This window comes from Mytilus galloprovincialis, chromosome 11 (genome assembly GCF_965363235.1).
Source record: "Mytilus galloprovincialis chromosome 11, xbMytGall1.hap1.1, whole genome shotgun sequence".
Classification (NCBI taxonomy): Eukaryota; Metazoa; Mollusca; class Bivalvia; order Mytilida; family Mytilidae; genus Mytilus; species Mytilus galloprovincialis.
Window position 1 is genome coordinate 68,244,610 of NC_134848.1, and position 144,179 is coordinate 68,388,788.

At 32.7% G+C, this 144,179-nt stretch overlaps 3 protein-coding genes and 1 long non-coding RNA gene across 4 annotated transcripts; all 4 read left to right on the forward strand.

Moving 5' to 3' along the window:
* Positions 1-8,199: 8,199 nt before the first annotated feature.
* LOC143051326 (uncharacterized) lies at positions 8,200-11,360 on the forward strand. The gene is made up of 2 exons (XR_012970706.1): positions 8,200-8,784; positions 10,872-11,360. It is a non-coding gene; the product is annotated as an uncharacterized LOC143051326 (long non-coding RNA).
* A 3,218-nt stretch (positions 11,361-14,578) lies between these two features.
* Positions 14,579-36,205, forward strand: LOC143050877 (neogenin-like). The gene is made up of 11 exons (XM_076223981.1): positions 14,579-14,764; positions 17,493-17,795; positions 18,198-18,541; positions 26,800-26,947; positions 27,783-27,905; positions 32,488-32,559; positions 33,151-33,305; positions 34,056-34,227; positions 35,298-35,650; positions 35,954-35,990; positions 36,135-36,205. Exons 1-11 carry the CDS (start codon positions 14,725-14,727, stop codon positions 36,203-36,205), a joined length of 1,818 nt encoding a protein of 605 aa, XP_076080096.1. The 5' UTR covers positions 14,579-14,724.
* Positions 36,206-36,836: 631 nt separating this feature from the next.
* LOC143052680 (neogenin-like) lies at positions 36,837-64,462 on the forward strand. Its single transcript, XM_076225748.1, has 16 exons — positions 36,837-36,901; positions 38,831-38,972; positions 39,956-40,054; positions 41,256-41,456; positions 43,982-44,068; positions 45,832-46,169; positions 47,519-47,666; positions 48,159-48,266; positions 49,207-49,404; positions 51,365-51,448; positions 51,927-51,980; positions 53,816-53,917; positions 56,649-56,840; positions 59,139-59,336; positions 62,012-62,098; positions 64,276-64,462. The coding sequence occupies exons 1-16, from the start codon at positions 36,860-36,862 to the stop codon at positions 64,278-64,280; spliced, it is 2,085 nt and encodes a 694-aa protein (XP_076081863.1). The 5' UTR covers positions 36,837-36,859; the 3' UTR covers positions 64,281-64,462.
* Positions 64,463-101,891: 37,429 nt separating this feature from the next.
* LOC143052682 (uncharacterized) lies at positions 101,892-120,041 on the forward strand. The gene is made up of 8 exons (XM_076225749.1): positions 101,892-102,082; positions 108,617-108,982; positions 111,218-111,324; positions 113,048-114,259; positions 115,364-115,394; positions 117,043-117,302; positions 118,535-118,562; positions 119,051-120,041. Exons 2-8 carry the CDS (start codon positions 108,967-108,969, stop codon positions 119,353-119,355), a joined length of 1,959 nt encoding a protein of 652 aa, XP_076081864.1. The 5' UTR covers positions 101,892-102,082; positions 108,617-108,966; the 3' UTR covers positions 119,356-120,041.
* The last annotated feature ends 24,138 nt before the right edge of the window (positions 120,042-144,179 follow it).

The following is a 144,179-nucleotide window of genomic DNA, read 5'->3' on the forward strand; positions in this document are numbered from 1 at the left end:
AGTGTACCCAAAGTCCTTTTAGTCACGTTTGTATCTACCTATTGACTAAATGTCTGTTAAATATTATAAAGATTGAGAGATCAGGGCGCTCTCACCATCACCCTGTGCCCTTTGTCCTAAAATTTGGACATTTTTTGAATGAAAAGTGACAATCTTAGCCCTCCGTAGATATTGAAGATGACGTTTTTCTGAAAACTCCATCTAATACAATCTTTATATATACAGAGTCAATGATTTGGTTGAATTTTATGGACATTGAAAGACCAGTGGGGTCTCAACCTCATTTAAGCGGTCTCGGGTAGGTTTTCGCTATATATTTTGAATATCCAACTGGCACTTTGAGCGCTCCGTAAACATAGAAGACAGGAAGTGTACCCAAAGTCCTTTTAGTCACGTTTGTATCTACCTATTGACTAAATGTCTGTTAAATATTATAAAGATTGAGAGATCAGGGCGCTCTCACCATCACCCTGTGCCCTTTGTCCTAAAATTTAGATGACTGAAATTTTTTTTTTTTTGGCTTTCCATATATATTTCTATTTATAGTTAAAAATATTTCTAGAGTTATCGGTTTTTCTTTTTGTCGTAAGAAACATAATACACAAAAGTACATCTTTGAAGTCGTTTTTATGACAAAACTCTATATTACATACAGACAAATAAGTCGCACGGAAAAGGGTTTATATTCGAGGACGACGAGAAATTGCGACAGCTTGAAAAGGTCATTTAATGATTCCTACGTATCTTATCAGTCCTTTTGACTATGAAAATCGTGCTTTTTATAATTTCAAGTATTTAATTTTCTTATGATTTTTCACTAAATTTTGAATATCAAACTGGCTGCTAGCAGCCGGTTGGATATTGAATATCGAATAACGAATAACGAACCGGCTGCTAACTTCACATACATTATAAAGTCGCATACGTGACTGCCATGTACGATTTACGCCGAACATAAGACGAAAGTCTGCATGATGTATTGCATATATATATAAATAAATTTGGTGTATTTACTGTCTTTTGATCGGTTAAAAGAATTAGCTTTATTTTCAATGTTATCAATTTTTATGGAGACACACCCACTCTAACGTTGTGTATTCATACGCAAACATCTGTGTACGTTTGTTATTCGTATTAATATATATCTTTGAGTCTTATTTTTGATAGAAATTTATTTATAATGAATGGCAATAATTTATTTTGAATTTATTGAACCATAAAATTAATTTTTGATTCTTCACATTTAACATAATCCGCTTCGCGGATTATTCAATGTGAAGAGTCAAAAATTAATTTTATGGTTCAATAAATTCAAAATAAATAACAGCCATTCATTAAATATAACTGTATTTCTCACAGAGTCATAACTTATATTATAAATGAGAAGATGTGGTATGATGAGTGTCTTTGCTAGTCACAATGATTAAAAGTTAACAATAATTAAAGGTAAAAGGAAATTATTGTCTGGAAACTTAAAAAAGTCCAATGAACCATTAAAAGGTCAAGGTCAAATACGGAAGTCGGATATATGTGTGCCTACACATTACACTCATTGAATACTGCTTACAATACATGTGGGAAACATTAATATTGACCAATGGTTAAAACTTGTTGTATCTTTTAACTAGAGGCCCTAAAGAGCCTGTGTCGCTCACCTTGGTCTATGACTGTGAATATTAAACAAAGGACACAGATGGATTCATCACAACATTGTGTTTTGGTGATGGTGATGTGTTTGTAGATCTTACTTTACGGAACATTCTTCTGCTTACAATTATCTCTATCTATAATGAACTTAGCCCAGTAGTTACAGTGGAAAATGTTAGTAAAATTTTACAAATTTTATGACAATTGTTAAAAAGGCAATAACTCCTTAGGGGGTCAATTGACCGTTTATCAGGTCAAGATCTATATGCCCTGAAATTTTCATATGAATCGGACAACCCGTTGTTGGGTTGCTGCCCCGAAATTGGTAATTTTAAGGAAATTTTGCTGTTTTTTGGCTATTATCTTGAACATTATTATAGATGAGATAAACTGTAAACAGCAATAATGTTCAGCAAAGTAAGATTTACAAATAAGTCAACATGACCGAAATGGTCAATTGACCCCTTAAGGACTTATTGCCCTTTATAGTAAACTTTTAACAATTTTCATAAATTTTGTAAATGTTTACAAAATATTTCAACTACTGGGACAAGTTCATTAGAGATAGAGATAATTGTAAGCAGCAAGAATGTTCAGTAAAGTAAGATCTACAAATACTTCGCCATCACCAAGACACAATTTTGGAATGAATCAATCTCTGTCCTTAGTTTATGATATGCACATAGACCAAGGTGAGCGACACAGGCTCCTTAGAGCCTCTAGTTTAAACTAGATACCCCTATGATGATTGTGGCCAAGTTTGGTTTAATTTGGCCCAAGAAGAAGATTTTTGTAAAAGTTAACGACGACGGAAGACGACGACGACGACGGACGCCAAGTGATGGGAAAAGCTCACTTGGCCCTTTGGGGAAGGTGAGCTAAAAATGAGAAAAGCAATACGTGAACCGAAGACCGCTGACTGGTCGCCAAAAAAATTGTTCTTGAAATTTCGTTTGCTTTTGAATTGAAATTGCCGACTGTGAATAAGACAATGATGATGTTAAAACCCCTTTATTAAATATATTTAATTGTGTTAAGATTCTTGCACAAGTCAGCCAGCTGAAAGCAATGTATAATATATAGTTGTGAAAAGAAAAGTGTGTATACTACAGCTACAACATATATGTATTTGAATATACATTTTAAAGCTCGATTAATGACACTAAATAGATTAAACTAGTGGATCAAATATCTAGCAAGATTCAAAAAAAAGAGGAGCGAACATCCCGATAAGTTGAAAATAATACATTCCTGGTAATGAATATATTCTATATTATAACATTGTCAGCAAACATAAAACATTTCAGGAGTCAGAGATCAACGCCCAAATTACTGGCTCAAACATCTTTATACATGTACGAAGACATTCATTAGAACGTAGCTGCGAAAACGTAGCTCTTAAGGTCCTTTTGATGATTTTTGATATTTGCGGACCGCAAAAAAAAGAAGGACAATAGAGCTACGTTTTTGCAGCTAATTAGAACGAAGAACAGTATCGGGGATAAAAACACAACCTTGCTTCTTGTCCAATTCTTGGTCGAAGAAACTTTATTCACGAGCACCAAACAATATTTTATTTCATACATTGCTATAAAGAGAGTTGGTCAAATTCCAGCACTTGCCTTAAATGCTGTCTTGCCTCAATAAATATAGAATACCATCTCTTCAGACTCTGTCAAACGTATAAGATGGGTCACGGAAAGCAAGAAACTTTTTATGTTATTTGAGTCGCTGCCAAAAGCTTTAGATAGGTCACGCAAAGCGAGAAACTTTTAATGTTATTCGAGACTCTGCCAAAAGCTTTATATAGCTTCATGGAAAGCGGGAAATCTTTTATGTTTTTGAAACTCTGTCAAAAGCTTGATATAGGTCACGGTAAGCGATAACTTTTTATGTTTTATGAGACTCTGTCAAAAGTTTTATATAGGTCACAGAAATCGAAAAACGTTTTTATGTTATTTGAGACGCTATAAAAAGCTTTAGATATGTCACGCGAGACACCTTTTATGTTATTTTAGCTTTACGGATAGAACAAATAACATGTAGTGTCAAACTATAATTGTCCTCAGTTCTTGTTTTCTAAATTCTTCCTGGATCTCCCCAAGAATTCTATTTTCTTCTAAGTATGTCATTACAATCTCCACATGTGAAGCAGGATCTGCGTACCCTCCCGGATCATGTAAAGTTACTCCTAGCTTTAGTGCGATTCATGTTGCTCAGTCATTATTTTTCTTCGTTGTATTTTGCCTACTTTTATTTGTCTGTTCGTCTTTTTAGCCATGACGTTGTCTGTTTGTTTTCGACTTATTAGTTTGGATGTCCCTATGATATCTTTGCTCTCTTTTATAGGGAATTGATATGCATGTACTGTACATCACAATTATTCCTCTGTGGGTTTTTTTAACACATTGTCGACAAAGATAATATAAAATTGATCCATAGCTTTGTTGTACATGAATTTTTAACGGCATTTATAAACGCAGTATATTTATTTTTATGTAATCAAACATTAGCTTTGTTGATAAATAGTAATCTTTTTCAAGTTTTTATTTTCCTAATCGTATAATTTGGATTTATACTGCACGCGTTCTATTTGAGCTGTCAAAATGCGTTGACCGTATATTTCTATGTCATATTCAGTCACTGACCTGACATCACTTTTCCTCATGAATATTTAAATAGAAATTGCCGAAATTATAATTAATTATTCATACGACCTATTCAACCTGTCCTTGTTTCCAATGTATACAACGACTGAAACTTATTTCTTTTGCAATTTTTAGAGAAAAAAAAATACTTCACTTGTTAAATTTTGGTTTGCAAACTATAAATCATTATGTTTTATGCTTATTGTTGATATTTTAGTTCATTCTCAAACAAATTCGTTCACCATTGGTTGTTGGTTTCAGCAGGTAATGTACATTTCATTTTAAGAATTGAATGCTCTTTTTTGTAAATTTATTGGGGTGTAAAAGCGTTGACCGAAGTACATTTTGTATGAAGCGCGGAAGCGCTTCATACTTAAAATGTGCGCACGGTCAACGCTTTTACAACCCTATAAAGTTACAAAAAAAAGCATTCAATACTTATAATTACATTTTTACCTATAGGATCATGAAAACACGCCTTTTATCAAGTTTTTATTTCATTTACCTGTGCACTTTATTGTGGGACCTCGTGTCATCATGAATGAGAAGTTTTAATGAGTGGTACAACTGCTTAAGGAATAACACATGATGTGCCGTTAGCCAATCAGAATAACGTATCGTAATGAAACATACATCTAATGTAATTATTGTTATATATTTCTCCGCCTGTATGATATGAGGCCTTTAAATAAAAGGGGGAAGTTTCCCAATATTTAAATCAAATAATGACATTAACCCATTAAAGAACAATTGAAAATTGTTTTTTTTTAGATTGCAGTATAAAGACAATAATATAGTACGTTGACTTGACATATCAACGATATCAGGATTCGGCAAAGCCTCGCATTTTCCCGTTTCTAAGCCTCATCCTTATATCGTTGATATGTCAAGTCAATGCACTATTATTGACTATACATGTTTTGTGTGCCAATGTGTGTATTTCTAGAAGTGGTACACAGACAAGTGCATGCATGTAATGAAGCAGTACCAGTTGACTAGGAAATTTTCAGGTTTGGATCCAGGATTTAGTGTTTAGACATTTCGCCCTGACTGAATCCCCGCCCGTTTCTGAATATCAGAACATGATTCATTCAATGTATATATATACTCGTTACAATACAATTACAAGATTTAATCTCCTTATTTTCATATAGAACAAAAACTTTAAAAGCGGTATTATAATAATAATAATGTGATAATAATGGCGTCTTTTCATTCATTTTGAGAAAATTAGTTCCATAAGACTTTCACGATACTGTAGACATGAGTTATCTGAGCTTCATGACAGAGATGCAGTTCATATTCGTGTAAGTATGTCTAATGTCTTTCGGTTCTATATACATTGTATCGTTGGTGTTCAGCTGTATCACAGCAGATCCTGTTCCACTGTGGTACATATCAATGGTCGAACTAGATTTATACACCGGAGCAATCTGAACACTCGTCAAGAAATGAAATTTTCCCGCAGTATCATGCAAAACGATATTAAAACGAGAATTTGAATCTTTCGACATTAATGTTACTATAAATAGATACAACCCAGGTTTTTCACAAATAAATTTGCCATCGTTTTGCAATGCTGATATGTTCTGGAATCCGTACGAGTTAATAACTTTGGAAAATTTCATCTTCTCTGAATAATAACTATCCACGATGTAATGCTTAACCATGAATCCACCGCATGCTTGTAAACCAACTGTAAAAAACAAAAATAGGAACATGTACATTTTATCTGATTGATTTTCTTAATGAGAGATGCAGTTATGGCCCTACTTAGCCCGTAATATTGGTACTATATATTTTAAGAAACATTACATGATTCCAAGTTGATTTGTGCATGGTGGATGGGTCTTTATTTTCTTATTCTTTTATTTGTTTGAACATTTTTTTCAATTTTCATTGTTTGTTTTCCCTAGTGTTCTGCAGTTCTTGCTCATCATTTTCTATTCCGTAAACCTTATCGAGAATAAAGTTAGAACTGTCTAAAACTGTTCTCAGTTAGAACTGTCGAAAACTGTTTTCGGTTAGAACTGTCGAAAACTGTTCTCGGTCAGAACTGTCGAAAACTGTTCTCGGTTAGAACTGTCTAAAACTGTTCTCGGTTAGAACTGTCTAAAACTGTTCTCGGTTAGAACTGTGGTAAACTGTTCTCGGTTAGAACTATCTAAAACTGTTCTCGGTTAGAACTATCTTAACTGTTCTCGGTTAGAACTGTCTTACACTGTTATCGGTTAGAACTGTCGAAAACTGTTCTCGGTTAGAACTATCTAGAACTGTTCTCGGTTAGAACTGTCTTTAAAACTGTTCTCGGTTAGAATTGTCTAAAAATCTGTAATGCATAGGTTCTGTTATAAACTGGTTTAAAGGTGTCAAGATATAATGTTCTTTATACTGTTCTGACAGTCCCTTGCATTTGATATGTCAGAGGAGCTTTGGTGAAAATTGTATCGTGATAAAAAAAAAACTGAACAAAAGGACTTATCAACATACCAGTAATGTGGATACAAATATTAATAATATTGATAAAAAAATTAACTGCCTAATTACGCTATCTTACCCATTTCTCTGTCGTTATCCTGCTGTTGCGTCATATTTGCCACATTTGAAGATATTCCGTTAATAATTGAATTAAAGTTCTGTGAAATGTTGTCAACATACGTCTTGACTTGTTGAATTTGTCTCTCGGCAGCGTCTCTGGTATCGTTTAATTTCTGCTCAAATTGAAAAAGTTCATCTTTTGAGCCGGTCTCATTTTCCAAGCGGGATAATTTATTTTTAAGGTTCCCATTATCAGATACCAACTTTTGATAATTCGTCTTCAATGAAATGGTCTCGTTTTGTAGATGTTTTAATTCACCTTGTAATGGACCACCCACATACTGCTCCAGCTGCCGGCGTGATCTTCTTTCTTCCATGATTAAATCGAGTAAGTCATAGTAATGTTTATCTGTTATTCCTCCTCTTCCTCCGCCCGGAGAAATCGTACTAGTGTCAAACAAAAACGCCCCTGAGAGTCCAAAACATAAGCATAACACAAAATATGAAACCATTTTCTTTCAAAATATTAGGTCTGATATGATGTTTTCGTTTTCGTCAAGGACATTGGAACAAACTGATAATGACATGATATAGATGTTAGTGGTTCTTAGGAGCAAAAACATGTTGACAAATAAATGACAATCCAAAGATACAACCAGTATACAATAACGGTTTTTTTTCAAATAAATTTGGTATTTTGAATAATAAGCGTTCAAATTATTAAAACTGTATGCATATGAGACACGACTCAGAATATATACAAGAGATTTTACATCAACTAGGCATCTACAATTTGTACCCAGCGACACCTTTATAACAATTCAAAAACACATATTTAAGTCAATACAGATACAGTCAAAATTATATATTCATTGAATACGTCTAGCTCTAAATCGCTCCGAGTCTATTTCATAGAGTTATGAATACGATAAAAGATTTATCATGAATGCAAAACCAATTAAAGGGGAAAAAATTAAAATTTCTGTATTTACATGTACTACCTGATTATCCTTTTCAGGTGGTATTGTATGGAGGTATGAGAAATCCTGACCTTTTTAAAATCAAAAATAAAGATAAGAAAAAAAGAAAAAAGACGTTTTTTTTTATAAAGCAGGCGACAACAGCTGGTATGTTACTAAAAAATGTATTGCTTCTATATGGATATGAAAGCGTTGATTAATTAAAAGAACGTTTGCAAAATGGTATGAAACGCACGGCCAACGCTTTTACGTCCTACATAAACACGATATACATTTTGTAATTTGAACTGTTTATTTTGACTGATTGTATATTCGGACTGAAAATGTCTATATAGACTGATAGACGTAAGATTTCTGATTTGTTTATTTTACGTCGGACTGCACATAAGATAGTCTATGTACTTCATAGCGATATAAGAATTCCCAAAGGTGAATACAAATACGAGTTTTTATTTTTATTTTACATCAACTTCTGTATTTCAGTATATTTGTGAATACGTACATGGAAGAAATGATTTTTTTCGTGATTTTGTGCTTTTCGTTTTCAAATTCATTTTTGTTGGATACAACAACTCCGTCAAAAGCAGGTTCCCATTACAATGATATAACAGATATGTTGACCGAGGAAAGAAAATATCGTACACAACTAGAGAAATATTTAGGTGGTCAGCTGCAGCGAGAAATACAAGAGATGAAAAACGAAACTGAGAACTGGAAATCAAAGTCGTCAGATATCCTAATAGAAAATTCAGAACTTCAGAAAAGAATAGCAAACTTGGAAAAGAAAACAGGCTCCAAAGAACGATTACTTCATCTTGAAACGGAGCTAAATAATTCTAAAAGTGAATCCGAAACGGACATACGTAAGATTAAGATGCGAATAGACAATGCGTTTCATAGTTTTGGTGTTGTACAAGCCAGTATGAAATCAAATATATCTCAGATACAACAGGGTCTGAACCAAGAAGCTGGTAAGAGCTATTTAATACAATGTATATTTTGGTTTAAGGTCTTGTAAATCAACTTTGTTGTACATTTGCCATTTTGGGGCCTATTATAGCTGACTATGCGGTATGGGCTTTTCTCATTGTTGTAGGCCGTACGGTGACCTATAGCTGTTAATTTCTATGTCATTTGGTCACTTGTGGAGAGTTGGCTCGTTGGCAATCATACCACATCTTCTTTTTTTATATTTGAGGTTTCTGCTTATTTTCTAATACTAATTTAAACAATGCAGGTTTATTTTCGTGCAAACACAGGAGATCTGGGATACTTACATACGCCAATGAGACAGCAATACGATAACATGAAAAAATCAAAAATACTATAGAGAGCAAAATATAGTCTTGAAGAACAGACAGATTATGTGAGCTATACGTCAAACTGTCATATATATCATCGTGTCATTACAAGGGTCTGTGATAGTTTATTATCTTACCTCCTATACATTTCCAGGAATATGATTGGTTAAAAGCGTCCGCGTGCAAACCGTGTATATTTGATATTAGGTTAGTAGGGAGGCGGGGCTTATCTCATACACGGTTAGTAGTGTAGTTACGTCCCTTTATATTCCTTATTAGGTAAGAAGGGGGCGGGACTTATTTCATACACGGTTAGTAATGGTGTTATGTCCCTTTATAAAAAACAAAACGGTACTGAGAAAAAATCTTAAAAGTTCCAACAGACGAAGAAATTGATGATTAAGATTGAAACAAATTCATAAAACACATTTAAACCTTACAAGTCGTTATTGTTGGCATCAGTTTTTGTAGGATCAATGGAAGTATTTTCTTAGTGCTAACATTATTGAAGACTTGTTCGTTTTGAGAATCACTAGTCTTAATTTCACACGTTAAGATAGTCGGTAAGATAAATTCGTTACATAGTGTGCTAGTGACCTAATACGGTATATATGGGGTCAGTAAATTCCATATGGGGATTCGAGCTTCGCTTTCACCCCATAAGGAATTTACTGACCCCATATATACCGTATTAGGTCACTAGCACACTATGTAACTAATAGTATGTTTCCCGGTCGTTATTGAAATTCTTGACAATATAATAGTTGTATATTCCGAAGGCATACTGGATATTTTACGGAGGGGACTAAAGATCAAAACTTGCAAATAAAGGGTTGCAAAAACATAAAGAATAGAGAAAAACGGCATCAAATTAGTGAACAGAGAAACATGGCCTAAAACACCCATTCTAATGAAATTGACATAAAACAAAGAAATATCACACATTTAAATCTGCCATACGTCGTCTGCGATTGCGCGTATGTTTACAAAGCATCAATTGCGAATTGATGCCATAAAAAATGGTGACGTTATCCAATCAAGATGAAAGTCATACAAATGATGTTGCATTAACTTTTATATCTTAATAACTTATGTATTGCTTGGCACATTATTTAGATTTCTGTCTATTGTTGACGACATGTGAACGTGCAGCAAAAAATGATACAATAATATTATTTATATACATCCAATCTTTTTTTCAAAACTTTTTTTTTACAAAATGATTCTAGAAAGAGTTGATATAATGATTTGTGATCTACGAAAATCGTAATGAGAGTCAGGGTATACTGTTGGAAATAAATATCGAAAAGAGAAGATTCGAAAAGGCAAAATTAAAAAATTAAAGAATATAGTTTTTTTTATGGTGGATTCGGAAACAAGTTATTGAAACGTATATTAATCCATTTCCACTTTGCAGATGTGAGTGCTGCCTCGTAGCGGCATTATCCTGCTCTTTTTCGAAATCCAAAAGGGTGTCTTTTACGTGCAAGAGATATAGCACTCTCTTAACAAGGGTCAGCCATTTATCGTCATCTTCGGAAGGACTAGCATCGTTTCTCCAGACCATTCTCGCAAACGGTGTCAAGGGAAAGCCGACATTTAGTCCTTGAAATTTTCTCCCCGGAACGGGGATCGAACCAGGAACCTTTGTGTTAGTAGTCCGATGCGCTAACCAATACACCATGGCTATTAAAGAATATAGAAATGATATAACCCAATCCAACCCTCTAACATCTGTTTCTCTTTTTTACTTGTAGTTGCTGTACAGGCATGTGGTGGATTCAATCATAATAATAAACGAATTATATTCCATGGGATAAAGAACTCGTATGGCATTCACAACTTGTCAGATTTGGTGAACAATACCGGGACATTTCACTGTGAGAAGCCAGGATATTATTTGGTAATAATCTCTCTATCTCTAACAGTCACCGAAGCACGATTTAGTATTGTAAAGAACAACTCCACGGTGTTATCAGAAGTCCAAATAGTACCAAAACATAATTATGTTCGTCATATGATCCACACGGGGACGACGTCAGCTCTGGTACGACTGAACGTAGGTGATACCATTGCTGTCCGACAGTCTGCAAATGTTAGAGATATTTATGGAGATTCAACGTGTTTGTCAATTGTTAAACTGAAGTGAATAGTAATTTTACATTCTAGAAAACATTTTTTTTTGTAGTTGAAAGTTGATTTGTTCTTATATTAATACACGTTTAAATTAAAATATATTTGCATATTTTCTTTTTGTAAATCTGCTCGATGGTATCCTTTTCCGTTCAGAATATTTTCTTAGTTAAAAGACGTTTTTTTCACGTAAATTTTGCTTCTGAATAAATTGTATGTAGTATTTGTATATACAATAGATCATAAAGATAGACGACTCCGCTAGACGAAATATATTTGGAAGTTCAACAGCCGGTATTATAGTGTAAGAAAACATTATTTATATATCAGCTTTTATGTACGTATCTGAGAGGATTCTTTTCTACGATATTTCTAAACATTGTAGGACTTTTTCCTTTTTTCAAGAAAATACTCTTTAGAAATACAGCAATGGGTACCTTCAAATATATATGAGTCAATTACTACAAAATGACTTTTAATACCCCTCAGATAAAACATCCACCCCCTTACATATGAACTGAATGGTCCAATAAAGAACATGAACAAAAATCAAATAGGAGTAAGTCCATAAAAAACTGACAAAATGAAATATTATTGACTTATATCAATCAACAGAACAAAGGGAAAATAGTTGTCATGTTCCTCACTGGCCATGACAAAGGCATTTTCCGAAGAAAGCTGGTTTTATAGCTCGCGAACCCTTCCACTTGTATGGCAGTCGTTATATTGACACAATAAGGAGAGCAACCCAAATAGACATACTAAAATTTATGATAACGGAGAGGATTTTTCATTTTCTATTGTTAATCGTCCATTTTTAGATGGTGACATTCCCTTGTATATATATGGAAGTGTTTAACGACCTTGACTGGCTTTTCAGCCCGCGCACGGTCGTTCCTTTGTCGCCATCTCATTGTGTTTATATATCTCAAATTGTACGATTCACTCGTGTATGTAACAATGTATTAGATTTTAGCGAAAGAAATCTATGTAATACTGAAAAATTATAATACCAGGCTAGGGTTATCGATATCACAAACCAGTCAACACATTTTCTAATTCTGATCATCGGTACAAGGACTATACATTCGTAAGTACGTGTATATATAAATCAACATGCAGCCATCTTAATATGGAAATATTCTTTACAAAGCACAAAAATGTCGGCATTCACCTCAAAAGCTAAGATCTCAATAATGTTGTCAGGTCATTAAAGATGACATAAGTTTGCGTTAATATTGTTTCACTTATAGGATCTTTGCCGATGATCAGAAATAAACACATGTATTCTAAAACCAGTTGTTGCCATGATACGGGCTATGTTCTTCTCATTTATTTTATGATGGTATATTACTAAACCCCTAACGGGAGGGATTGTACTTGATTTGCATATGATGAACCATAATTTTTCAATCAGTTTAATTGAGGTCTAGACTTGGTATGTCAGTAACTGCTATATAATAGCCTTTTGTTAATTTATGTATACATGTATGTATCATAGTCATTTTGTTTAGTTTCTTTTGTTACCTAATCTGACATCCGACTCGGACTCGGACTTAAACTGAGTTTTACTGTGCGTATTGCCGTCTTTGTTTTTCTACATTGGCAAGAGGTATAGGGGAAGTGTTTAAATATTAAAAAAATGTTAAACCCACATCACTTTACTAGACTAGTTCTTACTTTTGTTTATGGGTCAGCTGAAGCACGCCTCCGAGTCCAGGATTTTCTCGCTGTATTAAAGACCTATTGGTGGCCTTTGACTGTTTTTCTGCTCTTTGGACGGGTTGTTCAGTTGTCTCTTTGACACATTCCCCATTATCGAGTTTCTACTAGGTTACCATGGTTACTGTGATAATGATTGGGATCCAGCATGAACAACTTACATCACAGACATATAGCACAACTGAATAAAAAAAATGCAAACAAACATACAAAGACACACAAAAAATGCACCAGGAATATGCATTAATGTTTTTGTCGGCACGATATCTGCATGCAACCCAGTGGAGGATCCACAATTGTTCATAAGTCGTAGCCTACTGACTGCATGCCTATGAGGGGTCCGCTACGGTCATGCTTCAGTGATTCTCTATATAATCAAACAAATTTTCCCCAGAAAAGCCCCCCCCCCCCCTCTAAATGCAACCTTCATCTTTCAGGTCTTAAAAAATCCAACTTAATATGGCTGCCAAATTGCGCGTAACGACATGAATATTTTTTGTTGTAAAACTTATAAAAAATATCGTGTTCAAAGGGAGATAATCTGAACATGTATATTGGACTGGATAGATAATGATTGATAAAAATAAATCATATAAACATAAATAAAAATGTCTTTAATGGAATACCTGTCCATTTTCTTGCTTCAATTTACTATTTATAATAATTAGAATGCTAACATTGATCAAGTTTAACAGTACGGTCTAATACTTTGTTTTTGTCTTAAATCGTGTAAACTATCAAAATAAATACTGCAAGTATGCATGCATGTAACATTCGGTATAGATCAAGGCACGTACTTTCGGGTTTATGACATAATATGACACAGCATTCAAACTTTTCATATATAATTTAAGTAGAAAAGACCGCATACAAAAAATGAAGTATGGTTTACGTTCAAGGAGTGCACATCTATATATATGACTGGTTTGACTGGTTATACATATAAATATGATCAACATTTAATGAATCTAATCAAACATAAATGTACGTTATTATAGACAGTTATTATGTGATAAACATATATATTGTGGTAAAATTTTATACAAGTGAATTCTCTCAGCATACATTTATTTTGGTAATCACAGGTCCTCTATTAGTTAGCAATACGTACAGTCTGTATATTGTATGATTTTGATTGTTTGGTTTCTGTCTCTTTTGATTCATGTAAGGAATGGTGTTACAGAATATTAACGAAAAGATCCATTTTGTATTAAAACAAAATAACTTTGAGGATCAAGGTTCACAAGGTAATACCCGTTTATATCATACCATATATGTAATGGGTATTACATCTATGATCATACCAAGGCGCATTAGATAGGACAAACATTCCGAGAACATAACCAAAATTAGTGACAAATATGAACACTTCAAGCCTTTGGCATTAGTCAACATGCACGTATAATTAATTCTCTTGTTCGATGTCACACTTTGACCTTTTAAAATCTTTCTTAATTTAAATTTTAATTATTTATTAGTTAATATCTAAGAACATCAAACAAAGTACAAAGTTAATCGATTCTTTGTGGGATTACTACTTTAACAGAAACAAATTAATCCTCTGTGACGCAATCCATCTTTAACAAATCACTTATCCAATAAAGTAGATCTTGAGATGATATTTCCTGTCGGTGGCCTCTTAAATCGTGAAGTATTTTGAGGTCAAAGTTTCAGATTCTGACAGATAAGATGAAAAATAACAAGAAAACGTCCAAAATGGTGGATTTTTTTTCAAAATAATACAATAGGAGTAAAATGGATGTGAAGTTCTTTCTTGTGATCTTTGACCTTATTGGTAAGTGGTGTTGATTGCTTTAATAGATATAAAGGTCTTCCTCTCGTTCTATCTTTTGATGTGCGTTTTAAAGTTAACAGCTGCTGTTGATGTGTACCGATTAGCCTGTGTACACACGCGCACGTGTTAATTTCAAATTATTAGAAATTTATTGAAATAATTTGTGTGATTTATATTGCCAGAATGTTTAATTTAATATATGTTTATTGAATAAATGCACATGTACACCCCAATTATGTTTAAGGCATACATAAACAAACAAGATAATTTTATAATACATCATAAAAACAATAAAAGAACAAAACATTATATATACCTATGTGTCTATACAGTTGTTGAGTCCACCCTCGACAGTGACCATTACTTTTTAACAAATGGAGCAGCATACTGTATATATAATTGACATGATTGACGGACACGAAAGACATAAAACCAATTTATTATCAAAATCATCTATATTATCTATATCAGAATTAACCCGAATAATCCAGTCGTTATATTACGATCACTTCGATCACTCCATTAACCTCTGGAGGACAATGACCGTAAGGGGGCGCTGTAATTATTCGAGTTATATCAGAATAGATATTTTTAACTTTCTGTAAATATTCAAATCTCAAATCATTTTTGTACATGTAAATAAAAAATGTTCTTCTTCATCTATTTTATTCAGACAACAATGTTGACATAAACGTTCTTCTCTTTTTTATATTTTTGTATCTGCCCCTTTCAATTTCCAAAATATGCATGGTCACTTACCCTTAATTTAGTATATTTTTTTTGTAGAGCTTAGGACAATTAAGATTCTGACAAATAATATGTAACTCTTTTCAAAAGTTTATGTCTCATAGACAATGATAGATAGCTATAATTATTTAAGACTGAAACACAATCTTATATCTATATTAATCATGTGCATGTTAATCGCTGATCTATGATGCTGTTATATTCCATAAAGTAGATTTAGTTCCAAATGACAGGAAATGGACTGTATCGTTCCGTACATTGGTTGCAATGAAATATCACAAGTTCTACGTTAAAATAAACTCCTCTGTTGTCTCCGATAGTGACATTGGCCGATACTAGTACTAGTTATTGTTGATAACATTGAAAGTTTATAGATTATGTTTAAAAAAGGGATTTAGTAATGTGAATTTATATGTTCTTTTTTTGCCATATTTTTTTTTTATCAGCTTTAGAGAAATACCTATAATGTAATAGAACAAATTGGAATGAAAAATGACCATAAACTCATTTTATTTCAGAGTTTATTTATCACGTTGAAATATAAACAAGAAGATGTGGTATGATTGCCAATGAGAAAGCTCTCCACAATCGTTGTTAATGTAAAATCAGCTAAACGTTTTATTTACGTTGTGTTGTTAAGGAACGATCAAAGTTAGTGTTTGTCAAACTGCTATATAACCAGTGTATTTTTTCTGATAAAATGGTTGGTTCAATTTTTTTAAAATTTTTATATATTTTTGTCAAACATGTGTCAAAGGGTCAAAGTAAATACTTTGTCAAAGTTTTATGAAAATTAAACGAGCTAAATTAATTTTAGTGAAGGTGTTGGGTACCACCTTAAACACAGAAAAGCTGTCATCAGGTAACTAGATTGTCGTTTTTAATTTATGTAAAATAGTAAATCTTATTCAGAACAAGTATAAATGTCATACTGTCTTCACTGACCAATTCATTTTTATTTTTTATTTTTCAAGTTTGCTTGCTCTTTCAAATCCGATGTTTAGCACCGCCTGCGGGCTTGCATGCTTACGCCACCTCTCCTATTGAATGTATTTGTATTTTCCTTTCCAGTTTGCTTGCTCTCTCAAGTCCGATGTTTAGCACCGACTGCGGGCTTGCGTGCTTACGCCACCTCCCCTATGGAATGTATTTGTATTTTTCTTTACCAGCTAGTTTGCTTGTTCTTTCAAGTACGATGTTTAGCACCGCCTGCGGGCTTGCGTGCTTACGCCACATCCCCTATTGAATTTATTTGTATTTTTTCTTTTTCAGTTTGCTTGCTCTCTCAAGTCCGATGTTTAGCACCGACTGCGGGCTTGCGTGCTTACGCTACCTCCCCTATTGAATGCTTTTGTATTTTGTCTTTCTAGTTTGCTTGCTCTCTCAAGTCCGATGTTTAGCACCGCCTGCTGGCTTGCGGGCTTACGCCACCTCCCCTATTGAATGCATTTAATTTTATATTTTTTTCTGTCCAGTTTGCTGGCTCTTTCAAGTCCGATGTTAAGCACCGCCTGCGGGCTTGCGGGCTTACGCCACCTCCCCTATTGAATGCATTTAATTTTATATTTTTTTCTTTCCAGTTTGCTGGCTCTTTCAAGTCCGATGTTAAGCACCGCCTGCTGGCTTGCGGGCTTACGCCACCTCCCCTATTGAATGCATTTAATTTTATATTTTTTTCTTTCCAGTTTGCTGGCTCTTTCAAGTCCGATGTTAAGCACCGCCTGCGGGCTTGCGTGCTTACGCCACCTCCCCTATTGAATGTATTTGTATTTTTTCTTTTCCAGTTTGCTGGTTCTTTCAAGTCCGATGTTTAGCACCGCCTGCTGGCTTGCGTGCTTACGCCACCTCCCCTATTGAATGTATTTGTATTTTTCTTTTCCAGTTTGCTTGCTCTTTCAAGTCCGATGTTTAGCACCGCCTGCTGGCTTGCGTGCTTACGCCACCTCCCCTATTGAATGTATTTGTATTTTTTCTTTTCCAGTTTGTTTGCTCTCTCAAGTCCGATGTTTAGCACCGCCTGCTGGCTTGCGTGCTTACGCCACCTCCCCTAATGTATTCCGTGTGAAATGGATAGATAAATACAGAAATTCAAAACGGAGCACACAATTTACCCTTAGGTATCGAAACATTCCTGGAGATGATCAATATAAATATTTAAATACGACGAAAGGGGAGGTCAAAAGATTAAATGTGATAACATCAAATGGATCATACGAGTTTTCTGTGAAAGCGGTCAGAGGGAGAAAGGAAAGCGAGTGGTCAGATCCTGTCCAGAATTCGCTTGGTAAGTTGACATGGTTGAGTAGGGTTTTCTTATCGCTAAAATAAAAACGAACAATACTGAAGTGTACAGCTACAGTTATGGTGAATTGGGTCAAGAAAGTTTTTTTTTTTTTTTAATTTTTTTTTTTAATATTTTCGAATTATAAATTGTACAAAAAATGTCAACCCTAGTACTAGAGATTGACGAGGGGGGTAGTGCATTTGGTTTGTTTGAATTTTAAATTGGCACATACGAATTTAGGTTGCATTAATCATGTTAATTGTATGATAACAAATGTCTTTTCTGACTGATATCGCAATAATTGCCATTTCGTTTTAGAACTTGTGGAGTTTTAAGATCTTTTAACATGCTAAAATACAATGATCTTATTTGCACTGATGGATGCATTTTATATCTTTGTAGATTCTGAAGTAGCAGTCGGACCTCCGAGAGGATTGAAAATTAAAGACAGTACACCAACATCAATCAAAATAAAATGGAGGCGTCCAAAAACGAAACGAAATTTAATAACAAGCTATCGAGTCACGTGGAAAATGCTGGGTAATAAAATTTCTAATGTGAAGCAGACGAAGCTACGATCCCTTTTAATCAGTAAACTGAGACCATCGTCGACTTATATAATCAAGGTACAAGCTGTAGACGAAGCAGAAGAATTGTCAGAACCTACCAAGATTTCTTTTAGAACAAAACGAAAAGTAGTCTTACGTGCACCAACCAATTTTACAGTTGAAGTTTACGGTACCACGGTAAGTAGGGCTAGAGAAAAGAAAAGGACAAAAAGGGGGGATGTTTACCCTTATATTTTCTGCATGTGCATGTCCTTAGTCAGTAGTTATCGTTTGTTGCTGTTTATCAGACTTGTTTTTCGTTTATTGTTTTGTATTGTTCATAACCTTGGTTTCCTCGTTGGAATGGATTTATATTTGTCATTTCGGGGCCGTTTATATCATTTTATGCGGTTAGGCTTTGTCATCGTTGAAAGCCATACGGTGATATATATAGGCATACCCATCTTTCTCTATACACTACTTAATCTGTGAAATGATCACTTTCGACGGCTATGCTTATATTGAAAGCTCAACTGATAAAGCTGTGGCTAATCAATCGTTGTATGCAAACATAAAGTTTTTTAGTGAAAAACTTGGTTTAAATTTAGCTCTTTGTAAAAAACTCAGTAAAAATAAATCAAAAATTTTACTTAGAAAATGTATCAAAACTGATTTTTTAACATATTGGAGCCATCAAAAAGACTTAATAAAAAAAGATGATCACAGTAAATTGAGCAACTACTTTAAATTTAAACATAATTTCACTTTTGAAGATTACTTCAATATTAAGAACAGAGATAAGAGAGTTATACTAACTTGATTAATCATTTAGAATAAGCAATCATTGTCTCCGCATAGAGAGAGGCCGTTACGAACAAAAAATTGATGAACATGGAAAAAATATTACACTGCCAAGATCAGAGAGAACATGCCAGTTTTGTTCAATAAACTCGGTTGAAGACGAAGAACATTTTTTTTATTTAAATGTACCCTTTATAATGGAAAGAAAAACCTTTCTGGATGAACTCTTTACAAAATACCCATATTTATCCCAAATATCCGATAGTAATCTGCTTATTTGGTTCATGTCAAACGATAGCCTTCATTTTAACTCTAAATTATGTGAATTGCTATCCTCATTTTACACATTGAGAAACTAAATATTTGCTTAACTGAAACTTATAAAACTTATTTATAGTCTTCACCAGTTCATTGTCACATTATACTAAAATTGTTTTTTCTTTTCTGGGCAGTAAGATTTATCCTTCGTTCCACATATACAATGTAAGCAACTGACTCTCTTCATAAAAAAATAAAATAAAAATACATTTGTGTCTGTATTTTTATCTGTATTTTATTTTTCATTTACATGTTGTACTGTTAAATCAATCATCCTTAATCAGAACGATAGTTGTATGTGTGAGTGTATGCGAGAGGGAGAGAATTTGAAAGGCTTTTTATTTTTACTTTATGTGATTACATGCTTGTTATGAGCCCTATGATTAGGAAATAAAATATCTTTATCTTATCTTATCTTTATCTTATCTTTATGATTGTTGATAGATTTTTTCTTACTTTAAACATATTTCTTTATAATGGATTGGGAAACAAGTTATTGCAACTTATATTAATCCCTTTTAACTTTGCGGTGCGAGTGCTGCCTTGTAACGTAATTAGCCTGCTCTTTTTCGGAATATACATATGGTGTCTTTTTACGTGCAAGAGATAAGGCTCTCTCTTAACATGGGTTAGCCATTTATCGTCCCCTTCCGACGGACTATCATCTTTTTCAATTCCATTCTCGCAAATGGTGTCAAGGGAGAGCCGAAAATTCAGTCCAACCAGTAACCTTTGTGTTGGTAGTCCAATGCGCTGACCACTCAAACTAGTCTCTCTTTAGATTGATGGTTGCATGCTTAAAGTTCAGTGCTGTGGTCCTTATTTCATGCACATTCAGGAGGAAACAAAACAAGATTGTTGGTAGCTTCCGTAAGAAAAAAGAAAAATTTGAAAAACGTTTTTTCGTGCAACAGACCAACTATTAACCTGGTCCTGAATTTGCATGAACTGATTTTGACAGACACTTCATCCGTTGGACGTCTGTTGAAAGTTTTAAACATGCTCAAAATTCTCCACCGGACAGAACGGACGTCGACGGATAAAACGTAGGCTTAACCACATGATACGAATATGAACGGACGTCTAATAAGAACGGACGTCTAACGGACTTGAACGGATTAAAATTAAAGTTATCCGTTAGGTATCCGTTCGAGCTATCCGTTAAGATGTGACCGAGGCTTATAACATAAATCAAATCAAATCAAATAACTTTATTGGTGTGAATTCCTATACAGAAATACCGGCTGACATTTACAAAATACAAATACAAATAAAAATACAAAAATAAACAAACAAACAAAAAAACAACCCCCCCCCCCCAAAAAAAAAAACAACATAATTATTTTCTCAATGATAAGATACATATTTTATATTTACATTGCGTGGAGGTGTTATTCATACAATATTATTAATTCAAGCTATTACAATAATCTTTAGTACTATAAAAGCTCTTAACAACATTATGTTTGCTTTAAATGAATGTTCAAATCATACATACCGCTTATTCCAGCTACACATACAGTACTAAGGCCAACTAAAATTAATTAGTAGATTTTCATCCAAATTTCTGAAAAAAATGGGGCGGGTGGGAGGATTTAATTTTTTTAATTTTATTTCATATGAAACCATTTTGTGACGAGTTCTTCATGTATGCAAGTGTAATAATAAGCTTATATCATGTATACACAGGTATGAGTAATCTTGCATTATTTTTCAAATCCTAAAATAAATGTCTCTAATTGCGGCTTTAGAAACTAAACAACAAAGACGTGTAGAAATGCTCTTTTCAGTTGGACTTTCTACACCAAATGTATTTGGGTTCCTAAACAATTGTTTTTATTACCCATAAAATGAAGCAAATGCATTGGTATGCAACACAATTATTATGAGTACAGAATAAAATGAAAACTCAAACAGTGTTTAAAATAATAGGGTTGGTACTTTTTGCATTTATGCAAGATGAAAATATAATTACCATGTAAAACACATGTGAACTTAATAAAAAAAAAAGAAGTTGTTGTTTAATGACCCTTTTGGGGATATTGGGACATTTTGTGTTAATCAACAAGAAAAGACAGTCATGGGTAAAATCTAAGGGCTTCTGTAAATAAAAAGCGTATGTTAGTCGACTTTTTAAACTCAATAAACAAGTTCGTGTTTGTGTTTCAATATCTTTAATCCAGTCATGTTTTCTGTATCAATGGGTTCCACGATTTTTGCGCTTTGGATATTTTTCACATTTAAACTTCCGGACACAAAGTTATTGCCTAAAAAAATCCAGTTTTCTAATCACAGAAATTTGTGACATACCGCGATTTGTGGTCTAGGACACAGCGTTTTTCTCGTAACACGAATATTTCACGTCATTATCGTTATCAGTTTTTACTCTCGAAAGATGATGTTGTCAGCATAGAGCAGCAGAATATGTCGACCATCATTTTGGTTAGATTTACTCGCGGTACAAAAGGAAGTACACCACTAATTAATGGCCCCATTGCTTTCTATGTTAAATTCCTCAATTTCGAGTGGTCACAGCTATTTTATCTTAAGTTCAAATAAAGTGACAATCATTGCATGTCAAAGCAACACCTTCTGGTGTCCTGTACTGAAAAAATCAACATACCTTACATGGCATATAAGAAAGAACTGGTTCCCGGAACTTCGGATGTACCAAAACAGGTACTTCCGATCTGACAAAAAGGCAAAATGTACCCTCCTTTTTAAATTTCATGCCATTTTTTTATTATTCAAATTTATCAGTCAAAAGTTGTTCTGCAATGATCACCAGTCATGCAGCTTTTATTTGATACCAACATTAATAAAATATTCTAAATATTTTGAAAGTTATGTCCATGCGTAGGAACTATTTTGTGTTAAATATGTACTACTTTCTGGTATGTGCTTTCTGACCGGGCCTGAATTAGTGGTGTTACACCAAAACCGAAAATTGAAACAGGAAGTCATAAATGAAACGAAATTGTAACGGTTATCGGTAACGGAAACGAACAAAATCCGTAAATTGTAAATTTTATAAAATAAAAAAAATCGGGGCGGGACGATTTCAGAGGGGCGGGCGGGGATGAAAATCTATCAATTAATTTTAATTGGCCTAATGTCCGTATCATTACTTTTCAAAATGAAACACGGTAAACTTATATGACCTCGGGGATAATATACTAAATTAATTTGTCGGGCCCGATAACAATACACTATATGTCAAATAACATGTACGTCGTATTGCAGCAGCATTTCATGATTTCCTTTAGAAAATACATCCAGAAGCTGAACGAGACAATGCCTCTGATTCAAATTTAAAAATTGCACCTGCAATGTCTCAAAATGATTTTTCACAGTACCTGAGACTACTATAACATGTGTTATACTCAGACAGTACATAGTGTGCAAATTTATAAAAAGTCAATTAGCTCTAACTCAAATAATGACGAATTCCATGTTATGGGGTCTATAATTCAGATAAATCTTTGACCTGTTGACTGAAGTGAAACTGGGACTAACTTTAGTAGATCTTTAATAGTATAATAGTCCAAGAGTGATCAAGAGTAAATCAAATCTTAATCTTATAAATCATTACTCCGATTGTTTAACATGATTTCAAGCACCTACATTTTTGTACATACTAAAAATTAAAAAAATAAATGTGGAAGGTGTATAAACATGATAAAATAAAGTTATACTGTCCATAATCTATACTTTTTCTCGGACCACACTCAGTCGTTTCTCTCCCCTATTCCTGTGGTGCCCTCCCTAATTGGTTTGTCCTCTATGATCCTCTATGCTCATGAATATCAAGTAACTCTTTTACTCATCATTGTTCTCTATATTTGTTGAAGATATATAGATATAGGAAGATGTGGTGTGAGTGTGAGCCAAAATTTGTTTCTGTGAAAAAAGTTCCAGTGGAACTAATATCACAGGAAATATGTTCTGGGAGAACTTTTCTCATAGATAATTTCAATATAATTTGTTCCATCTCTATGAAAAAAGTTCCACACTTTACCTGGTGAAATAAGTACCGGGTTGGTGAAATTTGTTCCTTACCTAGTGAAATAGGTTCAGGTTTATGAGATTTGTTCATTTCCTGGTGAAATAAGTTCTTGGTTTGTGAAATTTGTTCCTCACCTGGTAAAATAAGTTCCTAGCCTGTGAAATATGTTATATACTGAACATTTGTCATCAATGAGTTTAAAGTTATCATTCAAGTGCATTATAAAAATAAGTAAATGAAAAATGTAAATCATCCAATAACAATCTTGTGGACTATATCAAATGTTTAATTATACACGTAAAAAATATCAAAATGACAGTCCCACTTTGAGCCAGAAAAGAGTAGGATAAGAAAAATCTTTCAGAAAAAATTAAAGTCAAAGATGAACATGAACATATAAACTAATTTGAAAAGGACAAAATAACTGAAATTAATGATTCCAAAAGACATGAAGAAACAAAAGACACACTATTTTGAAACTGTTCCATGACAAGTACATGTATGACTTGAAACAGGGCCATGACAGTTAACAGGAACCCAGGAGGAATACCACATATATAACATAGATACAAATTATGATAAATTACCATCGCTTTATCCTGAACAACTTTACAGTCCTGCCTTCAATTGCACATGTATCCCATGCCAGCACACTCAGTACAGCATTTAGCTTGCTTTATAGTTTAAGTGTAACAAGAAAATGTTTCGCTGTGCAATATGTTGCAAAGGTACTTATTTCAGTCAAAATAGGTTTGAGAAGAACTTATTCATTGATTTCTTTGAAATATGTACATATTGGTCTTAAACTCATATCACAGGAACTTATTTAAAACTTTTAATATTAACTGGAACAAAATTCATGGAGCTATGATATTTGTTCCGGAACTTATTTCATATTTGGTCCAAAAATTAGTTCCGGAACAAATTTTACAGTGCTGGAACATATTTTCTGTGATATAAGTTCCGGCGGAACGTATTTCCTATGATATTTGTTCCAGCGGAACAAATGTCACGCCGGAACATATTTTTTGTTACATGAGTGCCAATGAGACAACTCTCCATCCAAATAACAATTTTAAAAAAGTTAACCATTATACATTTGTAGGTCAATGTACGGTCTTCAACACGGAGCCTTAGCTCACACCGAACAACAAGCTATACGTAAAGGGCCCCAAAATTACTAGTGTAACACCATTCAAACGGGAAAACCAACAGTCTAATCTATATAAAAAAACGAGAAACACATATAAATTACTAGTCCAAATAATTATGACGTCTGGCAAGGCTATTTTATTTTTTTTCTGGGACGCCTTCGTAGGCGTCCCAGAAAAAAAAAATAGCCTTGCCAGACGTCATAATTATTTGGACTAATAAATTACATAAACAAACGACAACTTCTGTACATCAGATTCCTGACTTGGGACAGGTGCAAACATTTGCGGCGGGATTAAACGTTTTAAAAACTAAGGATTTTCTTATCCCAGGCATAGATTACCTTATAGCCGTATTTGGCACAACTTTTTGGAATTTTGGATCCTCAATGCTCTTCAATTTTGTACTTGTTTGGCTTTATAAATATTTTGATATGAGCGTCACTGATGAGTCATATGTAGACGAAACGCGCGTCTGGCGTACTAAATTATAATCCTGGTACCTTTCATAACTATTTACACCACTGGGTCGATGCCACTGCTGGTGGACGTTTTGTCCCCGAGGGTATCACCAGCCCAGTAGTCAACACTTCGGTGGTCATAATGTGGTCATTTTTATGAATTTCCTGTTTATAAAACTTTGAATTTTTGGAAAAACTAAAGATTTTATTATCCCAGGCATAGATTACCTTAGCATTCATAGGCGGATTTAGGGGGGGGGGGGCCCAGGGGGCCCGGGCCCCCCCTTTTTGGGAAAAAATTTGGTTGCTTATATAGGGAATCACTGAAGCGTGACTGGAGCGGGCCCCCTCTTAGGTCAGTCAGTGGGCCCCCACTTATGAAAATTTCTGGATCCGCCACTGGCATTATTTGGCACAACTTTTTGGAATTTTGGATCCTAATGCTTTTCAACTTTGTACTTGTTTGGCTTTATAAATATTTTGATATGTAGTCTTATGTAGACGAAACGCTCGTCTGGCGTACTACATTATAATCCTGGTACCTTTGATAACTATTAAAGGTACCAAACCTTCTCCCTTTTTCTGAACCAATAGCATAACATTACAACATAGAAAAACGTACGATAGAATATCAATTGGCAGGCTTAACTCAAAAAACGTAAATTAATACACTATAAACGAATAAATTTGATCTGCGATATCTGAATGTAAATGCACAGTTAATAAAATATTAGGGATAAACATTCAAGGCCAAAAAGCAAACAAAATCATGGCAAGACACCACTGCGAAATATTTAACCCTACAAAAATTATCACATTTGAAATCCTGTCCCAAGGGAGCAACTTAAAATGGGTGGGGGGGAGGGGGTGTGGGGGGGGGAATGGTTTATTTAATTGTGACTTGGATCACAGGAGTTTGAAATCCTATCAATAAGGGGGTAAAAATATACCAAAGTTGATTTACCAAAGAAGCTCTACTGTGAAAGTCGACTTTGGTATATTTTTACCCACTTATTGATAGGATCTCAAACTCCTGTTTTGGATGGAGAGTTGTCTTATGTGAGTAGTAATTCCCTTTAACGTCAGGGGTCAAACTATCCTATGTTGCTACTGTTAGCGTCAAATTGGTTAAAATTTTACTGTGATTCATCAAAATATTCTTATCATGATTTATCAGTTCTCAAATAATTGATCTTTGTGTCATTTTTATAATTAATGTGATTTGTCAAAATCATTCGATGTTTTTATCATCTAAAGAAAGTGTACATTTTATTGTCATACACCAAAAATAACAGTTAACATCATTTGGCAAGAATTTTTACCGTTCATCATGGAGGTACCTCCATTACAACCCTCTCTCATTGGCACTCATATCACATCTTCTTATATCTATTAACAGTATAGAGGGCCCTCATGGGGTTTTTGATTATGTGATTACTTGGCCGTTTTTTTAATGATTATTTGATTATTAAGCCAAATATTTCATGATTATTTGATTACCTAGGACTGTATTTTTAGTTTATGATTATTTGATTACTAAAGATAAGCAAATATTTAATGATTATGTGATTATATTGGCAAAAAAATGGTGATTATGTGATTACTAGGACCCCCCCATGAGGGGCCTCAGTATAGGTCACATGAACAATATGTGCAAAGCAATGTCTCAGCTCATCAAAAAGATAAACTAACATTTACAAATTTTCCCACATTTTTCAGAAACTGGTTGTTAAATGGGGCTTACCAAGAGGAGATGATTTCAAAAAGATAACAGGGTACCAGATACAGTACAGACAGAAAGGGGTACAGAAAGGGACACTGTGTACAGTGGTCACTACTAAAAAGAAGCAAAAATATATTATAACAGGTAGACACTCATCTTTTCTAGGGGCATAACAATATTTTTTATATGACAAACACATTTTTTTACTCACAATAAACATAAAACAATTTTTCAATAACTGTTGATCATGTTGATATGGTACAAGACATTTGGGGGAAAGAAATATTTGTTTAAATTCAATCTTGTTATGGTCATTTTTATTTCTCCTCTAACATGTCTAACATGTCTAATACCCCCTAGAGTAATCGTAACAGGTACATGAGGTTATTAAGCACTGAACACTCATCACTTCTTATATAGGGAGCATGGTTCTATTCTCAGGACAATAGATATATCATGTATAAGAAGATGTGGTATGAGTGCCAATGAGACAACTCTTCATTCAAGTCACAATTTGTAAAAGTCAAACAATATAGGTCAATGTACATCCTTCAACACAGAGCCTCTGCTCACACCAAGCAGCAAGCTGTAAAGGGCCCTAACAATGACTAGAATAAGTGTATAAAACCATTCAAACAGGAGACTAAGTGTAAAACCATTCAAACAAGAAAATAAACGATCTTATCTATAAAAAAATCAAGAAACAGGAAACACTTATGAACCATATCAACATACAACAACCGCTGACCATTTGTAGCCCTTTCCACAAAAAATCTTAAGTGTAAAATTTATTGTAACATGTGTAAATCTAAAATATTCCTTAACATTTCAACTAAATATTTTTATCGTATGACATAAGATTAATTTGTGAAAAGGGTACAGGTTCCTACCTTAGGGCAGGTGCAAACAAATACATCAGGAAACATATTTTTCACCTTCAAAATTTTTCTCTCGCTATGAACTTTTCATTTCCTTTTAGATCTGTATAAAGGTCAACAGTATAAAGTACGTATAGCTGCCAAATCTGGACATTTGACCGGTAAATCTACCAACTGGCTAGTAGCAACACTTAATGGAGGAAACAGAACAAAAATTCAGAAAGGTAAATCATAGTCATACTTACACTATTAATTTTCTTGGACCCTTTATAGCTTGCTGTTCGGTGTGTGCCAAGGCTCTGGGTTGAAGGCCATACTTTGACCTATAATCATGATAATGGTTTACTTTTTATATGACCGCAAAATTTGAAAAATTTTTCGTCGTATATTGCTATCACGTTGGCGTCGTCGTCGTCGTCCGAATACTTTTAGTTTTCGCACTCTAACTTTAGTAAAAGTGAATAGAAATCTATGAAATTTTAACATAAGGTTTATGACCACAAAAGCAAGGTTGGGATTGATTTTGGGAGTTTTGGTCCCAACAGTTTAGGAATTAGGGGCCAAAAAGGGCCCAAATAAGCATTTTCTTGGTTTTCGCACTATAACTTTAGTTTAAGTAAATAGAAATCTATGAAATTTTGACACAAGGTTTATGACCACAAAAGAAAGGTTGGGATTGATTTTGGGAGTTTTGGTTCTAACAGTTTAAGAATTAGGGGCCAAAAAAGGGCCAAAATAAGCATTATTCTTGGTTTTCCCACAATAACTTTAGTATAAGTAAATAGAAATCAATGAAATTTAAACACAAGGTATATGACCACAAAAGGAAGATTGGGATTGATTTTGGGAGTTGAGGTCCAAACAGTTTAGGAATAAGGGGCCAAAAAGGGGCCCAAATAAGCATTTTTCTTGGTTTTCGCACCATAACTTTAGTATAAGTAAATAGAAATCTATGAAATTTAAACACAAGGTTTATAACCATAAAAGGAAGGTTGGGATTGATTTTGGGAGTTTTGGTCCCAACAGTTTAGGAATAAGGGGCCCAAAGGGTTCAACATTAAACTTTGTTTGATTTAATCAAAAATTGAATAATTGGGGTTCTTTGATATGCTGAATCTAACTGTGTATGTAGATTCTTAATTTTTGGTCCCGTTTTCAAAGTGGTCTACATTAAGGTCCAAAGGGTCCAAAATGAAACTTAGTTTGATTTTAACAAAAATTGAATCCTTGGGGTTCTTTGATATGCTGAATCTAAAAATGTACGTAGATTTTTAATTATTGGCCCAGTTTTCAAGTTGGTCCAAATCGGGGTCCAGAATTAAACTTTGTTTGATTTCATCAAAAATTGAATAATTGGGGTTCTTTGATATGCCAAATCTAACTGTGTATGTAGATTCTTAATTTTTGGTCCCGTTTTCAAATTGGTCTACATTAAAGTCCAAAGGGTCCAAAATTAAACTAAGTTTGATTTTAACAAAAATTTAATTCTTGGGCTTCTTTGATATGCTGAATCTAAACATGTACTTTGATTTTTTATTATGGGCCCAGTTTTCAAGTTGGTCCAAATCAGGATCCAAAATTATTATATTAAGTATTGTGCAATAGCAAGAAATTTTCAATTGCACAGTATTCAGCAATAGCAAGAAATCTTCAATTGCACAGTATTGTGCAATAGCAAGAAATTTTCCATTGCACAGTATTGGGCAATAGCAAGAAATCTTCAATTGCACAGTATTGTGCAATAGCAAGTATTTTCAATTGCACAGTATTGCGCAATAGCAAGAAATATCTAATTGCACAATATTGTGCAATAGCAAGAAATTTTTTAATTGGAGTTATCTTTCTTTGTCCAGAATAGTAGTTGAATCAACTTAAATCATTGTTTTATACAATATACAATGTATATTCACTTTTACTACCAACTGATAAATTAAAACAATCTTTACCATTCAGTGATAACAAGCACTTTTTTTACATTTTAATATTTTATGATGTATTTAAATGAGTAGTAATTGTTGCAAACTCCATTAGAAATTTGAATTGAGATCAGTTTTGGAATAAGGGAAAGGGGGATGTGAAAAATATATTCAACAGCATAGTGAATTGCTCAAAGGCAAAACAAAAATTTTAAGTTCATTAGAACACATTCATTCTGTGTCAGAAACCTATGCTGTGTCAACTATTTAATCACAATCCAAATTTAGAGTTGAATCCAGCTTGAATGTTGTGTCCATACTTGCCCCAACCGTTCAGGGTTCAACCTCTGCGGTCGTATAAAGCTGCGCCCTGCGGAGCATCTGGTTTAAATTGTTACTTGGATTGAGAGTTGTCTCATTGGCACTCATACCACATCTTCCTATATCATGTATATCTATTAGTAAGTTTGTTGGTTATAATGAATATTCAAGATTAAACTAGTTGTAGCTTTGTAGCACAATGTTGGCTACTAAGCCTTTAACATTATCTATTTAGATGACAAACAATGTCAAATGTATACTTCATTAGGAAAAACAGAAAAATATCTTGCCAAATGACCTTAACAGTAATTTTTGGTGCATGACTATAAAATGTACACTTAATTCTTTCAGATGACGAATCAAGTTAAATTTAAAAAAAAAATAACAGTGACAATACTTATTTGAGACCTCTGACAAAACATCATAGGATAATTTGACGAATCACAGTAATAAAATGTATTTTAACCAATTTAACACTAAAACGGTAGCTAAAAATGACTTTTTGATGGCTGACAGTAAAAGGCATTCTTCCTTCATATACAGGTGTTATCAAATAAAATTCATAAATATCAGTACATGTATATCTATTTTAAATTTTAACAATGTTTTTTGTTATGCCAAGGGCGTAGCGCATGTCCCTTTAAAGTGGGGTAAATTGGCGAGCAGAGCAAGGCGAAAAATTTTTGAGCCTTTTTTTTTTAGGGGGGTTCGGGTGCCTGAAAAGGGAGAAGCTTATTTCAGCATTACTATTTATAATAAAAAAAAAAAAAAATATTAAAATAAAATTAAATATTAAAGTTAATTTCTGTTGGTCATGTTGGTCAACCAAAACTTTCCAATTCTACTGTGACCTGTACTATCGAAAAGCTTCAACACACGTTCTTATGTATATATATTTATACAACTTGTCTTAACATCAACCCAACAATGTTAGATCTGTAAATTTGCTTTTGCAAATTTTTGTTCTTCTCTCGCCGGGGTTCGAACCCATGCTACTGAGATATCGTGACACCAAATCGCCTGCACTGTAGCCGTCCCACTAGACCACACGACCACCTGGGCTTCATAAAAATGAAGCTTTCGGTGGCCGGATGTTACCTTTCCACGTCAGTTTTAATCTAGCATCGTACTATAGTACATGAGATATAAGGCATGGAGATGTTATTTTTACATATATATATATATATATATAGATATAGGAAAATGTGGTGTGAGTGCCAATGAGACAACTCTCCATCCAAATAACAATTTAAAAAAAGTAAACCATTATAGGTCATTTATGTCCAACAGCAAGTTATAAGCTTTTAAAAGACGAGAACATGTTATAAGCATCAATTAATATATACTTATTATACATAATCATTAACGGTTAAACCATAAGAATAGGTACAGAGAAGACTAGACCAACATTGTTACTTAACTGGATTTTTGACGTTCTAATGTCACAAGTGATCACAAGTTATCTGTAACAATCCGCTGGAAGACATGTCAACCTACCTGGACACATTATACCAATTTTCAAGTCTTTGGTTTGACCTACCGGGGTTCGAACCCACGACCTACTGCACTAGAATCAATGGAACACGCTAGCATACAACCAAACAATGCTGATCATAATCAGAAAAAGTAACACAAAAAAAAATTTCAAACAATACCAAAAATATATTTCATACTTTTATTAAAGATAAATAAAATTCATGAATTGCCTTATACATATAAGACTTCCATAGAAAAGGCGCTTCATGGTTTTGTTTAAAATTAATTATAAATAATTATTATATTTTTGGTCAATGAATTATTTTATCGATTAGCATTTGTTGTTCAGTGAGTTGATAGTGTAAACATTAGTATTACTATAGCTTTATTGATTAAAAAATAAACCAAGAAAAGTAATAAGCCAGCATACTGATAGGGGGTGTTTATACTCATGAGTCACCTTTTTCATCTTTTTTTCTCTTTAAAGAACCCGTCTTCAACCAGTTTTGTAACAACATTAAGATTTGTTTCAATTTTTTTATTTTGATTTGTATTCGTAACACTTCTAAAGTTTGGTCGTCGTTACAAAAGTGAGGTATTTGCCTCATTTGTCTCCATTACGCTACAGCCCTGTATGCCCCATTAATGGGCTTTATGTTTTTTGGTCTGTGCGTGCATCAGTTCGTTCGTCGGTCTGTCCCTCTTCAGGTTAAAGTTTTTGGTCGAGGTAGTTTTTGATGAAGTTGAAGTCCAATCTTCTTGAAACATAGTACACATGTTCCCTATGATATGATCTTTCTAATTTTAATGCCAAATTAGAGATTTTCTTCCATTTTCACGGTCCATTGAACATAGAAAATGATAGTGCGGATGGGCCATCTGTCTACTGGGGACACATTCATGTTATAAATAAATAGATATTCAAATGTATAGCTAAATTATAACTGTATGTATATTTGACATGTGTTATATTTGTTGTTATTCTAGTAAATAAAAAAAAATATAAAAAATAATGTCAGTATATATATATCATGTTGTATATCATGTAATTGTAAGTTTTGTTTTTAGAGCATTGTTTGTTTCCCTTTTTTAGATGATGATGATGATGATGATTTCATCCAATCTACCACAGTGCAGGATCAGTTACAAGATCGTGATACTCTGGGTAAGTAAAGTAGTAGACAGGGGTCAGCTAAAACAGGCCTCTGGGTGCAGGATTTTCTTGCTATGATGAAGAACAATTGGTGGCATTCTGCTGTTTTCTTGCTCTTTTGTCAGGTTGTTGTCTCTGTGAAGCATTCCCCATGCCATGGACCATAATCATGATAATAGGTATATGTCAAAGTTCAAGTTTTTAAATTCTTAGACAACATTCAATCTGTGTCAAGACTCAGAATGGCAAAACCTAGTATGATGTTTCAAATATTTAATCATGATCCTAATTCAGACCTGTATCTAGCTTGTAATGAATGTTGTGTCCATACTTGCCCCAACTGATAAAGGTTTGTCCTCTACACTTGTTTGAAGCTGCTCCGGGCATACCATTTTTTGTCAAATGGCTTATTTGAGTGGAATGGAGGGGAGGGGGAATTACTAAGGGAATCACTGAAGCTTGAATGGAGCAGGCTCCCTCTCCCCTTCAGTGCCCTTTCCCCCCTTAAATTAAAAAAAAATCTAGACTTGCCACTCCTACTCAGTGGCTGTAGAACTATTAACAATATCTTAATATTATTATATAATGTTTTCATTGTTTTAGACATTATCAGTGTGGAATTGAATAAAACAGATAATACATACTACGACCACAATGTTACAATGACGTGTATAGTCAAATACCATGGTAAAGGTGAAAGGTCAATACTGTTAACAAAAGGTGATGACCTCAAGGTCGAAAGGATAGGAGCATGGTTTGTAGGTTTCTTTATAATGATGAAAAATATGTTGTTCATTTCTTTAAATCTTCTTTTTGATGATCTGTCAGTAATACATATATAATGAAGTAGCGACTACTTTTATTAAACCAAATATTCTATATAGAATTAGAATCTGCTGTAAAATACTGGAGTCGTTCTTAAAATTACTTACGACTAAGATTTATCTCCTTATTTTCATATTTTAAGGTGGTACCTAACACTACAGGGAGATAACTCTGTAAAGTCAGATAAACGTTTTAATTACGTTGTGTTGTAAAAGGAATAATAAGCTTCTCAATGATCAAAATTGGTATTTGTCAAATTGCTATATAACCAGTGTAATTTTTCTGGCAAAACGGTTGGTTCAAAATTTTTATATTTTTTGTTAAAGTGTTAAAGTAAATACTTTGACTAAATTTTATTAAAATTAAACGAGCCAAATTAATTTTAGTGAAAGTGTTGGGTACCACCTTAAGACTGCTTATAAAATTAGTATAATAATGGAAAACATTACAAAGGTTTAGACTAAAAGTATATGGAGTATCCTCTTACTGTTCACAGCTGCTTACTAGTCAATATTATAATGTAAAAGAAAGAATTGCATTCATAATTTTTATTTGGAAGATTTTTACCATGTTTACAGGCAAGATCCATTTATTAATAGAAAAATTTGTTTTAAGAAAAGTTGAGAAATGCATAAAATAAGTTCTAGGATATTGTGATTTCAGTGAAATATTATCTTTTTCAGATTGATATATCAGGACGACACTCATTTGAAGAATTTGAAATTAAAGAAGATGGTAAGACAACATTAGTAAAGAAACTGCATCTTTGGAAGCTGAAGACATCAGATAGCGGACTGTATAAATGTCATGTACTTAATACAGATTCATCAGCTTCATTAAACTTTACAGTTACAGGTAATATTTAAGGATGTTCCCTATATTCAGAATCCTCTGGTTTTATCTGAGACACTGACATACCTGCCAACTCTGGTTTTATCTGAGACACTGACATACCTGCCAACTTTGGTTTTATCTGAGACACTGACATACCTGCCAACTCTGGTTTTATCTGAGACACTGACATACCTGCCAACTCTGGTTTTATCTGAGACACTGACATACCTGCCAACTCTGGTTTTATCTGAGACACTGACATACCTGCCAACTCTGGTTTTATCTAAGACACTGACATACCTGCCAACTCTGGTTTTATCTGAGACACTGACATACCTGCCCACTTTTTTAAAATGCCCTAAGGGTATTACATGCAAGATGGCTCTTATAGTCCTACAAAACCTTCAACATGTTCAAGGGGGCCTTCACATATTTTTTATTGTTGTATTTAGGCTTCGTCATACTTTTACAAGCATATTGCCATTGAAAATTAATTGTTTTGTTTAAAACTGTGGACAAAATTTCTCTTTTAAAATTTTCATTTGGGAGCCTCCATGGGGGAAATCCCCTGCCAATAGTTACAGTTGGCAGGTATGCACTGTTTAGAACTCTTGGTAATAATAAGAAAACCCTCTATAAAAAGATTTGCAAATTTTCGTAAAAAATATAAATTCATTGATAATTTTGTAGATAAAACATCACAGCTGAGTGTTTCAATGTTAATTGTAAAGTATGTGTTATATTTGAATCTTTATGACACATTTGTACTTTATGTTTGCTGATACTTCTGATATTGAACATATCATGACATATGATATGAAAATAAATATTTTTGTCACACAATTCTAACAAAAAAAACAACCGATCAAAATGACTTCATAATTGGTCAGCAGCTTGTCAAAGATGTGTTGATGATGAGAGTTTTTAACAACCTGCACTTGCTAGACAGCTCTCGCACAGTTGGTAGATGTGTTGTAATGTGTAAATGCCTTTTATATCTGTCAGATATTTACTTCCTATTTGTCATTACTTTGAATTGGTGGTATGTTTATCAAATTATTTTGTAGTGTACATTCTTGTTTATTTTACAGATGCCTCACCAGGGCCACCGGAAAACATTCAAGCAGAAGTGCTATCCCATAATTCCATAGGTGTATACTGGTCCCCTCCCACCAACAGTGCTAATCTTCCTATGACCTATGAAGTTCACTGCTGGAGGGAAAAGTTCATGTTTGAACATGATTACAAACATTTTATGGTTACAGATATTGTGGATCCTCAATATGTTATTCATTCTTTGAAATACAATACAAAATATCACATTGGAGTTGTAGCTGTAAACCAGTTTGGTAGATCTAATTTTACCCATGCGGACAATGTGACTGTCACTACATTAGATTTGCCACCGCTGAAAATAAAGAATATTCGTATTATCAATCCCGTGGTAAGCATATAAACTTTAGTAATAAAAAATATTTTTATAAGGTAAATTTATAGACTGACCCACAAAATTGAGTTAAAATTAAAAATATATAGATAACTATTAAAATAGAATGCATCCATCCACAAATCACCGTATGATCTGAAAGAGTGGGAAAATATGTAGAAAATAGGGATTTAAATCTGGTTTAATGCTGTCATCTGATGTACCCTGGTATTAGTTATGCTGTTTCAACTAATGTATTTTACTTCTGATATCAGGATATCAATTATTAATTTTCTAAGAAATTTCTCCTTTATTATTCAGGTAACCTTGAATTCTGAGGACAGATTTACTTCAGTCTGTGAGTATATAACATTTGAACAGATCACATTTACATATTCTGTTATCAGTAAGGGTTTATACAAGAGATTTATATTTATTTGAAGACGTAAGTAATATTTACCTTGAATAAGTGAATTTATAAGATTTTTATTATATTTTTTAGGTTTGAATTACCTCCCTTTTACCATCTTCTCCAAAAAATTAAATATACAAGTAAAATGCTTTACAACCTGAAAAACATGCTTAATTATAAATTTTTTTCTGAATTTCATAATAATTGTCGAGCCTGCAACTTTTGTCGCAGATCTGGCAGCAGCCACAGAAAAATGAAGAGTAGAAAAAATGATTGTCTAAGTGATATAACTTTACCTTCAATTTTCTATCCTTGTACTAATAAACCAAAAAAAACATTTATAAGTATTACCCCTGACTTACTACATTAGACTATAGCATGTACAGATGTATATACTATTTCTGATTATGTGATATTTGAATGTTTCAAACAAATTCGTTTATGTTCATTAAATTTAAAGAAGAGTTGAGGTATTTTTGGAAGTTTGACTTTCCTGATGATGTAGGACAAGTCATTCAGCATATATAGGCATTTGACATTTGAAATAATATACATGTGTGACAGGATTGATTCCCTTAGAACATGTGTTAGATACTCAGTCAGCCATAAGCAGTTGAGCTAAGGAAGTACTTCTTTAGCTCAGTTGGTTAATGCATGCCTTATAACACCGAGGTCCCAGGTTCGTCTCAGTGGAGACATGCAATTTTACAAGTATAATCATCCTCTTCGATTACACATGATAATGATGATGTAATAAGTAATGTTGAATGTTTTCATGTATTTTAGCACCTTCTCCAGCAGAATCAATCCCAACAATGACCTCTGTAACAGATACTGTAGAGGAACATTCTGGTACAGTAAGTATGCTATACAGTAGGTAGTAACCATTGTATTGCTTTGAGAATCAAAAATCAAAACTTGGGCCGGCTGTGTATAACAATGGGGGATGATTTGTTACTTGTTAAGGTTTGGGATTAGCCAGAATAGGTCAGTTTAAAGGAAACCAGATGTGAATATAAGCATGAAATTCACCAGTATATTCCTTCTTTGCATTAGTGTGTGTTTATTCAGTCACAATGAAACCCTAGGGAAGAATCTCACTAAATAGCGATAATAGAAGAATTTTATCAACAGGAAACGACAAGCAGAAAACTTTAGCAACTAGAAAGTTTATTGACTATTAAAATAGAAACTTCAAAACAATTATCATCTTATTATATTAAGGGTAATGATGCAAACAGAGTTCATTTTCATATTACATGAACATGTTTTTATCTTGAATACATCTTTAATTTTCTGCTGGACACTATAAACAGCTATCCACAGTAATCTGGAAGGATTTTTTCTCTATGGGCCCAGGGCCCCTCAAAATTAAATTCAAGGGGCCATTTTAAAAAATAATGGGCCATTTTGTCAAATGATTGGGCCATTTGAATTGACTACAGTGAAAAAAGTAAAAAGTGTATATCTCGGCAAAGAGATGGTGGTACTTACTTTTATGATTTTAAATAATATTATAGATATTGTGCCTGTGATTTTGTTATTTCAATTCAACAAAGAATGTAAAATAATTTCTTCCAAACCAGATAATATTTAAGATATCCTCTATTTGTTCATGTGCATGGTTTTTTTTTTACATTAAATTTGGGTCTTCGTCGATACCATAATTATTCCCGACGTTCCGTATTAGAGGACGTATTTTGCATTTCCTCTGCACTTCTTGTATTATTATTACTTCATCATGATGACAACAATAACAGTAGAGGGTATCATTAATTGATAAAACAAAACAACAATTCGCTGAAGGCATGTTTACAAAATGTCAAAACAAGCCAAAGACCAAAAAGTGACCAGGACAGTTAGTCGCCTTTTATGGAGACAAAAACTATATTCATAAAAAGGCTTTGGGGTTTTTCAATCGAAATAGTAGCAAGCTGAACTAAGTTAAAAGATAATAATTAGAGACAAATCTCGTCTTTACTAGCCAAATTTTACAAATTTAAGGTTGTAAAAAATCATATCATGAATGATGGTTAAACTTAATTACGTTTTTTGGGTAATCAGTTACACCCCATGGTTCTATTATTTCCATAGGAAAACACCCGAGACGTCCCAAAAATATATAGGTGCTCCTATCATTGGAGGAACATTACACAGTTGTGTACACACACATGGCGGCACGAAACAGGATCGGAAATCCATTTGACGATATCTAAACGTATCGAAACGAAGTGAAAAATATCGTGCGCCACGTGGGCGCTTACATAAGTCACTCTATGCGCCATTTCTGGTCGATATGCGCTATAGGCGCAGGGCGCACGACCTTCACGATCACTGATCCATCAACACCACCATCATTGACATATATATATACACTCAAATCCTTTAATTCATGGTTTAAGGAATATATTATTTATGACGGTAGGAACGCCCTTTACCGTCATGCTTCAAACTGGTATTTTCGTCTACCTAGTGTCAAACAGGTTAAAATTTTACCATGATTCATCAAAATATCCTTATAATGATTTGCCAGTGATCTCAAATTATTACATGTATTATCCTTATCTTTGTTTTAACATGATTCATCAAAATGGAGTTGAATTTTTTATCATTTAAAAGAAAGTACATTTTAATGTCATGCACCAAAAATTATTGTTTATGTCATTTGGTAAGAATTTTTACCATTATTCATTTATATGAAAATAACCCTATGACGACCCTCATAAATATAGCAGCAATGCTTAGAATATCTGCATGTTGATTTTTTCAGATTTTTATTTTAACAGGCAGTTGAGATATCGTGGTCCAATACCAGTGAAACTCGGACCTGGCCACTCAAGTGGACACAACATATCATTCATTATAAAACAGATGATAATAATACAATACACCAAAAAAGTGTTTGGCAAAATAGCACTGTCATATATGGTAGGTATAAAGTTATAGTTCCTTGGTTTAAAAAAGGGAAGGGTGCAGGTTCTTGACATTTTACTTTAGACCTAATCAAAAAGTCTAATCAGACCTTTAAAATTTGAAATGAATATGAACAAAAGATGTAGAGTGAACTATAAGACAGCAACTGCACAAGTAAAACAAATCTCCATTATGAAATATTGTATACTTATTGACTGGGTATGAGTGGAATAGTAAGTTTATTTTCCAGAGGAGCAACTATTATCCTGAGGCGTAGCCGAGGGCAATAGTTGTATCTGATGGAACAATAAACTTACTTTTCCACGAATATCAGTAAATATTTTATTATATCGAAAAAGACAACAGACAATAAACGGCGGTGATAAATCAACTATCATAACATTAAAAAGAAACCATAACGTTTACTTCATAGATATGTTCAAATGCCATGCAAGGCTATGTCTTGCACTGGCATCAACCTTATACTAGATACAATAGGTAAAACACGATGTCGTTACTCCCGCGTTTTTTTCAAAAAGTCCTCCAAATGCGTAGCTGCATTTAAAATTCCACAAAATATAATGACGCTTGGGGTTCACCCAGGTCCAATAGTTGGAAATTTTTTTACCATTCCTATAGTTCAAAGCTTGTAATTTGCAAAATAGTGAAAATATAGTGTACTTATTTTATATAGAACATGATAACTGAGGTATAATAAAGAAAGATATATAAATTGTAGATGCTTTATAATAGGCAGGGAGTTTATAATCAATCAATAGGAAACAAGAAAGGTTAAGGGAGGGTAGAGCACTCAAATACATTTTTAACCACTCCATGCTTCATTATATGTCTGTCCCAATTAAGGAGCCATTTATTTAGTGGTTGTTGTTGGATCTGTCTACAAGGTTTAACTACTGCAACACTCATATTGACATTAATTAAAACCTCACAGTAATTTCTGAGTTTACCATATTTTTGTATTATTTCCATCGTTTCAGGATTGGAAAATGATAAGATGTATTACTTCAGGATTGAGACGGTGTTTCCAAGTAAAAGTATATTCTCAGCATGGGAAAAGTTCTCAACATATCTTACAGGTACAATTTAATTAACTTTGTCACTAGTCATTACCAAGGTCTGTCAGACATGTGGCAATGTCCAATAATAAATGGTTTGGTCCAGTGAAATTACATCAATTACTGGACCAAATGACCAGTGTAACTACAAGAATTTAAAAAAACTATAATGTGTATTAAAATATAAAAAAGAAGATTTGGTATGATTGCCAATGAGACAACTATCCACAAAAGACCAAAATGACACAGAGAAGACTGCTAAAAGACTGACTGAAATCTTTGGAACCTCAATAGCGTATCCAGGGGAGGAGGTGTTCTGTGGATTAGAACCTCACTTTATCCTGGGTTGGAAAACCCCTCCATTATAAAATTGGTGGATCTGCCCTTGAACCTAAGTCTGTTACACATTGATGTAAAATATTTTTTTTATTTATTCAATGGATTTCATTTGTAGCAGCAATTTTTTTTATGAATAAAATTGAGAAAGGAAATGGGAAAGTGTCAAAGCAACAACCCCGACCATAGAGTAGACAATAGCCGAAGGCCACCAATGGGTCTTCAATGCAGTGAGAAACTCCCGCACCTGGAGGTGTCCCTCAGCTGGACCCTTAAAAAATGAATACTAGTAAAGTGATAATGGACGTCATACTAAACTTAAATCATACAAAACTAACAAAGGCCAGAGGCTCTTGACTTGGGACAGGCACAAAATTGTGGCAGGGTTAAACATGTTTATGAGATCTCAACCCTCCCCTTAGATAATACCTCTAGCCAATGTAGAAAAGTAAAGGTATAACAATACGCACATTAAAATTCAGTTCAAGAGGAGTCCTAGTCCGATGTCAGAAGATATGAATAGTCTACTTTCTATACAACATCCTTTCTTGTTTTTGAAGTGTCAAATATCTGTAACCATATGCATGGTATGATTTTATTTAGAAAAACTGGCAATAGTTTCTGAATAAATACTACATGAAATATAAAGTTTTATTGAGAAGTGAATACTGAACAAGTGGAGTCAATTTGATTTTTGATAATGCAAATAATGCTGGTTGAGTATCTCGATCAATAATTATTAATAACAGCCATTTTTATATTTACTGCATATTTTCCTGAAATTGCAATAATTAATTTTGCAATTTATTCTATTCTTCAGTTGCAACTTGCAATAACAAATATAGACAATAATTTCTGAATCGACATTATTTTTTTTATTTTTCAGAGAAAACATCACCTCCACCCCCTAAGGACATGTATCTAACAGTATTGTCTAACAACTCGATGGTCATAAAGTGGTTACCCCCTCCTCAGGAGTACCGTGTGAGAGTAAGACAGTACAAAATTGTGGTGGAAGAAGAAGATGGAAGAAAACAGTTCTTTAGGGTGGAGGAACAGATCAGAAAGCTTCTAGTCACTAATATAGGTAATTAATTTAATAATGGATGTAACATGTCTTCTGATGACTGACATAGTTTTGTTTATCCGCCCGTAGACATAATTTTGTCATGTGACTGTGACGTCATCACTGTTTTTTCATGATTAACTCCAGTTTGAAATGGAATCAAGAATTAAATTATAAGAAATGACTGTAATATTTTTTCTACCTATTCGAAATTACATAAACTAGAGGCTCTAAAGAGCCTGTGTCGCTCACCTTGGTCTATGTGAATATTAAACAATGGACACAGATGGATTCATGACAAAATTGTGTTTTGGTGATGGTGATGTGTTTGTAGATCTTACTTTACTAAACATTCTTGCTGCTTACAATTATCTCTATCTATAACAGTACTTTCTGTGGAAAATGTTATTGAAAATCTTCAAATTTTAAGAAAATTGTTAAAAATTGACTATGAAGGGCAATCTTACTTAGCTGTACATTATTGCTGTTTACAGTTTATCTCTATCTATAATAATATTCAAGATAATAACAAAAAAACAGCAAAATTTCCTCAAAATTACCAATTCAGGGGCAGCAACCTAACAACCGATTATCCGAAAATCTGGCATCTGAAAATTCCAGGGCAGATAGATCGTGACCTGATCAACAATTTTACTTCCTGTCAGATTTGCTCTTAATGCTTTGGTTTTTGAGTTATAAGCCAAAAACTGCATTCTACCCCCATGTTCTATTTTTAGCCATGGCGGCCATCTTGGTTTGTTGGCCGAGTTAACGGACACATTTTTTTAACTAGATACCCCAATTATGATTATGGCCAAGTTTGGTTAAATTTGGCCCAGTTGTTTCAGAGGAGAAGATTTTTGTAAAAGATTACTAAGATTTACGAAAAATGGTTAAAAATTGACTATAAAGGGCAATAACTCCTAAAGTGGTCAACTGACCATTTTGGTCATTTTGACTTATTTGTAGATCTTACTTTGCTGAACATTATTGCTGTTTACAATTTATCTTTATCTATAATAGTATTCAAGATGATAACCAAAAACAGCAAAATTTCCTTAAAATTACCATTTCAGGGGCAGCAACCCAACAACCAATTATCCGATTCATCTGAAAATTCCAGGGCATATAAATCGTGACCTGATCAACAATTTTACTACCTGTCAGATTTGCTCTAAATGCTTTGGTTTTTGAGTTATAAGCCAAAAACTGCATTTTACCCCTATGTTCTATTTTTAGCCATGGCGGCCATCTTGGTTGGTTGGGCGGATCTACGGACACATTTTTCAAACAAGATACCCCAATGATGATTATGGCCAAGTTTGGTTAAATTTGGCCCAGTAGTGTCAAAGGAGAAGATTTTTCTAAAAGATTACTAAGATTTACGAAAAATGGTTAAAAATTGACTATAAAGGGCAATTACTTCTAAAGTGGTCAACTGACCATTTTGGTCATGTTGACTTATTTGTAGATCTTACTTTGCTGAACATTATTTCTGTTTACAGTTTATCTCTATCTATAATAATATTCAAGATAATAATCAAAAACAGCAAAATTTCCTTAAAATTACCATTTCAGGGGCAGCAACCCAACAACGAAATGTCCGATTCATCTGAAAATTTCAGGGCATATAGGTCGTGACCTGATGAACAATATTACTCATGTCAGATTTGCTCTAAATGCTTTGGTTTTTGAGTTATAAGCCAAAAACTGCATTTTACCCCTATGTTCTATTTTTAGCCATGGCGGCCATCTTGGTTGGTTGGGCGGGGCACCGGACACATTTTTTAAACTAGATACCCAATGATGATTGTGGCCAAGTTTGGTTAAATTTGGCCCAGTAGTTTCAGAGGAGAAGATTTTTGTAAAAGTTAACGACGACGGACGATGACGGACGACGACGAACGCCGCAGACGCCGGACGCCGGACGCCAGACGCAAAGTGATGGGAAAAGCTCACTTGGCCCTTCGAGCCAGGTGAGCTAAAAATGTGGTGCACACTTTAAATAACCTGTTACACGGGTTATTCAGTGTGCACCACATTTTTATGTTATTTCTTTATAGACAGAAAAAATATTACAGTCATTCTTTAAGAAAATTATTATCAGTCCTCTTTTCTCTCTATCTGACTGTAGTCTGATATTTCTTTTTGCTTCATTAGATAAGAAAACATTGAGAAAGGGGTCAGTACATTGTGAAAAGGCAAATAAGAAAAATAGCGAACTTCGATGAAAATTATAAACGGAAAGTCAATATTAAAGCAAATGACAAAACCAGAAGCTGAAATACATGAAATGAATGGGTAACAACTGTCACCTTCCTTAGACGTCACAGGTACTTTCAATGTAGAAAATGGCTCTAAAGCAAGAAACCTCTTACTGATTTATGAAAAATAAATTTCAAAAAGTAATTTGTTTGATTGCCAATAATTAATCTTGATCACTGAAGCCATACTCACGAAACTCAACATAAATATTGTATTTATTTATATTATACTAACAATAATTATACTGTCAATACTGTTGTATTTTTAACTTTTTTTTCCAGATAGAAGTAAAGATTACACTGTAGAAATAGCTGCAATAAACAACATTGGTGAAAGTGACAAGATTGTTAGATTCTTGGAACCATTCAGTAAGATATTTGTTTAACAATCTTTGCAACTTAATATGAAATAAGGCGATATGAATAGTCCATTTGCCAATTACCGATTTGATTCTGTTATTACACACTTTTTATACAAATTACTTCCCTTTGTCAATTGTAGACTGGTCCCATACCGGACAAAATTGGCGTTAGCCAATGCAAAGCATGATGAATTGAAAGTGATGTATGGGCGGTTTAACTAATTTTTCACGAAAAATAATTTCTGATGTCAAAAGTATTTAGTTAAACAACAAATAAATGTTATTAAAAGATTTGAAAATCTTATAAATTACTCACATTACGCACAGGTAAATTTGCTCTTTCTGCTAGCTCTCCATTGTAAATAAAAATTAATGTCCTTCATAAGGGATCTCTAATTACAGGGTCAATTACGGGAATTGGCAAATAGCCTATTGCTTGCCAAAAGAAAAGCTGTCTACCATAAAATAAAGAAAAAGGGGTTGAACCAAGTTAAATCATAGGAAAAGTTCAGCTGTTCCTTAAAGATTTGAAAGCTTATACTTTTTTCTAACAAATTTTATATTATTTTTATTTGTAAAAAAAACCCATATGTTTTGTGTTAGCGAAGCTAGGCACACAATTCCATTTTGTTTACATTTTACAGACAAGTGTAATATAGAGTTGTTATACTTTTTTTAGGCCACGGTTTTTTAATTTGTTGGTTTACGGATTTTCTCCATGAAAAAGTCGGGTCGGTCGGTTGGAAAAAAAAAGAAAAAAAATATCTCTCAAGACAGAAAACTGATATGCAAAATAAAAATATATTTCACCTTTCTAATATATGTTTGTCATACTATTTTTTCATCGTTCTTAAATTTTAGTTTGATAATTATTATTGCTCAGCTGTAAACATCGCATGACATTGTCTAATAATTTCCCGTAAAAAAGGGGGGGTACACTGACAAAGACGAAATTAAATCGTCAATTCACAAACAAGAAAAACAGATTCACGTCAGTTATTTGACTTAGCTTTTAATCAAAACTTGGTGAAAAATAATAAGCACGAAAACTAATAAAGAAAAAAAAAGTAAAAACGTCGTACGAAAATAAGTTTCAACACACGTGTCAAAAACGTAATAGATTCGTCCATTGGAAAAACGAGAATATCAGGTTAAATAATCTGTTGTCATGCATTCCCGTTTATTATCCAAATGGACGATATTTTTTTATTATCTATGAAACAAGAAAATATCAAATGATTTGTTAAAATTCAGTATTTTAACTTGATGTCTTGAACTTCCACCTGTCCACATTTGGACAAGTCTATTTATATGAGAACATGCATCTTACGGACTGGTGACACATAAGGAAAACAAACTTATTGTGTAATTGGTTTTAAACACAGGTTTCGTTCCGCAAAATTATTTGCGCAAACAACCTTTCAAGGTCATTAATAATTGATTTGTCTATTTTTAGAAACGTAAACTGAAAGTTTCATTTTTCACAACAGAAAGTGTCATCACTTCTGTTAGTGATTAATGCATTTTATTTCATAAAAAAGGATATTTTAATTATTTTTCAGGGATAATGCATTTCTTAGGGTCGGCGAGAATAAAAAAAAGCCTGAAAATTCGATTTTATTTTTATTTTGGAAATCGGCAAAATCGGGTCGGCGGATCCGTAAACCAACAAATTAAAAAATCCTGGCCTTACGGATAATATTTTCAACTTTACACATGTATAAAAAGCACTATTCCATCAGAAATTTTACCAATAATATTTTTTTATAGGAAATATTTCTAACGGCATCTACATCTCTGCCAAACCCTTATCATCAACGAGTGTGCAAGTGTCCTGGACCTCTTCATATAAGTCAGACTTGACCAGGTATCTGGTACGATACAATACTATCAAATCGTCAGCCAGTCAGCCGGTAGATTTCTTCGTCAAGCCGTCAATAATGAGTCATGTGATGTACAATTTACAACAACATACGGAATATATTATATCACTGATACCATATTTTAATGACGAGCCAGGAAACTTAACTACAACAAGAGTATGGACATTTTCAGATGTCCCATCGGCACCCCCAAAAGATGTAAATGTACAGAGTGTAAATAATACTGTAAGTGAAGCCATGATATACTGTGGATTCATTTATTTTTTTGTGGATTTTGTGGTTACAGGGAAACCACAAATTTCAATTTTTAACTAATTACAAATTTTCTAAAGGAATAAATTCAGACTTTGCCAAAACCACGAAATTAAAATGCCTGTACCAAGTCAGGAATATGACAGTTGTTATCCATTCGTTTGATGTGTTTGGACTTTTGATTTTGCCTTTTGATTTTTGATTTTCCTTTTTGAATTTTCCTCGGAGTTCAGTATTTTTGTGTTTTTACTTTTTTCATGGTTTAAGGGGAACTTGCATATTTGTGGTTTTTTAATTTCGTGGTTTTGGCAAAGTCTGAATTTATTCCTTTAGAAAATTTGTAATTAGTTAAAAATTGAAATTTGTGGTTTCCCTGTAACCACAAAATCCACAAAAACTGGTATCCAATGAATAATAATGAATCCACTGTAACTAAATTATTTTCTTTTTTTTTTTATTTCAGGGATTTTGAACATTATTTTCCAAAATTGATATTTGATTTTCAGTTTATCATACATCATCTGGTCACTATCTGAAAAAGACTGGCCAAAAATACCAAACAGATATTCAATCTCATCCTTGGAAAACAAACTGACAATTTTCATTGCAAACAACAACAATAAACCCAAACAACAGTTCACAAAACACTACATTAGTTTTTCTGACTCTATTAAAGAAGTCGGCAAATATTCCTTTCAAGTAAAATCGTTCCAAATAATTAAGAACCTCTATGCTATTACAAATTGCTATTGAAATTAGTATCAGTATTTAAGCTTGTATGCATAATAACTGATACTAGATGCATAAAACAATGCTCCAACAAATAGTTTTCACTGTTTGTCAAGGTCTGTTTACTTAACTCTAGCTGTGTTATAAAAAAGAAGATGTGGTATGATTGCCAATGAGACAACTATCCACAAAAGACCAAAATGACACAGACATTAACAACTATAGGTCACTGTATGGCCTTCAACAATGAGCAAAGCCCATACCGCAAAGTCAGCTGTGTTAGCTATAAATGGCCCCAACATGAAACAATATGAGACAATTCAATTGAGGAAATTGACAGCCTAATTTATAACATTACAATGTATATTAAACAAATGTGACTGACATGGACCAATGAAAATCACTTAAGTACAGGGTTCTGACCTGTTCTTGTGTTTTGGTTGGTTCCTCATTTGAAAATATACCATAGATCCTTTAATTTATTGCACTAGGAATGCCACGGAATAGAAGTTCCATTATAACAAAAATTCTGCAGAACTTCTGTTAGGAGGAACAAATATATAAATGACAATATAAATTCTTACTTTTTTCAGCAAAATTTTATGGTCTCTTGGAACCCACCACCTGAACATACACAGAATGGTGACCTGGTATATTACCGCTTAGAATACAGAACTAAGTACGACAAGACAAGTAAAACTATGCTGGTTCCTGCTGATAAAAATGAAATGTTGTTATCAGGTGAGGCTACAATATGATTATGTGTTAAACTTACCACTGAAAAGGATACAATGACTTAAGAAATGGTACCTGGTTCAAAATAAAATCAACAATTTAGGGATTAAACATATAGTTATCTGCTCAATAGTGTAGTGTTAGCTTTTTTCAAATTCATTGTTCGTATTTTTATATACCCCCATTTTGAAAAAGTGGGGTAAACTGTTTAACCTATCTGCCATCTGTCCATCCATCTCATGCATATTTTTGTTGCATCTTTCTCAGGAACTACATTACAAGGATTTCTGAAATTTTGCTTGAGGTTTTATATATGAGTTAGCTTTACTGTGAGATGCGTTTTCAGACTCATCGCTCTTATATTTCTTGTTAACCTTATACTTCAAGCGGCCAGGGGTATCAATAGTGATCTATAGCTCACAGATTCACTTGTTTTACATATAATGAACTGAATTTATAACTACTGCACAACTAGTATCTTTCATCTATCCTTTTCAGGATTAGAAGAAGGTATAGTATATGAGATGAGAGTGGCAGCTGTCACTGTCAATGGGACTGGACCATATTCAACTTGGGTCCAAATGGTTGTTACAAAGAGTGGCACAGGTAAGGGTTTATTGCTGTATTGTAACCAAAATTGTTAATTACTTCATAATTTTATGGTGGCAACTATACCTCTTGAGTGTTGCAAATGAATGGTTATTTGAAACAAATTGCATTTTCAGGGTGAAATTTTGTCATGCCTTGTCTACTACATTGTGACTGTCTAACTATGTCCTAAACAATACAAACTCAACAGATGACATATCATAATTTTTATTTTGGGTACAAGCAATGCAATTACCCACAATTGTTTAGACAAAAACTGCAAATTGATATGTGCAATAAATTGTGATTATGTCATACGTTGGTGGTTGGAGTCATGATAATTTTATTTGAGCTGACAATTTTCTATCAGAGGAATGCTTTCAATACTACATACCTTTTATTCTATTGAAAACACAAGCAAAAGATTAAACGTGTGAGGAATTTGTATAAACTCTAAATGAGCGAAACCAGGAGTCTGTTTCATAAAAACACTTACAACTTTAGAATGATCGTAAGTATACTGAATTGTTTATGACTTTTATGATCAATTGTAGGTGTAATTTTTCTTATGAAACTGACATCAGGTATATAAATGTATGATGTTTCATGTGAATGGAAACAATTAAATGTCTGGATAAGAATTGAACATTGTAATTTTGCAGATCTTTTGACTACTGGAATATTTGTGTTCATGTACATATATAACTAAAAGATCTAGGATTTTGAAAACATTTTCTTGTGCAAGATAAGATACAGACACATCATATTTTTCAACCAATTCATGACAGTTATATTGATAAACTAAACATAGATACCAGGATTTAAGTTTGAACAGCAGGCAAAACGTCTACAAAAAGACTCATCAGTGAAACTCATATCAAAAAGTTAAAACAGCTAAATAAAGTCAAAAGTTGAAAAATATAATAAAAAAAACTATGACAAAATTGTATTTTTTCAGTGCTTGAGCAACCACCAGAACCTCCATCTAATCTGACAGCTGATCAAGTACCACTTGGCGTAAACTTGATGTGGGCGTCGCCTCTTAACACCAGTATACCAGTCAAAGGTTATATAGTAGGACATGGCAGGTTTCTCCCTGAGGTTTATAGAAAGATACTTGGACCTTCTGTTTTTGAGTATACCATTACAGAGTTGAGTAAGTAATTATAGTTTATCAGAGTTTAAGGTTTTGAAATTTGATCAAGTTTCCAAATTATCCTGTCAGAATTCTTTAAAAAGGTTAATTAGGCCAGGATTTTTTTCATTTGTTGGTTTACAGATCCGCCGACCCGATTTTGCCTATTTACAGAATAAAAATAAAATTGACTTTTCATGCTTTTTTATTCCTGCCGACCCACAAAAAAAACATTATCTCTAAAAAAATAAAATAAAATGCATTAAACACTGTCAGAATTTGATAATACTAAACTGAAACTTCCAATTTACGTATCTAAAAATAGACAAATCAATGATAACTGACCTTGAAATGTCGTTTGCGCAAATAATTTTGCAGAACGAAACCTGTGTTTAAAATCCATTACACATTAAGTTCGATTTCTGTATTTGTCATCATTCCATAAGATAGAAAATGGAAAATGAACTTGTCCAACCGTAGATGTCAAGTTGAAAAACTTAATCAAAGCAAATCCTTTGGAATTTCCTTTAGACTTGTGTCATTGATAATTTTAAAAAATCATCCATTTTGATATAAAAAATGGGAATGCATGACAACAGATGATCCCAATATCTTGTTTTTTTCCGAGGATGAGTCTATTACATTTTGACATGTGTGTTGAAAGTTATTTTCATACAACATTTTTGCTTTTTTTTCTTTATCAGTTTTCATGTTTGAAGATCATTAATCACCAAGTTTCCTGAAATTTGTTTAAGGCTACGTTTGTGAAATGACGATTTAATTTCGTCCTTGTCCATGGACACAACCCCCCCTTATTTAAAGAAAATTATTAGACGATGTCATGTGATGTTTATGGCAGCTGAGCAATAATATTTCATCGAACTAGTATAGAAGAAATGATGATAAAATAACAAACCAGTATATATTGTTGAAATATATTTTTTTTTGCATATTTTTCTGTCTTGAGAGATATTTTTTTTCTTTTTTTTCCCGATCGATCGACCTGACTTTTTCATGGGGAATATCAACAAATTAAAGAACCCTGGCCTTATCTGACATAATTCTTTTCAAATGTCAAATTAAAACCTGAATTGAATGATGATTTTTAATATTGAGCCTAATAATGATAGACAATATATCAGCTATATTACCACCTCATTAATGATGTAAGACATATTTATAAACAACAGATTTGAGATTAAAGCATACATTCTTCACTATAAGTCACGGACCATTTGGGGTTGTTTTTTTTGACAAAGTTTTTCAAAAAAAAATAAACTTGCCTCCATTTTATTAAAAAAAAACACAAACAATATGGCCTATTCAGGTACTAAAAAATAACATTCTGGCTTTATCTTCAGATAGTATGATAAGTATATGATATGATGTTGCTTTGGATAGACACAAGAAACATACTCTTCCTTGGATGTATAAAACAGAAGATGTGGTATGATTTCCAATGAGACAACTATCCACAAAAGACCAAAATGACACAGACATTAACAACTATAGGTAAACGTAGGGCCTTCAACAATGAGCAAAGCCCATACCGCATAGTCAGCTATAAAAGGCCCCGATAAGACAATGTAAAACAATTCAAACGAGAAAACTAACGGCCTTATTTATGTAAAAAAATGAACGAAAAACAAATGTGTAACACATAAACAAACGACAACCACTGAAACTGAATTACAGGCTCCTGACTTGGGACAGGCACATACATAAATAATGTGGCGGGGTTAAACATGTTAGCGGGATCCCAACCCTCCCCCTAACCTGGGACAGTGGTATAACAGTACAACATAAGAATGAACTATAAAATCAGTTGAAAATCTTCCTTGGATGGCATGGTTAAAAAAAGTATAGCTTAATTCAAAATCCAAGGCCTCACCCCAGAAAATCAAATGGTCCATGCTTTACATTTAGTCCTTAGGAATATTGTTTAATATAAACATGATAAATCATGGTATATTTATTTCAGGACCAAATGCGCAGTATATTCTGACTGTCCGCTCATTTAACAGTTTTGGAGAAAGTAAGCCAGCTTTTTTGAAAGCTAAATCAGGTATAAGTAAAATCTATTGTATATTTAGATATAACATTCTCATAAAGACATAATATGTAGACGTGCATGTCCACAATAAATTTTTATCATATGACTGTCAATGACTTTGTAAGAATTATGAGTCTTTGAACTAAAGGAAATTGGTGATATTTTGTTTCCATGAGTGACACTGTTGGGGCATTGGGGTTTTTGAGTTGTGCACAGTGGTTTGATTGCCAATAAAACAACTATTCATCAACGTTCAGATATCAGAAGTGGATGTTAGCAATTATAGGCAACCATACAGCCTTTGACAATGAGAAAAAAAACCATACCATTTTAATCTATTCTGAAAAAAATTTGCTATTATATCTGAATTTACATTTCCAAAAAATAACCACAAAATATTGATAATAACATAGTTACATATGATAATTTGCAAATAATCTCTCATATTAAGCTTATCAATTTTTTTAAAAATTTTATTGTTACATTTTAGGGAAAAGACAACAGAATAATTATGAACTAACTACAATAGCTGCCACAACTCCAGGTAGGTAATCTACAATAGCTGCACAAATTTCAGGTAGGTGATCTACAATAGCTGCCACAACTCCAGGTAGGGAATCTATTGTTGATCATTTTTCTCAGGTTTGGAAGGACCTTTTAAGGGAGTTTAATTAATTAAGAATTGAGCCATTTTATTTGCAGGAATTTTGAAACAGCCAGTAAAATTGTTAGGAATGCAAGATTTTGGAATTTAATTTTATCTTGATCACATTATTTTCACAGGAATTAGGCATTTGATATTTATTATCCCACGAGTATGTAATGAGACCCCCTCTTTAACCTAATTTTGGTAACTCTTTTTATGTAAAAAGAGTTTTTGTAAAAAAATAATTTGAGAAAAATTGAGAATATCTGACAGTAAATTGTTCCATGACCAGTAGAATATTTTCAGTCCCCTTAGCGATGAAGTTGAAGGGGACTTTCAGTTTGTACTCAGTCGATCAATCAGTCCGGCAAATCAGTTTTCCACACTTTTTATGCCCCACCTACGATAGTAGAGGGGCATTATGTTTTCTGGTCCGTGCCTCCGTTCGTCCGTCCGTCCCTTCGTCTGTCCATCTGTGCGTCCGTTCATCCGTCCGTCTGTGCGTCCGTTCGTCCGTCTGCTTCAGGTTAAAGTTTTTGGTCAAGGTAGTTTTTGAAGAAGTTGAAGTCCAATCAACTTGAAACTTAGTACACATGTTCCCCATGATATTATCTTTCTAATTTTACTGCCAAATTATAGTTTTGACACCAATTTCATGGTCCACTGAATATAGAAAATGATAGTGCGAAGTTCAGGTTAAAGTTTTTGGTCAAGGTAGTTTTTGATGAAGTTAAAGTTACATCAACTTGAAACTTAGTACACATGTTCCCTATGATATGATCTTTCTAATTTTAATTCCAAATTAAAGTTTTGACCCCAATTTCACGGTCCACTGAACATAGAAAATGATAGTGCGAGTGGGGCATTCGTGTACTATGGACACATTCTTGTTCTTCATGCTTGAAGATATTGATTTTATATTTCGTATATTGTTTTATCATGACAAGTTACAGTTAAGGTTTGAATTATGTTCTGGTCTGAAGATTTTGTGTTGAATTAGGTTCCTTGGACTTGGAAAATTCAATCAAATATTCAATTTGCTGCACATTTTCCCCCATCATGCTTATAGATATTGATTTGAAAATTGGTATAGCTAGAAATTTCTTTTTAAAGTACAACTTGGTACTTATAAATGAAATACAATATATTGCAAATATAGTTTTATCCTGACAAGTTACAGGTCAAGTTTCAATTATGTTTCTTTCTGATGATTTTGTGCACAGTTTTGGTCCTTGGTTTTTATCATCATGCTTAAAAATATTGACATGATATTTGTTATATAATTTACACCATGCCATGTAAATTATAAATCAAGTTAGAATTTTGTTCCAATAGCATGAATGATTAACCGGTACTGGCCTATGTATAATTTGCCATGCAATACTCACAGAATGCTGGTTGTTGATGTCATTTATTGATATTAAACTGTAGTACTCATAATTTTTTATTCCAGATCAGTTAGCCCCAAATCGTTTTGTATAAATCTTTATTAGTCAAATTCAATTCTGGTATCTAAGATGAGTTTTTTTTTTAACTAAGAATAGAGTTGAAAACGAATTGTTTGACAATTTTTTGTTTCAAATAGCAGATCCAAGATTTTTATATAGGGGCATATTTCTGAAATTTTATTTTAAAAAAGTGGCATATTCTCATATCTTCATTACTAAAAAAGGCATTTGAATCTTATTACAACACCCAGTTCTAACCATTTATGATAATCTTATTATTTCTAGTTCCAGGGGCACCATATGATGTCAGAATTAAGGAACGAGGAGAAGAGGTCCCAACTGTTCTGGTTACATGGAAAAGACCAAACATCAAAGAACACATAGAAGGTCAGTAAAAAATCTGTGAGCAGAGCTTAAATTTGTAACTCATAATATCCCTGCTTTAAAAAAGTGGGGGTAAGCTGTTTTAACTCTGTCTGCCCATCCATCAGTCCATCCATCCTTCAGTCTGTCTGTCCCATGAATATTTTCGTTGCATTTTTCTTAGGAACTACTTGACAAGGATTTCTAAAATTTGGTTTCAGGGTCTATATAAGTTAGCTAAACCATGTAATGTGTTTGCAGATTCATTACTCAACAACTTCCTGTTTGTTGAACACTTGTATCCTTTTACACATGATAGCAAAGTTGAAAATCTTTGTCACATTTTTCTAAGGAACTACAATTCAAGGATTTCTGAAATTTGGTTTCAGGATTTATATAAGTCACCTATACCGTTTCATAAATTTTCAGATTCATTACTTAACAACTTCCTGTTTACCGAAATATTTTGGCAGGGGTATCATCAGTAAACAGTAGGTCACAGTTATACTTATTTTCTTATCACAACTGATTTATTGTTAAGATGAGAATATTGTAAATTCATAAATTCTTGCGAGGTTTTTATTCATGTGAATAATGCATCTGGGTGAGGATCGCAATAATAAGAAACCAGCATTCTCATATCTTATACAGATCTTTGTTTTCAAATTTTTAGAAATGTAACTGTTCAAAGGGAGATAATCATAGCTTTTCTTGATTTCCACTTTTGATACTGTAAAAAAGTGCTGACTTAGATTTTAAATGTATAAGTAAAAATAAGTTTTAAAATTGTGTAACGTGTTTCATTACACATACACAACTGTATATGGTGTTCCATAACTGAAAGGATATCAATGCAATAGAAGATTAAACCATATTTTGTTTTTGAATTGACAGAATGTAGGGACACTGAATTTGGTCAGATGTTTTAGAATGTCTGTTTTCATTAGCTGGGGTCATTTGGATATGTGAACTCCCACCTAAAATTTATTAATTGATATCTATATACTTTAGGATATGTATTTTTTTGGCAATTGACTTTTTAGAAGATATATTATTTTCATATTGATGTTTTATATTTCACAAATATATCAGACCTGCAACTATCCCGATTTTCGTGGTATTATCCCGATTTTCATCCCTCAACCCGAATCCATTAAAAATCGAGATAGAAAAACTGGACAAAATCCTGATTTGCACGAAATATACTCTAAAAAAATATTGGTTACCGATTTTGAAGTTTTACTGTCAGATCAATTTTAAAAAATCTATAATTTTACCTGAGGACATATTATGTCATAATTAGTTGTTGTAACAATCCTCTAAATCAATTTGTAAACACAAATTCGGTCAGACAGCCTTTCAATTTTAATCAATTTATCATACAAGAACAATTTGCAACGTTTACCATAGTTCCACAACAAAATCATAATTAACTGAAAGATGAGAACTGTAAAGAACTCGCAAGAAAACATTGTTTATCTTGAAATCCGTTTAATTTTTGATACCAGACGTGTCAGTTAATTTAAAATCGACACCATTTTTGTATTCACTTCTACTATGTTATTGTATAAGGCCTTTGCGGATAAGAGCACTTTTGAATACAAAGAAAGATAACTCAAATTTTATCCGTTTTCTTATCACTGATAACCCTAAATCGCAATCTGTATTCATCCTTCTAACTTTAGGACATGTAGGTTTAGATCTTTTGAGTCATGGTTCATAGATAAGAAGGTCTTTGGAGGGGGAAAAGGGGGTCTCCACTTTGTATCCTTTTTTTTTAATGCCATTTTTCTGTATTCTACAGTTATTTTGTAAATTTTAAAATTAGTACAAGAATTATGCAAATAAAAGAAACCAAGGCCTACAAGCTCATCATTAGTATACCAAAAGAAAGATAAGAGAAATGAGACTATTTTAGGAGTAAAAAGCAGTACACACAGAAACATGGCAAAAATTGTAACCCTTTAAAATCTGGTCGCGCGCTAAATCCCCCATGGAGATTTTTTAAAAGTTGGCAAGTCTGTGATATTTATATTTCCAAATTTTTTTTTCTTATTTATTTAGGATATAATTGTTATTGCATTGATGTTTAAGTATTGAATATGTTATGCAGAAAACATTTTTATATTTTAGGATACATTTTAAAGTGATATTGATATTTAATATATTTTAGGATATATATTTAAAAGTGATATTGGTAATTTATATTATTGGATATATTTTAAAAGTATTTTTTATAATATATTTTACAGGATATATTTTCTTTTATATGTTTTGGAGTATGATGTCCATTATCAATAAACTAATACATGTTTTTGTTTAGGGCTAGCTAAAGTATGAATATAAAAAAGAAGATGTGGTATGATTGCCAATGAGACACCTCTCCACAAGAGACCAAAATGACACAGAAATTAATTAACAACTATAGGTCACTGTATGGCCTTCAACAATGAGCAAAGCCCATACCAAGAAGTCAGCTATAAAGGGCCCCGAAATGGCAATGTAAAACAATTCAAACAAGAAAACTAACGGCCTTATTTATTTTTAAAAATGCATGCCCCTATGTGTGTAAGATTTTCTCGCTGTATTTAATATTGTCTCTTTGACCCATTCCCCATTTCCATTCTTAATTTTATTTTTATTGTTAAATATGATATATTTTATATTCCAGGTAATATTTCAATGAATTATTGATATTTATTTGATATTTCAGGATATATTTTAATGAATTATTGATATTTATTTGATATTTCAGGATATATTTTACTGTATACCAACGACAGTTCTCTCCCTCTTCACCAGTGGACCGGAGTATATGAGAGATCATTACAATATATTATAAAGAACTTAGCTTTCAATACCACATACTTCATACGGATACAGAGTCAACTGGAGGATAGATCTGGAATTATCTCAAAAATTAAATACTTCACTACTAGATCAGTTGGTAAGACATTCACATGGTGTAACACCACTAATTCAGGCCCGGCCAGAAAGCACATACCAGAAAGTAGTACATATTTAACACAAAATAGTTCCTACGCATGGACATAACTTTCAATATATTTAGAATATTTTATTAATTTTGGTATCAAATGATAGCTGCATGACTGATGATCATTGCAGAACAATTTTTGACTGATAAATTTGAATAATAAAAAAATGGCATGAAATTTAAAAAGGAGGGTACATTTTGCCTTTTTGTCAGATCTTAAGTACCTGTTTTGGTACATCCGAAGTTCCGGGAACCAGTTCTTTCTTATATGCAATGTAAGGTATGTTGATTTTTTCAGTACAGGACACCAGAAGGTGTTGCTTTGACATGCAATGATTGTCACTTTATTTGAACTTAAGATAAAAGAGCTGTGACCACTCGAAATTGAGGAATTTAACATAGAAAGCAATGGGGCCATTAATTAGTGGTGTACTTCCTATTACAGAGAATCACCAGAAATCCAATTTTTAGAAGTTGTACCTATTCCAATGAAAATAAGTCCAATTTGATGTTAGTAATCATGTTTAATCATCTTTTTTTGGTCAACCGTCCTGCTTATGGGAAATTTAAGCTCTTAAATTGGCATACTCAAGTATGTTAGCCTTTTATGGTCATACAGCATGCATGCAGTTAAGACTTGACTCCAAGTTCTTATTTTTGCATTTTTTCTGATTGAAATCGATAAAATAAGTATTTTATGACTTGTATATGGAACAAAATAGCTCTTGGTCAAAATAATCTTATGATTTTTCAAGTTTTTTTGTTTTTCTTATGGTAGCCTTTTACAATCAAGGCAAATGGTACATACTCATATAAGAATTCTAAAATCTCACTGTACATGCAATTTTGAACCAGTTTAGCAAGTTATCTAGCTGAGGGATATATAAATTGCTCTTATTAATCTATGTTTTTCCACAGAATTATGGTATATACAAAAAAAAAGCCCTTTTCCAGTTTCAAGAAAAAAAGGGGGGATAATTTCTCATTTATGTCTTAAGTTTAAACTGATATATTTTTATTTAATGAAGAACCTCTGATAAAAATATGACTATTAGTAAGCACATAGCTTTCCTAATAGAAATTAATAAATAAAACAATAATATTGAGAATAAAAAAGGTATATTGGCCAATGGTAATATCCATATGCAGTTTTCTTTGAATAACCCATATGTTACTACCAGTCCAATTTGAGCTTAAAATTAATAAAATAGTATTTGGACTAAAGCTTTATATGTTTTTTATTGCTTGAAATAGATCATAGAATGAAATAAAGTAATGCTCAAGTCAATATAGCAAGTTTGGTTCTGTTATAGGTGTAACACCACTAATTCAGGCCCGGCCAGCTGAAAGCACATACCAGAAAGTAGTACATATTTAACACAAAATAGTTCCTACGCATGGACATAACTTTCAATATATTTAGAATATTTTATTAATTTTGGTATCAAATGATAGCTGCATGACTGGTGATCATTGCAGAACAATTTTTGACTGATAAATTTGAATAATAAAAAAATGGCATGAAATTTAAAAAGGAGGGTACATTTTGCCTTTTTGTCAGATCTTAAGTACCTGTTTTGGTACATCCGAAGTTCCGGGAACCAGTTCTTTCTTATATGCAATGTAAGGTATGTTGATTTTTTCAGTACAGGACACCAGAAGGTGTTGCTTTGACATGCAATGATTGTCACTTTATTTGAACTTAAGATAAAAGAGCTGTGACCACTCGAAATTGAGGAATTTAACATAGAAAGCAATGGGGCCATTAATTAGTGGTGTACTTCCACATCAAATTTATTAATGTACAATCATAAACAAAGGAAGATAACTCTAACTCAAATTTTTAATTTACCTAGCAAAATACAATTCAATCTAATTTTAGAATTCACAAAATTACAAAATGCCTGATCTGTCATGATCCAGTCATTCTCTAATTAGTTAACCAAATTTTCCGAAATAAAGGAGGGAGAGGGGTGGGGGCTGGGCCTCTTGCTTCCACTCAATCCACCTCTGGATTGATTTTTCTTGATTTTTTTTAGTTTTAACAGTATGAAAATGAAGTAGTTCAATTTTACATAAAATTCAAATATGGGATTCGGAAACAATTTTTGAAATATTTTTATAAATCTGTCTCACAGTTTTCTTATTTTTTTTATAATTTATTTTACTTCTTGTAAAAGTCACAACATAAATTGCTCACAAACATCAATAAGTTTACACTACTTATGATTTATTTTTTCATGTTTTCAGACAAATCCAAAGATACATTACCTAACCCTAAAATTACTAGTGCATTTTCTGGATCTGACTACATACAGATAACATGGCAGCCACCTGACTATGCTTACATCATACGAGGTTATATTCTGGGGTATGGAATACAGCAGCCAGGAGAATATCAGGAAATGTTACCCTTCAGTGAAACTACATTTAAGATTAAAAAACTTGGTAGGTGCTTTGCTCTTTTTGTTTTAGATTCCTGCTCTACATCCAAAGTCATAAGTCATAAAGAAACTGTGAATGCAATGGACAAAAATTAAGAAATATCAACAGAATACAAAATACAACACAGAAAACTACAGACTGAACTGTATAGATGTTCCAGACCATATGAGTATTTGGACCATATGCATATACTTATATGGTTTGACCATATGAGTATATACTCGTTTGGTTATTAACAGGCCGGACCATATGAGTATTTGTACCATATAGATATTTTGTTTAAAAATATGCATTAGAAAACTTTATAAAAAAACAATGATGGCAACATGAAAATGTATTATTTACAATTCAAAGGCTTCATAAACATTTACTATTAATCCCAAAGTTAGTTTTCATCAATTATTGTATTCTCTCATGTACACATAGGGTGACATTTACTTCCACACGGTACCATAGCTTGTCTTGGATCCTGGGTCATTCCGATGTGTCTACAGTGTTTTAAAATGCTCTTGTTCTCCAATATCGTAACATGACTGGAGGACATCATATCACAAGAAAACTTAGATAAAATAGGGTCTTTGTCGTTGACATCATTAATTTTTTTTTGAGAGAGAAAAACATGTACAAGTAACAAAATTCTGAACTGCTAATGCTAGTTATTTAAAGTTTCAAAAGTAAGCAAATTATTAGGGCCAACATTAAAAATATCTTTGTTTCCCCTCCCTGACTGAGGTTATCAGGGTATGGGTAGGTAGGTAGGCAAATTATTTTATTTTATTTCTTGATATAATTTTTTCTATATTGAAAATTCAACAGGTAAGATAAGTCAAGAAAAGTGGGGTATTCCCTGATTTCAGTGTACATCCCAGTTTTCTGGTGTTAAAAACTGTATACAGGGACCTCCTTTTTTTCCTATTTATTTTATGGTATGAAATCTACAAAAGCACACATTCTTCATGTGATAACAATGTTTAATGAAAGCAAGGGTTAAATTAGTTAAAAATCAAGTTTCAAGTCTAATTCGATGCATAACTCACAACAAAACAATTCCTGACTGTGTTCACCAATTCATACCTTGATGATCAGTTATGAGATGACAAAAAGATATCTTAATGACTTGGAAATTAAAATTCAATGAATAAAAATTTTCAATAGAATGAACATAATTCAGTTATGTTCAGTTACACCTGGATCATGCAGCTTGGTCAATTAATTCCTAAACAAAAGATTTGTATGTTTTTTTGAGTTCTAGAAAAAACAAGGCTTCACTTATTCATGTTTTGTTGTTCCTAGAATACTTTGAGTATTTACAAATTCAACTGATGCAGTTACAACGTAAAACATGCCCTTTTGTAAATTTCATGCCATAAATTGAAAAATAAAAACACGTTTAAACTGGTCTTGTTTACACCAGAAATCAGGGAGGTTCCCTGAAAGCAGGGAATTGACGTATCCAACATTTTCTGACTTGTGCCCAACCTGTTCGAAGTGAAGACAAAGTAGATTGATTTCAAAGCACGATTCAGACCATTTTTACTCAAAGATTTTATCCCTTAAATAGGAACAGAGGTAAAAGACAAAGCCAATCAAGGTACACTCAGTGGGTAATAATAAATTGAAAGATTCTTCAGATTTTTTATTTTCAAATATCACCCTTGCACACAACACAAATCGTGTGGCAATGCATATGTTTGTTTTCCTTGATTCCGTATCACATAAACGCTTCAATGCAAAAATGCCTTGATTTAAAATGCTTGTTGACTACAGCATCGGAAAGGTATGACTAAAAACCAACGCACATTTACTACAGCATCAAAAGATATCACCAAAAACCAACATAGTAAAAAAAATTTTTTTTGACAGGAATGGCCAATAAAATTTTTCGATTCGTAGCGATTTTACTGGGTCGGTCGGGGAGGGGAAACAAACAATATTTTATTTTTGGCCTAGACTCTTAATTTTTACTGCATGTCAACTTTTATGTCAGTTTATAGTAAAACAGAGGAGTCATTGACTTCTTCTGTAACAGATATTTTTGGAAGTTACTATCTTCACAAGTCGACATTTTCCCATTCACTCATAATAACATATCGGTATATATGACCATAGGTATAAAATGGTTTTCCTATCGTTTTGACTAGTGATAAAATTTAATGTGTGAAACTTTATTTTATAGCTGCGGAACCGTAACTCTTAAGTCCTTATGCTATTTTTTGACCATTTGCAGCCATATTTGTAACTATTGATGATAAGTATGCTCTAAAGGAGTTTTGTGAAAGTCAATATTTAAGATGCACAGGAATAATGTTGTCCTTGCATTTACTCATGAACCGTTCAACAAAAGCTTTTAATATGTTGTTACTGACAACAAAATGGAGGTCAAGTAGGACTGGAAACCCCCATTTTTCAATCTTTCAAGAACCATAACTCCTGAACAGGAAAAGTGAAAATTGCCATTAATAAACGTTACCTCCATTTTGTCATCTTTAACAACATATTTTATTAAGTCAAACTTATGTGTCTCAGTATTGTAATCTTGTGATAAACAGTTGACTTAGTTTGTGTGGCTGGTAAAAGCAGGGTATTTTTATATTAACATGTTATCATCATGAATATGCCTGAACCATTTGTCACTGTACATGAATCGATCTTTAGTTTTGATTTTTTTTTTGTTACAGCTCCAGAAACAGTGTATCACATATCTTTAAGAAGTTTTGGTGAATTTGGTGAGAGCGAGAGAGCTGTTCTATCTGTTACTACAACAGGTAATAGTAATACTATTATTATCTTTGATTTTATCCTTACAAAAATTTAAAAGTGGGCTACACTGTTTTACCTCTGTCTGTCCATCTGTTCATCTGTCCGTCCCTCCATTCATCAGTCTGTCCATCTGTTCATCCGTCCGTCCCTCCATTCATCAGTCTGTCCATTCACCCCATGAATTTTATTTATCGCATCTTTCTCAGGAGCTATTTCATAAGTATTTCTGAAATTTGGTTTCAAGGTTTATATAAGTCAGCCTTACCATGTCATTATTGAGAGTATGAAAAAAAGTTTGATTGTGGAACTGTGATTTTTTTTCACGATAGTAGCCCAAAAATGGATAAAAATTGATGAAAAATGGAAAAATCATCAAAATTGGGTACTTTCAGAGGGCTGTAGCAAAAAAAGAAGCGCACCACCATATGATTTTTTTCTTCACCAATTATTTTTTTACAGTCATATAAACCCAAAAATCAGGTTTAGAAAAAAGTTTAATTCTAGAGGTGTACATCCTTAATAGATAGACAATGATAGATAGAATCTTGAAAATGCAAAAATAATCAAAGAAACAAGATACACAAATAATTCCACAGAATTTTCAGTTGACATCTTATAGGAGTTATTGCTCTCTATGATGATTTGTATCATTTTTTTGTTTGGTCTATTGTTTTGAAAACTTGAAATAAGATACAAACTTTAAATAGCAAAACTGACCAACAAATAAATCTGCAAGAGATAGAGAGGAATTGTGAACAAAAAAATGAACTATTTTTTGTCATGATTAGAGGTATTTAGACTTTTGGAATTAAAGCTGAACGAAATAACCTTGATCTATGTCTTATTCAGCTTCTGGCATCATGCAACAATCAGGTTTTATTAAATTGTCAAATATATTATAAATCAAGTTGCAAAAGGTTAGTTATGGTAATATAAGCTTTGGATTTCAAATATTTTGGCCACGAGCATCACTGAAGAGACATGTATTGTCAAAATGTGCATTTGGTGCAGGAAAATTGGTACCATTGATGTTATTAGAGGAATGACACAAAAATTATTTACAAGTATAAACACAGCTTTTATATTCTAGTGTGCAATGTTGGAGAGAGTTCATTATTGAATATGCACAAAGATCTTGGTGAGCAACACAGGCTCTTCAGAGTCTAAACTTTAGTGATGTCATAGATACCAAATTCAGTGAAAATCAAACAAATCTGATTTTGACCATAAGGTGAACTAAAGAATTTTTATGGATTTCAGACTAGATATGATATATCTAGTTTTACCATTAAAAAATATTAAACTGTTTAGAATATAATATACAATTATTGCCTGTTGAAAAGGTGAATATCCAAAATTGTCAACACGAGAAGGTTATTTCATTGAGGGTGCAGCCTGAAGTGAAATAATCTTTAAGGGTTGACAATTTTGAATATTCATCGATTCCAAGGGGCCACAATTGTTTTATTATACCGAACTAACAGTAGAAGGGCATTTCGAACCTATATTTTTAACATATTAAACCCACAGACTGATGTTTGAAAATACAGTTGTGTTCGAATTTCTTGAATTTACAACAAAAGTAGAATCTTTTTGTAAAATATTGATGGCCCTAAAAAGGACCATTTATAATAGATATCACCAGCTGCTGGCACTCTCAGCTCTATTCATGTCCAATGCCTTATTTACTCGTCTCTCAGTGGACTTCCAGTGTAACGTGAACGCTGCCATTTTGTTTATTTATGTCTGTGACGTCATTTTCATTGGGGTAACTTATCTCTTGCACATTAGCATGATTAGAGACACCCTTGTAGATTTCCAAAAAGAGCAGGCTAATGCTGCTACAAGGCAGCACTCGCACCTGCAAAGTGGAAATGGATTAATATAAGTTGAAAAACTTGTTTCCCAATCCACTATATATAAATATGTTTAAACTAAGTACAAATCAACAAACTCAAAAGGTTGTTCACTGGTGAATTATAGGGTTATTCACCAGCTGGTGTAAATTTTTAGGGTTGTTCGTCCTTACTTGCAATTGAATGAAAATTAACTGAATTATTCTATGTCACGTGATAACGTTTCACCCAATAGAATTATTTGAAATATATGTAAGGTATAATAATATAAAATATATTTCTGTTTTGATAATAAACATATATTAACAGTTATTTTATCTTTTCAGCGTGAGGAATTAATTTGTTAAAATTTAAAAACAGTGAACCTTCCAGCAATCAGACAGATGGAGTAAATGAAATCGTATGGATACAGACATTTGTTGGCTTTTTTCTTTTTAAATGTGTTTTGCCAGAGAAAATATTTGAGCCAAAAGACATGTATAGAATACAAAGACAAAAATAAATGTTACTTTTTATGCCCCGTCTACGATAGTAGTAGGGGCATTATGTTTTCTGGTCTGTGCGTCCGTTCGTCCGTCTGTTCGTTCGTCTGTTCGTTCGTCTGTTCGTTCGTCCGTTCGTCCGTCTGTCCCATGTCAGGTTAAAGTTTTTGGTCGAGGTAGTTTATGATGAAGTTATAGTTGCATCCATTTGTAACTTTACATACATAGTCATTACAATAGGGAATTTCTAAAAAGTACCTCAAATTTAGGTTTTGGTCCTCATTTCATGGTTCATTGAACATGAAAATGAGATTGTGTGAAACAGCTCTTTGCCAGGTTAAAGTTTTTGGTCGAGGTAGTTTATGATGAAGTTATAGTTGCATCCATTTGTAACTTTACATACATAGTCATTATGATAGGGAATTTCTAAAAAGTACCTCAAATTTAGTTTTTATGCCCCACCTACGATAGTAGAGGGGCATTATGTTTTCTGGTCTGTGCGTCCGTTCGTCCGTCTGTTCGTTCGTTCGTTCGTCTGTTCGTTCGTCCGTCTGTCCCGCTTCAGGTTAAAGTTTTTGGTCAAGGTAGTTTTTGATGAAGTTGAAGTCCAATCAACTTGAAACTTAGTACACATGTTCCTTATGATATGATCTTTCTAATTTAAATGCCAAATTAGAGTTTTGACCCCAATTTTACGGTTCACTGATAGAAAATGATAGTGCAAATTTCAGGTTAAAGTTTTTGGCTTCAGGTTAAAGTTTTTGGTCAAGGTAGTTTTTGATGAAGTTGAAGTCCAATCAACTTGAAACTTAGTATACATGTGCCCTATGATATGATCTTTCTAATTTAAATGCCAAATTAGAGTTTTGACCCCAATTTTACGGTTCACTGAACATAGAAAATGATAGTGCAAATTTCAGGTTAAAGTTTTTGGCTTCAGGTTAAAGTTTTTGGTCAAGGTAGTTTTTGATGAAGTTGAAGTCCAATCAACTTGAAACTTAGTATACATGTGCCCTATGATATGATCTTTCTAATTTAAATGCCAAATTAGAGTTTTGACCCCAATTTTACGGTTCACTGATAGAAAATGATAGTGCAAATTTCAGGTTAAAGTTTTTGGTCAAGGTAGTTTTTGATGAAGTTGAAGTCCAATCAACTTGAAACTTAATATACATGTGCCCTATGATATGATCTTTCTAATTTAAATGCCAAATTAGAGTTTTGACCCCAATTTTACGGTTCACTGAACATAGAAAATGATAGTGCAAATTTCAGGTTAAAGTTTTTGGCTTCAGGTTAAAGTTTTTGGTCAAGGTAGTTTTTGATGAAGTTGAAGTCCAATCAACTTGAAACTTAGTATACATGTGCCCTATGATATGATCTTTCTAATTTAAATGCCAAATTAGAGTTTTGACCCCAATTTTACGGTTCACTGATAGAAAATGATAGTGCAAATTTCAGGTTAAAGTTTTTGGTCAAGGTAGTTTTTGATGAAGTTGAAGTCCAATCAACTTGAAACTTAGTATACATGTGCCCTATGATATGATCTTTCTAATTTAAATGCCAAATTAGAGTTTTGACCCCAATTTTACGGTTCACTGAACATAGAAAATGATAGTGCAAATTTCAGGTTAAAGTTTTTGGCTTCAGGTTAAAGTTTTTGGTCAAGGTAGTTTTTGATGAAGTTGAAGTCCAATCAACTTGAAACTTAGTATACATGTGCCCTATGATATGATCTTTCTAATTTAAATGCCAAATTAGAGTTTTGACCCCAATTTTACGGTTCACTGATAGAAAATGATAGTGCAAATTTCAGGTTAAAGTTTTTGGTCAAGGTAGTTTTTGATAAAGTAGAAGTCCAATCAACTTGAAACTTAGTATACATGTTCCCTTTGATAAGATCATTCTAATTTTAATGCCAAATTAGAGAATTTATTCCAATTTCACAGTCCTTTAAACATAGAAAATGATAGTGTGAGTGGGGCATCCGTGTACTGTGGACACATTCTTGTTTATTATTATCTTTATTTAATATTAACTTTTGACCTCAGTGTTTATTAATTCTTTGATTTATTGATTGTCCTTTTTTGCCTCACAACTATAGCACAAGATGTCAATCATTAGAAGAACAATGCTGGACAAACCATTGCCAAAAAAATGCAAAAGGACAAAGAAGCTCATTTTCCCCCTTCCCAACAAAAGAAGATCTTGTTTTTTTGTTTTCATATTTCATTTTGGTGAAACAAAAGTTGAATATTCCATACCTCACATCTGGTGATAAAATGAAATGCTTTGACATAACCCCTTACGGTCGATTTGGTATTATTCTGTTGGTTGTTTGTTGGTTCACCTTGCTATATGGGTCATGTGATCTACTGCTACCACTTTGTTTTAGTTGTCTAATAATTCTTATATGATTTGCATATAAGGGAATACGTTGATATGATTGGTCGAGAGGACTTCCGGTAGTTGATCTTGAAGTTGGTAATTTTTCGATAGATGATGTTGACCGAACTTCTTTTCATAACCAATGTAAACAAGATAGCGGCGTTAATAACACCAACGTTTACAATATTTATTTTAACTGCACGTTAATTGTTAAATTAAATTATAAACACAAAAACATTCGTCTGAATGATAATAAGAGTTTTTGCAGTCTATTTTTTATTAGATAGTAAATTTTATTGAGTACATATTTTTGCGTTAACCAACAAATATATTCATGTGCCAGTCCTATTCAATGACATAATATACAATTTGCGTGTGATAGAGGAAACGAGTGTGGTAAAATATATTCCCTATTTCCAATTTTAAAGAATTTATTGGTGTATAAACTGGACCAAGTCACTCACAAACATATGTTTGTGAGTGAATCTATATAAAAAATTTTGTGGTCGTATATTGGTATGACGCATTGTCGTCGTCGTTGTCGTCGTTCAAAGACACACTGGTTTTCGCACTATAACTTTAGTTTAAGTAAATAGAAATCTATGAAATTTAAACACAAGGTTATGACCAAAAGAGGAAGGTTGAGATTGATTTTGTGAGTTTTGGTCTCAACAGGTAAGGAATGAGGGGCCAAAAAGGGCCCAAATAAGCATTTTTCTTGGTTTTTGCACAATAACTTTAGTATAAGTAAATAGAAATCTATGAAATTTAAACGCAAGGTTTATGAACACAAAAGGAAGGTTGGGATTGATTTTGGAAGTTTTGAGTAATTAGGGGCCAAAAAGGGGCCCAAATAAGCATTTTTGGTCCCGTTTCAATTTGGTCTACATTAAGGTCCAAAGGGTCCAAAACTAAACTTAGTTTGATTTGAACAAAAATTGAATTCTTGGGGTTCTTTGATATGCTGAATCTAAACATGTACTAAGATTTTTTATTATAGGCCCAGTTTTCAAGTTGGCCTAAATCGGGGTCTAAAATTTAACTTTGTTTGATTTCAACAAAAATTGAATCCGTGGGGTTCTTTGATATGCTGAATCCAAATATGTATTTAGATTTTTGATTATAGGCCCAGTTTTCAAGTTGGTCCAAATCGGGGTCCAAAATTAAACTTTGTTTGATTTCAACAAAAATTGAATATATATGGGGTTCTTTGATATATGCTGAATCTAACCATGTCATGCATGTATTTATATTTTTGATATTTGGGCCTGGTTATCAAATTTGTCCACATTAGGGCCTAAAGGGTCCAAAATTCAACTTTCATCAAAAATTGAATTCTTGGGGTTCTTTGATATATATGCTGACTCTAACCATGTATTTATATTTTGGATATTGGACCATAATAGGTAAATGTCCAAATTTAAAATTTTAAAGTTTTTAAGTTTAAGTTCCTAGCTATATAGACCACATTCATTCTGTGTCAGAAACCTATGTTGTGTCAACTATTTAATCACAATCCAAATTCAGAGCTGTATCAAGCTTGAATGTTGTGTCCACACTTGCCCCAACTGTTCAGAGTTCGATCCCTACGGTCGTACAAAGCTGTGCTCTGTGGAGCATCTGGTTTTCATTGTTGCTGATTATCTTGAAAACTATAATAGATAGAGAGAAACTTTAAATGCAAAGTTATTAACATTAAGCCAAAATTCTACAAATAAGTTCACATGTGTTTAAATCGTCAGTTGACACCAAAGGCTTATTGATAATTTCTAAGTATTATATTGCCTTGATTTTTTCATCACGACCTTCTATATACTTTGTTTTAAAGCTGATGCAATTTATTTAGTAGCAACAGTAGTATACCGGTGATCGAAAGTCATAAATCGATAGTCAACATCACACATCCGGGTTAATTACAAAGCAAAACCGAGGGAAACACATAAACTATTTCAGGGAAACGAAGAAACAACAGGAACACCGAAGTGCAACAAAAACAAACGCTAAAACACATAGAAACAAGATATTTTTGATAACAACTGCAATATTCTTGACTTGGTATAGGACATTTTAACAAAATAAAATGGTGGGTTGAATTCTGTTGTCAATATCTCATATCTCAGGCTTTATGACATGTTAAAAGATATGGCTAAAAAACTATGTATACGTGACAGAAATACAACACAAACTCACACACAAGAACATTCATAACAGAGAAACGCACAAACAAATAATATTATAGACGACACAGCATGCAAACCCCAGAACAGCAACGAACATATTCCATCAACGACCACAGAATATTAAAAACAGTGACGCGTTTACGTAACTAACATAAAATTTAAACTATTTTAAAATATTCATTAAAAAATGTATTTGTATTGATATTTTTCAGTTTTATTCTGAATATACCAAAGAGTTTTTCTTCTTGTTTTACTCCTGTCAATATGGATATCTGACACATGAAATAAGAAAAATGGACAAAATAAGCGAGAAAAATATATTTCCTTTTAACCCGAACCTTCATGAACAGAATGAGATCATTCCTATACAAATTGTCACTGAGTTTGAAACTGCTTATCCCTAAAAAGATAAACTTTTAAAGGCACAATTAGCCAAATCTGTCTTTATACATGAGCATGTGCTACTATAAATGAATGGAATGATAAAAAAGAAAAAAAAAAAAAACACAAAGAATTCTTTGTTCCAATTTGACTGCACTGCAACCTAAAAATCTACAAATTTTACATATAACTTTTTGATAACGATTTTTTAATCTATATATGAAAAAGTGTATATTTACTGTTTGACAAAGAATTATTTGTAAATAAAAAACAAATAATTGGTAGACGTTTCGTCCCCGAGGGTATCACCAGCTCAGTGTTGACATGAATATCAATAATGTGGTCATTTTTATAAATTTCCTGTTTACGAAACTCTGAATTTTTCGAAAAAACTAAGGATTTTCTTATCCCAGGCATAGTTTATTTTCGATTTATGAGTTTGACTGTCCCTCTGTTATCTTTCGTCATCTGTTACATTAGACGCATTTGGCGCAACTTTTTGGACTTCAACTTTGTACTAGTTTGGCTTTATAAATATTTTGATATGAGCATCACTGATGAGTCTTATGTAGACGAAACGCGCGTCTGGCGTACTAAATTATAATCCTGGTAACTATTGACACCACTGGGTCAATGCCACTACTGGTGGACGTTTCGTTCCCGAGGGGTACCACCAACCCAGTAGTCAACACTTCGGTGTTGACGTGAATATCAATTATGTGGTCATTTTTATAAATTTCCTGTTTACAAAACTTTGAATTTTTCGAAAAACTAAGGATTTTCTTATTCCAGGCATAGTTTATTTTCGATTTATGAGTTTGACTGTCCCTCTGTTATCTTTCGTCCCTCTTTTATAAAATATATGAACGTCACTGATGATTTTTATGTAGACGAAACGGGCGTCTGGCGTACTAAATTATAATCCTGGTAACTTTGATAACTATTTAAACCACTGGGACGATGCCACTGCAGGTGGACGTTTCGTCCCCGAGGGTATCACTAGCCCAGTAGTCAAGACTTTGGTTTTGACATGAATATCAATAATGTGGTCAATTTTATAAATTTCCTGTTTACAAAACTGTGAATTTTTCAAAAAACTAAGGACTTTCTTATCCCAGGCATAGATAACCTTAGCCGTATTTGGCACAGATTTTTTGAATTTTGGATCTTCAATACTCTTCAACTTTGTACTTGTTTGGCTTTATAGATATTTTTATATGAGCGTCAATGATGAGTCTTTTGTGGACAAAACGCGCGTCTGGCATACTAAATTATAATCCTTGTACCTTTGATAAGTATTCCTTTAACGCCTGCATAAAAAAATTGTCAACATAAATTTTATAGATGTTTCGTTGATTTTAATTTTGTCATCATAAATTAATATATTTTATTTTAGTCCTACTCTTGGAAGTCAACTGAAAATAACACATTGCATATATTATTGATTTTTTGGTTCTGATTCGAATTCGTCCTAGTCAAATATATACAGGATTTATTTGAGATATTAAAAGAAGTATGTATGTTGGTTAATACTGATATGAACATTCATTGAAATGTGATAATGTTTTACGAAATTCCAGTGTATTGTTTTGTGTCGTTGAATATCATGCTGCTCAACAAGGGCTAACAATTGGAACATTAAATTTTCATTTTATCATTTGATATCTTTGTCATAAAATAAGAATCGTTTAATTACAGTCAAATTGATTGTAAATATAAAAAAAAAAGATGTGGTATGATTGCAAATGATACAACTCTCCACAAGAGGCCAAATGACACAGAAATTAACGTCACAATGTCGAAAGTAGTAATACATATATTCAGAATTACAACTCGTTGTTTCCTGTGGTGAAATAGTATACATACATACATTGTACTATTCTCTCCTTCGTTTTCTATCTCGTGTTTTTTGACTGTTGTTTGTTTTTTGTTTTTTCCTGTTTGTTGCCATTAAATTGTCAGTTAGTCTCCAACTTTTAATATTCTCTCTCTTGTAATCAACTAAAAATAAGAGTGTCGGTTAAAATGAAATAAAATAAACAATTTAAGGCCGATTACTATTTATATGGTTTTGATTTAACATTGTCCTAAATAAGTGATGTTGATAAGCTTAAAATCAATATCTGTGTGTGAATTTAGAAATATATATATATTGCCCATGTAAATTAAGTTGTTTCATGTATAGCAGATTGGTTTTTTTTTCTATAGCATAAGTCACGTTTATTAATTGTAGACTTATATAAACACACTGATATCATCATGCATTTATTCTTTCGATACCCGGATAAACCTTATAAAAACAACTTGACTGTGTTACGTGTGAAAAAATCAAAAAGAGTATGATATATGAGCGCAGTTGATTTTCGGTTCGTTGTTATATTCATTCAATATATATTTAAATGTTGAACTATAATCGTACCATCTATTTATAGCAAGTTCAAACTCCAATTATGATCGTGAATGTCGACCAGGAAAGTGAAAAAAGCTCAGAAAAAAGTCGCATTAATTGCTTGCAGTCTTAGACCTGGTCTACAGCTGAACAACGACAATAAAATGAGTAAACAGGAAGCAGATGGAGGTAATTATTCTTATAAATTGATTGTTTTGATGCTGATATCACGTGATTTGTGTTAATTCTTGTTGATAATGCCTCGAGATAATGGTGGCACGGTAGTATTTCCTGGCCCATAGGGATAATGATAGCCTTTTTAGAATTTTCACCACTTTCTAACACTGCAAAAAAATCTACATTCACAGTTAACTGAAGTACTTTAATTTTACTATTCAGAAATGAATTTGAATATGTATCATGACCGTTTACTTTTTTTCTATTTTTAAAAACCTAAGGCCACTAGTACTTTTAGGTCTTTTATGGTGCAGTGAATACAAAATTTAAAAAAATTCCCAAAAATTCATTTTCATCTGTATGTAAAATTGTTTCATATTTTTCTATACCTGATTCATCACTCAGTTTGGGAATGTATGTTCAGATGATACTGTATTTTTTGTCCAATCACACTGTTTAGATACATTTACCTAAGTAGGGTACACAAAAGAGCAACCTAAATTCTGGATTGCAAATACTACCGTGCCACCTTAACCAAGACATAACAAACTTGAAACCAGTCATGGCACCTATGATGCATAGACTTCTTACTTTGGAACATATAACAATAAAGAATACTAGTCTGCACTCATTTCTTATCTTATCTTAAAAAAAATAATTAAACATTGCATCCCTACCCCATCTGGCAGATTTTCACTTTTTTTCATCTTACCATTTTTACTTAAAGAGTGAACAAAACCCAAATATATGATGTTTCAAATCAACACAGAAGTCAAACATGGTGATTCAGGAGGAATTATTGGATCGTCAACTCTGTTTATGGTTAATCTGACTGAAAGAAACAGTTTAAGCACCAAATCATGAAAACTGATATTAAAGTCCATTCCACATTTTACAGCATGCCTTATATTACTTAAACATTTCCAGATTATGAGGGTAATACAACAAGAGTCTTTAGATTGCAGTTAACTATTATTCCAAAATCTGTTTGACAATACATGTACTAGAATACATCTCTAAGTTGACTGTTTGTCCAAACATAATCGACCCTTAAAAGATATCTTTTAATAACCAAAAGGAAATATTTAATTTTCCCTCACTATTTTTTTCAAAGTATATGAAGAGATTGAGAGGTGAGCATTTGATCATGTTGATTGTTTATTGTGTAACAGTGTTGTTATATGCACATTTTCTTAAAATGTCATGTTCTCATATAAACATTTAAAAAAGTACATTTTAAACAAAACAATTGCTTACCATAGCTTAGTTGGGTAATTCTAAAGTCATAAGAAACCTCAAATTAAAAAAATAATGCATATGCTTTTTTTATAACTCAATGGATAGTTTTCATTATAAAACGTATGTACATATACTTTTTTCTGAAGAAAATTCTTTAATTTATTCATATTTAGATGAAGTTTACTTTATTTGAATTGCTTCCTTCCAGGAAACAATTCCCCGACATATTTTCCGTATGCAAAGTGACCTCAGTGTGACCCATCTCGTAAAAATCCGGTCATCGCAATACGCATGGATGTACTTAAAATAAACTATTATCTGAATTTACATGTTAAACACGTGCTCAACTTCCAAGCTTTTTTTGTTGATTTTTTGTCGATTGTTGACAAACAAGTGACAAGCGTTAAACTTCGGTTTCAAAACACGAACTTTAATTACCTGCCATTTTTTCACAACAACACTGACCGATTGAAAAAAAAAATGCCGATTATACGAAATTTACACGAAAAAAATGATAAATTCGTGCACAAAAGACTAAGTTTATAATATTTGTATGCATTGGTTCAAGAATTGGAAGAACATTATTTATTTGAGACGCGTAAGAATTAATCATTTCTCTTGAATTGACGGTTGTGTAAACAAGAAAACAAAATCTATTAAGAACAAACTCACAGCACCGTCGTTGGTACTTTTACAAGGGGAAAAGTCTAATCAATTAAGTTCTTGTTATAGTAGAATGATTGACAAACTAATTTGTTTCGAAAAGCCACATGTTTTGTAAGTTTTTTTTTATAACTTTGAATTGTTTTTTGTCGCTTTAAATTACGCTTTTGAAAAGAAAAAAAAGTGCAATATACTAGAGTGTTACATGTCAGTATTTACTAGTAATTGCCATCAATGATTTGTTAACGATTAGAAGTAAGAGGTCTAAGACGATTTGATTTTCTTAAAGTGTTATGTTCTCATATTAACATTTAGAAATTACAATGGAAACATCATGATAGCTTACCACATTCAAATGTATATATAATTGATCGAAGGGTCTTGAAAGTTCATATTAGCTTCAAAATCAATGCATTTAAGTTTTAAGCAAACCAAACGTGATCAACACTTAAGCCAATATAATTAATAAACAGTGATGAAATGAAGTTAATTTTTATTTTCCTATTTTTAGAACAAGTCGATACACAAAAGGGTGAGTATTTAATCGTAGAGTGCATTATAATGTAGTAAAAAAATCATTGAACTCAATAATTAACGCGAACCCTGTCATAAGTATAAAATTAGTTATATTGTGTGTTAGTGACCTCATACGATATATATGGGGTCAGTAATTCCATAGTGGATGAGAGCGACAAATGCCTCCGATAACAACTTGTTATTTTTTAAATTTGTTTTATGTATTTATTTCAATCGTCCCCAATAATTCTCTTCGTCTGTTGAAACCTTACATATTTCGTTTTTGTTTGAAAGGAAAGTAACTCTTACTTACACCAAACATATATTCATTTGTATATACAAAAACAAAAAATGCCGACAGTAACAACTTGATATCTGTAAGTATTTTTATGGATTTAATTCAATCGTAATTTCCTAGGGTAGTAACTTATTACTAAATCCATATGGTACGTAACCCTAAACTGTAACTAACTTAATATTTGTAGGATACCCTATACCAAGTATGTACAATCACCACATGTAGTCCTTTAACCAATCATATCCCTATAAAATATATAGGAGGTAAGATAATGTATTTGAAATGTCTACGTAGAAAACAATCGAGGTAATTATATTTATTAAATTTACAGTTTGAGAAGTATTATTATTTAATTTACCCTTTCGTTTGAATTGACTGGTTTTTTCAGCTAAGAAAAACAGCACTGTGCATGCTGTGGGTACAAATTTTTCAAGGGGGAAAAAGTCAAAACTTTATATATATTGTCATAGGAGAATGATTGATTAACTGTCTGGTTGCGTTAACCAATATTTTCTTGTGGTCAATATTGTTATGCAAGTTCTATTCTATACTTTTAAATTGGTTTGTATCGTTTTGTCTTACCTTTTATCTGACAAAATAAAGATTGTTTTGGTACATGTCTGCATTAAAAAGTACTTGCTTGTTACATCAGACGTGAATGTAGAAAATAATACTCCCTTAACTCGAAACTGTAAACTGTCGATGTTTAGATATGTTCCATATGGCCATGTTATTAAAGGGGACCTCAATATCGTCCAGGACCGAGAGGTTAAAAACGTTTTGAAGAAAGGACCAAAATATTGTCCATCCAAAATAGGTTGGAAAGTTTCCTCGTTTAATATAAATGAGTGTAAACGGGGAAAATCTGATAAAAAAATTATCTTGATTCTTATTTAAATAAATGTATGAATGATGTAGATAAGAGAATATCACATTTTGAAACCATTTAGGAGTAAATAATAGAGTACATAATACGCCCATGTTCAAAATAAGAAATACACTTCAAAAACTTTCAAAGCGGTTTGTGTTTGTTCCGGCCGACAAAGCAGACACTAATGTGGTGGTGGTATGCCGTAAGTACTACACTGACGTTCTTAAGAATGAAATTTTAAATTAATCTACATTCATGTCCATGTGCTCCAAAAGGAGACATATAGTAAACAAACATATCATAACCACATCAAAGCTGAAGGCTTCTTCTGAATATTTGAAGATCCTTACTATGTATTGGTTACCTAAACTACACAAAAAAACATTTAAATATCGTTTCATCTCGGCCTCTAGTAAGTGTTCTGCATCTAATCTTTCAGTGCTTTTAACAAGTTCCTTAACTACCATCAAAGAGCTTATCATTAACTAGTGTGATAAATAAACTCATCATAGATACCAGGACTAAATTTTATATATACAGCCCTTAGATGGTGTAAACTTCCCAAAAAAACGTGTATGGTGTAATGGTGTAAGGTGTATGGTGCAATGGTGTAAGGTGTATGGTGCTATGGTGTATGGTGTAAGGGGAATGGTGTAATGGTGTATGAGGAATGGTGTGATTGTGTAACGTGTGATCAGGAATGGTGTGAATGATGGTGTACGACATTTCATTAGTTGAAAACGAAGTTCTTTTTATTTTGTTTTTTCAAATTGTAAACATAAACAATAATATTAATCTTAATATTTGAAATTTAATTGCATTATGGGTAATTTCGCATCGTGTAGATAGAATGGGTAATGGTGTATGGTGTAATGTGTAAGGTGTATGGTGTATGGTTCAAAGGTGTAACGTGTATGGTGTAATGGTACAAGGTGTATGGTGTAATGGTGTATGGTGTATGGTGTTATGGTGTATGGTGTTAGTTGGAAGTTTACACCATCCAAGGACTGTACGCCAGACGTGCGTTTCGTCTACAAAAGACTCATCAGTGACGCTCGAATAAAAAAAAAATAAAAAAAAGCCAAATAAAGTACGAAGTTGAAGAGCATTGAGATCCAAAATTATTTCTAAAAGTTTTGCCAAATACAGCTAAGGTAATCTATGCCTGAGGTAGAAAAGCCTTAGTATTTCAAAAAATTCAAACTTTTGTAAAATATATGAACGTCACTGATGATTCTTATGTAGACGAAACGGGCGTCTGGCGTACTAAATTATAATTCTGGTAACTTTGATAATTATTTAAACCACTGGGTCGATGCCACTGCTGGTGGACGTTTCGTCCCCGAGGGTATCACTAGCCCAGTAGTCAACACTTTGATTTTGACATGAATATCAATAATGTGGTCAATTTTATAAATTTCCTGTTTACCAAACTGTGAATTTTTCAAAAAACTAAGGACTTTCCTATCCCAGGCATAGATAACCTTAGCCGTATTTGGCACAACTTTTTGGAATTTTGGTTCCTCAATGCTCTACAACTTTGTACTTGTTTGGCTTTAAAAACATTTTGATATGAGCGTCACTGATGAGTCTTATGTAGACGAAACGCGCGCTTGGCGTACTAAATTATAATCCTAAAAACTTTGATATCTATTTTAACCACTGAGTCGATGCCACTGCTGGTGGAAGTTTCGTCCCCGAGGGTATCACCAGCCCAGCAGTCAACACTTTCGTATTGACATGAATATCAATGATGTGGTCAATTTTATAAATTTCCTGTTTACAAACCTTGAATTTTTCGAAAAACTAAGGATTTTCTTATCCAAGGCATACACATAGACATACCATGTATAGGAGGGAGTCAGTGGCGGATCCAGAAATATTCATAAGTGGGGGCCGACTGACTGCCTAAAAGGGGGGACCCGCTCCGGTCATGCTTCAGTGATTCTCTATATAATCAACCAAATGTTTCCCAGAAAAGGTGACCGGGCCCCATCCCCCTCTAAATCCGCATGGCATAGATTACCTTAGCCGTATTTGGCACAACTTTTTGGAAGTTTGGTTCCTCAATGCTCTACATTTAGATATGAGCGTCACTCATGAGTCTTATGTAGACAAAACGCGCGTCTGGCGTACTGAATAATAATCCTGGTAACTTTGATAACTATTTATTCTACTCTTTACACTACACTTCCACACTATCTTATCAAACACAAGTTTTTCTATCTAATTAAATGGTCGTTTGGTAAATTTGAATGCAAGTTTATTAGCTGTAACTCATTTCAAGCCTTCTTCTCTAATGAGAAAGGTAAATATGTAGCATAGACTTACGGGAAGTATGATGACATGATTAAAGCTGTTGATTTTCTCATTGATACTATTTATGTACGTATCGGCTAAAATTTAAAAAAGAAGATGTGGCATGATTGCCAATGAGACAACTCTCCACAAGAGACGAAAATAACACAGAAATTAACAACTAAAGGTCACCGTACAGCTGTCAACAATGAGCAAAGCCCATATCGCATAGTCAGCTATAAAAGACCCCGAAATGACAATGTAGAACAATTCAAACGAGAAAACTAACGACCAAATTTATTTTGAAAAAATTGAACGAAAAACAAATATGTTACACATAAACAAACGGCAACCACTGAATTGTTATCAATATATTTTTAATGTCGAAGATTTCTTTTTATTGGTGTTAACGTAAAAGTCAACATTTTTATGAATTAATTAAGTTATTTTTTTTATTTTTTATTCTTTTTTCAATCATGTTCGTCTACTTCAGAGTTTATATCCCTGCCTTATATAAACGTTACAAAACTATTGTTACATTTATTTTTACACGTTCTGATGTAATCAGCATACATGTATACACTTTAAAGGTAAACTAATCATAACTTAAGCCAATCAAATTACGGAACCTTCTATAACAGTGACCGGTCCACATCATTATAAGTGATAGGGGTAATTTGGGTAAGGAGAAAATGAAAACATTTTAAGCTCTTTTTTTGTAAGAACGACTGAAAATTTGTGAACCAAAAGTTTCTTATAATTATTAAAAAAAAATCTGCTCTGTATTGGTACAGATTTTGCATCTCTCAGTTGAGTATTTGATACAATAAAATGTTTGGACTCCAAAAGTCAACATAACTATTGACTTTATACTAAAAATTAGCTCTATTAAAAGATTTACTGTTTAACAAATTATACAACACACTTAAAAAAACACCTTCGGATTGGTTAAGTGGTGTTGTCAAAAAGTGCAACGAAATGAACTATGGTATAGCAAACATCGAATTCCCTCACAAAATGTTATCACACACTATAATCTATTTGAAAACGAAAACACAAATATGTATTTAATCATGAATAAATGCACTGTAGCCCATAAACATTTAAAAAGTACATTTGAAACAGAACAATAGCTTACCATAGCTTTGATGGGAAAATTTAAGCTATAACCCGAACTAAGTACAATATATTTAGGCTGTCTACGCAGACAAAAATTTGAGGTACTCATATTTATGAAGTTTATAGGTTAAGAGGCATCAGGATTAATCCCTTCACTTAAATTGACGGTTTTGTAGACCAGAAAAAAAACTATCAAGAAAATCTCACAACACCGTTGGTAGAGTGGGGTGCTCATTTTCGCCATAGTTTTCCATGTTTTTGCATTTTATGTTCATGTATTTATGCTTTTGAAGTATACTGATATTTCTATATGAAGATCACATCAAAAGCAAAATATTCCTAGCTAAACGTGTTTTTTTGAAAAAAAAATCATCTGGAAAGTTAGATTAAAGGCTTTTTGAAATTCCCTGATGTTTACCAAAGGGGGACACATATTTTCCGTTTTTACACATCTATTTAAAGCCAAATAACTGCACCTTTAAACAAGACTTATCAAATCAATTTCATTAAGGATGAATAGCAGACATTTCAAACATGTAAAGAACTGAACGGGGCAACCGGTCAAGAATTACTAAGAAATACGTCTTTAAAATCGTGTTTTATATTCAGAAAATTGGCCGAAAATTTCTTCCATTTTAGCCATCCTTTGAAGTTTTTACACCTCAAAAATCATAAAACGGCGAAATTATGCCCCCGACGAGTATGGGTGTCCACTCTACATACTTTTACAAGGGGAAAAGTCTAATCAATTAAATTCTTGTCATAAAAGAATGATCGTGAACTATCTTGTTGCGAAAAGCCATATATTCATGTGATAGGTATTGTTTTGTAAGTTCTTTTCTATAACTTTGAATTGGTGTTTGTCGCTTTATATTACTCTTAAGAAGAAAACAAAGAGTGCAATATACTAGAGTGTTACATGTCTGCATTAACTAGTAATTGTCATCAATGATTTGTTACCTATTAGAAGTAAGAGGTCCAAGACGATTTGATTTTTTCTCGTATTAAAATTTAGACATTACAATGGGAACACCATGACAGCTCACCACATTAAAATGCACATACTTTATTTAAAGCTTATAGAGGAGAATGGTTATGATTAAAAATTACACCACTCCAGACCCTTTTGTTTTACACATAATTTATGTTGCCAATAATTAACAAGTTCCGGGTCTAATCCGATACCAATAGTATATTCATTTGTTACATGTGTTACCTATTACCTTATCTGTACCCGTGTACCATATAATGTTACCAATAATTAACAAGTTCTGGGTCTAATCCGATACCAATAGTATATTCATTTGTTACATGTGTTACCTATTACCTTATCTGTACCAGTGTACCATGTGTACCATCCGCATCTGACAGGCGCACCACCAAACAGTGTATTTAGGACTTTGCTATATACACGGGTCATAATCACGGGGTTGACACTACTAAATTCAATTATTGTAACATTGTTCCCTATTGTAGTATTTTAGTCAGTATGACTTTCTAAGATGACAATACGAATACTAAAAATATAGACTTAAAATAAGGCGTATAGATATAGTTTTCAATTTGATAGCCGGCATGACGTAAAACAGCGAATTAAAGGATCCAACTTTATTTATAACTAATTTAGGACAATGCTATTGATTGAAAAATACTTCATTTCAAGGCCCTTTTGTTTTCCAAAAAAATAATAATACCAATAATTGATAAGTTCCAGTGCATCTTAATGACTTAATCAGATGACAATACCAATACTAAAATAAGGCTTACGCATAGTTATATACTTTAATTCAGTCACGGACCCGCGATATCACGGGTGTGTTCTAGTAACTAATAAACAGAATGAAATGAAGTTGATTTTTATTTTCCTATTCTATTTTTCAGAACAGATAGATGTAAATATGGGTGAGTATTTAATCGATTAGTGCATTACAAAGTAGCACAAAAATCATCGAATTCAGTCGTAAACGCGAACCCTATCTTAAGAATAATATTAGTTACATTGTGTGTTAGTGACGTCGCTCCAACCCCATATATATCGTACTAGGTCATTATCACACCGTGTAACTAATTTATCTTACCAACTATCTTCACATGTGATATATGGACTACCGGTCTATCAAAGTTATTTCAAAAGTCTTAACTACTTTTCTTAAGAACCTATTAATTATTCCTTTTGGCTATACAAAAACAAATGCCACCAACAACTTGTAATATTTTAAGTTGTCTTATGTATTTATGTCAATCGTTCTTCAACAATTTCTTCGTCTGTTGAAACCTTACAGATTTAGTTTTTGTTTGAAATGAAAGTAACTCTTACTAACCCAAAACCTACTTTCACTTGTCTATTAAAAAAACAAATGCCAGCAATTATTACTTGATAGCTTTAAGTATTTTGTTATGGATTCATTTCAATCGTTCATCATCATTTTTTTCGTCTGTTGAATCTTTTCAAATTTCCTTTTTGTTTTTAAAGGGAAGTAACTTATTACTAAACCCATATGGTAAGTAACCCTAAATGGTACGTACCCAATATTTGTAGGACACCGTATACCAAATACATACAGTCACCACATGATGTTCTTTGTCCAATCATATCCCCATTTATACATAGGCGGTTAGATAATTTATTTGAAATGTCTACGTAGAAAACAATCGAGGTAGTTATATTTATTAAATTTACAGTTTGAGACGTATTATAATTTACCCTTTCTCTTGAAATGACGTTTTTTAGCTAAGAAAAACAAGCAAGAAAAAAAGTAACAGCACTGTTGGTACATATTTTTTTTTAACGGGAAAAAAGTCGAAACTTTATATTTATTGTCATAGGAGAATAATTGTTTAATTGTCTGGTTGCGAAAACCAATATGTTTTTGTGGTCAATATTGTTATGTAAGTTCTATTCTTTAACTTAAAATTGGTTTATTTCGTTTCGCTTACCTTTGAGCTGACAATATAAAGATAACAGTAATCTTTATTGGTACATGTCTGCATTAAAAAGTACTTGCTTGTTGCATCAGACGTGAATGTAGAAAATAATACTCCCTTAACTCGAAACTGTGAATCGTCGAAGTTTAGATATGTTCCCTATGGCCATGTTATTACAGTGGACCTCAATATCGTCCAGGACAGAGAAGTTAATTTTTTTTTGAAGAAGTGACCAAACTATCGTCCTCCATCTAAAATAGGTTGGAAAAAGTGTCGTCAAGTCACCATAGCTGCTCTTTCCTCGTTTTGTTAAAATTGGTGTAAACAGAGAAAATCTGATAAAAAATCTCTTTTATTTAAATAAATGTATGAATGTTGTAGATAATAGAATATCACATTTTGAAAACAATTTAGAAGTAAATAATAGAATACATAATACGCATATTTTCAAAATAAGAAAGAAAATTCAAAAACTTTCAAAGCAGTTTGTGTTTGTCCCGGCCGACAATGCAGCCAATAATGTGGTGGTGGTATGCCATAAGTACTGCACGGACGTTCTTTAGAATGAAATTTTAAATTCGTCTACATCCAAGTCCATGCGCTCCAAGGAGAGTCATATAGTAAACAAACATATCATAACCACATCAAAGATTAAGGCTTCTTCTGAACATTTGAAGGTCCCTACTAGGTATTGGTAATTACCTTAACTACACCAAAGACTATTTAAATACCGCTTCATTTCGGCCTCTTGTAAGTGTTCTACAACTAATCTTTCGGTGCTTTTAACAAGTTCCTGAACTACCACCAAAGAGCTTGCCATAATCTATTGTAATAACATATATAAACATAGTGGAATTAACTATTTTTGGAGTGTAAACAATTCTTTGTATGTTTAGATAAATTAGGTGCCTTTGATTGTCCTTTTGATTCTGTTGACAGCTTTGTTTTTTCTTCTCTTTACACGACACTTCCACACTATCTTATCAAACAAAAGTTTTCTTATTTAATTAAATGGTCATTTGGTAAATCTGAATGCAAATATATTTGCTGCAACTCATTTCAAGCCTTCTTCTCTAATGAAAAGTGTAAATATACTAGATATACTTACTGGAAGTGTAATGACATGATTGAATCGTGTTACGAAAAACAAATATGTAACACATAAACAAACGACAACCACGGAACTTGAGGCTACTGACTTGGGTAAGGCACATACACACAGAATGTGGTGGGGTTAAACATGTTAGCGGGTTCCCAACCCTCCCATAACCTGGGACAGTGGTATAACAGTACAGCATAAGAACGAACTATAAAAATCATTTGAAAAAGGCTTAACTCATCAGATGGACAAAAATATAAGTGGACGTGGACGGGTACTTGTACATCCAAACGAACGTAATCTATGTATTACTGGTAAATTATTAAGCCAGGGATTTCGTTACAATAATTACTTAAAACCTTTCCTAAATTTGTCCATATATATATATAGTTTTGGTTTTGAGGTTTAGTTGTATCTGTAAAAAAAAATTTTTTTAACGGGATGGCACATCCTAATTTTTACGGAAAAGTAATTAACCGTACCCTAAAATTTAGAAACGATTCTTGTAAACTTGTCGATCCGTTAAATAAACTTATTCTAAAAAGTTACCAATTCAACACTGTAGTAAGATCATTGTATATTGTTTTATTGGTATAGATATAGATTTTGTAAATTCAAAGCAAACTTAATATTACTTGTATGTTATATACATATATACATTCATGTATCTACAATCAGTCGATACCTGTATCTTGGCATTGCACAAGGTAATGTTTTCTCTAATTGTTTATGACGTCTTTACACGAAATCCATTGGCTGTTGGATGTGTACGGATTGTTATTTAGTCTTAAATGCTTGATTTCTTTATTAGTTGTTAGAGGCTTTGAACAAGCTGTCAGTTACCTGCGAGTACTCTCAGATATGTACCTAGTGTCTTTTTGTTGTTAGGATGTACAAGTATCCATCCACGTCCGCTTGTATTTTTGTCCATCTGATGAGTTGAGCCTTTTTCAACTGATTTTTATAGTTCGTTTTTATGTTGTACTGTTATACCACTATCCCAGGTTAGCGGGAAGGTTGGCATCCCGCTAACATTTTTAACACCGCCATATTCCTTATAAATGTGCCTGTCCAAAGTCCGGAGCCTGTAATTCTGTGGTTGTCGTTTGTTTATGTGTTACACATTTGTTTTTTTTTTCGTTTAATTTTTGTACATAAATTAGGCCTTTATTTTCCTCGTTTGAAATGATTTACATTTTCATTTGGGGGCATTTTATACCTGACTATGCGATATGGGCCTTTGTTCATTGTTGAAGGCTGTACGGTGACCTATAATAATTATTGTTAATTTCTGTGTCATTTTGGTCTCTTGTGGAGAGTTGTATCATTGACAATCATAGCACATCTTCTTTTTTTTTTAAATTGCTACCAGTGATTGTTACAAGAAGTTCAATCAAAAGATCTTGATAGCTTACCACATTGAAATGCATATATTAAAGATCTTGAAAGGTGCTATTAGCTTTAGTATCAATGAATGTAAGTTTCAAAACAAACCAAACGTGGGCAACCCTTTAGCAAATATAGTTAATAAACAGAATGAAATGAAGTTGATTTTCGTTTTTCAATTTTTCAGAACGGATAAATGCAAAGTTGGGTGAGTATTAGATTGGTTAGTGCATTACAATGTAGTAAAAAAATCATCGAATTCAATATTAAACGCGAACCGTGTCTTAAGTATAATATTAGTTACATTGTGTGTTCGGTGCCCTAATACTTAGTGTGATCTATACAAAAACAAATGCCACCAACAGCAACTTGTAATCTTTCAATTTGTTTTATATATTTATTTCAATCGTTCCTCAACAATTTCTTCGTCTGAAGAAACCTTAGAGATTTAGTTTTTGTTTGAAATGAAAGTTACTCTTACTAACCCCAAACATACATTTGTACTTCCATCTGTCTATACAAAAAACAAATGCCAACATTAACAATTTGTTAGCTTGAAGTATTTTTTGATGGATTCATTTCAATCGTTCATCATCAATTTCTTCGTCTGTTGAATCCTTTCAAATTTCCCTTTTTTTTTAAAAGGAAAGTAACTTATTACTATATCCATATGGTACAAATGTAAGTAACCCTAAATGGTAACTAACCCAATATAGTAGTACACCCTATACCAAATATAGACAGTCACCACATGTTGTTCTTTGTCCAATCATATCCCCATTCATATATAGGAGGTTAGATAATGTATTTTAATTGTCTACTTAGAAAACAATCGATGCCTTCATATTTATTTTTACAGTTTGAGACGTATTACAATTCCCCCTTTCTCTTAAATTGACGGTTTTTCAGCTAAGAAAAACAATCAAGAAAAAAAATAACAGCAATGTTGGTACATACTCTTTAAATGAGAAAAGTCGAAACATTATATATCTTGTCATAGGACAATACTTGATTAACTGTCTGGTTGCAAAAATTAATATTTTCATGTGGTCAATATTGTTATGTAAGTTCTATCTAAAACTTTGAATTGATTTATGTCGTTTTGTCTTACCTTTAATCTAACAAAATAAAGATAACAGTAAACTTTATTGTTACATGTCTGCATTAAAAAGTACGTGCTACCAATGATTGGTTCGCTGTTAGAAGAGAGGTCTTCCAAACGTCCGAGTGCACATTGTCATGTTCTCATATTAACATTAGAAATTACAATGGAAACAGAATGATAGCTTACCACATTCAAATTCATATAATTCATCAAAGGGTACTGAAAATTTTTATCAGCTTTAGTATCAATAAATTTAAGTTGTTAACGAAATCAAACGTGATCAACTCTTAAGCAAATATATTTGATAAACAGAATGAAATGAAGTTGATTTTTGTTTTTCAATTTTTCAGACCGGATACATGCAAATATGGGTGAGTATTTGATTGGTAGTGCATTACAATATATATAAGTTGTGAAAAATCTTCGGACCTTGTGGTTAATGTACAAGTATTTTAAAGATTTAAAGCTCTTTTAAATAAGCTAATTAATCGTAATGTCATCAGTTTTGAAACTCCTCAATCGGAATTGGTTATTTAGGAAAGTAATAATGTGTTTCACTATTTAATTACTGCATCATCGTTTACCATGCACATTTTACATATTTCTAATCTTTCAAAACAGAATCTTTGTGTGTGCGGTAACTTTTATGTGTTATCTTCGAAGTTGCATTTTCGACATTTTATTATATCTCTACTACTTTTGATATTTGAATAAGGCATTTGATAGAACTCACGATATATTTTTTTCCATTCTGACGTATCTCTTATTTAAAATGTTTTCTATAACTTAATTATCACCTCTATATGAAGCGGTGATAAATTGCCCACTCAACATGCTCACGATACACTAACAATAAAAACAAGTATTAAGTAGACGACATTAACAGGCCGTCTTAGATAACTCGCCAACTATCCATACAAAAGCACAATCAGTCCTTACATGCCCCTAGATGAACGGTTGTGACCTTGAAGTGATTTTCTCGATTTAAATCAGATCAAAGTAAACTAAATTATAACATATGCATAATATTAGTAAGTGTCATCAATATAGATGGTTTATTAATCAATGCAAGTCCTTCAAGACGATTAGATGCATATTGTCATGTTCTCATACTAACGTTTCGAAATTATATGTGAAACATCATAATATTATCTTATTTAAATCAGATCGTTTTGATTATGCATGGAACATTTGCCTCTGGACGTTAAGCAATCAACAATCGCACAATCAAATCAGTTTATTTATATAAGAGTCAAGCAAGTTCGTATTCATAGACTTAAGTCTCAACGAATATCAGTTCAAATCAAACCAAACGTAATCAAACCCAAATAAAATATCAGTTTATAAGCAATAAAGGCATTCGTTTTTTCAGATGCTGTCTACAGACAAATTCGTGAGTATTTTATTGTTTATTGATTGACAATTTTTGTTATATTTGTCATTATGATAAAACGAAGCAAGTAATAGGTACACGATAAAAGTCTTTTCGAACAGAAGTCTACAAATCATCATTTAATATGTTTCAAATATGTTAACAAATTAAGAAGGGGAAACACTTTAAAAATAATGAGCATGAAGTGTACCTTTTCCTTAAATAACAAATGTTTCTAGGTAAAAAAAAATGACTGAGACTTTATAGACAGCGATGGGTGACAATTGTACTAAATCGAAACCAATCGGTTTTTCATCAGAGCAAGAATTACACAATTTGTCATTTAGAGTAAACATATCCTTGTATCAAACACCCCTTTGGTAATAACCTGAAAAATAAAAAATAAAAATAAAGTAATAATGAACAGCTAGAGTTATGATAGAATCGCTCTTTGATGTACTTCCTAGTACAGAATCTAGATTTATTCTTTTTAAGATAAAATACAAATTGAATATTTAATTTTCATACCGCGAAAAAAGAAAAATCTACTTTGTGTAAAACGCCATATTTTCATTTAATTGTGTTTTTAGGAATACCCCATAAGGATCCTCTATACTAACCAAGTTATCATTTAGTGTACTTATGCATAACTAACTTTTTTGCAACAATGCAAAAAATAAAATATATCTTTATATGTACTAAAAAATCCATATTGAAAAAAGTAAATGCAATGAGTAATCAAACTTCTGCAATCAATAATGATAAAGGTTGATCACGATTGACGGCGTTATGACCATATCTTTAGCAACTAACTAGATTTTGTACAGCAAGGGTAATGGTGATATAACATCTCCCGCCAAATCTGATTTTTGATGCATAGGGTGTACATTATATTTCGTTACTGAACTGCAATGCGTTGTTACTGGCCAAAATCTAATTGATTGATGATTAAAGGCCAATCACGACTTATCCCCGTGATAATAATATTGAAATTAATGGTCTACACGTAGGAAAATCCTAATTCATTCAATTGTGACACATTCTTTTTTGTCATAAAAAATGCAGTTGTAACTGAAACTAGCTCTTAGATAGGTGCCCCTATATGGCTGATTTTCACACATGTTTTTCCTTGACTTGTTATCATTCAAAACAGTATCTCAGATTTAAAAAAAAATAATAGAACAAATAATACCTAATTCAATTTAATGATATCTAATAAATTAAAAGTTTAATATTTATTCCCTCTTTTGGTACCTCGTTTATGAAATTAAAAGATAAATCAAAGAAATTACAACTGTTTAAAGTTGCCTGATTTGGGATGAAGAAATCTTCTAACGTTTGTACATATGTATACCGTCGTCAAATATTAAAGTTGTATCGTTCCATGCGTTCGTGATAGCATTTTGATATGAAATTTACTATTAAAAAATTGTATATGTTTTAATCGCTAGGTAGCAACAGCGGATTACCTGTGACTAGTAAATGTAGTACCGCTGGACATCGTCTGTTTGTCCATCCGTCCAAAAATGTTTATAAGTAAACATATTAAATTTACATCTTTCATGAGTTTTTAGGACTTTAGGACTAAACACACATTTCTAAGTAAATATTGATTCACAAACAAAAAATTTTCTTAATTCTAAACATAGTACGAAATTAAATAATTATGTTAATGTACACAAATGAATTTAAGATAATATTTAGGATTTAAACACCATTTATAAGGTTAACATGCATATGCAGTGATGTAACCGTAATTGCATTATTTACGTTTTCATATAGCAATTTATGTTATTTTGACGTCACAAATTTGAACGAAAATTTGAGTCGGTCTATGCTATATGAAGTGATTTTCTTCTTCACACATACAAATGAATAACATAAATACCGAACAATTTTTGCAAGGATATTGCCTTTTATATTACTTTGACATTACGCAAAGGACAAGGTATGACAAGGGTTGTTTTAGTCCCTTCCCAAATAAGTTTATATATAGAAAATTGATAAGCCTTTGTATAGAAACTGTTCAAAATTATAACTTTGTTGTGTTCCGGTGAAAGGAAGGTTTCCTAGCAACGGTTTTATTAAATGGCCAAATTATCACCAATGCGTTGATTTCGAATTACAAATAAAAATATTTCAAAATAGTATGGTTTGTTTAATAATAACTTAAACTTGCAAATGAATAGTTACTTCAATTTCAGCCCAATAAATGCTTAGCAACAAGCTAGCAACAAAAATAATCCCTGGCAACGGTTAAAAAATTTGTGATTTCTGCCAAATGCGATATAAATATAGCAGTGTTTGAAGATTTAGCTACCGTAAATGTTTTTTTCTCTCTCTCATTTATGATGTCCTAGCTAGTCATCATTACTTTTTAAAAAGTTCATATTGACTATAGCAAACACAAAAGTTGCTTAGCAACAGCCAAGAAAGATAAAATTAAAGTTAACTACAAACTATATTAATTTTGTTCTTTTATTGTACCAATTATAGTAGAATCAGATCAGTACGGTTTATACATGCAAAAATAAATAGCAGTAAGAAATGAAAGTAAGTCCATTTTATATACAAATGTATCTCTCTCCCGTCGAGTTAAAGCCAGAATTAGTACCTTCGACGTAACGATACAATCTATCTGCAGTCTGCAGTATATCATGCTGATAAAAAAAAATAGCAACCAAAATAGTGCTAAGCAACGGTTAAATATTTGTTTGTGGTTACCTTAAGTAGGATACTGGCGTCATTTGTAAGAATTGAATGCTACTTTTTGTAAATTCATTGTTGTGTAAAAGCGTTGACCGAGGTACATTTTGTATGAAGTGCGGTCAACGCTTTTACAACCCTATGAAGTTACAAAAAGAGGCATTCAATACTTATAATTACAGTTTTTAGCTATAATCATGAAAACACGAATTTTACAATTGTTTCATTTAATTCACCTGTGCACTTTATTGTGGGACCACGTGTTATCGTGAACGAAAAGTTTTATTTAAGAATTAAATGCTTCTTTTTGTAACTTCATTGGGGTGTAAAAGCGTTGACCGAAGTACATTTTGTATGAAGCGCGGAATCGCTTCATTCTAAAAATGTGCGCATGGTCAACGCTTTTATATCGGTATATTGGATTTAAACTACACGGCTCGCGTGACCCTAATTAACTGAACCGACGTAGGAGTATGGGTTAATGGGTCACACGAGCCGTACAGATTAAATTCTATGTACCGATTTGATTGGCCAATAACTGTTTTAACACATGGTACCATCAATTTACGTGAACGGACAATATTCCACAATACACGACTCCTAGGCAATTTTTTGTAGAGTAAATAAAGGGGTAAATGAGCATTTATGTAGTAAGAGGTTGGTTAGTTTTAAATTACGCCCATTTTGTATACAATATACCTATCATATATGAAAGCCGTAACTGAAAAAATCTAGGATTGATTGCTTGATTGTTTGTTGCTTTATGCCGCATTAGCACAACGAGGCTATATCGCGTCGAGAGCTAATTCGAATATTTTTTACAATTCAAAGCATATTCTTAAAATCAGACAAAAGGTCCTTCAATAAACTAAAATTCTAGATTAACATTTCCATATTTTATAATATATTCCTACTTTTTTTAAGAATGAAACAATATTTGTAAATGGAACATTATTAAAAAAAATTATACATATATACCTTGTATAAATAAGAAGTATTTGAAAAAAAAAAAATATCCCGGGAAAATGCACGCGTCCATTCTGTATACAATAAACCTATTAAATATGAAAGCCGTAACTGAAAAAATCTAGGAGGATAACCGATAAAAACATTGTTTATTTTGCACAGCAAATACAAAAAAAAAAAAAAAATCCAAATACAATGGCTTTAAAAATAATAAAACCTTGTATAAGTTAAAAGTATTTGAAATAAAAACCAAAATCCCGTGAAAATGCACCCGTCGATTCTGTATACAATTAACCTATTAAATATGAAAACCATAGATGAAAAAATCTAGGAGGATTACCGATAAAAACATTGTTTATTTTACACATCTAGACTAAGTACAAAAAAAAAGTCCAAATACATGGCTTTAAAAATAATAAAAACCTTGTATAAATTAGAATGTTCCACCTCTTATATGTATATAAACATCATACAAAATATTAAAGTTGTAGCTCAAAAACTGGAGGAGGATATAAACACACAGAAAGTGAGAGGTTTGGTGCTTACAAACCAGGTTTTATCCACCATTTTCTACATTTAAAAAGCCTGTATCAGGTCAGAAATATGACAGTTGTTGTCTATTCGCTTGATGCGTTTCATCATTTGATTTTGCCTTTTGATTACTGACTTTTCGTTTTGAATTTTCCTCGGAGTTCTGTATTTTTGTGATTTTACTTATTTAATTTTACCTGTACATGTACATTGGATAAGGTATAAATTCAGCATGAATAAGTATGACTTAGATTGAACTTAAGATAAATAAGCTATAAATGTTTGAAATGTCAAAAAAAAACCAAAAACCACATATCTTTTCACGCATACTTCATAAGTCTGTTTGACATGACCCTTATTCAATTTGTATTTACGCAAGTGAAATAAGTTGAAACTAAGTTTGTTGTAGTATGTTTTATTTCAAAATCCAAAAAGAAACTGAGAGAATGAAATGCTACTTTTTTTTGTGACTACATTTTGTCAAAAGAGTGTTAACATATATAAGAAAAATGTATCTGTACATAAATAGGGTGTCCATATATAGATTACTGCCAGATTTTTCTGTATTGCTTAAGTATCATGAACTTGCTTGAAGTATCAATGTTTAGTTACATATAATACTTGGGTTTTGATAATTTTTCATAAATAGCATTGTAAACAGATCTTCGTCTTTATATAACTATTTTCTTAAAAAATTTCAATTTTGCACGTAAAGTAACGACAATGATGGAAGTATAGAATATTGATGAATGGAAAAAAATCACAATATTTCAAGGGACACAACTGTGTATTTGTCTGCATGCACAGTGATAGACTGCTTTTTTGTTTAATAACACGTACAAAATATTTTCATGAAGAGAATGATATGTGACTGTCCATGACTGGATCCGACGTGAAAGCAAGTCGAAAGTTATATTCTGATCAGTTGTGGATCCCGGAATTATGTAACCAGCGCCGTTTGGTTTGACGTATTTTATTGTCTAATTAAAAATGTAAATAAGCGATTTTTTTTTAAATTCTAGACATGACCGCCAACGAAGACCACCATGATGCTTTATTAAATGAAAGATGCATTAGAGTACAGTTGATAGTTGTTAATTTCAGGATGGTCTTCGATGTACGTTGGCGCTGATGTCAAATGTCGTCTCTAAACATGACGAAATTGAATATGTCCAGAACGGAATCTATTAACTTTATTTCTCGTTTATCTCGTTCTATTTGACTTTTTTCTTACTTTAAAACAACCTTGAAATGCAGATTAAAAATACATAAAATTCGTCTGTTTGTCGCAGGAATTTGTTTCAAACTGAATGTATTCATATTATCCGTGGAAAGAATGTTTTGCTTTTGATCTGATCTTTTTATACCTTTTTGCAATTTACATCGCTTAATCGAATAGTTTATATGTACATGATGTACGAGTGATCCCCTATACAACTGTGTACAATACTCCCTCGCAACCGTGTAACATTATTTCAAATTTATTTTATATACTCAGGTTGTCGATTGATTGGTTGATTGATTGTTGGTTGCTTAACGTCCAGTGGCAAACATTTCATGCATATTCAGGACGAGAACAAGTTCACAATAAATACAATAGGTAGGTCTTGTAATACTAGAGGTCATTTAAGATGATGGTCGGGGAAATTTTGACTGCCACTGGAAAATGAGGGTACATTGGATAGGGACGGAAATTTGGCCTTGCAACAGGCCACCTCAAAGAGTTGTTGTAAGGGTTCTTAACGTGCAAAGAGCATGGCACTATCTGTACACGAGACATCGGATTTAACCTCCTCATTATGACCGGACGTGACTGCCAACTTAATACAACCCGAACAGCAAAACGGACGCCCCACTTCGGCAAGTGTTTTACTGCCGGTCGGGAGAAGACCAAGTGACCATATTTCCATTTCCCAGTCACCCTTGGGGATTCTCAGGTTGTCGACAAGTATTTTGACCGAACATTTCTGAATATTTCATATGATAGTTATTTCCCCTTATGCATGCCGCACAATGAAATAAAGTTAAATTTGATTCTTTTTTTGTATTTGTTTTTCAGAACAGCTTTCATTGGGACTTTATGGTGAGTATTTGATAGTTTGTTGAACATAAAATTTTATTTTTATTTATTTTTGTTTTAATAATTGACTTGAAAATTTAAAAGAAAGAAAGGCACGAATAAGTCTGGATTGTTTTTCTCTAAATGAATAATAATATTTAAGCCAAGCTCTCGCATGATTTAATGACATTATATTTGTAGGACTCTAAAGTGCGATGGTACTCTGAAGTACGATGGTCACGCTAAAGTGCGATGGTCTACGCTAAAGTGCGATGGTGTCAGACGCTAAAGTGCGATGGTTGTTTGTTTTTTTTATATGCGATCAGATGACACGCTAAAGTGCGATGATATGCCACGCTAAAGTGCGATGGTATATGAAACGTTAAAGGACGTTGGTTTACACGCCAAAATGCGATGGTTTAACGGGAATGGTGTTCAGGCAATGTCTTTTGATTTTTGCTGTGTTAATATTAGTTTTTGTATATTGTTTATAAATTATGCCGTTGTTTTTCTCTTTTGAATTGTTGTACACTAGTTATCGTGTGGTTTATATAACTAGCTATTCGACTATAGCCGATACTCAACGCCTTGGGTCATAAGTTATTATGTGCGCACATCAGCAACACGTACCAATTGTTTTGCAATGGTCGTTCTGATAACCTGAAGTCATAAAAATACTATTTATCTGCTGTGTTAGCCATACGCTTCCGTTCTTAGATCGAGACTGGTGTCATCGGCAATCATATGATAATAAATAAATTTGGTGTATTTACTGTCTTCTGATTGGTTAAAAGAATTAGCTTTATTTTCAATGTTATCAATTTTTATGGCGACACGCCCACTCTAACGTTGTGTATTCATACGCAAACATCTGTGTACGTTGTTATTCGTATTAATATACATCTTTGAGCCTTATTTTTGATAGAAATTTATTTATAATGAATGGCAATAATTTATTTTGAATTTATTGAACCATAAAATTAATTTTTGACTCTTCACATTTTACATAATCCGCTTTGCGGATTATTCAATGTGAAGAGTCAAAAATTAATTTTATGGTTCAATAAATTTAAAATAAATAACAGCCATTCATTAAATACTTCACAACATAGAAGAAGTTTCTAAATTAAATTTGGACGAATTGAAATACTTTGACACTTGGTGTATTTTGACTTTTTCTCTCTCTTTTACGGTTTGCACCTTCCCCTTACTGTCGCCAGTTTTCTATGTTGATGAGAAAACCTTTTATCCACTATCCTGACAGAAAAACGTTTGTCCGCGCCGACACAGCGAGTTCAAAGGTTTTATACTGTGGGTGATTTTGTTGGAAAAAATCGTCCGCATACAGTCTTCTATATCACCTATTAAAAAATGTTTTGTTTCATCTGTATCTCTTTTTTTTTGTCTTGTAAAAAACCTTCGTCCGGAGCTACACATATTCTCGTTTACCGGCATGTCAATTTTTGTATTTTCAGACTGCTTGAAGCGTCATAATGCAAACGTTCACACTTTCGCGAACAAACACGCATTCGCGGAAAACCGCACTTTAGCGTGTCGTGGCATCGCACTTTAGCGTATACCATCGCACTTTAGCGTGACCATCGCACTTTAGCGTCCCCATCGCACTTTAGAGTCCTACATATATATATATATATATACTGTCATAATAATGAGAAAACGTAGGTTTGCTTTTCAAAAATATGTAATTAGGAACAAAAACCCACATATATAATAAAGACCCATATAAAATAAGATTTGATTGGATTGCAAATAACTCGCCCCTAGATAAAATGGTCTCATTTGACAAACATCGTGTTACTTATTTTCGGATCCGTTGTTGAAGTTTCAAATGTGCATTTAATAGCATGTATATTATAATGCTATTTGCTAATTTTCGTACGCTGACACGCTACCAATTTAACACACGTTTTTGTTAACCCGGTGTTTTAGTTTACTTTTGAAATTATCTTCCTTTTTGATGACTGCATCCTTTTGCCAAATTCCTGTACTCTTTTCCTCTCTCTGATGACGATAGTGTTTTATTTTGGGGAAGTTGATGGTTTACTGTTTTGATGATGACTTAAACATGTTGGTCAAGGCAATTTACACAGACTTATGTGTTTTATAACATAAAATAAACTTTTAACTTACATGAATGAACCAACAACGTATGTTAATCGCAGAAACAGATTAAACCAATATGCATATTACTAGCTGGTGTTGATAATAAATGAAATGTATTAATCGCATCAGAAAGGAAAGTTTTCGGCACTTGCAAAAACATAAAATTGTTTTTATAGTCGTTTCTTTTCCCTATTGCACCCTTAGAAGTCGTTTGGTAATCTCGTATCATTGCTTTGAGACGTCAGCGGAATTTATATCAGTGACTTTCCAATGTCTGATTAGAAGTTCTTACCGATGTGATTAAGTGTGAGGAAACACTTATGAAGCATAAAACGTTGAAAGATATGAGCAGATAAAAGTTATAGCACAATTATCAGATTATCAGGATAACTGCACATATATCACTGTAAAATCATATAGAATAATATCAGCCGCTCGACACAATGTGAAGATTATTTTGCCGTTTCCTTCGTTAGCTGCTAAAATGTACGAAAACAGTATAATAGGTTAGCTAAAACACTGCTTCCATCGGAGTTGTTTAAAAAACAGTTAACTAATTACAGGATTGGTTTCGAAATTAACCTTTTATAGTAGCGAATCCGAATAAAGGTTTCTTTTTCGGTAATCCTAACAACATTCATAGTACCAAAAGTCCGCTTTTAATGTTAACCTAATTGTAGTCCAAGGATAAGTCAGAGCAGTTTCAAATCTTGCGCAGGATTACGTTTGAGCAGTGAAAACGTCTGGCTTGAAGTAGACGTAAATTTCTTTTGGTCAAATTTTACACCCATAGTTCGATTCTTACTTTTAAAATGTCATAATTTTGGAACGCGGAAGGGTCACTAAGAGGCCAAATTTGCCAATTTCAGATTTTATTGATATTTGATACAACTTTCAATGTATACTGAGGATGTTAAGCCTTCAAAGCAATAATGCTTTTATAGGTATCATTTGCCATTTTCTTACTATGCAGTACTGACAATTTATGGCAACTGAGAGTACATTTTAGCTTATGTTATCCTCTTAAATGTATTTTGTATATTGTACAATATGTGACTTATTTAAAAATTGGAGTGATTTCAGGTACGAGTGTTCCAAAATTAAATTAGTATGTATAAAACAATAAAAAAACTAATAGAGTTAGAAATATCGTTGTTTTGGTAACACCAATGTCTACATAACCACTGTTATTGCGTTCAATCACGAATTAACTTCCATAAAGATACATGAATAAACATTATACCACGTGTTTTTGTTAGATATATTTCTATTTTTATCCATCTGATAAGTATAGCCTTTTTCAACGGATTTTTATAGTTCGTTCTATGTTGAACTGTTACACCACTGTCCTAAGTTAGGGGGGATCCCGCTAACATGTTTAACCCCGCGATATTCTGTATATATAGTTCAAAAGTACCAGGGTTATAATTTAGTACGCCAACATACGACTCATCAGTGACGCTAAAATCGAAATATTTATAAAGCCAAACAAGTACAAAGTTGAAGAGCCTTGAGGATCCAAATTTCCAAAAAAGTTGTTCCAAATACGTCTAAGGTAATCTATGCCTGGAATAAGAAAATCCTTAGTTTTTCGAAAAATTCAAAGTTTTGTAAACAGGAAATTTATAAAAATGACCACATGATTGATATTCATGTCAACACCGAAATGTTGACTACTGGGCTGGTGATACCCTCGGGGACGAAACGTCCACCAGCAGTTTCATCGACCCAGTGGTTTAAATAGCTATCAAAAGTACCAGGATTATAATTTTGTATTCCAGACGCGCGTTTCGTCTACATAAGAGTCATCAGTGACGCTCAAATCGAAAAATTTATAAAGCCAAACAAGTACAAAGTTGAAGAGCCCTGAGGATCCAAATTTCCAAAAAAGTTGTTCCAAATACTTCTAAGGTAATCTATGCCTGGAATAAGAAAATCCTTAGTTTTTCGAAAAATTCAAAGTTTTGTAAACAGGAAATTTATAAAAATGACCACATGATTGATATCCATGTCAACACCGAAATGTTGACTACTGGGCTGGTGATACCCTCGAGGAGGAAACGTCCACCAGCAGTTGCATCGACCCAGTGGTTTAAATATTTGTCAAAAGTACCAGGATTATAATTTAGTACGCCAGACGCGCGTTTCGTCTACACAAGACTCATCAGTGACGGTCAAATCGAAAAATTTATAAAGCCTGTCCCAAGTCAGGAGCCTGTAATTCAGTGGTTGTCGTTTGTAGGTGTGTTACATATTTGCTTTTCGTTCTTTTTTGTATATAAATAAGGCCGTTAGTTTCATCGTTTGAATTGTTTTACATTTGTCATTTCGGAGCCTTTTATAACTGACTATGCGGTGTGGGCATTGTTCATTGTTAAAGGCCATATGGTGACCAATGTTTGTTAATTTCTGTATCATTTGGTCTCTTGTGGAAAGTTGTCTCATTGGCCATCCTACCACATTTTCTTTTTTATATTGTCGTTTTATATATGTCTCCTTTCCTTTGGCCATTAAAGTCATTAGAAACCTTAAATCAAACCTAAAAATGCATATGTTTTTTATAAATCAATGGATAGTTTTCATTAGAAAACTTATGTACATATACTTTTTTCTGAAGAAAATTCTTTAATTTGTTCATATTTAGAAGAAGTTTACTTTATTTTAATTGCTTTCTTCCTGGAAGCAATTCCCCGACATATTTTCCGTATGCAAAGTGACCTCAGTGTGACCCATCTCGTAAAAATCCGATGATCGCAATACGCATGGATGACTTTAAAAGAATTTATTATCTGATTGTACATGTTAAACACGTGCTCAATATCCATGCTTTTTGTTGATTGTTGACAAACAGGTGACAATCGTTAAACTTTGGCTTTAAAACACGAACTACAATTACCTACCATATTTTAACAACAACACTGACCGATTGAAAAAAAAAATTGGCGATTTTACGGAATTCATGCGAAAAAAATGATAAAATCGAGCACAGAAGTCAGTTTATGATGTTTCTATGCATTGGTTCAAGAACTGGAATAACATTATTTTTTCACCGGTCACTCGTTTCATATGACTTTAATTAACTAATAATTAGCTGTGCTTTCTTATATACTTAATCAATTTTTCAAAGGTCAAAGACAAGATCATATTATTTACAGTTTGCATACGGTAAACTGTACGTTTTCAATTATTTAATGTATTACTAAACTGAAATTGTTCTCCTGCTGTTTTATCTATGATGCATCATAGCAAATTAGACAGATCTCGTGCCATTCTCGTGTTCTTATCTAAAAAAAATGTACCAAAGGTTACAAGCATTACATATTCGTGTTGATCAATCAGACTGTTAATTGCAAATCTTTTCAATTTGACAAATATTTCCTTTTTAGACAAATTAAGGTCATCACTCAAGAAATTTTACGGTCGTTATCATGAGCTGATTGGACGTTATGACAAAAGTGTGTCAGAAATCATATCTGATATTCTTCCTCAGTCATAATAACCTTCGATCATTACCGAACTGAACAAAGAAATAAAAAGACGGGTGCCGTATACGGTGCAGGAAATGCTTATCCGTTCCGGAGCACCTGATTTCACTCCCAGTTTTTAGTGGAGTTTTTGTTATTTCTTAATTATTATTTATAACTGTTGATGTAAATGTCCTTTGGTTTTTTGAGTCTTTGTTTACTCCTTGGTTTTGATTGTTATTGTCTATTTAACATTGCCATATAAGCGGGAGGTTTCGCTAGCCATCAAACCAGGTTCAACCCACCATTTGTTTTCTTAAAATGTCCTGTATGTCAGATATATCGCAGGTGTTATCAATCACTCCGTTTCTATATGTATGTTGGGTTTGGTTTTCAGCCAGTTCGGTGTTTTTGTTGTTCCAATTTAGAAATTTCAGTTTTACACGGAAACTCTTTACTAAAAATTACAGCAAAACGAACAATATTTAAAGCCTCGCTTCAAAAAAGTGTGGGTATACTGTTTGACTTCTGTTAGACCGTACGTTCATCCGTCTATCCGTCAGTCAATCCATCCGTTCAATGTATATTTTTCGTCGCATCTGTCTCAGGAACTACAATACAATGATTTCTGACATTTGGTTTCAGGGTTTATATGAGTCCGCTTATCCGTGTTACGCGTTTTCATATTCATCACTAAACAAATTCCTGTTTTCCTTTTACGTTTTAGCGGGCGGGAGTATCAATAGTGAGCAGAAGCTCATAAATTCACCTGTTCGTTCCCTATTGGTAATTAACCATTTTTGTATGATCATTTAGCAATTGATTACGGTATTCATACATCATAACTCGTTCGCTATGGTCATTCAGGGGTCTATTATTTGTCGATACCTGTATATTGTCATTGCACAATATCATTTTTTACTGTTTTTGACGCTTCACACTATATCCATAAAACGGTGATTTTTTTACTGATTGCTAACTTTGTCTTAGATGCATGTACATTTTTTCTATGAACTAGTCTTCAGTAACTACCAGTACTCTCAGATCTGTATTAAGTGTCCGTTTGTTGTTTTGATGTACGATCATTCCGCATCTTCTTTTTATAAGTACCCCTCCACATCCACTTTGTGCTTTTTGTTAGATGTATTTGTTTTTGAAAAAAAACATCTGAGTTGAAAAAAAGAAAATTTGGTATGATTGCCAATGAGACAACTCTCCACAAGTGACCAACATTACACAGAAATAAACAACTGTCGGTCATCGTACGCCCTTCAACAATGAGAAAAGCCCATACCGCATAGTCAGCTATAAAAGGCCCTAAAATGACAATGATAAACAATTCAAACGAGGAAACTAACGGCCTTATTTATGTAAAAAAGATAACTGTCAGTATCATATTTTTATGTCGTACTGTTACACGATTACGAGCTTTTCTGGAATGTTTGGCACTAGATTATGTATCATTGATCCCATAAACGTAATTGCCGTTTAAAAAGAAAACAGAATACAATTTCAGTTTTTTTCGTAATTCTGTTTTCTACGATAATTATATATAACAGACATGAGGATTTTTCTTTCTTGTAAAATCAACATCGTATCTAAAATAAATATATTCAAGGATGTACTTTGGTGAGGTTTTGGAATTTGTTTCTTTTTTTTTGGACTCCTTGTTATTTTTTCTTCATACGATACATATATAAATACTTTGCCCCATAACACATGTAACACCCATTTATTTTTTCATACAATACTTATAAGCTCATAAAAATTCATTTGCCAAAATTAAAACAGACTTTTGATGTTTATTCTTGTGATTTGAGACCCGAAAAAAACCCAATGCAAATATAAGGTAAAAGTCCGAGTCAGCTTTTCCGCCATAGTTTGAAAATAAAACATTTTGAAAAGGAGCTTTATGACCTTTCAATATTTTGAGTTTATTTTGTTCCTTTCGGCGTAAAATATTATTCATTCTTGTTTTAAAACGTGAAAAAAATCCTCTCCTTTCTAATTGTACTTGTTTTGGTTGAAGTAAGACACTAAACATGCATTTTGCATGTGAACTTTCATATAGGGACGTTATCAGAGCTCAGATGAAGGGTGATAAATTGTATTCTGTACCGACTAAAAGATAAAAAGTTGATTTCTACAGCAGTATACACTATGCAGACGCAAATGAATTACAAAATGACTGAAATATTATACGCAAAGAGCTCTCTCATTGTATGTGCATTTACCAACCCGCCTGATGCCGACAAGGTCCAACGATTGATAAAAATCACGTTCAGAAATATGATTTGATAGAAAAAATAGACAGAACAAGGTACTCAGAGTGATGAATACATATTCATTACAAAATAAAACATCGGTGACATCTAAAGGTTCAAAATAATGTGTCAAATGTAGGTATTATTTTTAAAGTGTACATGCATTTAAGCTTTATGTGTGAACAAAACATCAACACATCATAGTACGTCACACCCGATTGCTTACGTATAAGGGTCGAAAAATATTCCCTTGAATTTGACAGTTGTAAGTAATTAAATGTACATTATATTGCAGTAAAAATATGATTGGTCATTAACATATCTCTTGGGTATTGCAAAGCATTATTTTGTTTTTATATGGGGTTACATGGTTACTAAATATTGTACACCGGTAAAACAGGAGTGAACATTTGATTCGTTTACTTCCAGTGATGGTAATTTACTTATATGCCATGAAATGTTATGTATATTTTAGTCTATAGTACTGGACAGGATAAAACTTTACTCATTTTAAGTATTTCTTTATTTGAAAAAAGATAAAAAAATTTGCACATTTTTTTGAAAAATCAATGGTGGTATAACATCAATAAATGAAGTATTTCAACAAATGATAAAAGAGATGAGAAATGAGTGTTAATGAGAAACTTATTTATCTAACATGATAAAGACTAAACGAAAAAGATGTCAACATTAACATGTTATTATTCGGTAATGAAATCTGTGCATAGTAGGTTTTCAGCTCATTTATGAAAATGGAAAACTTTGAAAAAAATTCAACTACAACATTTTACGAAAACATATCCCGAAGTTATCAACTAATGACATATACTTTATTGTTTGCTATGCTGAGGTTGTGATGATTAGATTCACTTTGTTATTTTTATCGTTAATATGTTATTGTAGGTCTTACCAGAGAGGGTCTTTTACAACTGTTATCGAATGAGTTAGTACCATCGTTTGATAGCCGTATTTTAGTAGTCGGAGCTTATGAAGCTGGAAAAACGACTCTTGTGTCGAATTTGATAGGAAAAAGTATACCTAAAGAGAGACAGAGTACTGATGGAATAGATGTTTACTTTGGGAGATTGTTGTTTGATCTAAAAGCACAGAAACTTCTGAGGAAAACCAAGGGTAAACTGATTTTGTTTAATTGTATTTTGACAAGCACTTGTTTGCGTTTCTGTGAGAGTCAAATTTGAGTTCATAAAAAACTTTTCTACAACAAGTCAGTTATTGCAATTGTTTTCCCCCTTTATTATAAACTGTCATATAATTTAAAAGTTCAATTTGGCCCTGATGTTGTCAGAGTCTAGAGTATTCTATTTTTAATACAGTTATAAGATGAAATTTATTATAAAATTCATAATCGTATTTCTTATGTATATTATTTCTTATTATAATCGTACATTTCTAGTATGACAAATTCTTTTCTCATTTGCCGATTCTAAATAGATTTTGCTCCGTATATACAATGTTATGTACAATTTACCATCTAATTTGATTTACTTTCCTCGAGGACATACTTTTATTTAAAATTATCCATTTATTTCACTTGGGATTACTACTTTATTCCGTGTATCATATGGTTCAAAAGTATTTTTAATGTAATAACCCTTTTTTGTGGTTCGGGATGAACGTGGACGTTTTTTAACCTGCCCTTGGGACGATTTTAGAATAGCTAATTTTAGTCTGGTCCATTCTAAATTCAAGTTTCTTGTAGGATCTCTTTAAGGATATTGTATATAAAGTTGTCGCTTTTGGTATTTTTCGTTTTTTTCATCCCAAATATCTTTCATTGTATGAATTCCACTTTTTCCGAAGTAAGGTAAGACACTAGGTTTTTTTTTGTATCGACCTTTTATGTTTCCATATAATTATTGATTTATAATATCGTTTCTATTTATTGGACTTTGTATGCATAAACATTGAGACCACGTTTTAATTAAATCAAGATAGCATTTTGGACAAAATTGAAAACATCATGTTTAATAATTTCTTACGTCAGAAGCGCTTTTCTAGATATACCTTCATCAGGAACGCTCAAAGCCAAACTTTTAAATTTCGAAGATGTATAAGTACCGAAACCGTTAAAGAGCTATATGTCAAAAATACCTTAAAAATTAGCCAAATTCATCTAAAGCCAACTTTGCCTGAGGGAGTTGAAACCTTAGTTTTTAATAATTTCAAAATTGATAAACGGACAATTTAAGTAAAGTTTGGTAAATCATATCAGTACCGAAGCACTGACTACTGAGCTGATGATACCCTCGGGGATTGATAGTCCACCAGCAGAGGCATTGACCCAGTGATTTAAAAAATTGAAAACAACACGTTTAATAATCTTGCGTCTGAAGCGCTTTTCTGGATATACCTTCATCAGGACGCTCAATGCCAAACATTTGAAATCCGAAGATGTACAAGTACCGAAACCGTTGAAGAGCTACATGTCATAAATACCTAAAATAATTAACCAAATTCGTCTAAAGCCAACTTTGCCTGAGGGAGTTGAAACCTTAGTTTTTAATTATTTCAAAATTGATAAACGGAGTTTCCATTTGTTATCCTCGTAAATCCGCACAGTTTGCCTAAAAAAAATATTACAAATAAGTTTGATATCAAACTTCTATAACCACCATTTGGCTATCGTGTTCCAGTTATCGGTTTTTGATCTTAAAACACTACAAAAGTCAAAGTCTGAAAAGACCATTTTTTGTTTTGATTTGCATGAATGTTTACCCTACATTCTCCAAAAGTATGACTTGTGTCTTAATTTTTCTTGACAAATTCTGATTTATATTAAATTTGTATGAAATTTACTCGACAAACTCTCGACATTCTGAGTATGGTATTAAAATTTCTTGACAAATTCTTAACATTTGAATACTGTCTTGAAATTTCTCGACAGATTCTTGACATTCTTATTTTTTCTCAGTATGGCTTGACATATTCTGTTCATTATGAATTTTGTCTTACATTTACTTGACAATTCTGAATTTTACACATCATTACAGATATACATGATATAACCTAATTTTTATTTCTCCTTATATAAAAAAAACCCAATATTTGGCCATGTAAAGTAATTGAAAATTTTGGTATATAAATATCTTTACAAAATACAAATGTGGGTATGTTGATATAAAACAATTTAAATGTTGATTTTTAAATACTTACAAGCATTGTTTCCTTAATCTTATAAATAATTGCTAAATGATTAAAAAAATCATACATGCATAATATTCAATGTTAATATGGTAAACTTTTGTACCAAAATGAGGTTTTTATAAATAGCAGAGTATGATGGTATCCTAATTCGTCTCAGGATATGTATAGTCCTACTATACAAATCCTTGATTAAACAGAAGATAATTTGTGTAATGTCATCTGTTGCAATATATAAAAAGTATTACACCTGGACAGGATTTTCCCAATAAAATTAAGGTATTCAACACCCAGGATATACCCATCAGTTGATTGACCATGCTACTACAATCTAAAAAGTGTGTAGATAGATGGAAATAAAAATCCACATTTTAATAAATTGATTTCTTGAGAAAAAAAATCAGGAGTGAATTATCACAAATATTTAGTTTTGATAAAAAATTACGAAATTCAACACACAATTTTGAATAAATAATGTTTTTTATAGTTCTTAAAAAATGAACAAAGTTTTGAATCAAGATTGGAACAAATTATTTGATCCAAACGAAAGCCCCCCCCTTTTTAGCAACAAATATACGCACAAAAAGTCACATTTTAAAACTTCCTCAACATGCTCAACTCACCCATTTTATTAAAGCAAATTTGACTGGCGGTTTTATGAACGTCAAAAATCTAAATGCTGTTTGTCGGTATCTTTGACATATATTCCAAGTGAAAACAATTAATAAAACGTTTAAAGAAAAATCTAAACTAAACTATTTAGGGGTCATTCGGGGTATTCCTACTTAAATGCACCCAAAGGGTATCTTAATATACAAAATCAATCCTTGATTCTTCAAAGTTTAGTTAAGCGATAATAAAAATGAGTTTATGACAGCCATAGAAAGTCATAAACAGTGCAGAATGTGTCTGTTCACATTTCAGGCGAAATTTATACTGTTGAGATAGTGTCAAGCCATCCTTTAGATCGTCAAGAATGCGTCGAGATATATTCAGACAGCTTTAAGACTGTCCAGAATGTGTCAAGACATATTCAGACATTAATTAGAATGTCAAGAATATGCCAAGAAACATTCAGACATTATTAAGAATGTCTAGAATATGTCAAGACTGATCGAGACAAATCAAAGACAGTCAATAATTTGTCGAGATTAATCAAGACTCTTATCAGATGATACAGGAAGTGTCGAGAAATTTTCAGACAATGTTCATACTGTCAAGACACATGTCAAGAAAAATTAAGAATGTTATTAGACAAATTCATACTGTGTTAAGAATTTTTGAAAATAATTCAGACAAATAAAGAAAGTGGAGTAAATATTCATACAAATTCAGACAAAAATTGGTCTTTTCAGACTTTTTGACTTTTGTAGTGAAGTCTTTTGCATACTTGATTTGTTTTGGGTTAATGAACGAGTCCATAGTAATCAAACCCACCATTTCCTCTACTGATAAGGAACACACGACCGTTTTAATTAAATTATTTTTCCCTCCCATATAAAATTCATGACGTTGTTTATTTCTATTTTTTTAAATATTTTTTAGGTAATCTTCACATTTCGATTTTATACCCTACTTCATATATAATCAATTATTTTATTTTAAAGACCATCCCATTGAATGTTAGGTCACGAGAATTCCAAACCTCAAGACACGCCTTTTTTTTTCTTTTTTTTCTGACCATATAGCTTCCATATCACCATGCATGCATGTATCCATGCATGACTCTCAATGCTTTAACTGGTTCACATGACCACCTATCTTTTTTTATATTTTAGTGTTTTATTTTTCCAACTACCCAAATATACCCCTACAGTCATTTTATAATTTATCTTAGCTCCCGGTGCTTTCTCGTATATTTGTACAATCGTAAATGTTTCCTCGATTGATTCCTCTGTTCTATATCAATAATGTGGTAATTTTTTAAAATTTCCTGTTTACAAAACTTTGAGGTTTTTAAAAAACTAAGAATTTTCTTACCCCAGGCATAGATGACGTATGTTAGCACTGTGTAATGTCATTAAGTCTTTCTATGAAAACCAAAAATTTCCACAATAAAGGTCAGTATGCCCTTGTTCTAATCGTAATTTTTACCTAATCGTCAGTATTGCTGTTAAATTGAAAATTCCTTCAAAAATGAGTCACTCCTCTTCGTAAACAGTAAACGCTGATTTGTCCTTTAAATTATTAAAATAAACTGCTGATTGTCAGCCTGTATGATATTTTTTTCATTTTGGTATACACTTTGTGTTTTCGATACAATTTTGCTATTTGCATAGTAGTAGATGAAACAGGGGCAGGGGTCCAGGGAACAAAAGATTTCATCAGCGGATTTTAAAAACTTAGTTTTCACATCTAGAATTGTTGGGCATTAATATTTACTATTTGGAGTTAAAGTCAGATTCTGTTAAGATTTCTATATAAACATAAGGAGATGTGATACGATTGCCTAATATAAATATCCAACGACAAAATCATGATAATGCTTATAACAAATACAATAATTTTACACAAGACTTTACGCTTACATTGTGCACGTGTAGATTTATGAACTAAATTTTATTTTGTCAACTCCATAAATCCGTATCAATTAAATTGATTATCAAAATGTAGATATAGACAACACGAGATAAGATAAGTCATTGAAATTTATGGCAAATTGATAGCATATTACACCAGATCACACTTTTTAAAATTACTGAAGAGCTTTTTAATTATGTCCCAATCAAATAGGATAACTTACACAAACAATCATTAACAAGCAAATAAAAAATATGTTTTTAATTACAGTGATATCTATGTTTTATACAGTATCAACTTTTTGTTTTATAAATTTTCTTACTTCTGCAATTTGAGTTATATCCTTTTACTTACTGGAAAAATTTAACAATTATATTATAAACTAGGGTAGTTATAATGTCGAGCCTGCGACTTTTGTCGCAGAAAGCTCGACATAGGGATAGTGATCCGGCGGCGGCGGCAGAGGCGTTAGCTTACTTCTTAAACGATTTGTATTTAAGAAGGTGAATGATCTGGATGCTTCATACTTTGTATAAAGATGCCTCATGATGCGAAGTTTTTGTCAGTCACATGTGTTCAATGTCCTTGACCTTATTTTCCTGGTTCATTGACTACTTGAAAAAAAGTTAAGAGATTTTGTTATGTTAAATTCTCTCTTATTACACGCCATAGGATAACTATATTTGGTATGTGCGTATCTTGCAAGGTCCCTCATTCCCGTCAGACAGTTTTAACTTGATCTCGACCTCATTTCATGGATTAGTGAACAAGGTTAAGTTTTGGTGGTCAGGTCCATATCTTAGATACTATATGCAATTAGTCTACTAAATTCAGTGTATGAAGGATTGAAAGGTGTACATGTCCAACTGGCAGGTGTCATCTGACTTTGATCTCAATTTTATGGTTCAGTGGTCAAAGTTAAGTTTTTGAGTTTTGGTCTTTTTTTTTCTAATACTATGTGCAATAGGTCAATAAAATTGAGAATGGAAATGGGGAATGTGCCAAAGAGACAACAACCCGACCATAGAAAAAAAACAACAGGTCTTCAATGTAGCGAGAAATTACCGCACCCGGAGGCGTCCTTCAACTGGCCCCTAAACAAATATATACTAGTTCAGTGATAATGAACGCCATACTAATTTCCAAATTGTACACAAGAAACTAAAATTAAGATAATACAAGACTAACAAAGGCCAGAGGCTCCTGACTTGGGACAGGCGCAAAAATGCGGCGGGGTTGAACATGTTTGTGAGATCTCAACCCTCCCCCTATACCTCTAGCCAATGTAGAAAAGTAAACGCATAACAATACGCACATTAAAATTCAGTTCAAGAGAAGTCCGAGTCTGATGTCAGAAGATGTAACTAAAGAAAATAAACAAAATGACAATAATGCATAAATAACAACAGACTACTAGCAGTTAACTGACATGCAACCTCCAGACTACTTTATTTAGTGTATGGAAATATTTTATGATATATATGTCAGTCGAGCAGGCTTTATTTGACCTTGACCTCATTTTCACGGTTCATTGCTCATTGTTCAGGTTTTGTGTTTTGGTCTGTTTTTTATTAACTATAAGCAATAGGTGAACTATATTTTATGTATGAAAGAATTATTAGCTGTACATGCCTGCCTGGCATGGTTCATCTGACCTTGACCTCATTTTCACGGTTCATTAGTCAATGTTAAGTTTTCTTGGTTACTGTTAAATTTATGTGACAGTTGTAATAAAGCTTTACATTTAGGACAATCAACATAATATCAATGATTAGTAAAGATTTCAGCGTGTGCGTTTTTTTGAAAAAAGTAGTTATGATTTTCACAAAATATAATCAAGTTGAGAAAAATATAATAGAAAATCTTATGGGAGTGAGCATAACAGTATCAACCAATGTCATCATGGATTTTTCTGAGATTATGTAAAATATTCCAGGGAGTTAAAATTATATATTATATAATGACTTTTTTTTATTTTCTTAGGTGTCCACAGTTTTCCCAAAGCCATATACCAAAAGGTTTTATCATATCTTAAGTCAGTTAAAGTAGATGTCATACAACAGAGGCTTGCATCATCAGGGAATACTAAAGCCGATATTCCCGATGCTGTATTACAAAAACTTTATAAAAAGATAAATGAGTATGCAGGTAAAGATTCCAGAGAATGGTTTGGGGATCAAGAAGTTATTCCAATTCCTGTTTTAGATTTCGCTGGACAAATAGTTTACCTCGCAACCCATCAAACATTTATCACTTCGCATGGAATTTATCTTATCACATTTAATGGTAGCAGAAATTTGGATGATCTTTTATGTGACAGAGGAGATGAAAGAATGACAACAATACTTGGTAGGTCTTTGTCTGTGTGTCATGATCAGTATGATTTATGCAAAAAGAGGTTAATTTCATTTTAGAATTAGGTAAAACGACTTTCGACAGGAAAAGTGACAAACATTTAAATTAAGATTGGTGTCATCGCACCTTACTCGTACGTGGTTTAAACTCTCAACATCAATGTTGACATAATAGATTTAGTAATACAGGAACGTTATACTTAGACCACTTGAAGTATTTGTAAACTAACAGACAAATCCAAAGTTGCATGTTATATTATATTTTAAAGGGTAAAACACCATTGAACATGTGTTTAAATAACCAAAAACCCTTTTTTATATAAACATAAGAAGTGATATGATTGCCTAAACACTAACATGACTAATCTCGGGTTGTTTTATTTTATTTCATAATTGATAATTACTAGTCGACTTAAGGTTAAACAACGACTTTCGACACTCAGTTATTACTGTGACGTAAAAACAAAACCATTGAAAAACTCTCCACTATAGACCAAATAAGGTAAAACAACTAGAGGTCAACGTTAATCCTTATACAATAATCAAAACCTATAAACCGTAGCAAATAAACTCGTCTACAAAAGACTCATCAGTGATGCTCGAATCCAAAAAAGTTAAAAGGCCAAGTAAAGTACGAAGTTGAAGAGCATTGAAGACCAAAATTCCTAAAAATTTTGCCAAATCCAGCTAAGGTAATCTATGCCTGAGGTAGAAGAGCCTTCGTATTTCAAAAATTCAAAATTTTGTAAGCAGTTTATTTATATATATAACCATATCAATCATAATTTGCGTGCTGACAACTGGGCTGGTGATACCCTCGGGGAAATAAATCTCCACTAGTATTTGCATTGAATATAAGTCAATGATCTTTTATATTTATTTAATTATTTTTTGTTTGTTTGTTTTTTTGTACTTTTTGTTTTGTTTTTTGTTTTGTTTTTTGTTTTGTTTTTAGTTTGTTTTTTTTTGTATGGGGAGGGGGATGTTCATATACGCACTGACACTGACAGGTCAAAATGAATAAACATGTTTTGTATTTTTCTTTGATAAAATGCATATAAATATTGTATGAGGTGAGGAAATACAAAATAAAGAATTATAAAAAAAGTATATGCATTGAAATGACAAATGTTAGAAGGTTTGTCAGTTTTCCTGTCGATAGCCGTTTTACCTAATTAGAAAATGAAATTTAGCTCTTTTTGCGTAAATCAATTCATAAACTATCAATAAACGAAAAAAGCAACGATTTGAGTGATAACGCACACAAACAACAACATCTGAACTGCAGGGTTTCGATTTGGGACATACAATTACATGTACAGAATATTGCAGGGTTGAACAAATTCTCAATTTCACATATCTGATTTGGATCCTTTCGCTTTGTATCGAATACAAAAATAGGATCACCATTATAAAAATCCATAACTTACTACAAAAATAAACAACAATTAAACAGGAACAGATTTGTCTTTATTATTCTAGTATTTAAGGACACAACCGAGAAATGAAATATTACTAGAATATATCGTTATAACCTTACATGTTATATCCAATGTGGACTACAGTTAAACAGAAAATTAATGTCTCTTATATATTGTTAATTGTAAATTATGTTCCAGTTGCTGTTGAAACATAGCTCCCAATAAATTGTATTGATTTGTAGTTGTCTCTTTTCGGATTTATTCGATTGCATAATTTATATCAAAGAATCCAAAATGTATTCTCTTGCAATCGTTATGAATAGCGGTTATATTAACTTCATTTTGGTTCTATTGAAGCCTTAGTGTAATATATGTTTTAGACTTTTGCTGAAAATGTTAAGATAATAACGAACAAGCACAAAGTAAAATTTATTTATTTCTCAAACATTTTCATTTCAATTAACTCAGAGACTTAAGCCCATTTTTGGAGTACTTTTGATACGATATTAATAATTGCCTGTACTTGTAATTCTTGTTTTCTTGTAATACTGAGATGAAAGCATTTATCGTCTTTTCTGATTTGATGAATCTTGTTTTCACATATTATACCTGCAACAGTAGCAGAGGGAATTGGACACAAGTAACATGAGTAATAACAACATTAGTCACGTTCTCTCCTTAATTTGGTATGATTTAAAATTTAAAATATGTGTTTATATAAAGGAATATATGTATAATATACATTATTAATTTTATTAGAATTATATTTCCAAGCGTAACTTTTGTAGAGTTTTTACATTTTTTTGCAGAAAATATCCAACAATGGGTTTCATCAATTCTTCTGTACAGTCACCCTGACAACAAACATTATCCAAGATTGATGTTTGTGGCAACACACAGAGACCTTGTCTGTCAGGTAATGTTTATTTTAAAAAAAAATCATTTGTTTCGGCTTTATCTTCGGAGTTTTTTTCGTCACAATTAACAGAAGTATATAAACCAGAGCGTAAAAAGGTAACACAATGGTCAAGCAGATTTGACTTTCATCTCCATCATATGGCCACAACCTCCTAAAGAATGATGAAAATAATTATCGTTTTATTATTATAAAAAAAAAAATACTTTACAGAGATATTTTTTACCAAGACCTGATGTTTCGACACCATCCTGATAAATTTCTCAATCTTTTGAACAAATTTTTGATGTTGGGTGTGAACTGATTGGTATTGGGTCTTATACGCATGCTTGTTGTTATTAGTTGTTATTGGCGCTTTAAACTAAATGTAGCTGTTTGTCGATTTTAGGATGTATAAATACCCTTCTACGTGCGGTATATGTTTTTGTTAGATATTTGCTGATGATTTGTTTTTAATCTACTGATTTAAGTCCTTTTTAAACCGCAAACATAAAAGTTCGTACAATGGTACAGCAATTTCGTCGTCGTCTGAGGATATTTGGTTCCAGATAATAACTTGAGTATAATAGTATGGATATATCTGACATTGTACCACAATTCGCCTGCCACAAAAGGAAGGAAAGCGTTGATTTTGAGTATTATGGTCGTAACCATTTAGAAGTTTGGCCTACATAGGTGCCAAAAAACCCAAATATTTCTTGCTTTGTCCAATTACATAAGAATAAGTGTTTATCAAGGTTGGCGCCTGTTAACACGTTTTAACCCGATGCATTTGTATGCATCTGTTCTTAGTCAGGAGCCTGTTGTTTAGTAGTTGGTGTTTGTTGATGTGGTTCATAAGTGTTTCTCGTTACTCGTTTTTTTTATATAAATTAGATCGTTGGTTTTCCTGTTTGAATTGTTTTACACTAGTCATTTTATGGCCCTTCATAGCTTTCTGTTCGGTGTGAGACAAGGCTATGTTTTGAAGGGCTTACGCATACTTTTACCGATAATTATTTACTTTTACACATTATTTACTTGGATTGAGAGTTGTCTCATTGTCACTCATACCACGTAATCTTATTTCTAAATACATACAACATACATTCTATGCCAGAAACCTATGCTTTATCAAATATTTGTCAGAATCTAAGTTCAGAGCTGTATCTAGCTTGAATTCAGTGTCCATGTGTGCCCCAATTGATCAGGGTTGGACATCTACGGTCACATTAATCTGTGCCTTGCAGAGCACTGTATTATTGTTCAGAATTGAGAATAGAAATGGGGAATATGTCAAAGAGACAACAACCCGACCAAAGAGCAGATGACAGCAGAAGGCCACTAATGGTTCTTTAACGCAGCGAGAAAAATCCAGCACCCTGAATTTGTCATCAAAAGGCCCATAAATAAGATTATGTACTAGTTCAGTAAAAATGACATGAATCATATGCAAGTGAAACGTGTGCAATATTCATTTTTTGTTTATTGATAAATTTGATTTATCTAATTTGAAGATATGACTTAATAAACGCGTGAATTTTTAATTGATCCTATTCAATTATACGGACAAATAACAGCAACTGCAAGTTCAAATTAAATGTCAAATAATAAAATGCCCATAACATGCACACGTTGTTGTTTGTTTTGGAAATTATTTCTATACATTATAATGATGCGCAGAAACCTTTAATCTACGTAAAGGTATATTTTGCCTCTAATAATTAGTTTATTTCACTTTCAGGAAGACATACCAACAAAGCGATCCCAATTGTTAACCAGGTTATCAGCCTGCTTTACTGATGAAAGTGTTAAAAGCCATCTTATGTTACAAAAAGTGTTCTTTGTCAATGCTTTAAATGAGAACGATCATGAAATTGAAGCATTGAGAGAAAGCATATCAAAGACTATAATTGAAAACCCACAGTGGGGACAGAGGGTGCCAAAGCAGTTTCTGATCCTTGAGATGATGTTTGCAGCATTAGTAGAGGAAGGGAAATATATAATCAGTTTTGAAGAGGCAGAAGAAATGAATATACAAACTGGCGTCAAACCACTCTCTACTGTAGAGTTGGTATTATTCTTACGCATACAGAATATTTGCGGAAAGATGACATATATCGAGTATCCAAACCTCCAAAACTTCATTGTCATTAACCCAACCTGCTTAATTGATGTCCTGAAGTCCATCGTTACATCTGTGCCAGCAACACCAAGCTTGAGTCAGGGACGTCTTACCAAAACTGACTTAACAAAAATCTGGAGTTCAGAACCATTCTCACACTTTTTGCAACATGAGGAGTATTTCCGGCAGCTTTTGGTTCACTATGACATCTTGTCAGAGGTAAAACGTTACGATAGAGAAGGTGGAAAGAAGATTCCTGTAGATCGTTATCTTGTTCCTTGTATGATCAAAACTCAAAATACGACTAACTTTGTCGAAAGTCATATAACATCAAAAAAATGTATTGGCTTTGTATTCGAATTCAGGGCATCCCATGTTCCAGATGCAATACCAAGCAGACTCATATCGAGCATTATCAGTATTTGGAATGTCAAATGTTATGATAATATAGAGTTGCTTTTCCATGGTTTTGTAGCTGTTGTACTGGATAGAAAACACGATTTAGTGGTTAAGATTGAACGCAACACAATAGCAGTCTACATAGTTCACAAGGTCAGAAAAGAGCTGATAATAAGAGATCTTGCCTCCTGTGTACGTCAATGTTTAGAGCAGAATCTAGATAGAATATCCGAAGTGTATTCCCTTTCATTCTCAGATGAAATCACAACAAAAAAATATGTTCCGTTTCATGTTAAGTTCAAACAGGGTTGTCTTTCACAAGATTGTGTGATTGTTGCAAAAGACATAGACGGAGTTGAGAACGAATTACTTTGCAGAATCCATGGATATAAAACACCGAAGTCTGAATTAGATATATGGTACTCTGATAGGGTAAGTTATTCTCTGGAAAAAAACAAAGAATAAAGGTAGCTCCAGACAACTTACTTTAAACACAGTATCCATTACTAATTCAAAGAACAAGGCAAAATTTGTCATGGTTGCTCAACCTTTTTTAAAAAGTCGAAATCAAGTGAATTTCTTACAATTAACTTATAGATTATAACCTATTTATGAAGTCCCTCGTAATGATAACTAAACATTATCAAATTCCAAAAATGCAGCCGATTCGAATATAAAAATCAAATATGAAAATAGAAATCAAAATAAAAAAAAATCAACAACAATCCACATGTTATTAAAATCAAAACCAAAGTTTAAGTAATTGCAGTTTGTTCTAAGAGATGTAACCGATAATCCTTCTTCTAGAGCACTCGAATGAAGACCCATATTTTGTGTCTGGATGTGGCAATCAGTTATCATAGTTTAAACTTTTGATATTTTTTGGGTTTATGTAAACTCTTTACCCTTCATCGGTATGTTTTTACTTTTTTGAATAATTTATTTAACCTTAATTTTCTAGTATGCTTTATACTTAGTATTCACTAACATTGGCATTGAATATGTATTTTACCGTGCATTATACCTTGCATGTTATTCTGTAATTTGAAGATGTCAAGAAAAGAGACAATTAACCTTCAGTACATGCAATAGGTAAACTGTTCAAGACGAGATTTGTTTGTTTGCAAGTTTAAAATTGTCTTTATTGTTGGTTTATTTTCTTTTGTTGCATTACGTTTAGATTACAAATATAAAGGGGTCAATTTAGATGTTTTAATGATTTTTCATGGGATATTGTGCATGGAATATTAACCTGATATCTCCAGGGTAAAGAGGTCAAGTTTAACATGTTGAAGCAAACTGTTATGCTTAGTCATGCATTTCTTTTTCAGTATATCGTTTTCATCTTTTAAAAACACACAAAACAATTCTTTTTCATTTTCTGACTCTGCACTTTGTCTCTATATATATTGTGGCACTGTTTGACATCATTTACTTCATTTCAGGTTTTGACGCGACACGAATATTTCATTATGAAAACTAAGAGACTATTTGCTAGATTTAATTTTGTTTTAAATTGATACCTTGTTCTTTCAGACTCTCTTACTTTGCAAAGATTCTTGTAAAGGTACTGTTATTTAAGCTAGCTTTACAAAATAAGCAATGTAAAATATTGCAATCTTTTCAAATATGTTTCATTTGATAGTAAAATTATGACATTAATATCCAAACCCACATAATATGTTTTAATCAAACTTGTTTTGACTGTCGGATAATTTGTTTAACCGTTACATCATGGCCTACAACAAGAGCATAAGGAAACACTCAAGCAAGCGTCTGATATAGTTTACCTATCAGATAAAGTTAGACAATATTAAAGAAATACATTAAATGTGATTATTCGATTTTTGATCATTTTAAGCATACACATTATCCTAAATGAAATAATAAGGCATGCACTAAAATCACAGTTAAATCAGACATCAAAAGTCTTTCAACAAGTCCAGTACTGATTTGTTTGAAATTTCTAATTTAAAAAACAGTTTTATGCCCGCGCCGAGGCGGAGGGGGGCATTAAGTTTTACCCTTATCTGTTTGTACGTTTGTCCAAACGTCCAAAACTTGGTTTCCATTCTAAAACTTGGGTTTGCCTCAACCAAATTTAAAACTTACACACAATGCTTATTACCACAACATACAGATCAAGTTTGAATCTTGCTAGCGTCACTCTAACCGTTCTAGATCAAAATTTCCTTTCTTTAACTTAAGTTTGCCTCAACCAAATGTTATAAAACTCATACACAATGCTTTTTACCACAACATACAGATCAAATTTAATTTTGGTGGCACGACTTTAATCATTATCGAGTTATACCCCTTTATAACTAAATAAAATGTAAACTTTTAGTTTCTGTAACTTTAGTTGCCCCAACCATGCTCAAACGTTATGAAACTTAAACAATACTTATTACCACAAAACTCAGATCTAGTACAACGTTGGCTAACGTCACTGTTATTGAGTTATGTCCCTTTGTGATATTGTATGCAAGCGGTGGCATAAACTGTGTCCATCGGGACACATTTTACATTGATCATCTTCATGTAATTTAAAAAAAAGCTTTACCATATGCATAATAGTTATTCCAAATTATTTGCGCGAGTCTAAAATTGGTCGTTTTTTTTAAACCAAAAATGAAATTTTAGGTAAAGTTTCGTGCTGGTTAAATCACCATTATTGAAAAAAATAGTTTAGGATTTCAGCTAAATTTGGGATAAAGGTTAAAACTATTCAGAATAGATTCACGATGATTAACATTATAAGTCAGGTATCAGCTTTGAAAGACGCAGCGTTCGCATTGAGCGTTTGCATAATAAAAAAAAATCTTAACTGTGAAGCATACATGGATGTTAATATCTAAAAGCAAACGTTACCTCCTAGTAGGGATTGCAAATATAAATACACAAAGTATTCAACTGGAAGTTGTACAGTAACATACCAGTAACACAAATATTAAATGAAACCAATTAACTACAAACAAAACTTGAAATTGATTTATGAAGACACATGAGAACGGTCATGGAGTTAAAAGTTATCATTTTATTTCATATCTATTAGCTGATTACGTACAAATGTATATCGTTTGTTAGTATTTTTTCAATAGAAAAACTAAAATATCTCAATCACAGACAAATTTCTCATGATTGAAGACCCTGGTCTTTATATTTAAAGAACAACACAAATCATAGTGTTATGTTATTTAATGGTATGTTTAAAGGTATCCCAGAAGCAGTGTTACGAATGCCACTCAACGACTCCCAGTTGCTTCGCATTTGCAACAGTTTGACGAAGGAAGAAATCAGAAACTTGGCAATAAATCTTGGGGTTTCTAACATTGAATTAGACACCATTGCTACAGAGTATATATCCATGATAAAGTTTTATAGTCTTCGTTTCTGCAAGGAGAAGAACAAATCATGCGAAGACTTTCTCAATGCTATGGAGGCTGCTGAAATCAACAAGCATACACTGTGTCAGGTAATTCATTTTAATATTACGATCAATAGTTATCAAAGGTACCAGGATTATAATTTAGTACGCCAGACGCGCGTTTCGTCTACATAAGACTCATCAGTGACGCTCATATCAAAATATTTATAAAGCCAAACAATTAAAAAGTTGAAAAGCATTGAGGATCCAAAATTCCGAAAAGTTGTGTCAAATATGGCTAAGGTAATCTATGCCTGACTATTACTTTTTCTGCGCCTATTTACCAAAAATTTTACAAATGAAGTTGAAAATTGATGTGCTTACTATGATACATTTGCAATAACGACAATTAGCATTTCCGGTTAATGTTTTAAATGATAAAAAAAGGTTAAAAAACGTACATGATGAATAATGCTTCAATTTAAAAAGTGATGGTTTACTTTTTATAAATCTCTTTAACATTCATAGTTACGAACCAATTGAAAACCTTTAATTTGTTTTAAAATAATAAAACATAATATCGATAAAACAACACTAATGAAAATCTTTTTTTTTCAAGTCTCAATCCTGCTCACACTTTATAACATTTAACTTTAATACGATGTACCAAAAAAAAAGTCATGCTTTAAACGTTACTAACTTGAATTATGACTGCGTACATTTTAAACAGTGCACACACCAATCGTTGTAATAATAACTACATTTAAACAATCGTTTTAATATTTCAAGACGGGTTTAACTATTTGGTTTATCCATTTCACTCTCTAAAAGCGTATATGAAGAAATGTTACTTGAAACATACATGCAAGAGCAAAGTGTTCTGTACAATATATTTGTATATACACTGAATACTATACAAGAATTATTTGAAGGCAAACCATCATATTCGAGCTTATTATTTCACTATCAATTACTTTTTTTTTCTGAATTGCGTCATGGATTTGAACGGCTGAATTAAAAGGGGGTTTTCAATGGACACTAGTGACTACAAATGGTCACTTCACAATTTAACCCGTTCTGGAGTCATTTCCCCTCAAATGTTATTTATACAGTTCCATACAGTTTCCTTCAGACTTTTTAAACCATAGCTACATGTAGGTAAGATGTAAAAATTGCGAAATTTATCAACAACAAGAAAACAAAATGTAAATGTCTTCATACACAGAATGGCGTTTCAGTAGGTGGGTGATACAAGCACTTGCATACCTCTTGATTGTATTTTATAAAAACGAGTATGTTTTACAAATGTTGTTTAATGTTCATTATTTGTTTTTCTCTAGATTCTACGACAAGCAGAAGTGTTGACTGGTAGGAACTATATCAATAATGAATAACTTAAAAGTACTCTTAACTAATCGTTCATGTGTTAGATCTAAACGAAGTACATGTTGTATGCATTCTATTATACGAATACCAAATAGGACCGAACGTTCGGTCAAAATCGGAAAGAATTAATTGCCACCGTGAGCCAGGAAGATGCATTCATTTATTCAAAATCATAACCAAAACTAAATTATAAAAAATTCTATATCATATTTTCATAGGGAAACAATGGTATTATTTATGTCAACTGCACATATTTTTAAATGAAGTGTGTTTCTAAACGAAATGTAAATTTAAATACATTCCATTGTTTAGTTATTGGTATAAAGGATACTTATTACACGAAATAAATATCAATTTATTCTATGGAAAAAATTCAGAAAATTACCCGAAAAAACATGTGTTACATGTTTTGGAGGCAAAATAATTACATTTCTTATTATGTCGGAATATATTTATATTCATTTTTGTAGACATACCTGACAGGATTTTGAATCTGTCACCAAGTGATGAGATGTTTGATAAATTATGTCTACGCATTGGTGACGAATGGATGGTTTTGGGCCTAGAACTTGGTTTTGAAATCGAACGTTTGGAACAGATAAGGCATGATACTAAAATGGTTCTTCGTGAAATCAGTAGGCAGATGCTTTACTTCTGGAGAAACAGGGATGACGGTGCAACAATCAAGGAGCTATGCGATGCCTTAGCAAGATCTGGACGTAATCCACATCTGATTACAGAAATTTTGGAAAATTGTGGCAGTTACCCAACATAATCTGAGTTGATTAACATTTCAGCAATCAAAATTTGAAAAATGTGAAATGTTCAATTTCAGGTTTTGTAAATAAAACTGTAGCCCAAATGATAACTTGCAGAAATTGTGGAGGAAATTTTTATATGTATCAAGTGTATTATACTACTATGGCTTAATGGTATTTGTATTAATTTTTGTAACTGTATATTTTGTATCATATGTACATGTAAATCATATATAACATGTAGTAAACTAGAAAAAAAATCCCTTAATTACAACTAATTATATGATGATAATCTTATAAAATTTTCCAAACATACGTTTATCTGTTAAAAATGGATTAGTTGTACACTTGATAAGTAAAATAAAAAAAAATAAAAAAAAATTGGTATATAATTGCTAGCAAATTGGTGTCATGGTGGTTGTAATATTACAAAGTTGAAATAATGCTGACTTTGTCAAAGAAATAGCAAACTAAGTCATTGATGCTGCAATGACGTCACAAAAGTTCATTTAGTTTTTTTTTTTCTCGAATTGTTAACATAAACTTAGATTTTACGAAATTCAGTATGTTGAAATTAGATTGTACATCTAGAAAACAAAATAGATATTTGAGTATTGCTATATTAATTCTACAATAATTTCCAAACCAATACTTATTTCTTTTTACAGAGTAGAACTTTTTATAATTATAATAATCATGTTGCTAAATAAACAGTATTCGTTACTTATTTTGATGTTCTTATTTAGAAATATGTAAAACTCTTATATGATCAGATCATGTAATAATGTTTTTTTTTTTAAATTTTTAACCGGATTTTTGTGACAAAAATGTCGGTTATTGATTTGGGGATGTACGGCAGGAGGGCGGTCGGTCGGTCGGGCGGGCGGGCGGGCGGGCGGGCGGGCAGCAAACAAATGTTGTCCGTGCATTAACTCATGAACCGTTCAACCAAAGCTTTTTAAATTTTAATATGTTGTTACTGACAACTAAATGAAGGTCAAGTTCAATAATGGCGATTTTGACTTTTACCGTTCAGGAGTTATGGTTCTTGAAAGATTGAAAAATGGTGTTTCCAGTCGTGTCTGTGCATTTACGCATGAACTGTTTTACCAAAGCTTCCCCAATTTTAATATGTTGTTACTGATGACAAAATAGAGGTCACGTTCAATAATGAGGATTTTGACTTTTACTGTTCAGGAGTTATGGTTCTTGAAAGATTGAAAAATGGTGTTTCCAGTCGTGTCCGTTCATTTTCTCATGAACCATTCAACCAAAGCTTTTGAAATTTTTATATGTTGTTACTGATGGCAAATTTGAGGTCAAGTTCAATAATGACGATTTTGACTTTTACCGTTCAGGAGTTATGGTTCTTGAAAGATTGTGAAATGGCGTTTCCATTCACGTTGTTGCATTTACTCATGAACCATTCAATCTAAGCTTTTCAAATTTAACGATGTTGATACTGATGACAAAATGGAGGTCAAATTTGATATTGACGATTTTCACTTTCACCATTCATCAGTAATGGTTCTTGTGATATTGCCAGGACACAAATAAATATTAATAAATCCGGTTTGCTGTCGTTGTGACAGCCTCTTGTTCAATGTATATCATCATTTGTGGTAATATCCTTTGTGTGTGGATCGGTATTTATACTTTCCTCAATTGTGTTATTATGCTTTGGTCATTTTTTGTATTCTTGTCTATCCGTTTTGCTTATGTACATTGTTTAATGTGTCTGTGTGTCATTTTTTTCTTTGCTTAAAAAACAATTGTTGTAAATTCCATTTTCCTATAATGTGTTTTTTCACACATTGTTGTCAAGATGATGGAACAAGGTTCGATCCATCAATTTTTAACCAATGAAATGTCTGTATCAAGTCATGAATTTGACAGTTGCTTTCCATTCGTTTGATGAATTTGAGCTTTTAGTTTTTGCCATTTGTTTAGGAATTTTGCGTTTTGTATAATTCATTATAGAGTTGTTTTTAGGATTTGAAATGTATTGCTCATGCTTCGAACAAATATTTTTTTTAACACAATGTTTGTTATTTGAATTGACATGTTTTTACAAGTCTGAGCTCTGTATTTCTTTTTCTGACACTTTGTTGAAGTGCAGAAAATTTAATAATTTTCACAAAAGTCTCAATTTCTTTCGTATTTTAAATGTAGTTGTCAGAGCTTTATTAGAAAACCTGGACACCAATAGTTTCTTTACACTTTCTTATATGTCTTTTTGTCAGTTTGAAACCTTTTTCAACACTTTTCATTATGGAATAATGGACTAAATATTTGAACAAATCTTCATATGCCTATCTGAGTATCATATGTCCCTCTGAAATGTCGCGATGGTTCGCGCGGTTAATTTACATAACGTTTTGAACTTCTTTATGTGTAAATAGAGTTAGCATTAAATCATTATCATGTTACAATTTATTTCAGACATTAAAACAAAAAAACTTATAATTAATTTTTGATCCGTGCTGTTTATCATTGTGTATGTCTTGTTTAGTTATACAACCAAGCGAATAAGAAACGGAAAAACATATGTATGCAAACTAATAGTTAATGTTCAGGTAGTAAACAAAGCATAGTCAGTTGAATAATAAACTCATCATAGATACCAGGACTAAATTTTATATATACGCCAGACGCGCGTTTCGTCTACAAAAGACTCATCAGTGACGCTCAAATCCCAAAAAGTTATAAAAAGCCAAATAAAGTACGAAGTTGAAGAGCATTGAGATCCAAAATTCCTAAAAGTGTTGTCAAATACAGCTAAGGTAATCTATGCCTGAGGTAGAAAAGCCTTAGTATTTAAAAAAAATGTTGTAAACAGTTAATTTATAAATATAACAATATCAATGATACACATTTATTACCCTTGGCTCCGGGAGACCTGAAGATTTGGTAACCCTCGAAAAGTCATATTTTCTGCGGGGAAAGTCCTTGTGTAATATGATTACTCTAGGGTGAACAAATGTTTATACTTCATGTCGATACGGGAAACAAATAATATTCAAAAATATTTTATTTGTTTATATATTACTTGATATTCATTTTTCAATTGGGGAAATAGAGCAGACAGTTGGCTTATACACAAATAATTTGATTGCAGTCATTTGCTATAATTAGGATGACATGTCAATTAACTGTATTAGGGTGGTGAACACTTTTTTAATTGAAAGTAAAGATATAATTGTTTATATTATAAACTTTTAAAAATATGCCAGGCATCGTTCTGAAATATAACGGTTTTATCTCATTCATTTTAAGAAATTTTAACTGTCAAAGGTTTAATTAAAAAAAAAAGATTTGTTTTTTATAGTATATTGACACTTTATTTTACAAAGATGTGATTGGTTTACGATCAATGTTGTATAGTTTATATATATCAAACACTTATACTCGCTGAAGTTTGCTCCGATGTAAACGGGAAGTATCTCAATAAAAAAATATAATTTCGGATCTAACATTGTTGGGTTGATGTTTAGACGAGTTGTAAATAAAAATATATATATATTTAGAGATAATTTTTATCTTGTGAATGCTGTTGGCTATTGTGGTGTTGTGTTACAAAACTACCATGAATCTACCGCCAATTGTATGTATTCAAAAATGTTGCACATCGCGTCAAATACCGTTTAGCCTTTTATTTATACTTTTTGCCTTTATAAAATTCTTTTGGTTGGATATTTCTTAGTTTTTAGTTCTAGAAATTTATACTCTATATTTTTATAATAATTTCGGATCTATCACCGGAAAAGAAGAATTTTTAACAACTACAAAATGTACTTTTTTGACACCGAATAAAATATATTGATCATTCATGGTATTCAATATATATCGTAATAAGACAGCTTGAGGACTAATGGTATTCAATTTATACCGTACATTCACTAATATTTTCCGGGACAAATAACAACAAATATTATTCATCTTAAACTTAGAGCAAAACAAAACTTCTTTAAGAAATTAAAGATAGGCAAACCAAACCTTAACAAATTCAACAAAGGACAGCAAGCAGCAGGGTTAATTTCATGTTAATACTTACAACAGCACTACCATGTAGAAGATGGTGCATGAAAACAGAGAATTTAAACAGCTTTAATTAATTCATCACAGTATTAGTTAGAGTATCTAACATATGTTCCTTTTCACATCGGACTAGGGCTTAATATTACTTGAAAAAAGATGTTTTGTAAGGGCATCACATATTATATACAGATATGGTAATTGTTACTGGGGATAAAAAAACACGTGTATCTGCTGAAACCAACAGTTTGATTATATATATTATATTTACAATTAGCTAAACCTCTCACTTGTACGACAGTCATATCAAATTGCATTATATTGACAACAATGCGTGAACTAAACAAACATACATGATAGGTAAAATGTCAATAATACATCAGTTAACATTGTGCTATAATCCTAATCATTTAAAAAAAAACCACCACTTTCAATTTCTGTTTTTGGATGATTGAGACGAACAAATACAAAACAAAATAATGTAGTGATACAATTATGTATGAGAAAATGCTGTGTTCTCCACATGGTATTTTAAGTTTCTAAGTAGAATCGAAATAAAATGTTTTCAGTACATTTTAAAATTAACACCGAGGGTAGAAATTATAAAGTGAATCGTCTGTTGCTTCAGATAATCGAGCTTTTAACAATTCGCACATTTTGTTGGACTCTTTGTAGTTGATGGATTTATAATTTTGGTGGCATCTAGCAGCACATTCAACAACATCGTGCCCAACAATACAACTTAACAGGACATGTCCACCTCGTTTTCCGTGGGCTTTTGTGTATTTCACATTGTTTCCTATAAAAAGGTAAAACACCATTGATATAATTGCCATCAGTTCACATACTCATTTACAGCATATTAAGAGATAGTGCTCAGTACATATCGATGTAAAGCTTCTAAAATATTGAATCGAAGCATACTTTTTGAAATCACATAATATAGTATATTCTGGAATTTTCCGGTCATATATAGATATAAGAAGACGTTGTATGAGTACTAATGAGACACTTCTCCATCCAAGGCATAATTTAAAAAAATAAACCATTATATAGGTCAAAGTACGGTCTTCAAAACGAAGCCAAGGCTCACACCGAACAGCAAGCTATAACGGGCCCTTAAAATGACTAGTGTAAAACCACTCAAACAGGAAATCCAACGGTCTAATCTATATAAAAAACGAGAAACGAGAACCATTGATGAACCACATTAACAAACGACAACCACTTAACACCAGGATCCTGACTTGGGAAAGGCACAATCAAAATATGTGCAGTATAAACCGGATCTTGACCACGTGAATATCACGTGAAATTTTATGTTAAAATCACGTGTGAATATATTGCCCTGTTTAAATAAGTACTTCAATAACAACATGAAAATATGCATACAGTTTTATATACCGAAACTTGCTGTTATAAGGATAATGACTCGGTCCAAGTACTTAAAATCTTTTAATCCTTTATAGGTAGATTTAATATAGATAAATAAAATCGTATAATAAAAAGCAATGATTGTAGTTTTTGAATTTGATATATGCTTTTTGTACTTCTTTGTTACATATTTATTTGTTATTATAGTGATTCAGATTATAACACAATGTTGACTGGTCTACCCTTCTTTTACATGTTACCTATTATGCGTTTTTGTTTTGGTCATGCATTGTTATATACATAACGGAATGTGATTCGACTGTCATACAATGGACAGGTTTGTCTAGCTATAAAACCAGGTTCAAATCACCATTTTCTACATAAGAAAATGCCTGTATCAAGTAAGGAATATGAAAGCTGTTATTCATTCGATTGATGTGAATGAGCTTTTGATAAGGGACTTTCCGTTTTGAATTTTCTTCAAAGTTTAGTATATTTGTGATTTTTCTTTATTTTTGTATTAAGACAAGTCACCTTATGGCATGTATCCAATCCTTTGCGTTTTCCTTAAGCGTACTTGTAGCATACTGGACAATGTAACTGCCTTCTTTTTTACTGCTCAGAAAAGCTCCAGTAATGATCAACGGCTCTGGATTAGACCATTTACATCTATAACATCTACTAGAAGTGTTCCGAACGCATATTCCAGGACCCACCTCAATAATGCCGTATCTCCAGCTGATCTAGAATGCTCGATATGCAGAACTGTCCAACAGGTCATCTAAATATAAACACCTTTTCATACATTTCTAGCACAACTTATTTTACAATATGACTATTTGCTTTTGACACAAAAATAATTTTTTTTTGTAAATAAAAATTTCCAACCACACTGCTGTTCTTATAAAAAAAGGTCATTTATTCTAACAACTAACTCTTGAATGTCAACCTTAAAATATTTCTTAACAATAACATCGCCTTTAGGATTGGTCAATAGACGTCCAGGTAAAAAAAAATATCGTACTTTTTGTGTAGCAAATTCTTCAGCGTGATAGTTTAATTCTTTTAAACTGAAAACTTTTAAAGGGTCCTAGTGTAGCGCTCTACCATACCGTCTAACTGTGAGTGATAGTGAGTGGTTCTATTTTTCTCGATTTCCAAAAGATCGAACATACTTGCGAATAGTTTGGACTCGAACTCACGTCCCTGATCAGTATGTATACGGCATGGCGCCCCGAACCGAGAAATACATTATGTTACGAGCTTGTCGGTCACTGTCTGAGCACAGTGTTCTTTGAGAGGGTACGCCTCAGTCCACTTAGTAAAGTAATCGGAAACTACCATGATGTGCTCGTTTGAATGGTCTGTAATTGGCAGTGGACCCATTAGGTCTATTGCGATGCATTCCATTGGTCTGTAAACATTTCTATGTTGCATGGGGAGATTTGCCTAGACCAGGGCCTGGTTTTCTTAGCTGGCAAAACAGACATGTCTGACACCATCTTGTTATGTCTGTAGTCATTCCCGGCCAATAAAACCTTGCTCTGACATTCGATAGAGTTCTATCGCGACCAAAATGCCCTGCTGTTCTACAGTCATATAGAAGACGCAAAATTTCACCCCGAATTCTCTTTGGCGCAACCAGTTGCTGATACAATGTTGTCAATTACATCGAGTAACTCCCATTGTTTGAACAAAGTACTAACTAAAGATCTTGGTCAGATGTGCTTATGTGAGGCTTTTCTTTACCATGTATTTAGCGAAGCGATAGCATCGAACTGATTGGTTTGTCTTCATGTTGATATTGTTTTAATTCGGTTGTACTCCATTGTTTCCCCAGTTTGATTCTTCGAAGTCAACCGAAGTGCTGACATCAGAGTCATCAGATACATGTTTTGTTTGGTTTGAATTATGTAGTGTTTTGTCGTGCTTAGATATGACTGATACAGGACAGTTTCCTGTATTATTATTAGCGCTACACTGAAAACAGGTACTCCTCCGACATCTTCGTCGTGGGCGCCGAGACAAAGCATCAGCATTGCCATGTAATGCCCCTTTTCGGTGCTTTATGTCAAAATCATACGTGTCAAGGGCGGATATCCAGCGTGCCACCATTCCCTCTGGTTCTTTAAAGTTTTTCAACCATGTAAGGGAGGAATGGTCAGAACGGATAAGGAAGTTACGTCCGTACAGGAAATGTTTGAATTGTTTTACAAATACCACGACTAACAAAAGTTCCCGATAAGTTGTGCAATATCTCATTTGTGACCTATAAAGAGTTTTGCTACCGTACGCAATAATTTTTTCCTCTCCGTCTTGAACTTGCGATAGGACAGCGCCAATGCCATAGGCACTAGCATCCGTTTCTAGAATGAATTGATCGTTGCTGGTAGGATAAGCCAAAACTGGAGCGTTTGCACACTTGTAAGACCAGACAAAAAAGTTGAAAAGATACTGTTGAAAATTTGGCTATTAACTTGCGGTAGTAGGACGCGATGCCTAGAAACACACGAACATCAGACACATTTTCCGGTGGTGGCCAGTGTTTGATAGTGTCTAATTTTTCAGGGTTACACTTAACTCCTTTCTCGGAAACGACGTGACCCAAATAGGACACTTCTTCTTCAAAGAGGGCATATTTCTTTGGTTTAAGTTTTAGGTTTGCTGACTCGAATCGATGGAAAACAGTTGTCAAGTTTTGTTAAGTTTCATAAAAAAATTTCCCAAAGACAATAACATTATCAAGATACACAAGGCATCTCTCGTATTGCATTCCGCTCAACACGATTTCCATGAGACGTTCAAAACTCGCAGGGCTGTTAACTAGGCCAAATGGCATACATTTAAATTAGAAAAGTCCTTTGTGAGTGGCAAATGCGGTCTTTTGTTTATCTTTTTCGTTGATCTTCATTTGCCAATACCCGCTGGCTATGTCCATGAAACAAAAGTACTTGGCGCCTGCTAGTGAATCTAGTGACTCGTCGATGCGTGGAAGTGAATAGGCGTTTTTGCGCGTAATGGCGTTAAATTTTCTGTTGTCCACACAGAAGTGCGTGACGCCATCTTTCTTCTTCACGAGTACAATTGGTGCTGCCCAAGGAGATTTACTGTGCTCTATTATGTCTTGCTCTAACATTTTCTAAATTTCAGTCTCGGCAATCTCCCTCATGTGTATGGGTAGTCGGCGCGGAGGCAGTTTTATCGGCTTTGCATCTCCCGTATCGATGGTGTGCTCGAAAAAATTAGTTTGTCCAAGAACTCATCCGGTTCCATAAAAATGTCGGCACATTTTTTAATAACGGTAGTGAGTGTAGCGCGCTGGTCATGTGCTAGTTTTTGTTAGATGCATTGTCTACCAACGGCTGCAAATGTGAAGGTATGTTAGAACTTATCTCCGATTGAATTGAGGAGATTCGTTTTTCAAATCCGCATCTATCTCCATAACTTACTTTCTCTTTCTGTCCGAATTGATCAGAGAGTATCTGTTCGACAGGGTCTGCCGTTTCCATCTGTATATTTTTCTTTAAGATTTTCGGATTTGGTGTCGGGTTCATTATAGAAAAGACTATATTTGTTTTTGTTGTATCGGGTAGTAACTTTGGTATTATTACATGTTCACCACCCCTGAATCTATCAAATGGCTCTAAACAGCCATCTTTAGTAGTTGGAAAATGACCTCGTATTTACCGGTAACGAACATTTCACAGTGCGCAGGAATGTGAACAGTATCCGCTAAGTGTACTCTTGCACATCGTATATCAAGACTACCCTCTTGAATTAGTTGAACATAAACAAGTGGAGAGCATAACCTCCCCTTCCCAGTGTCTATAACAAATGCATTTTCTGGACAAAAAATCCAATCCTAAAATGCCTGGCGCCCCCTAGCTAATTCTGCCACAATCACAGAATTTATGAAAGTTTTACCCCCCAGTGTTATTGATAGTTCAGTTTTCCCCAATACTGTCAATGGTTCCCCGTCAGCAGTTGCTAATGTTGAAGTAACTTTGATTAATTTTGATTTATCACATTTTAATTCATCATAATTCTCTTTGGAAATCAATGTCACTGCTTATCCAGTGTCAATTAACATATTAGTGTCTGAACCATCAATTTCAACATTGGCAAACCAATAGTTATTTGAAATAGCAGATAATATAACAATTAAAGGCCCTTTTATTTGTTTATCCATATCAATTTTAAAAGGGACTGAATTCTCGGCCTCGAGTACAGTCCGTCCTATTTTAAATCATTTGAATGAGTGTTCTATGGTTGTCTCTGGTTGTCAACCTTTCTATTCAGGGGTCGAATTTAAGCTTTTTTGTGTACTGGCCAGTCGGACAAGTGAACTGAAAACTCTACTGGTCCGGCATCTAATCTACTGGTCTTGCTAAAATGACATTCATTTGACAACCACTAATATAAATGATAGATGTTTAATATTAGTTTGATGATTTCGTTTACATTAGTTAGACAGGAACAAAGGGATAGTCTTGATTCTGATTTTGATAAAGGCTTTGATAATCTCAATGATTTTCTTTATCAAAATCAGGATCAAGGACAGAAAAAATATTAACATTGTCTTCAACAACATCGCAATCCTCGCGACGACCATAGGGTGCCTGACTGGGTCGTCTGGAGCGCTGTCCAGAAATATTCCACATTTCAATAGCCGGGACTATATAATTCAACCATTCGCGATCTTCTTCCCATGGTTTTTGGTATTTGCATTTCCTTTTGTCAATTACATATACTTTATTTCGATTTTCTTTAATTTGATTTTCACTTATTTAATTTTTTTGTCAGGCGGTTTAACTCCAAATCCAAATCTTATGTTGTTGTGAAGGACGCTCACCCGAGATATAAATTAACTTGATGTATTAGATAAAATACAAAGGTAACAAAGAAACAGGCCGGTAACAACCGTTGCCGGATAGTTTTTCTGCACGAGTAGTCAGGTCAAGGATCGAGGCGATAGCTTGTTGTAGTCTGACAACTCACTCTTGGTAATTATATAAGTTCGCTTAGAACTCGCTGAACATTTCCGCGGAGACAAAATTGAGAGTTGTGCTGCTTTTTCTTGATCAGTCCATTCATTCCACATAACAATGTAGCGACCTGCTCAAAATGGCAGATAAAGTCGGGCCGTTCAACGTTCACCCCGTTGTATGTGTCGGGGTCGTTTTTATTTCGTTTGTATCTACTAGACCAAGAGCCAGATAGTGTTGAAAGATTTACAGGAGACTGTTCCCTATTGTCTAGTTTTTCCTTTAAATAAGGTGTATACTCCCTATGTTTATAGTTTGAAATTCCGTGTCAGTTATATCAATTATATGGTCATTTTTATAAATTTTCTGTTTACAAAACTTTTGAATTTTTCGAAAAACTAAGGATTTTCTTACCCCAGAAGTAGATTACCTTAGCCGTATTTGGCACAACTTTTGGGAATTTTAGGTCCTCAATGCTCTTCAACTTTGTATTTGTTTGGCTTTTTAACTATTTTAATCTGAGCGTCACTGATGAGTTTTATGTAGACGAAACGCGCGTCTGGCGTATAAAATTATAATCCTGGTACTTTTGATAACTATTGTAACCTGTTTGAATAGGACTGTATTTTTTATTGTGAGTTGCTTTATTACTATATCTAGTCTGATCAAAATAACAATTATCATATGCTTGTTGATAACTTTATCTGGTTTGTGTTTGATCTCTATAATTCAGAGCCGTATTGTCCTAGTCCCTTGAAAATAATTGTCTATTCATATCTGGTGTTTCATAATTTATTTTTCTCATTGCGTAATAGTTGATACTCATTTTGTTCTTACTTTGGTACGTAGTGTTTGGTTTGTATTCAGGTACCTCATATTTAGGACCATGTACATTATGTTTGTCAGTGCCTTTTGCGCTTGTTATTTCTTGTATTTTATTTGTGATGTTTGTGTTTTCTTTAGGTTCAAAATACCTCATTTTATCATTATTGCTGACATGTTTTGTTCTTAATTCTGATGAATATTCATCAGGTACTTGTACTTTGTTTTTATTGCATTGTTCATAAAACAAACGTTTTTGTGTGTTGAAAGAATGTTCTTTCATTTCATTCATATTTGGATCATTTGTATATAGTTGTCTGTTTTCACGTTCCCCAATTGAGCCTCCGTAATTTGAGGATGTCACGTGATACTGAATGAACGACGTCATTTCCAACGTGTGGCGGACATGTTTGACTTGAAAAATTGGCATGGGTGTCATTTTGTACGGACACATTTGCCCGTTTAGAATACTCATCATCATAATTATGTGTATGATACGTTTGTCTCTCAATTTCACTGTAGTGTAATGTTTCCGTTTGAAAAGACGGCGTGGCAAGGAATGTTTCATGTTGACGGAATGTGGGTTCAGAATTTGTGATATCACGACAATAAAATGAATTTTGTGTACCGTCATTCTTATTGCGAATGTTTATCGGAGTCAATATATGAAGCTGAATTGTGATATTGTTGAGCTTCGAAGTTTGTTTGTGTGCAAGTATTTCCATCCGAAACGTCATTGGATGTGTGTGCTGTTTGAACAAAAATTTCATTTTCATAATTTTGGATTGGACTACTAGTAACTGCTGATACAGTTGCGCTTAATTCAGGTTAGCCTTTATTTCTTGTATTCATATCAACCATTTCAACACATTTTGGTTTGTTTGTTTCTTGATATTTGATTGTATTTGGTTTGTTACTTTCCGGGTTTAGTTCAAAATAACTAGGATTATAAAGTCGCCTAAAACTAGACCCAACGGAGTCTAAAACACTCCTTGCGGAAGCCATTTGTGTAAATTTTCAAAATAAAATCTTCACAATTCAAATTGTCTTATTGAAATTTATATATTTGTTGTTGTTTTGCTTTTATAATCGTAAATTTATCGATGGACGAGCCCCGAATTTGTAACAGATTGGTGTAAACCTGTTCCCGTTTGCCTAATGTTTTCCTAGGTTCTATAATAAACTGACGATTGTGAAAGTATATATGTTTTATTACGTGCTGTTTACATGTATTTGTATAGTTCACATTTACAATACATTTCAATAAGATATAAATATTTAGAATACGATGGTCAAGTTTACGTTTACGTCCTTACCTGGTTAGTAATATATAATGTTTTAGATAAAATTTAGAATATAATAAATTCAACTATTAACTATCTTTCTAATCCATAAAGTGCACTCTCCAAAACCCTAGAGCTTACGTATTTCTAAGTCCAAAATGACGTCATAGCTCCGTCCGGGCTACCGGGACACCGGAAATGGCCCGGTGGGGGAAAACAAAATGGCCGTAACTACAAGAAATATGAATAAAACGGAGATAGTTACAGAATAAAAGAAAAGAAAGTTAACCAAACCCCTGAATTATTTAAGGACAAAAGAAGCGTGTAAAGTTTATAAGTTTAAACTATATGATTTTTGATATTGTAATACTTTGAATTAATTCAATTATTTCAAAGCTTTCAGGGGACAGGCCTCAAAGAGACATAAAGGAAATATTCCAATTCCTCGTTTCAAATCATAAATTTGATACGAAGAAGACGCTACCTTGAATACCAACTAACCCAGCTATCACTGTATCCCTACATATAGTTGTTGTTTAAGTATAAAAAAGAAGATGTGGTATGATTGCCAATGAGACAACTGTCCACAAGAGACCAAAAAGACAGACATTACATCTTCCATATCTATTAACAACTATAGGTCACCGTACGGCCTTCAAGAATGAACAAAGCACATACCGCATAATCAGCTAAAAAAAGCTTTGATACGAAAATGTAAAACAATTCAAACGAGAAAACTAACGGCATTATTTATATAAAAAATGAACAAAAAACAAATATGTAACACATAAAGAAACGGCAACCATTGAATTACAGGCTCCTGACTTGGGACAGGCACATACATAAATAATGTGGAGGGGTTTAACATGTTAGCGGGATCCCTATCCCCTAACCTGGGCCAGTGGTATAACAGTACAACATAAGTACAAACTATACAAATCAGTTGAAAAAGGCTACTAACTCATCAGATGGGCAAAAATACAAGTGGACGTGGCCGGGTACTTATACATTCCGACAACAAAAAGACACTGGGAACAGATCTGAGAGTAATCGCAGTTATCTGACAACTAGTTCAAAGCCAATAACAAGTAATAAAAAAATCATGCATTTTAGACTAAACAATCAATCCGTACACATCCAACATCGATTCGATTTAATATAAAGACGTCATAAACAGTCAGAGAAAAACATGACCTTGTGCAATGCCAAGTTACAGGTATCGACAGATTGTAGGCTCATATTCTTTGAATTAAATTTATATCAATGCCGATTTCTCTAAATGACAATGCTTACATTCATTATCTTGTGACATTTATATAATATATTTGTCTTCATATACAAATATTACAAAATATAAAACATTAAGACATGTTCAGCTTCGTAACAACTGTTACAATCCATTTTTAAATTGTTGGTTTGAGCAATTCAAATGTTTTCAAGGGACATTTGTCAAAGAGGTATAAAGGGAACATTCAATTACTAGTGTCAAATCTTAAATTCAAGTAGTATCGCATAGCACATTCTGCAGCCTTCAGTTACATACTTTCAATTTCTGTTTTGGGATGATTGAGACGAACAAATACAAAACAAAATACCGTAGTGATACAATTAAGAATGAGAAAATGCTGTATTCTCCAAATGGTATTGTAAGTGGTAAGTAGAATCGAAATAAAATGTGTTCAGTACATATTAAAATTAACACTGAGAGTAGAAATTATAAAGTGAATCGTCTGTAGCTTCTGAGAGTCGCGCTTGTAACAATTCGCACATCTTGCTGGACTCTTTAAAATTGAAGTTGATGCATTTAGAATCTTGGTGGCATCTAGCAGCACATTCAACAACATGTTGTCCAACAATATAACTCAGCAGGACAGGTTCACCTCGTTTACCGGAAGCTTTTGTGTACCTCGCGGTGTTTCCTAAAACAATAAGTCAATTTGTGTTGATAACAAAATCAATTGAATTGCCATCAGTTCATATACTCATTAACAACATATTAAGACCTAGTGCTCAGTACACATCGATGTATAGTTACTAGAATATTGAATCAAAGCATACCTTTTGAAATCACATATAACACTCTGGAATTTTGCAGGTCATATATAAATATAAGAAGATGTGAAATAATGCCAATGCGACAACTCTCCATCCAATCATAATTTGTAAAGTAAACCGTTATTGGTCGAAGTATGGCATCGACACGGATCATTGGCTCACACCGAACAACAAGCTATAAAGGGCCATACAAATTACTATTGAAAGACCATTAAAACAAGATAACCAACGGTCTAATCTATATAAAATACGAGAAACGGGAAACATTTATGAACCACATAAACAAACGTCAACCACTGAACATCAGGTTGCTGATATAGGATGGTTGCAAATAAATGCAGTGGATTTAAACTTTTAAATATTTACAGTATACACTTGATGTTCACAACGTGAATATCACGTGAAATTTTATGTCCAAATCACATGTGAATAAAATGTCCTGTGTAAATCAGTACTCCAGTTTTAACATGAAAATATGCATAAAGTTTTATGTATCGAAACTTGCTGTTGTAAAATTTTTGAAAATTATTTTACAACAGAAATTTATACCCATCATGCATGATAATTCTGTTTTTGTAATGCATTAATCTTAACGTTTTGCTCATTTCGGATCTCAACAGCTACTCAACATTTTAATTAGGTTCTGCACTTGAACTTCGTTTGGCTTCCACACGTGGAGCAGAACCTGCTTACCTATACGCAGTGGGCAAACTGGTGACAAAATATTACCTCCCCTGTAAACAGTGCGCTCTTCTGACTAGAGGTAATCGGTAAAAAAAAAGGATGATGCTGTAATTGTTTAGCTTGTTTAAAATGAGCTAGCATAAACGAACTAAGACGTGTCAACATAATGTGAATATTATAACGAATCAGGTAAATTATTTCTTGTAAAGTTTATCACCTCATATCATCATATGATAGGTAAATGCGTGAATTTTCGATTTTCAGTGTCGTCAGGAATCAAACTTGTAAGCATGCCATCCTTTCATTATTTTTTTTAAATACTATCCAATGGTCGGAACACCTTGTTTTTCTCCCAATTTGTAAAGTTGATTATGTTGCTTGATATATATTTTTATCGGGGAAAAAAAATTTATATGCAGCAAAGATTGGCAGTTTTTAATTTGTGTTGCTATGTGAAATAATGGGAGGTAAATTAAAGTATAAGAAGGCGCGCTTTTTCAAATAGTAAATAATTTAATTCAGATGCATGGTATTTTGTCAAATGATAAAGAATATCGTAGAAACTTACTAGAAATTCATCTAATTTATAAAATATATACAACATGACATACTGAAATCTGAAAAGGGGTAAAACCACTATACCTTGAACAAATTCAGTTAAAAACAGGGGGGGGGGGGTGGTGAAAATGCTACGAAATTTTGATTATATTTATCTGGGGTCTACAACCAAAGGATGATGGGACATGCAACTAACTACTTTTTCAATTTGATTGTAAAGTAAAATGGCTGGGGTTTTTTGGGGGGATTTTTTTTAGCATTTCTGTTCAAACGTACGTTGGTCTAATATTTTCAGGCTCTCTTTGGATTGCCAAATAATATTATAATCACCTAATTGAATGTTCAAATTATTTTGCAGTGATGTTCTGTATGGAAAGAAGACTGTCATAAAATCTAACAGTTCCGGATGGCCCGTTAAACTAATTGCTTAACATCAATAACGATGTAAGATTCAAGTGTCTGATCCAGCACAAGTTTAGCCAGATTTTCCACACTAGACAGTGTGAATAAAATCCTTCCAAAACTTAAATGTGTCATTAGTGTTGCATTATGTATCAGTAGAGATAATTAGATTCCAGTCAGATTGCCCAACTGTAGGTTTTTGTTGGAAATGTTTTGTAAATCTTGGCTGTTTTGCAAGACAAGCTTGGCTGTGCAGGTTGCTCGGCCGCCCCTTTCAGTATGAGACAATATTTTAGGTAATTAGAGCGAATCACCTTAGGTTTCAACCATTACATGCCAAACCGGGGGAGGGGGGAAGGTTTTTTCATAATAATAATACATTGAGATTTAACATATACTTTCCTATATGTAGTGTTTCTTTAAAAGTATTGCCAACAAAATTCCTCAAATTTGGGATCATAATATTGTTTAAGAAAAACACCTTACCCCCTGTACTTCATAAAAGTACAAAGTCTTCTTCAATACACGTGCACGGTTAATTCGTATCACATATTTTATATTCCGATGTTATAAGAATTCGAAGGTTCATATCATTTACTATATCAATCAACATTTTTCTGGGATTTTCTTTTACTACCAACGTTTAACCTCGAGGTTACATTGTAGTAAAAAAAATCCTATAAAAACGTTAAATGTAAATGATATGAACCTTTAAAGTCTTATAATTATTTATTATAGGACTCATGTTTTTCAAATATAATGTGTTGATCAATTATGTTATGATGATTTTAATAAACTTCACATTAGATTATTTGTCACGTATATTGATTACATTATATCGAGTTGTCCCAAAGATACACTTGTCGGTGTGCTCGATCATGCGAATTTACCGACATTCATATAGACAAAATGCCCCAACTTTGAAAAATTCTTGTGACGAAACTACATTTCGGAACACGTTAAAAATTGAACACTTAGAAAGCTGCATTATTGAGGTTTGATATATATTTTTTTCAAAAAAAAAGAAAAATTTGCAGTCAAATCTGGCAGTTTTTTACAAACCCCTATGTTGAACAATAGATTGTTCAATTAACAGCATGTTTGGCAATTAAAAATTCATATATTAACAAATTTAGCTTTAGCATATACTTTATTTATAGTGGTTGTATAAAAGTTATATAATGGTTTTGTGTTTTAAGAGATATTCGTCCCTATGCATATCGGTCTTTTCTATCTCTTTCATAAGAAGAGTGATTTTTCTATTGTTCTAGTGTCACTAGATTTACCATATACCATCATTTTGAACGTTTGGTCCATATTCATGTTTATATAAGGTAGATTTACCATATACAATCATTTTGAACGTTTTGGTCCATATTCATGTTTATATAAAGTAGATTTACCATATACCATCATTTTGAACGTTTTGGTCCATATTGATGTTTATATAAGGTAGATTTACCATATACCATCATTTTGAACGTTTTGGTCCATATTCATGTTTATATAAAGTAGATTTACCATATACCATCATTTTGAACGTTTTGGTCCATATTGATGTTTATATAAGGTAGATTTACCATATACCATCATTTTGAACGTTTTGGTCCATATTGATGTTTATATAAGGTAGATTTACCATATACCATCATTTTGAACGTTTGGTCCATATTCATGTTTATATAAGGTAGATTTACCATATACCATCATAACATGTATGAGGTAGATTTACCATAAACCATCATTTTGAACGTTTTGGTCAATATTCATGTTTATATAAGGTAGATTTACCATATACCATCATTTTGAACGTTTTGGTTTTCATGTTTATGTAAGGTAGATTTACCATATACCATCATTTTGAACGGCACCACACTATATCTCAGTCTAGTTATATGCCTTAATCTGCAAATTTTGAAACGGATTTTAAATTCATGTGTATGACTTTTATTGGTATAAAAAGATAAGTCAGTTTTTGAACTTTTCAAAAAAATTTGAAACAAATACCAATTTAATGTGACTTTTAGAATATATCTTTCAACTAAGCCATTAAAGGGGAAATAACTCTTAAAATAAAATTTTACACTGGAATTGTACTGATTTTTTTTTATATTTTACTGGTAGAAAACAAGTTCGGTGCCCTCATGTCTATTGTTATTTTCTAAAAGTATATTATAAAACCTATCTTCTAATTAAGAAATAATTCATTGAAGCCATAGATTTGTTGAAACTTTACACATGGCCTGGGCCGTGATATTCGAATTTTATCTTTTTTATTCCTTGTTAGATAAAACTCAACTATTCTCAGAAATCTTTAGCTTGGATTGATTATTTCGTTAATAACCGCTAGAAAAAATATGTTTAATTCTTGAACCCAATATTTGCGATTTTTAATTTTACATGTTTTCTCGTAAGCTACCGTCAAAACCAAAATTGACATTTCGTAACGAAGGATCGAGCTGTCATGTTGACATGAAATTGATATTGCACAACATATAGCTGTGTTACTATATTGAGGAAATAAACACAACTAGTTGTAGTATATTAAAATTCTTTTTATTGTGCATCCGAATAAAAATAAAAGTTATTGTGTCTTTTGTTTTATTACAATTTATAATACAATAAAATCGGCATTGCGTTTGCAAATAGGTTCAAATACATGTTGATTTACGTGGGAGGTATATTGTAACATCCATTATTATGTATATTTCTGAGTCTGCGCTAAGTATAGATATATCGAGAATTTTCACATGATGTTGTTTACAAAGCGAAAGAATCAAGTCATATTAGAACATTTTATTTTAAAATTCTATCCCATAGATATCTTTTTCTTCTGTTTTTTTTTTCCTCATAAAAATATCTTTGCAATGTCTTGCGATGTTGCACGGTGATCTATACTTTTTATTAGATTTTTTTAAAATGTAAGTAAGTAAGCTAGTTAGTGCGAGTGAGTTGAACAGGAACATGTTTGACTTTATAATCAGTACGTACATGATACCCTAGCATTGATACCATATACGTATATTCTTTTTTTTTGCAAAATACAGTAATGTACTTTATTCCTATGTTCGACTTTTCTTAGTATATTTGAACAATTTAAAGTTTTGAATCAGTCTAACATTGATTCGATCTTAAAACACACACAAACACTTAAATATACAATATAAGGTCAATATCAGATAAATATTAACTTGTTTGTATGAGGCCAAGAAACTGGGAAGGGCGAGGTTCTATCGAGACCTTCCCCAGTTTTGCACCGAATACAAAAAAGTTAATAATTTTCTGACATTGACCTAATATTGTTTTTATACTGAAACGTAAATTAATACATTGATAGCTTTTTAAATTTCAAACTAATTTTTCATCCTTTATGGAACCCCTGATTGTGGAGAAAGTGTCTCATGATGAAATTGACATTGCACAAAATATAGCTGTGTTACTATATTTAGGAAAAAAAACAGTTGCAGTATAGATATCTAAACATAAATATATTTACCATTCAGGACATAAAGTATAGGAATTCACAGTATATGACACAGGCTGTTCATATTATCCTTCTTAATATGCAGTCTATTGCTGGTCTACAACAACAAAATAAAAATGACAATATTTTTTTTCAATCAGGATTTTTACGTATATTTGCATTTAATTGCAATAGCATTATCATTTTAAAAATAAATGCGCATCAAGATAATTCGATCATGAATAGCCCCACCAACTTTTCAATTGGAACATGTAACTGGGTATTTGTATGCTCGAATGGCAAATTATGATAATTTTATTACAGATGAAAATATAACTCATAGATCTTTACGAGATAATATACTTCCAAAGGATTATGTTTAATATTCTGATATAGATCACAATTATTTAGATGAAGTTTTTAACCCCCTATGTCAGCAATTAGTTCATCTTTGTATTGCCTCCCAGGTAAAAGTTTTGAACGATCGTTTTATTGATGAGATGCTGGGAAATATGACATATGTTTTAAACCCAGTAGGTGTAGTACTGTTGATTAGGCCTTGATTAGTGTGGACCTAATTAACTCAAATCTAAGGACCTTCCCATTTATCTGATCATGCTCACACTATTGTCCTTTTAAAAGTTTATATATTTATTCAACATATGAATAAATTTTAAGCACTAAAGATGAAATTCTTAGATATGAAACAAAACCCATTCGAAGTAAATTGTTCAGAGGTCGAGAGACCAGAACAATAACTAGATAATATAAATAAACATTAATCATGCACGCATGTAAATTTATTTAACTCGTATGCAAATGAAATTAAAAAATTCAGTCCCTCAGAGATACAGACCATTAACTATATTAGAAATTAAAACAATCATTAAAATATGAGAACAGGATCTGCTTACCCTTCCGGAGCACCTGAGATCACCCCCAGCTTTTTATTGGGGTTCGTGTTGTTTATTCTTTAGTTGTCTATGTTGTGTCATGTGTGCTGTTATTTATTTGTCTTTTTCATTTTTAGCCATGGCGTTGTCAGTTTGTTTTAGATTTATGAGTTTGACTGTCCCTTTGGTATCTTTCGTCCCTCTTTTAATACAAAAACTAACTTCAACCTGGTTTCCCAGAATTAATTGATAATTTCAAGCATCAAGGAGTGACCGGAAACTATGATAAATAATTTAAAACAAAAACTGAAACCGATATATTAAAAGAAAGTAATGAACTGTTATTCAACGAGGTAACTGATAAAGCTTTTGGGACTTTCCGTTTTGATTGTTCCTTGTAGTTCATTTGAATTTATTTTCTACGGAGTTCAGTATTTTTGTGATTTTACTTTTTACGTCACGTGGCACACATTTCAATGAACTTTTTGGAGAATAACCATATTCGTGTGTTGCCTTGGCCAGCAATGCCTCAAGGTTAATCGCCAATTGAATATCTTTTGGACGAACTTGGACCACGTATCAGAAATAGCCTAAATCCACCGGAAACGCTCGCTCAACTCCGAACAGCACTTTTGAGGAAATGGAACAACATCAATCAAGACTTTATTCAACGTCTTATTGATGTCATGCGACGGAGGTGCCAGGCGTTCATAAATCCAAGAGGTGGTCCCACAAGGTATTGACATGTTAACGTGAATTCTGTACAGGAAGCTATCAAATCGTTCAAAATGGTGAAGTTGAAATCATCTCTTCGTAAATTGGTTGACCGTCATGGAATAACCGTTTCCAAAATGATTCGGATATGTCCCTTACGTAGTAATAACAATCCCCTTCTTTTCATGAATGTGACCTACCGAATTAGACTATTTACCGGATTTGTTATCTCATAAACAACACGACGGGTGCCACATGTGGAGCAGGATCAACGTACCCTCCGGAGCACCTGAGATCACCCCTAGTTTTTGGTGGGGTTTGTGTTGTTTATTTTTTAGTTTTCTATGTTGTTTCATGTGTACTATTGTTTTTCTGTTTGTCTTTTTCATTCTTAGCCATGGCGTTGTCAGTTTATTTTCGATTTATGTAAAATTGAGAATGGAAATGGGGAATGTGTCAATGAGACAACAACCCGACCATAGAAAAAGCAACAGAAGAAGGTCACCAACAGGTCTTCAATGTAGCGAGAAATTCCCGCACCCGGAGGCGTCTTTTAGCTGGCGCCAAAACAAATATATACTAGTTCAGTGATAATGAACGCCAAATTGTACACAAGAAACTAAAATTAAAATCATACAAGACTAACAAAGGCCAGAGGCTCCTGACTTGGGACAGGCGCAAAAATGCGGCGGGGTTAAACATGTTTATGAGATCTCAACCCTTCCCCTATACCTCTAGCCAATGTAGAAATGTGTTTGACTGTCCCTCTGGTATCTTTCTTCCCTCTTTTATAACCACTTGGTCGATGTCTCTGCTGGTGGACAATTTGTCCCCAAGGACATCATCCTTCCAGTAGCAAAACTTAAATTGCATGAGCTTACGAAGATCAAACAGGAAACTGGCTCGGACGTCGCCCAGTATTAAAAGGTCCGAAACATTTTTAGCCATGACGTTTTCAGTTTGTTTTCGATTTATGAGTTTGACTGTCCCTGTCTGGTATCTTTCGTCCCTCTTCTATATCAAACATACGCAGCCATTTTTTTTTATATTAACAATACTTTTGATAAAATTTTCCGATTTCAAAATTGCTTACCAGTCTGTTGGTGCTGATTTCTTTACTGAATTAATTACAGCTATCCAGTTTGATTTATTTTTTAGTTTATTTGCAGTGATGTCTTGCGAAATACAGCCTTTTTCATCTATGATATCATTTACATAAATAAGATCGCTTTTAATCCATTTTTTTTAAATATAGCTTTATTTTCATAAATTTATTGTCCCATAATGATTGTTTTCTTATACCTGTAAATGTGTATTTTTTTTGTAAGACCTCCACCAGTTAGTTTTCAACATCTAATGATATCTTTATAAAAATCTGAGATATGTTCAATGGTTTCGTCGGTCTTATCCCAACTCTTTGTTTGAAACACTAACGAGTTTGACAAAAAGTTAAAAAATAGTGTTGAGGTAAAATACTTGTGTTTTTACATTCTTAGTAATTAAAAAATGTTACCTTACAATGTTTTTTTATTTTGAAAAAAACCTTTCAAAAATATTGATAAATACCTGGTAAATACGACGAATCTCTCAAAAACTACTGCATTATTTCACCTGGATTTTCATAATGACGAATATATACTTGACAATTGTCAAAACAAATATATTTTATTTTTCTCCGTTTTACAAATGTAACAATGAAATGTCGTGTTAGGAACATTACGATATGTTTTGCTTGAAAGATGATGATGATATTATTTGATATTTACTCCCTGAACAGTTGCTTTCATTTGAATAGTTTTTTTTTCATCTTTGAGAAATAATGGCCTAAAATATATATTATTTATGATACTTTGATAAACATGATCAATATATTTCGAAATTTATAAGGCCAGGTTCGATTATGTTATAGATAATGCATATCATATTGTAAGGTTTTTCTTGTCGTAAAACACATCGAGGGTTGAAAGGATTGATCAACGAGAGGTCTTTTTTTTTTTGGAGGGGGGGGGGGGCAATCACAGGTTGTGTTCTATGACAAAAAAACACCCTTAAAATATGCATTATCTGACTTATATACCGTAAGATATAAGAAAACATTTGCAGAATTAGCATTCTATTTTACCGACCACACTAAAGTGGGATATTCCTTTCTTATGCCTTCAGGTTTTCATTTGCTCTACTGCTCATTTACAATGTGAAATAAAAGTCAATAATAGTTATAGATACAAACCTTAGAAATCATTATCCAGACCCATAAAAAGTAAGACACACATGAATAGTTACCTTCCGATAACGGTGTATGAAAAATTATCGGCACTTAAAGTTTTAAAACCAGTGGGGAACGTTAACCACCGAGGGTAGTAGTGGAAATTCATCATTATAGGATGATTGACATCGATGTCAATAAAAAACATGAAGTGATGGCCGGAAGCAGTTACAATTGTCAGATCAAATTTATTCATTTTAATTGTTAGAAAAAATGCTTTTGCTGAAAATAACAAAACAAATTAAAGAAAATAAAATTGTATTGCATGAAATGGAATTGAGTTTTGAGGGGAAAGGGGGGGCGGCTAAGCCATGTACAATACATTTACAGTAAACACTTAAAAGCATATTTTGCATGATAAATTCTTTTTGCATGCATATTTGATTATACTATGTATTCATTGTTTTCATACTGACAAGATTAATATATTGAAATGATTTATTAAGGATGATACAGCTCAAGTTAAAGATTTTATAATGTACGAAAGCTAATACAGGCTGATATAATCTCCCATTTCTAGAATACAGGATGACGCAAAATCAACTATATCACTGTACAAGAACGGAATAGCAAAGTGAATACATACATTAAACTATGTTGGGATGATTAGGTAAACGTTTAATTCAACATCCTGGATTTTTATAGAAGATTTTGCCATTCATATGGAGTAAATACAACTTCTATTTGAACTTGTAAAAATTGTAATAGAGTAATAATATTCAAATTCAAATTGAAGAATGATTTAAATGAAAGTAATCATTATACCGAATTATTAATAAAGATAAAAAAAAATTATGCCTAATTATTTTAGAAAAATCTAAAAGTGGTTTTCATTTTCCAGACATAATGCCCAAATGTTTGCCTTTCGGTTAAAATTTCTTAGTAGAATATTAAATTCGGATTATTTTGCTCTGTGAAAAAATATCTGTGTATACTTTTTTTCAAAAATGAAAAATATAAATCTTGTTAAAGAAATTTTACTCTGTAAATTGAAACAGTCGTCTTATTCAAAGCTTCCATTTTTCGTGCACGAAATGTTGCTTGCATGGAGCAAAATGAAGACTTATGTTGTCTTTGAAGCGAATGAGAATAATTAATATTCATGAGATACCATTATTTTTCAACTCTCGTGTTACAAAAGAAGGTAAATTACTTAATTATAAACCTTTCATTTTCCAGGTATAACAAAAGTTAAACATTTAACGTATAAAGTAAATCCTGGTTTTCTGATATTTATTGCAATCCATGAAATTTTATCTGAGAAAGATGCTGATCTAAAATATGATGATGTCTGCAAATTTTATAAA

Coding starts and splice junctions, on each gene's coding strand:
- LOC143050877 (XM_076223981.1), top strand. CDS start 14,725: ATGGATGTGAAGTTCTTTCTTGTGATCTTTGACCTTATTG. Junction 32,560..33,150: donor ACAAGATCGTGATACTCTGG/GTAAGTAAAGTA, acceptor TCATTGTTTTAG/ACATTATCAGTGTGGAATTG. Junction 35,651..35,953: donor TTCGTATTATCAATCCCGTG/GTAAGCATATAA, acceptor TTTATTATTCAG/GTAACCTTGAATTCTGAGGA.
- LOC143052680 (XM_076225748.1), top strand. CDS start 36,860: ATGACCTCTGTAACAGATACTGTAGAGGAACATTCTGGTACA. Junction 38,973..39,955: donor AAATAGCACTGTCATATATG/GTAGGTATAAAG, acceptor CCATCGTTTCAG/GATTGGAAAATGATAAGATG. Junction 51,981..53,815: donor AATAGCTGCCACAACTCCAG/GTAGGTAATCTA, acceptor TATTATTTCTAG/TTCCAGGGGCACCATATGAT.
- LOC143052682 (XM_076225749.1), top strand. Junction 111,325..113,047: donor ACAGAGACCTTGTCTGTCAG/GTAATGTTTATT, acceptor TTTCACTTTCAG/GAAGACATACCAACAAAGCG. Junction 114,260..115,363: donor ATATATGGTACTCTGATAGG/GTAAGTTATTCT, acceptor TTGTTCTTTCAG/ACTCTCTTACTTTGCAAAGA.